At 37.0% G+C, this 117,823-nt stretch overlaps 3 protein-coding genes across 5 annotated transcripts; 1 reads left to right on the forward strand and 2 right to left on the reverse strand.

Moving 5' to 3' along the window:
- Positions 1-3,472: 3,472 nt before the first annotated feature.
- LOC114242851 (U2 snRNP-associated SURP motif-containing protein) lies at positions 3,473-20,678 on the reverse strand. Its single transcript, XM_028174146.2, has 18 exons — positions 20,418-20,678; positions 20,228-20,321; positions 17,960-18,149; positions 17,672-17,828; positions 17,038-17,203; positions 16,163-16,326; positions 15,507-15,572; positions 13,724-13,767; positions 12,226-12,446; positions 10,830-10,941; positions 9,586-9,828; positions 8,827-9,013; positions 8,025-8,226; positions 7,409-7,586; positions 6,524-6,680; positions 5,609-5,685; positions 5,040-5,111; positions 3,473-4,737 (listed from the first exon to the last, which is right to left on the reverse strand). The coding sequence occupies exons 1-18, from the start codon at positions 20,490-20,492 to the stop codon at positions 4,572-4,574; spliced, it is 2,571 nt and encodes an 856-aa protein (XP_028029947.2). The 5' UTR covers positions 20,493-20,678; the 3' UTR covers positions 3,473-4,571.
- Positions 20,679-26,129: 5,451 nt separating this feature from the next.
- Positions 26,130-106,539, reverse strand: krz (beta-arrestin protein kurtz). Of its 3 annotated transcripts, XM_089727458.1 has the most exons (14): positions 106,069-106,505; positions 105,847-105,907; positions 66,137-66,167; positions 40,252-40,326; positions 38,945-39,055; positions 36,674-36,734; positions 35,730-35,872; positions 34,745-34,971; positions 33,946-34,078; positions 33,080-33,240; positions 30,432-30,575; positions 29,486-29,572; positions 28,632-28,751; positions 26,130-27,304 (listed from the first exon to the last, which is right to left on the reverse strand). In XM_089727458.1, exons 5-14 carry the CDS (start codon positions 39,014-39,016, stop codon positions 27,217-27,219), a joined length of 1,236 nt encoding a protein of 411 aa, XP_089583584.1. In that variant the 5' UTR covers positions 39,017-39,055; positions 40,252-40,326; positions 66,137-66,167; positions 105,847-105,907; positions 106,069-106,505; the 3' UTR covers positions 26,130-27,216. The 3 variants fall into 3 exon arrangements, with proteins under 3 accessions (XP_089583584.1, XP_028029991.1, XP_028029992.1); XM_028174190.2 differs by lacking the exon at positions 105,847-105,907 and having other exon boundaries at positions 106,069-106,509; XM_028174191.2 differs by lacking the exons at positions 66,137-66,167; positions 105,847-105,907 and having other exon boundaries at positions 106,069-106,539.
- Positions 106,540-108,939: 2,400 nt separating this feature from the next.
- LOC114242828 (protein FAM8A1) lies at positions 108,940-115,478 on the forward strand. The gene is made up of 4 exons (XM_028174107.2): positions 108,940-109,382; positions 109,929-110,067; positions 111,228-111,354; positions 112,911-115,478. The coding sequence occupies exons 1-4, from the start codon at positions 109,055-109,057 to the stop codon at positions 113,232-113,234; spliced, it is 918 nt and encodes a 305-aa protein (XP_028029908.2). The 5' UTR covers positions 108,940-109,054; the 3' UTR covers positions 113,235-115,478.
- Positions 115,479-117,823: the final 2,345 nt, after the last annotated feature.

Here is a 117,823-nt window from a genome sequence, read left to right on the forward strand (position 1 = left end):
GCTACGATGTAATGGAATATTATTCCGTCTCAACATTTAAATAATAAATAATGACAATTACTCAAAGGAACTTAAATATAGATTGACCTGTTGACTTACATAAAAATATTGTAATATGAAAAATTTAGACAATTCAAATTCCGAATCTCATGTGGGCTATAGACACATTTTCACAGACCTTACGTATTCATAAGGGCCATAGTTACCCAAGGTGTTTATTTCGTTCTAATTCTGAAGACAACCTTAGAACTGATTGATCAATTATTATGATGAAATCTGTGATTAATCGAATTATATTTTTGTACATTCCTATGTTACGGGTACGTTTAGAGGACACGTAATCGATTGATAAAAGATTGTCACGGTAGAAGGTATGCAGAATAAGAGAAACATAGCTGTAATTTGAATGTTTCTAAGGACTTACATTAAGTCCTTTATCGATTTTTACAATTTAGATTATTTTTAATGAATCTCATTTTTAAATTAAGGCATTGAAATATTTTCTGCCGTTCGTTTAAATAGAATAAATGTTGTGAGCAAGGTTAATGAATATTTCAAAGTTATATAATGTACAATTTTCATTGTACATCTGTTGACATTAGAAGCATAAGGATACCCACAATTTCAATGTTTCAAATATAATTAATTAAAATAATTTGATCTGTACAACTATGTTAGAATATGATTTTATTATTGAAGTGAAACAAACAAAAAAATTACCACAAGTGAATCCTTAAATGTGTTTTTTTGCAAAAAATTAACTTGACGTTATTCTTATCCTCCGACGTCTAGCATTGTAAAATATTCGTTACTGCGACTTGACAGGTAGTTAAACTTAGGGCACTCGTATACTATGAGGATTATGGATGATAATGGATTATATTTACTGTTTTTTTTCCCTCGTCTCAGTATTATCCCTATTTAAATGTTACGTTGGCTTATATTTGTTTGTTTTTAAGTTGATGCAATGAACTAATTTACATTATTTACGTTAATCAAAGTTACCAAGTACTAGGATTTTCCCTTAACCTATAAAATAATACCCCGAAAATTTAATGAATATTTGTAACTTTTGGGTAAAATTGGCTCACTTATGACTATTAGTTATAAAACAAATCACATAAGTGTGGATTCTTCTTGAATGTTGGTTAATTCCTCATATTCCTCACCCGACTGGAAGTGAATTAGTTAATAAATGTTTTTATTACATTCATAATGAAGACAGCGGTTGACACAAATGGAATGTTGATAAGTTTTTTTTTTGGGATTTTATGCCCTGGATCATGGATGCGATGTTGACATAGGGTAGTAGCACAGTTATTTTCATAATTACAGCTGTGATCAGCTCTAGTCTGTGGGCTCGATTCACCACATAACGGGCTCGGACTTATTGGCGGGAACGCGAGGAGTGAAGTTGTGTGATTTGTTTTATTTTGTCTATTTAGTGTTTCTTGGGTTTAAATGTGTAATAATGGTGGTTTATTAACTGTTTAATATCTGTGAAAGTGCACAAATGTGGGAAAATGAAACAAAGCCGCTGGACGTAACTTCTCGGGTATCCTCCAAAAAGTCGACTGAAAATTTCAGTAAATGGCCACAATTTTACTAAGATTAAATTTCATCCCATATCATCTCATTTAATTTCATCTCAGTTGATTAATGTCTCAAATTAATCATCTTCATTTCATTTTATTTCATTTCACTCCACATTATCATTTGTCATAAAAATAAGAATATAAATAAAAATAAGACATGACATAAAGGTATTAGTTATCAGGTCATAGAATCCCTTAAAAAAAACATAACGGGCTATTTTGGCGGGAACGCGAGGAGCGGAGTTGTGTGAATTGTTTTATTTTGTTAATTTAGCGTTTCTTCAGGTTTAAATGTGTAATAGCGGTGATTTATGAACTGTTTAGCATCTGTGAAAGTGACATTCATATAATTCAGTTTCACTTCATTCGGATTGATTCAAGTTAATCAACTTCATCTCATTTCGCTTCATATCATTTTCCATATAATAGCATAAAAAATATAAGATTTGGCTTAAGGGTCCCATTACCAGGCCATAAAATCTTCAAATACAGGTAAGGAGTAAATTTCATAAGCTAAAAAACTGTAATTAAGGTATTTTTTAAATAAGTAGTCTGTTTTAATTTAAAAAAAAAAGAATATTCCTATCGGTCAGTGGTGAGTTATAAACTTTTGAGCCCGAATTGTCAGTTTTACCCAAAGTTATCAAATTATCCAGATTAATTATACATATTAATAAAAGATTGTTTATTTTGATGTATGTTATGTTAATATTTTTTTCAAACCCTACCAAATATTGTAACTATTGATGAGGCTATAAGCTGAAGCTTTATTAGTAATCGTCATAATATATAAAAATATTAGTGATTAGTATATGTATACATATAAAATTCGAATTAAAATCTTTTATGTAATGTTACTCTTGCTGCTATAATAATAAAATAGATTTTTAGTGTTGTTAGAAAGCATTTTTTATTATTTTACAAAAAGTTTAGTAACTCCCATGGTTTAATATTTACTCAATAATTTTTTTTAATTTTCTAAATACTTCACATTTATATGATCAATTTGAAACCTCAAAAATGCCAATACAAAAATTGTAAAATAAATTATCTAATATTTATATGTTTTAAATAGTAATAATTGAATTTTTTTTGTGGTCAAATGAAACACTTTATTCGAATTGATAATCTGAATAATAAATGATGAGTTGCTATTATTATGTTTTTGTTTTATTCTCTCTGTGCATGTTCTCAAGAATGTGGGTGTTCCGGGCTGAAGCCATTTTAAATACAGGTAGCTCTCTTATAACACGGTAGATACGTTTCTACAAAGACCGGTGTTGTGTGAAACCGTGTTATATCAGTCTAGAAGCCAGTACAAAAAGGAGAGTAATTTTCCTGAATGAATTGTTTTACTGGTGGTAGGACCTCTTGTGAGGCCGCACGGATAGGTACCACCACCCTGCCTATTTCTGCCGTTGAAACAGTAATGAGTTTCGGTTTGAAGGATGGAGTAGCTAACTATACTGAGACCTTAGAACTCTTATCTCAAGGTGGGTGGCGGCGTTTACGTTGTAGATGTCTATGGGCTCCGGTAACCACTTAACGCCAGGTAGGCCGTGAGCTATTCCACCCATCTGAGCAATAAAAAAAAGTGAAACATCTTAATTATACCTAATGTATTTTTATCTATTACGCATAAAAAATTAGGAGTAAAATTTCGGTTATTCCCTAATATGGTTTGTTCATAGTGCATAATGTAATTTACTAAATAATTTCAAACAAAAATGTCTTTATCGTGTTATAAAGAGGGTTTGGAGAATTCCTGAATCGTGTTGTAAAATACTGTGTTATAGGAGGATTGATTACCTCTAATGTAATTAATTATATTTCGGTTTATTATCGAGGTTTATAAAAAAAAGCAATAAAACATCAGCTCTTCAATCATACATTTAATCATTCTTATTACGATCTAATATTTACATGTCGAATGCGATGGAACGTTCAAAGACTGAGGACGAATATAGGAGCATCGTCAGGCGCTCACAACGAACGAACATAATTCTATATTTATCTCGGGTACACTGGTCACCAAAACCATGCAATATAGTAATGATAATATCGAATGTCTTTGTTACTTGCTAGTACTATTGCTATGCCTAGTGTGAAAGTGTATTTTTTTCCACTAAAGATCATGTTTGAAGCTTCGTTTTTCTAATTAAAACTCGCATCGTTGCATTTATTTATGATTCTAGTATAAACATGTTAATGTTGAATTAGTTTTCCCTACTGATCACTGATCACTTTATCCATATAATATATAAATTCATGTAAATAAATTGCAACGGCATTCTATTCATACCCCTTTTCACTTACGGAACAGTTTACTAATAATCTGTCTCATTTTAATTTCCTTTATACAGGCTGAATGGTTGAACACTTCACATATTTATTATTCACATATTACATATTGATTAAGCAAAAAAAAAAAATAGGTGCCTAGTTTATCTTTAATACTCAAAACAATAAGCGCGGTCACTCGCGCGTAGTAACAGAATTTGCCGGTCATGCTGCAAGCTAGGTACCTATGTACGTGTTTATTTACACCGGTCGACGATCGCGGTATCGTTTGAACGCGGCGCGCTGATTGGATGCAACCCTGTACTTACCCCCGGGCGGCGCTTCACCCTCGCGCTCCCCCCGCCCTGCGGCACATCCATTCAGTCACGAAACAAAACGCGCGCGGGCGCCGGTCATTTCGCAAACGATATTTGATACGGTATCCACAAATTTCAAGTTTTAGCAAATTAGTTTAATGAAGGTTTTCTCTGTAGTTCATTTGTACTTTTTTAATTTTATATTTCTAAACGTTATATGTGACCATGAATTATCATGTCCTTGAGTAGGTATGTAAAGTGTTCAACCAGTCAATCTGTATAAAAATATGCAATGAAAATGTTTGCAGTAGCACAGGATAAGTTATCAATAGTCCATCCGTTGGTCACACCAAGTGGGGTGGTGTTGCTAGACCGACTGTCAGTACTTGTACTTGGCGTGTTTGGTGTGATGCTTGCGGTGCGAGGGGGGCGTGGCCGGCGAACGACGTCGCCTATCCCTGTCTCGCTCTCTCTCGTGGTCGCGGCTCCTCTCTCGATCTCTGTCCTTCTCGCGAGACTTAGACCTGGATCGGGAACGACGATCACTGCAATCAAATAATAATTAAAGCGTTTTATTTTCCGTGTACGTGTATCCGCGACGAAATGCGATATTTTCCGTAATCTGCGTCTGAAGCTTTACGCTTCCCAAGATGCTGGCTCTCAAAAGTTTAAGAAGACTCCAACTATCAACACTAATATAAATTTGTTAATTTGTTCAACCACATGGCGTTTAACGTGTAGTTCACCAATATTCATTGTGAACCCCATGGAATTTTGTTTAATTAGTCTAGCAGGGAAACAAAAAAAGCTGTTAATTTCCTATTCAGTGTCAGGTGTAGTAACTAACCTGTGACGCGACCGTTTCGGCGGCGGCGATAACGTCGGCTCTCTTGACTTCTTTGATTTCTTAGATGAAGTTCTGAATAGGCAAATGTCAAAATTATAGGCTCTTGCATGACACACAGTTTGGTGAGTCGAAATGTCAATATAAAAATTATATTAAATCACTTTTTTGTACAATATTAAAACATATATTTTTTTTTCTTTAAATAATGTATATTTAATAAGATATTAATTAAATATATTGCAAATAATATGTAGTACTAATATTGGAAGTTACTTTAATTTCCTTTTCAATAAACTGTAAATGATTTCATTTAAAACATATAATAATCGTAAACAAATGAAACACGGTCGGTCATTTAGCCCTAAACTATAAGACTAATCCAAAGATATTGAGAATTAATCTATATGTAAGAGATCTAAAAAAATAAATCATACATTAAAAACAAAAGAAGGCAAAGTTCGATAATCCTGGCGCATTAGTAACAGAAATTGGCATAATTACTTTAGGGCACCGGTGACCTACATGGTAGTGAAAGGGTTAAAATATAGCGTATTGTTCGCAATACTCACGAGTACGCATCGTCCTCGGTGACTCGTCTCTGTTCGGGCGACTCTCTAGCACTCGCCTCCCGCACTTCGCGCAGCGCCTGGAATCGTGTAGGAATACCATATATTAATACGTGAAGGAAAAACTTTGTATCCCTTTTTACGAGAATTGCGCGGACGGAGGAGTACGAAATTTCCCACACTTATAGAGAAGGAGTGCACAATGTTAATATTTTTTAAAATTATACCTAAAAAATATTATACATTAAATCAATAAAAAAAGGCTTTACACACACTACCATGTATTTGACGCACACAAGCATGCATACTATTTATTTATTGTCAAACTTTTGTTCTTGACGTCTGTGGTCAAATTGAGAATAGATTAAATATTGTTTGTCTTTATTAATATTTTTCTATAGTGTAGTCTTGGCGAAATTTGTGATTTTTTTTTATTATTTTTTTTTAATTGCCTTTGTAGGCAGACGAGCATACGGCCCACCTGATGGTAAGTGGTCACCGTTGCTCATGGACGTCAGCAATGCCAGGGGCAGAGTCAAGCCCCTATATGATTAGTCTTTGAAAAAAGAATCATAATAGTGTACAAACTTACAATTTCAATTAATTATAGTCGAATTTCGACTAATGCGGGACCACTTTTTTTTTTGGTCAGGAGGAAATCGCCGGACTTCCGCCCTCCACTGGGGATGGAGGGTGGGGCATGTCAGAATCGAACTGACTAAAACCTCCTGTCGCTCAACAACCAACGTCCAAACCTCGCATGAGACAGAACTTGAAGAGACAAAGGGGGGAAAATGAAGCGTTTAGTGTGGAGCGCATCTCTCCCATCACCCTCCCCCACTGCGGGACCACTAGTACTTAATAAAAGCGCTTTTCCTTATAAATTGAAGATCGTGTGAGTAGTGTAGTGTAGGGTACCTTCTTGATGAGTTTCCGTCGGTAGTGCTGTATCTGCTGCGCGGGCGCGAGGCCGGGGCGCGGCGCGCGGGCCCCGCCCTCCAGCTCGTCGGCGTACTTCAGCACGCGCACCTCGATCTCGCGCAGCGTCTCGCGCTTCAGCGTCTGCTCCTCCGACCTGCCCCCCGACCCCTCAACGAACTTAGTTTCGTAAAGTTATCGCGGTCTAAATCTGAGAACCTCCCTACAAGTCGTGTGGTATTTTATGCTTATTAAGAAATCACTTTATACTTTCTTTGGAATCGTTTCACTCCGTACAACGTAATGTAGGTACATCAACTGCTCCATATTATGAAATAAATTTCTCATATTTAATACTATACATGAGTCGTCTATTATCAAAGCCGGCAATCTGACTTTTGAACAATATTGGTAAATCAGAAAAACGAATTATTGACTTTGTATTCCATTGGCAGCCACAAAACTCTTCGGAACGACATCTTAGATAAATAACAGGTTAACTATTAACCTTTATTTAATGCAGGTTTTGAACCGTATTCTTTGAAGGAGACGATTATATTCAAATCAATCTGTATTGACATATCAATAAAATTTTTTTGTCCAAATGCACAGATTGCCACCTTTAATAATAGACGACTCACATAGTATAAAACAAAGTCGCTTTCTCTGTCCTTATGTATGCTTTAAAACTACGTAACAGATTTTGATGCGGTTTTTTTTAATAGATAGAATGATTAAGAGGAAGTTTTATATGTATAATAACATCAATTAAATAGTGGAGAAATAAATAATAAATCAAAGTTTCTGAAGCGAAGCGAGGGCGGATCGCTAGTTTAATACTATATATTGTATCTATATGTTGGAGTATAAGCGAATAGTGCGTACGTGTCGGGTGCGGGCGCGGGCGCGGGGGGCGGCGCGGCGCGCTCGTCCAGTGCGGGCGGGGGCGGGGTGTGCGGCGCGGCGGGCTCCACGCTCTCCCAGCGGGACGGCACGAACCCGCCCGGCCCCGCGCCCTCCTCGCTGTCCGGCTCCAGCGGCACGCCGTCAATATCCTCATCCACTGCGGACAACACAAATCAAAACATTCTAGACTCCACAAATAATTGAATTGAATTGAATAGCCTTTTATTCAGATCCATATTACAATTATAATATAATATATAGAAAACTTAGTTTTTATTTAAACCTTAATCTAGCCTATTATTTGAATTTTTCTTATTTTCTGCAGATCTGTTTGCCAATCGACAAAAGCCTCCTCCAACCTTTTCCACTCCATTTTTCTTGGGCCACTCTGTTCCATGTGACGCCTGTCACTTGTCTTATGTCATCATCCCATCTTTTTTGCGGTCTACCTTTTATTCTTTTGCTTTCTCTAGGATACCATCACAATTTTGCTCCTTTTATCTTTACCTCTAACCATATGCCCTCCACAAATAATAGTTTCTAAAATGAACGTGAGCAATCACCACGTCGAGTTAATGTGGGCGCGTGTACATACCGGGCACGCCGTCGATGTCCGGCGGCGGCAGTGCGGGCGCGTGCGGCTCCCGGCCGGCGGCGAGGCGGCGCAGGGCGGCGCCGTCCAGCGGGCCCCGGGCGCCGCCCTCCCACGACGAGGAGGACGCGTCGGAGCGCGGGGACACCGCCTCCTCCACCGCGCCGGCGCCGCCCGCACCCGGCTCGGTCGAGGGACGACGCTCCTGTACAACCACAACACATTACCATGTATGAACATTACAATAGTGTCTGTATATGAACGAACAAGGGCGTGCGACAGTTTGATAACCACCGCGAATAGCCAAGTTTTTTTTTTTAATTTGTCCAGTATTTTATAATAAAAATAAGCTCGTGTTTGAATATGGAATAGAATTTATTAATAAAATTTGACAAATTTAATAATTTAAAAATTAGTATATGTAAAGTTTTTAAGTGATATTTAATTTAAAAAAATACAGATTTTAATTTTTACGTATCTTTTCATATTATGAATAAAGCAATACTTTTCTGGCAAAGCACATTCTTGAATTAACAGTAGACTAAATCGTTTGTGGTTAAACAGTCTGGATTTTTTTTTTAAATACGTTTGATCCATTCCATTCAAATTCCGTTGATATCAATATCAACCCGTATTTCCCCGTCAGATACAAGCTAATATGATTGAAATACTAAATAGCGACTCTACAAAGACATTAATTCTGCTATCATAATTTAAAAAGCACCAAAATTTTTTTGTAGCCATATTAGGTTAGACAGTTAAAGTGAAAGTTTAGTAGTAGAATTTAGTATTGCGTTAAGCTCACCTTATCTTGTCCCAGGAAGATGTCATTAATGTGTAACAGGAAGTCAGTGGGATAGACTGCCCAGTCGGCCCAGGCCTGCAGGATGCGCGTGACCCGGGCCCGGAAGCCCTCCTGCTGCAGGCGGGACGGCATGCGGGCCCAGGCCTGCTGGCAGTTGCGCATGATCTCAGCCAGCCGCTGCTGGAATCTACACGCAAGAACAAAGTTTAAATTCAATTGAATGTTTTATCTGTCTTTTTTAAAGTGAAACCTTTATTACATCGTCTCAACCTTTTTCGTCTGTGTGTTGCATGCCGCGTGACGGTCGGCCGCGGAGTAGGGATAAAGTGAAAGGCGTTCGTGAGAGCAGCCAAGGCCAATATGGCGGCGCCTATAGTTCGCAGCAGCTGACCGTGTAGTGTATAGACTATTACTCATTTGTGCCAGTGCTCCACGCTATTTTGTTTGTTTTTGTCAGTGTTTAATGTAAATGTTTTTTGTCAGAGTTGAATGTCTATAGTGTGACAAAAAAAGTTTCACTTTTACCGTGGTTTATAAAACCACACAATCCTTTTTTTTATTATTGCTCTTGTAGGCAGACGAGCATATGGCCCACCTGATGATGAGTGGTTACCGTCGCCCATGGATTTCAGCAATGCCAGGGGCAGAGTCAAGCCGCTACCTACCGTAGCCATACCGCGTCTTGTTTGTTCTTAGTTGATTTAAAGCTAGTTGTAGAAGATGGGGTTGTTGGGCAATATAGAGAAGCAGTATACTGACGCGGCGCGGTAGGCGCTGGCGTTGGTGAGCTTGGCGCCGGCGTTGTGCAGGATGTCGGAGAGCAGGTAGAGGCGCGCCACGCGGCGGTGCGGCGCGGTGTCGGCGCCGCCCAGCGCCTCGCACACGCACTGCGCCACCTCGCCCGCCGCCTCCGCGTGCTCCAGGCACCACGCCATGGCCGCGCCCACGCTGCCGCGCGTCGGGGACAGCGAGCGGATCAGCTCCTCCAGCCGGTCGCGTTGGCTGCAACCACAACACTACGTTATTTTTTTTAAGGGATTTAATGACCCGGTAACTAAGACCTTTAAGTCATGTCTTATTTTAATTTATATTCTTATTTTTATGAAAAATGATAATATGGAGTGAAATGAAATTAAGATGATTGCAACACTACGTTACACCGCTGCAAGGACACAGTTTAGTAGCGTGTGCGGTTTTGTACATCGCTTGCATTGGTCAATCGTACATAGCCCACCCGACACGTTAGACACTTGTGACAATATACGAAGTAAAATTGGAACTAACTCGTTTTATTAATAAAGGGCAGTTAACACCCTTTACATCACATCAGCAACCGTACAACCGCCTTCACTACGAACATTACTACCACATCACTACGTGTAATCAAAATCAAGCCCGGAAAATTATAATTTGCGTAATTACTGTTGGTAGGACCTCTTGTGAGTTTTATAGTATAATTAAAATATATAGATATATCCATCACTGAAACAATAATAGTTTACTTCATACTAACGCCATCTAGGGATCGAAAGATATACTAGCATAGTAGTGTACTTTGAAAACAGTAAGGCGTTTCTGTCTTAAGAATGCCATGAGATTTACTAGTCGTAGGACGTCTTATGAGACCGCGCGGGTAGACACCACCACCCTGCCTATTTCTGCCGTGAAACAGTAATACGTTTCGGTTTGATGGCTGGGGCAGCCATTGTAACTATATTGAGACCTTAGAACTTATATCTCAAGGTGGATGTAGCATTTACGTTGTAGATGTCTACGGGCTCCGGTAACCACTAACCACCAGTTGAGCCGTATGCACGTCTGCTTATAGGGATAATAATAAAAAAATGACAATTTGTAGTTAATTAAATTCATAAAATTTTTCAAAATACACAAATATGGAGAAATGGAAAAAAACACTAAATTCAATAATTCTTGGGTTCTTTCAAAGAATCCACTGCAGCAAAAAGATTATTGAAATAAACAGCAAGGGTCGCGCAACTGACTTGACGGAGAGCGTTCCTCTCATGGAGTCCTTGGCGTCCTCCTCCTCCACCAGCTCGTCGGGCATGCCCGCCGTGTACATGTTCATCACCGGCGGCCGCCAGACTGAGCCGCCTGGGAACATACACGTTTTATAACCATTTGTAGGGTACTTTGATACTCTTCGATCTTATAATAGTACATATCGACGCTTGAAAGGCAAACATGACTAAGCGACAATAACTGCTTTGTACATTAATTATAGGCAATAACCATATTCGATGCGCAAAAAATATATATTTCTAGGTCTATTAAAATAATTTCAATCCTACAGCTACTAGCTAGATTCTACAACAGCTAGATTCGTTAAAATAAATTTTGTTTTCAGGTATTTCAACTTTAAATTAGACTACTGTAAAGTTCATGCTTTGTCGCTTAGTCACGTTTGCCTTTCAAGCGTCGATATGATAAGAATAAACACTTATAATTTTGGTGAATTTATTAGCGCGCAATGTAACGCAAAGTTCAATGACTCCACACGTTCCCCAAAACCCGCGCTTAAGTTAATTGTGTTTTATATTAGACTAGCAGATCCGGCCAGACGTTGCTGTGGCTAAGGTTTTTGTTTCTAAATAGCATGCGGCCGGCTATGCTAATACCAAAAATTAACAAAGTAATAACAATTGGATTTCACTGTATTGCGTTTACTACGAAATAAATTTCACTTATACTTTAGCCTCAGCAACATGTCGTGTTTATGCCATTAAATTGTAGCTTATGTGAAACGTTGGTTTTTTAACACATCGCCATCTATGAGATATTAATGTCAGACAGTCTTGTCTGTAAAAACTGATTTAAGGCGCCATCTGTTTTAGACTTATGAAACTTAAAATTAATAACAAAAATCAAAATAAGAAATCATTTCATTGTTAATTAATAAATGTTGCAACCATTAATCGAAATAAAAACCATCCTATATTTCAAGTTGGATCAAACTGCACACGGTGTGCAAATTTAATTTAAAATGGGTTAAGTAGTTTAGGTGTCCATTGCGGACAAATAACGTGACAACGTGATTTATATATATTAAGATTGTATGCAAACATAGAAAACATTAGTACATCATTTTCAGCACTTTTCCTTACGATGTCTGAAATCATTGGTATTCGGTATATTATGCTGTTACTTTAATTTGACGCACGTGAATGGTGGCACCAGCCAGTGGACTTCTAGTAGTACAGGACGAGGAAAGAAATTCATAGAGAAATTCTTAAAAATAGTTTGAAAAAGAACTACCCTGTACAGATTAAAAAAATCCAATCCGTTCCAATATTTTTGTGCTGATCTTAATATAATTATTTTTATTGCATCTTATGCATTTTTTTAAATCTTAAGTATTATAATTTAGCTAAATCTCACCTTTAAACATTCTGAAGTCGTCCAGCCTCCACTGTTTAGGCGAGTCTCCCTGCAGCATGGAGTACAGCTTCCACCGATAGTAAACGTGGGCCGGCGACTGGTTCTCGAACAGGAACCGGAAGTAGGGGTTGTGCATCTCCTTGTTCATGATGATGGCCTCGAACATCGGACCCTCGCGGATGACGAACTCCACCATTCGATGTATTAACATTAAGATGTTTCTGTAAAACACATATTTATTTATTTAGAATATTAATACGTGAAGCAAAAAATTCGTAGGTATCCCTTTTTACGAAAATTGCGCGGACGGAGGAGTATGAAATTTCCTACACTTATACATAATATTATTATAGAGAAGAAGTGCAGAACGCTAAAATTTATGTAAAATTATGCATAAAAATACATTAAATCAATGAAGAAAACATTACGCCTGCTACCATATATTTGACACATACACATATACTGTTTATTGTCAAACTTTATTATTGCTTAAAATCTGTAGTCAAATTTAGAATAGGTTAATATTATTTATGTTTAATATTATTTGTCTATAGTGTAGTCTTGGTAAAATCTGTGATTATAGAAGTATAAATAGTCTTTGACAATAGAACCATAATAATGTACAAACTTATAATTTCAGTTACTTATAGCCGAATTTCGACTACTGCGGCACCACTAGTTTACACACAAAACACTCAAGCTTAAGCTTAACATGTATAAAATTAAGTACTGGTATGTAAGCCAGTTTACAGGCATGTACAGAAATCTCTGAAAACACACTATGACATGTTACAGCAATTTTACAAACAGCGGAAAAATGGGTTAAATTTTAATGTTAACAGTACGACATAAAAAAATAATTAAAATTGTTGTTCTATAAATCGAATCGGTCAAACGACATTTTACTTGCCGTATCTAATTTAATCAATTATTAAATGAGGTCGTCAGCGCAAAAACGACCTAAGCTTACCATAGCCAGCATGGAAAGGAGTTTTGAATTTACTTTTACACTGCTTTGTAGGCAAAAATAATACGCGCAAAAGTAATGTTTACTAAGCCATCTGTTATCTTTGGGGAAACTAGAGATAGGACGGTTTTGCATCAAAATTTATTATGTTTTAAATAAATTGCTTTTTTTTCTACCTAAGCTGATAACCTTGAGAGGCGTTTTCAACGGAAACTTAACTAGTAGGTGAGCTCACGGGGCTCAAGCCTGACGATTTTGCTAATACGAACCCTAGCGAGAGCCGTGCTTCGCAGAATCTACCACTGGATCGGAAACGCGACCCACTGAGAAGATCCGGCGAGGAACTCAGTGGGCTGTGTCTGAGGGTTAATTTACGGTGACCGGTGCTTGAGGTACCTAAACCGTTAGTGGATCGGTAGGAATGTTTATGTATATACAATTAACAAACTTAACCAAAGATGAGCGACTATGAAAGCACATGTTTAAAAAAATACTATTAATAAATTATTAACAAAAACATAACATACAAACCTTTCTGTGGGTACCACAACTTTAACTATGGACTGGGACAGGATCTGAAAATAGTTATAGAAATTTAGAATGAGGCCTTAAGTGTTTTTTTTTACCAATGGCCCCTCCTTACCTACATCATTGTTGAAGTTGATGTATGTCGATACCAATGTTGAGGATGTGGTTGCGTGTTTAATTAAAGTTATATTTCTGTAGGATTGGTAAGAATGGAACGTATGAAAAGAGTGTGGAACGAAGCGTTAAGATGTGAGTGAGAGAAAACGGAAAGAAAGGGAGAAGAGAATGACAGATAGAATGACAGAGAATTGGAAGATGGCGAAGACGGTTGAAAAATGAGCAAGACGTAATAAAAGTGTTAATTATTAATTATTATTATAATAGAAGATTTTGGAATAGTGTAACTTTTATTTTATGCGATGCGATCCCTATTCTACATTTTTTTATGGAATTGCACTTATAGTTTCTGACTAATATTGTTATGTTTTGTACTGCAAGTTTAATTTGAGGCATTTAAGTAAGATGTCTGGCGCCGCGTGCTGAGGCCGTGGTTGCGGAGTGACCGGCGGGCGGGGACAATAAATGCTTAGACTGCTATTTTTCGCATCCCCAGTCCGCGTGTGTCCAAACAGTGCAACAGAGCTTGGTGTGTTCTCCTGGATGATGGCTTTTTATCGTTGTAGATGTCTATGGGCTCCGTTGACCACTTATCATCAGGTGGGCCGTGAGCTCGTTTACCCAACTAAGCAATAAAATATATATATATGTGGGGTTTTATATTCAAGGTGGGCCAGTGATACGGTTGATCACTTCACACAAACTCAATTCTTTAATTCGTCTTAATCTATGTAACTAAAATATAAGCGTCTTGCTTCTTCAGAGTTACACCGCATCTGTTTGTCGTCGCATCCGGCGATTCTTTTTTTTTTTAACTAGGACCTTTAAGTCATGTCTTATCTTTAACCTTTAAACGAGCTATTCTTGTATATTAATATACATGTATATAATCTGAGTCTCGGAAACGGCTCAACGATTTTCATAAAATTGAATATACAGGGGATTTCGGGGGCGATAAATCGATCTAGCTACGATTTATTTTCAGAAAATGTTTTATTCGTGTTTTCAATAATCAACTCTTCCCGACATCTATTGGCGAATAATAATACTATTTTTGCAACTAACCGCTTTAAAGACACAACAAGATGGCGTTATCAAAAAAAAACCGAGCAAAACTCGGTCATCGTCTAGTTTTTATCTATATTCTTATTTTTATGAAAAATGATAATATGGAGTGACATGAAATGAAATGAAGTGAAGATGATTAATTTGAGACATTAATCAACTGGGATGAAATGAAATGAGATGATATGGTATGAAACATAATCTCAGTAAAATGGTGGTCATTTACTGAGATTTTTTAGTGGACTTTTTAGAGGATCGGGAGAAGCTACATCCAGCAGCTTTGTTTCATTTTCCCACATTTGTGTACTTTCACAGATATTAAACAGTTAATAAACCACCGCTATTACACATTTAAACCTGAAGAAACACTTAATAGACAAAATAAAGCAAATCACACAATTTCACTCCTCGCATTCCCGCCAAAAAGTCTGCGTCCGGCAACTACCCTCTTCCTGCTTAAGAAATAAAACCTAAGTGTTCCGCATTCATTTGCTGTCTTTGTTACTTCCTAACACGACATCTTCTATCTCTCTTACTCAGTCATGCTTCATATCTGTTATTCATCCATACCGTTCCGTATGTACATAGTAACACAGTTAACTACCTTGTCGTACAGTTCCTTGTCATCGGGATCACTGGGACTGTACTCGCCGGGTCGTAGTCGTGGTATCTATAAAAAAAATATAAAAAAATTAATAGTTGTCATCTTTCAAAGTTCGTTGACCTCGTGGCGCAGAGCGTACTTAGACTAGATGAATAGGTCACGCGGTTTGAAGGGCAGTTATATTTTTTTTTCCTACCTAAGCTGATAGCCTTAGAGGCTATTTCAGCGTAACCGTGGCTAGTAGGTGAGCTCACGGGGCTCAAACCTGATGACGTTGCTAACACGAACCCTAGCAAGAGTCTTGCTTCGCAGAATCTACCACCGGATCGGAAACGCGACCCACTGAGAAGATCCGGCGAGAAACTCAGTGGGCTGTGTCTGAGAGTTGATGGCAGTTATCACTACATAGTATAAAACAAAGTCGCTTTCTCTGTCCCTATGTATGCTTAAATCTTTAAAACTACGCAACGGATTTTGATGCGGTTTTATTTAATAGATAGAGTGATTGAAGAGGAAGGTTTATATGTATAACAACATCCATTAAATAGTGGAGAAATCAATAATAAATTACAGTTTCCGAAGCGAAGCGAGGGCGGGTCGCTAGTTATCTATATATGAATACGTGAAGCAAAAACTTTGTACCCCTTTTTACGCACCTTGTGCATGAGATGTCTGGGCGGCTGCGCGTTGAAGGGCAGGCCGGAGGGCGGCGGCGGCTTGCAGGGCTGCTGCAGCGCCGGCGGGATGTAGATGGGGACCGGGGGTATCACGACCGCCTTGCCCCACCCTAACTTCATCTCGTAATTCATTATCTCTTTGCCTAAAAGTAAAGAAATAATAGTTTAAATAAACTAAAAAAATACGCTTTTATAGAAAATTAAAAAAAAGTAATAGAAAATAAATTTTAATAACTTTTGAATTAAAAATAGTGTAAGAAAGAAATCATTTTAATTTAATAGATCCTGGTTAGTAACGGATAAAACTGTTTAAAATATTAAATTGTGATAAGTCCTTAATAAGTATACCAAATTTCGAGTTAATTCGACGTTTTGAAGGGGTTCAAAATCATGTTCATAGATTCCGTTACATACTAACATACTTATCAAGCTAATAAAAGCGTATTAAAAAGACGAATGAGATCACGACCCCCTTCACAAGGTTTATGCCGGAACGCTAGCCAGACTTGACGTCTATCAAAAAAAATTGGTAAGTGCCTTCTGGATTTGAACACTGGCAAAGTTGCATCGTTCGATATGAGAACACCGGGCGTCTTATCCTTGAGGGTGCGCGGAATTACTTGAATTCACTTCAATATAAGTTTTTATTTTTAATTCCAAAAAAACACAATTATGATTCAATAGAAGTAGCATCCTCGCAAATGAACGTAGACAGTAGCCTTCTGAGTAGGCAGCGGCTTGGCTCTGTCCCTGGCATTGCTGAAGTCCATGGGCGACGGTATCGACTCACCATCAGGTGGGCCGTATGCTCGTCTGTCTACAAGGGCAATAAAAAAAAGAGTAATAAATTTTACCATTAATACACCGCAGGGCTCGTTCACCATCCTTACGAGACATGAAGGCCACAAAGCCACAGTTCCGGCCCCGTGCCTTCTCTTCATCCGAACGTGGCCACATTATCTTGATACTTGCTAATGGCCCGTAACGACCAAAGATCTCCATTAACTGGTGTTCTGTTATCTAAATAAGTTGTAAAAAATTACAAAAACCTCTCCAGGTGTTATGTATTTAGCTCTTTTACTTTCATAACTTAATGAACATTTAAGAATGTTCTAGGTTTGTATAGATATATATGGTTTGGTTTATTTCCACAAAATAGATATATTGTTTGACAATAGACAATTTTACACAAAAAGTATTTTTTATGATGCAATCTTTGAAATCCTTGGCCTATTGGCATTGCACCTTTTGGTTTTTTTTTACAGTAGGTACCAGATTTTTTTACCACAAAATTAAATACTATACAATACAGGCAATCAAGCTAGGCATGGTCACCTAAGTAAATTTACAATTGGTTGCATTTTTTCTACTTTAACGTAAATCCTCAGTGTATACTTATATTAAATTACATGCAACTCAACTCTTTACATTAAAAAAATTAGATGTCTTCCCAAAATGAGATCATTAAAAAAAATTATTAGTTATTACCTTTGGGTTTAGATTTCCTAAGTACAGATTAGTTGTATTTGGATCTCCGGTATCATATGAGCCCACATCAGGGATCATATCACAGGTTTGTTCAATGGCTCCTTTGTCTCTGAGTACATTTTTGTACTTGTGTCGTTCTGAACGCTCCTCTTGTATTCTTAAATAGAAAAAAACCTATAATTAATATTTGTTGGTACATTTTTTTTTAATCAGTATTTAGTGGAAGATAAGTTTAAAAAAGTTGGTGATATATGGAAATTTTATTTGTTTAGGGGTGGATCAACGTACTGTCTTAGCTCTTCTTTAAATAATTCTAAGTTGCTTTTCTTCTTATCTTGGCCTTTTTGCTTGGATCGCGGTTTGCCTGATTCCTGCTTCAACGTAAGATTCCTAAGCATGTCAGAGTCATTCCCACCACGTTTCTCATCCAAACGAGAAACAGGCTTATACAGTTTACCTTTTTCACTTGTATCTTCCCCTGAAAATATTATAAGATACAGGAATAAGCTGTTAGTGTTAAAGCTTTACACTTTGAGTAAAGTTTATCCAAGGCTACCTCAATAAAATTTAAGTATTGTGTAGTATTCATTGTGATTGTTTCTTCGAGAAAGCGGCGCACCACGCTAACCCTCTTATCGTAACCCCCTCTAACTACATACCAACCCAGAAGATGGCAAAGCAAATCTGCTGTCGCACAAAACATGTACTATCCTCTCTCGCTACTTTCAAGTTCTCCAAGTACTGGTCACTGTGCAACCTCCTCCATAGACAAAAATCTTCTCTTCCACAGACCTTCACAAACCACAGATCTCAGTGGTTAGTGAATCCGATCCAGAGGTATATTCAGTGAAGCAACGCTCTTGCTAGGACTAGTGTTATCAGGACCACCCTCCACTTCGATAAGGCGGCACGACACGAGAACCCTCTCATCGTGGCCGCCGGTAACTACATTCCCGATCCTGCGGACAGAATGGAAAGCAGTCGACGTCGCCCAAAACACGTCATCTCGGATCCTCCCGATCCACTAACGGTGCTCTTAGGTACTTCAAGCACCGGTCACCGTTCTCGTCGAACCCGTCGCTTGCGACGAAGGGCTCGACGAGTAAATTAACTTTCAGACACAGCCCACTGAGTTTCTCGCCGGATCTTCTCAGTGGGTCGCGTTTCCGATCCGGTGGTAGATTCTGTGCAGCACGGCTCTTGCTAGAGTTCGTGTTAGCAACGTCATCAGGTTTGAGCCCCGTGAGCTCACCTACAAACGCTAGGGTTACGCTGAAATAGCCTCTCAAGGCTCTCAGTTTAGGAAGGAGAAAAAGAAAAAAAAAAGAAAAAAAGGACCACCCACGTTGAGCCTTGTGAGCTCACTTACCCTACCACTCCAAACGCAATTGTAATAGCCTTTTAAGCTACCAACGACCTTATTTATCTATTACATAAAGGTGGACTAATAGCCCAACTCAACATAATGAATAAGATAACAAAAAATAGAAATAGAAAGCCAATTAAAGGTCCACAACAAGTTAAAATAAGAAAGCCAGAATCAATATGAGGAAAAAAATAAACCAAACTAATTTAAGTGAATACTTATAATATTTAATGTCACAATTTATTAAATTTCAATTTTGTTACATATTATTTCGCCATCTGGCCTCACACTCTGTATCACCCAGAGAAAACCTGGCATTAAACAGACATCCCACCCTTATGATAGAGGAATTAAACAGATTAACCAGCAACCCATCAATTGAAGTCACCATTAACACATAACAATAATGAGTTTTGCCCGTAAGTAGTGGCAGGTAGTGGCAATGAAATTTCAATGCATTAAATATGTTCTATGTGCATTGAAGTTAACTTTGGATAAGAACTCCTAGCGATCAATCTTCATTTTTAAATAACACATAATGTCAGCAAACTCAGCTTGCCAGTAAAGTGGAAGTGGAAATTGGTAGGGAAAAAATGTGATTGTGAAATGAGTTAATATTGTTTCAGAGCAATATTAATTGTTCAGAGAATTATCAATTTCATTCAATAATATCAACGTTCTGGTAGAAGTGTGACAGAAAAATGTTACTTTTTATCAAGTTTCGGCAAGTCAACTGAAAAATGAAAACTATGTACAATAAACTTAGTTTTTTAGTAGTAGGGTACACTGCCACACATATATACACATTAATAGGGATCATCATTGTCTTAATTGAGCTGCAGAAAATTTTGGAGTCACCGTCTGAATAGCAAAGTAAAAGATCAAGCCAAATATATACTTATCACTTAAATATGTTATACTTAAATAAAAGAAGTTATAACATTTTATTTCGTAATAAGATTTTATAAGATTGTCTAAGTCTATTAATGAGTATACAGTCTATCTGATGGTAAAGGTCACCCATGAACATCAATAATACCAGGAGCACAGCGAGGCCACTGCCCACAAATAATTTGTTGTAATTAATTTTGTATTAGCACTATAAAATTCTTAAAAGCATAAATAAGGTTATAGATATGAATTAAGATTGATAATTGAACTACAAGAAATTTAAATAAGGAATATCATACTTCGAGCTCCTGCATCATAGGTTCCTGCTTTGACCCAAACTTTACTGGTACTGCTCGGAGCTTCTTGGAAAGTTTCCACAAATTCTTTGAATACCTAATAAAAATAATTATAATGAAACGTTGTTTTGTTGATTTAAAATTTTAAAATTAAAATATTTTTCAAATAATGTTTTCTAATGTTCTTTCTTACATGTGCAGCGGCTTCTTCTTCTTCTTTCTTTCGAAGTTCCTCCAACTCCCTTTTAGATAGACCTCTAAGACTCATTTTGTATTAATGTATTGTAGCTTTTCAAAGTTTGTTAACTCTTTGCGGTCATTTACGATACCGTGAAATTAAGATTTTTTCTTTAATCCTCATTACGAACAATTATCTAATTGTGACTACTAGTGTTCATTTAGTAGGGACTTTGATTTAGTAAATACTTTTCACAGCGTAAATTTAAAAGGCATGAAATTCGAAAAACCAATGAAATTACAACCTCACAAAAGTCACAAACTTCATCTTAGTTGTTAACTTCATAGCGTAGTAGTAGTAGTAGGGTTTTTCTCGGAGAAAAAGGCAATGGAACTAAGCCATTCAGCCAACTCTTAAGTTTTATATTTTCATATATTTCATTATATTTAATCTATTTCATTCATTCATTAACATGCATCATTCAGTAAATTTCAAGGCAAAAAAGCCAATTCTTATGTATTCTTCATTTGTTTTTTTCAAATCTGTGTAAATTTCTATTAAGATTATTTTTTTCCATTATGTTTTGGTTGATTTGGTTGGATCGGGAATATAGTTTCCGGCGGCCACGATTCTCGTATCGTGCCGCTTTCCCGAAATGGCGCACTGATGCGGACTGTAGATACTTACTGATGGACTCTAGGTCCATGTCATCGTGAAGGTCCACATTTCTAACGTACCACGGAGCTCCGGCGGCTATCCTGAAAAAACGGGATTGCAGTATTTGGAGGGGTTTCAAGTTTGTGCGAGCCGCGTGAGCGTACACTACACTTGCATAGATCATGACAGGACGTACAGACCTATACTGAGATCTTAGAACTTATATCTCGAGGTGGGTGGCGCATTTACGTTGTAGATGTCTATGGGCTCCAGTAACCACTTAACACCAGGTAGGCTGTGAGCTCGTCCATGCATCTAGCAATAAAAAATAAAAAAAAGACCTCAATACGCCTCACTAACATGAAAATTTGCACATATATCATGGATCGATAAGCTTTTATTACTTTGGAGCTAACATTTTGATCAAGGTCAGGAAAAATATTTCTTCATTTTTATTGTTTCAACTTGCGGTTTAAGCACAATCTTGTTTTATATTATCCTAGATTAGAATCGCTCACCAATACAGACAAAAGGACAAAGTCAATAAAGCCTTAAATTACTATTGATCTGTAACACACTAAGCTCCAACCTTTTGTTTTTTTTCAGCTCAGCCATCGAACCTCCTGCGAGGCTTCCGCGTCTAGGGGGCGCGCGGGGTATGTGGGACTGCGGGGCCGCGGGCACAAACATGTTTTCAGGACCCTACCCACTAAACGACTCCCCTGCACTCTTTGCCCAAGCGTCCGATCCCCTCCGAGGTCTGAACCCATATTAGGTAAGGGTAGCCCCCTTGCCTCATCAAACGCGGTCAACACTACAACCAGACAGCGCAGCTCACCCCAAGGACGCCCTGCCGACGGAGCCCTCAAGGCGAATCGAAGGCTCTGAAACGTCAGTTGTCCCGGTACGGCAGCCACTCAGGCCGCCCAGACGGTGTCGCTGGTGTCCCGGAATACCCCGCTGGACCAGAACCAGCCTGCCGGGTCGGGACGCGATACACCGCCAATCGGTTGCTCTTTTTATCTTGAAGATATCATTCCATGGCAGCGCGCTAGTGCTGGTAGCGCGCAGCGTGGCCTCAACCCCCATCAGGTCGCCCCATGACCTTCATCGATGGTAGGACCACTTATGAGTCCGCGCGGGTAGGTACCATCACCCCGCATATTTCTGCCGTAAAGCAGTAATGCGTTTCCTTTTGAAGGGTGAGGCAGCCGTTGTAACTATACTTGAGACTTTAGAACTTATATCTCAATGTGGGTGGCGCATTTACGTTGTTAAGTCTATGGGCTCCAGTAACCACTTAGCACCAGGTGAGCTGTGAACTCGTCCACCCATCTAAGCAATAAAAAAAAAACTAAGCTTCAACCTACTAAAACTTTTTTTTGTAACTTAGCTCAATTAACGAAATGAGTTAAGTCGGTATTGTTTATTATTGTAAGTTTGTACCAAAGAAAAGAAATCCAACAGATTATTAACTAGATTCGAACTTTGGTAACTTATAATTTTTAACACTCTATATTTATAGTAGGCAAAAAATGAAACACATATATGATTACATATTAATTTATTGAAAAAAGTATACATCCAAACGTTTCGATGTAAAATTAAACAAGAACGATCTGCGTTATGCTATCATTTATACATTTACAACGCAAATTCCAAAAATGTTGCTTATTTTGATGACACTTATTTTGAAAATAGCAACACTATCGCAATTTCTGTTGTACGACAATAAAAAATGTCTAAGTAATTATATAAATTATATAATAATAAAAAAATACAGTCAAACAATAGATAGCAGCAAAATATATTATTCAACATTCGTGCGATATTTATTGTAAACAAAATAATGAAAATCTCAAAAAGACGTAAATGCCGTACTCATTTTATCTTATTTAAGAATAATACTCATTACAAATAATAATACATCGGTCTATTTTCGGCAGCATTCTATGGCTAATCTACTTCTATTTGTCAAATTTTCTTGTTTTAAAAAACTAAAGCGATAATTCTTTCCTTGTTAATTACATTCAAAAATGCTTATCTTATATAATCTTTTTATGCAAGCATTATGTTAATAAACGAATGCAAGATATAAATTAAATTAATATTACTAAAGTATAAATGTATTGCATTAACGAAAAATATTTTTGACTAATAAATTGTATCAATATTTTTTTAATTAAAAGATCAGACGGCATGTAGTTTCAGTACACATGACATTATTATTAATGATGATGAAACCATAGTATAAAACAACTTGTGCATTGTATTGTGCTTATATTAGAAAAGCTTCAATGTTGGTGGAAGTATTTAATATAAAATATACCACTTTTTGCCTAAATAATTTTCTGGTTTTTCATCGTAATATAAATTTGTTCATTTTATATTTTTCATTAAGAATATGTGGGTCGAATTTTTCAGTTTATATTTAATGTGAACTAATATTTATATGTAATATAATCTACAAAACGTAAATTGGAACAAAAAATATGTTTTATCGTAGTGAAATAAAAGCTTTTTTTTTCCTCTTATGTCAAACAAAAAAGATTTGTTTCCGTTCTTTATTTGTACTAGTCTATGTACTCATTATACTTTATCAAAATGTTACTTATTAATCATCAGTTTCACGTAACAATAAATATAAATCAAAAAACAAAAGTATAGTGTCAAATATTACATACATCATTACACTATACCATTAGTGTTGTATTGTGAGCTTCTGTGTGGAATATCCGTTGATACATTACACGACCTTTTCTTAAATAATACTTACTAACTTATAACTAGAGGTCGGAGTAGGTAGATTGATTTAAGGTCGTTAATTTCAAACGTAGAGGATAATATGGATATGCCTCCAAAATACCGGAACCTCAAATTTATTGTGATATTTGTTCCGGAACTTTGAAATTAGTATGAATCTGTGTTTAAGGTGAAAAACGTATTAATAATATTAATCTACGCTACAAATGCTAGCTAATGGTGAAAGAAATCAGTATTTAATTTTACACAAAAACGCTTTGGAATAGTAACACCGTATTTTTTTCCTTTCTGTTGAATTAGAAATGACGCTTGTCAGTATGAGACAAAGCTTAGACAGGGCTTTTTGTTACTTTATCTCATAAATATAGAAATTGTATCCGAAGAAGATTAAAAATATTTTAAAATAAATGGCATGTCTATATTATAATCTCTTGACGCAAGAATATAAAATCAATCTACCTACTCCGACCACTGCTTAAATCAAATCGAGGAGCGAAAGGCTATTTAGTTTAAGCGACATTTTTGCAACTTTACAGGGGAGTCATTTAAAAGTTAAAATTTAGAAAAAATACCATAGCAAAAAAAAAAAACTTCAGCTATCTTCTCAATCGTGTCACTCTTGACAGAGTGGTGGAGGTGATCGTCATGTAGTGTTGGAAGGGGCAGACTTGATGCGTCTCAGGATGTCCCGCCATCTCTCCCTGCTCGAGGCCATTCGACTGCACTCATTTAGGGGACCCCCCCACTGCAGTTTTAATTTGGTCGGTCCACCGCATTGGTGACCTCCCTTTCGCTATATGAATGGGTTAAATTTAATTCAAGCTCATTTAAAAAAATCGAACTGTTGATGCTAATCTATATAGCATATAAATGAATTGCTGTTCGTTAGTCTCGCTAAAACTCGAGAACTTTTGGTCTTGAATTATTTGTGGAAGTTCAGAGAAAGTTTAAGGTAGAATAGAAGAAGGTAGATATGAAAATGCTCGGATTAAATGAAAATAACAATTTTGTTTTTCCTTTGATGTGACCCCCGTCGGACGGATTCCTTTTGTTTGTTTTAAGTTTATTTTATACAAAAGTTTAGGTATTTTATTCATCGATTGTGCCTCACTACGAAATCTGCCGGGTTAGCTAGTACCAAATAAAACGGACCTTTAATTACAAAGATGAATGTCGCGTGTTAAGCGAAATGTCCCTTAAAAATAGCCCTTCGCCCCTCGAAATGTTTCCGTATGAATTCAACTGTTCATTTTTATTAATAATTACAAGATATAAGGGTGTCACAATACATAAAAAAAGAAGCTGCTCTTTATATGTGTACGTTCAGATAACTGTATATATGAGTCGTCTATTATCAAAGGTGGCAATCTGTGCATTTGGACAAATTTTTTTTATTGATATGTCAATACAGATTGATTTGAATATAATCGTCTCCTTCAAAGAATACGGTTCAAAACCTGCATTAAATAAAGGTTAATAGTTAACCTGTTATTTATCTAAGATGTCGTTCCGAAGAGTTTTGTGACTGCCAATGGAATACAAAGTCAATAATTCGTTTTTCTGATTTACCAATCATTGTCAAAAGTCAGATTGCCGCCTTTGATAATAGTCGACTCATATCATCTTCTCGCATTAAAACTGTATAATCTCAAAACTTACTAATTTTACAGGAGAGTGTTTTAAAGATTTAACATGTGATCTTTTTAATAGTAATCATCTTTGCAACGTTTATTTTTTTACCAGTTATCTGTCTTTTAAAGTAAGATAAGATTATGTATTAATTTTGTTAATAGTAGTCAAAATATAGGTAAACTAAAAAAAAAATTAATCTAAACTACGCTCTTTTGACAGTATTTATTAGAAAAATACTGATTATCAATGAATATGATACTACTATGATAAATGATTCCGCACATTAACTCAATTTCGAATATTTTTGGAAATTGTACACTTTTAATGCGAAAAGACGATATTAGAACCGTAACCCCGGACCGGTGGTGCTGATGAAAACGACTCTCTAACCAAAATACAAAATAATTTACACGAACAATAAATATTAGACTACTGTGTTTAATCGTGTGAATTGAAATATATGAGTTTTTATATATATCTATTTTTTAAATTCTCTGTATCGAAGGCCACGTGCCAAGTTGCCTAGCGACTAGTCGTTACGTACACCAAACATACGATTAAAACGAGCATTTTGACTAAATTTTTTTTTTTTGCACTGGCAACCATGCAATGATTCATCGGTGTAGTCCCATCAGTATGGTTTGTCATTTTGTTGTTAATTACTGTCAGCAACTATTTATTAGCAATCAGCGTAGCACAACTGTTTTATTTATTAAAATCAATTATACATAGTATATTACATAGTCATATTGTTTTTACGAACGGCAACAATTGAATCTATACTAATAAAACGCATGTTTCGATCGTCGCTAATTTTTAATTAACCATTCAACATTCACAATTACGAATTCATACGAATGCTAAATTTATTACTCGTAATTTAGTGTTTACTTTTTATTTCTCACAATACCAATGTACAAAAAGACTTTTATTTCTATTCAACATATAACATTTAAATTGTTGTACTATACGCATTTTGAAACAATAACGAACGATGATATACTAAACGTGTACACTAAATAATATGTTCATAATAAGTCGATAAAAATAAAATTGTACTCGTATTAATTGATCGATAGACAAACTATTAAAAATATTTTTTTCACATACAATATACATACACATTGAATAATATAAAATTTTATAATTACATTAACGTTGTTGGCTTTGTGTTTTCATCGCAAATGTTTGCTCCAACGTGTTGTGACACGTGCCGTGCACATCAAATGTTCGGCCAAACATTTGTGAACTGCATATAAATGAATATAGTGAAACTCTCAACATTTACACTGTACAGGGAAACAAGAATATTACTGGACATATTTCCGTTGCCTTAGTCGCGTGTTTAATCATTTCCATAATATACTCACATTGTATTATTTCCAGAAAATACTAATAAAGTATTTTGAATAAAATTGTTGACTTTCAACGCGTCAATATTTAACAACAATGATATTAAATCGATTTTACAAGAACTGAGATACAATTCATCCGACGACACTTAACAGAAATGTCAAGGAGGGCGTTATACGAGAATCGCAATAAATGTCCAAAATCGTAAAAAGCGGGCGTTATTGCACGTCATTAATCTATCGAGTTAAAATCGATTACCGTCATTTCGAGGAAAGCGATATATCGATATTTATCACAAACGATTCGATGAACCGCTGTTTTGTTTACGTGATAAGCGTGCGTGATCAGGGCGGTGCGTCCGGAGTGCGTCAGAGGGGCGCGGCGGTGCGGGGGGAGGGGTGGGGGTGCCTCAGGCGTCTGCGTCGGCGCCCTTCAGTCGGAGTCGAGCGAAGTCTTCGAATATTATATCGTCATCTTGTTCTTGGCCGTTTTCATCTCTGCAAAGAGTTCGGAGATTTTAGTTAAAATCACTACAGTTACACCACATAAGGGAAAATAATTCGAGATATTTAATGTTAGGCGATTAGTCACTATGATCTTCAATCGTTCACTTCATTCACTTCAATTGTAGGAAATTCAAACATAAAAATATTACAGATGATTCAATTTTGATTATTTATTTTCAAAATCGATATTCGTGAAGCAAGGTTAATGAGCATAACACTAAAAGAGTAGAAGAAGAAGGAAAGAATGGTCGAGATAGTACATACTGATGTATACTTTTATTATTATACTAATTTGCCTAAATTTACCTATATAATAACATCAAAATCCAAAGCCGCTTCGTGGGCGCATTTTAGTCACATTCATTAATACGCGGAGTTTAGTTGATTCGAATAGATAAGTAATATTTTTCTGAAGAATGAAAAATATAATTTGACAATAGAGGTGTTAAATCAACTCTATTTTCAAATAAAATAGTGATGTAGAAAACAGTTTTTTTTTTAAAGCCTGAAGCCTACTATTACGAACAAGAACAATAACATGACAGCATGCATCACAACATGGGAGACAACAGGAAACTCGACGATGAGGCACATGAATGGCGGATCCAGGGGGGGGGGGGGGTCATGACCACTAATTGAATATAATGATTTTATTTATATATTTTGTCACCATACAGATTTTATGTAACTACATACCTTCAATATTTAATTAATTTAATATAATATAATAACTTTGTATAATGGCAAACGTCTGGGAACGAACGCATCTAAATTTGACTATGTGACCCCCTCCTGGCGCCAAAGCTGGATCCGCCCTTGGGTACATGGCTACCAAGATTCCTGATTTCAAAGAAACCGGAACCCGCATCCAGAAGAATGAAGAATGAGGATATATGACAGTAGTGCTGGACTTTTTGGCGGGAAAACGAGGTGTGAAGTTTTGTGATTTGTTTTATTTTGTCTATTTAGGGTTTCTTCAGATTTACATGTGTAATTACGATGGTTTATTAACTTTTTAGTTTCTGTGAAAGTGCACAAATGTGGGAAAATTAAACAAAGCCGCTGAACGTAACTTCTCGGGTTCCTCTAAAAAGTCTACTGAAATAGTCTCAGTAAATGACAACCATTTTACTGAGGTTATATTTCATCACATATCATCTAATCTCATTTCAATGAATTCTTCATTTTTTATTATTAATAAAATGTAAATAATTAAAACTGCGAATTACAAAAATCTTGTTACTTGACACTGGCTAATGCACGAACCGTGACGGCGCCAAAAACTAAAGAAGAAGAAGGCATTAGTGCTACTACGTACGGAGGCGGGTCGAGCTGGATGAGGTCGTGGTCGGGGGTCGCGTGGGGCTGGTCGGGCGCGCGCGGCTCCTCCTCGGGCTTCGGATGCATCAGGATGAACGGCAGCTCGGCGCTCAGCTCACTGCAAGTATACAGTACACATATACAGTTTTATTTATTTATTGCTTACATCTGTGGACGAGCTCACAGCCCACCTGGTGTTAAGTGGTTACTGGAGCCCATAGACATTTACAAAGTAAATGCCGCCACCCACCTTGAGATATAACTTCTAAGATCTCAGTATAGTTACAACGACTGCCCCATCCTTCATACCGAAACGCATTACTGCTTCACGGCAGAAATAGGCGGGGCGGTGATACCCACCCGCCGGCCGGACTCACAAGAGGTCCAGTGATTTGTCGTCCCTATTCTAACTCTAGTCTCCATTCCCCCTGTACTTTTTTTTCCTATCTATGCTGATAGCGTTAAGAGGCTATGTCAGCTTCGCCCTAACATGTAGGTGAGCTCACGGGGCTCAAATCGGAGTGTTGCTAACACTGACCCTAGCAAGAGCAGCGCTTCGCGGAATCTACCACCGGATCGCAAGCGCGACCCACTGAGAAGATCCGGCGAGAAACTCAATGGGCTCCCCCTGTACGTATCATTTAATATACAAACGACCACTGTTTGTTTTAAGCGACTCGATGCAAATTTTTTTTATTGCCCTTGTAGGCAGACGAGCATACGGCCCACCTGATGGTGGGTGGTTACCGTCGCCCACGGACCTCAGCAATACCAGGGGCAGAGCCAAGCCACTGCCTACCAAATATTGTCTACAATAATCTACATAACAAGCGACAATATAGTTTAACTCACCCTCCGAGCGGTCCCAAGCACAGCTTCACTTTAACTTTGTATTGAACTATGATACCCAAATTTTCTCGTTGCGCCGGATCCGCGATACTGTAAATCATATAACAATAGACAATGTAAATCTCGATTAAAAGCTCAATTATTTCTTGATATTCGTTTATTATTTAAATCTTTAGCTCCATTTAATGATAACGAGTAAATGTTTTCGATAATTTTCTTATAGAGGAGTCGACTATTATCAAAGCCGGCAATCTGACTTTTGAACAATGATTGGTAAATCAGAAAAACGAATTATTGACTTTGTATTCCATTGGCAGTCACAAAACTCTTCGGAACGACATCTTAGATAAATAACAGGTTAACTATTAACCTTTATTTAATGCAGGTTTTGAACCGTATTCTTTGAAGGAGACGATTATATTCAAATCAATCTGTATTGACATATCAATAAATTTTTTTTGTCCAAATGCACAGATTGCCGCCTTTGATAATAGACGACTCAGAGGACTTATAAAGATCCGATAACTCATTAAGTATTTCTATTGTTATCTAAATTTAGTTTAGTTTTTTTTTTTATTGCTTATATTAGTGGACGAGCTCACGGATCACCTGGAGTTATTGGGTTACCGGAGGCCATACACATCTACAACGCAAATGCCGTCGCCACCCACATTAAGACATGAGTTCTAAGGTCTCACTTTTAACAGTACAACCACTGCCCCACTCTTCAAACCGAAACGCATTACTGCTTCACGGCAGAAATAGGCAGGGTGGTGGTACCTACCCGTGCGGACTCACATGAGGTTCTACCACCAGTTCACAAGACGTCCTACCACCAGCTCACCAGACGTCCTACCACCAGTTCACCAGACGTCCTACCACCAGTTCACCAGACGTCCTACCACCAGTTCACCAGACGTCCTGCCTTGACAATACAGCGTGGACTCACAGGGTGCTGGAGGCCAGGTTCGTGTCCTCGTGTTTGAGTTGTCCATCAAGCGCCAAGCCCCACTTGTCCTTATTGTTGGCGAGCAGCGGCGTCAGCGTGAACACCTTGCTGAGCGTGAATCCAGGTCCCACGGGGCAACCCTCCCTATAAAGTTAATCGAAAAGAAACATCATAAGTCACAAGCTTGTTTATGCTTTATACATACTGTTGATTTATTATGTGTATATAAGTAAGTATATTGGAATATCCTGCTAATATTATAAACGTGAAAGTTTGTAAGAATGTATGGATGGATGTTTGTTACTATTTCACACAAAAACTACTGTATGGATTTTTATGAAACTTCACAATAATATAGCTGACACATCAGAATAACACATAGGCTATGATTCATAAAGATATATTGTGAATTACCCAAAATATAACGATAAGTATCAAGTAAGCAAGAAAAAAAAATTGCCATCTCATTTTCAAAATCAATAATAAATTACAGTTCCCGAAGCGAAGTGAGGTCGCTAGTAAATCATATTATGTATATGTAAACGGTATATACTTATATATCATTTATTATATGTCTGTACTCTCTTTAATATTGTATTGTTAATACATATTTGATGTATCTTTATCTTTTTCAGAATTTATCTGTAAATTAAAAGGTTTGTCTGGAAGAGATTGCTTTTAGCGATAAGACCGCTTATTGTGGACTGTTTTTTAATACTAACTGTGTTTTGGTGTGCAATAAGGTATGTTTGTTCTCTCTCTCTCTCTCTAACATAAGTTAGAAAACAAGCAAGCCATGGACATTGATATTGAAATATACCGCCGATACAGTTCACCGATTTTATTATTAAGTATTGATGTACATATTTGACTGAACGAACATTTCTTTTTACTACAATATTTTATACACAGATTAAATACAACTTGTAGTTTACGTTTTAAATAATTCACATAAAACATTATACAAGCTTAGCTTTTCAGGTCACAGAATTCATCAATGACTAATGTGCCAGTCTTATAAAACCATTCCAAATTTTTTGTATTTTAGTTAAAAAAAAAAACAGTACACGAGGGTAGTTAATAAAAAATAAAAATCAAAATTGCTTTTTCATTTACATATTTGTTTACACACGAAATTATCAAGCAGTCTTCATTAACAGTGTTTTTATCTTTTGGGATATTAGTTAACACAAAAATAAAAACAAAAACTTTTTTTGTGATATCGACAATGGGATAATGCAAGCCAATGAATGATACGTTCAATTCAAAACCGATCACACAAGCACTCTCCCACCATCGGGCACGGTTTTACTTACAATGGCCGCATTTTAAATTTCTCGTTATAAGCTCCGATAAATGGTATAGACAACATATTCTTCACAGACCAATTCGGTGCCCTGAATGATTATAGTAACTTATTAGAGAAAAGAGTAAAAGTTCAAAAAAGTCACAGATCATCTATTTGCGTATAATATAAACGCAAAATGACCTTCTTAAATGATAACACCTAATGATCTCTCAACACTAGTCCGCAGCATCTGTTCATGACTTAACCTAACCTAATCCATCTTAAGAAGAAGGGAGCTTGGAGATCAGTAATACAGGTCTTTGAACCTAGTACAGACTTCAGCTCTTTCAAAGACTTACAAAAATAAATTATAAGGTTAATTTCTATTTGTATTTGTACTACACCTTTAAGAGAGAAATAAATAAAATTATTATTATTATTATTTCCATATTAAGAACGTTGAAAATCACATTTCTCCTACCTATTCGCTAGTAGCCTAGGAGGCTATTTCAGCTATGCCCAAATGGGTAGGTGAACTCACAGGTTCAACCTGAGAGAATTGGCTAACACTAACCCTAGCAAGAGCAGTGCTTTCCTGAATCTACTACCGGATCGGAATCGCGACCCACTGAGAAGATCCGGCGAGAAATTCAATGGGCTGTGTCTGTGGGTTAGTACGCAAGTCGAACTCTTCGTAGTAAGCGACGAGTTCGACGAGGACGGTGACCGGTGGTTGAGTGAAAATCCCATTAATGTAATAAAACTAGAGAAAAATTGATTGATTTTCGTCGAGGAAGTAATCAAGTGAAATATAAAACTTTCTGCTTTGTTATCGTATTATCAATCCATATTGATGTGATAAGCAAATTACTATGTATCACCACCCTATACCCTCTCTGCCTATCCTCAATCGTATCGGACTTTTTTGGCGGGAACGCGAGGAGTGATGTTGTTTTTTTTTTGTCTATTTAGTGTTTCTTCAAGTTTAAATGTGTAATAACGGTGGTTTATTAACTGTTTAATATCTGTAAAAGTGCAAAAATGTGGGAAAATGAAACAAAGTCGCTGAACGTAACTTCTCGGGATCCTCCAAAAAGTCTACTGAAAAAGTCTCAGTAAATGACCACAATTTTACTGAGATTATATGTCATCCCACATCATCTCATCTCATTTCATTTCATCCCAGTTGATTAATGTCTCAAATTAACCATCTTCATTTCATTTCACTTCATATTATCATTTTTCGTAAATGTAAGAAGATAAACTAAAATAAGACATGAATTAAATGTCTTGAATACCAGGTCATAAAATCTTTAAAAAAAAAAATCAATCGTATCGTATCGATATCGATAATACTCACTCGCTCTCCGCCTCGGCGACGGTGCACTTGTACTGGGCGGTGGAGAAGAGGCAGATGTCGGCGAACTGCCGCACCGACACCTTGATGCGCTTCACAGATCGATTCGAGTTGTTCGCTATGTGCACATTCACCGCTATGTTCTCGCCGTGGTAGTAAAGCTCCTAAGTGTTCAATCAATCAGACTCTATAGTCGTATTGTTTCAATGATACGAACGTAATTAATACTAATATCTGTTTTAGTGGGTAGTAATAAACTATTTATATTTATTTATAGTACATATTTCGTTATTTATGTAAATAAGCTTAGGGCCTACCTATAGATAGCGGAGTGGATTAGCAAAGACATAATAGTGAGAATGTCGCCATTCGCCCCGAGACGTGGTATCGAAATTTCAATCGTATTCCGTAACGGTAGTACCAATATTTAAGCCAGAATCGTTCTTCGCGGCCATACGATTTTGGTATCTATTCATAGCAGTTATAGAGATGATTTTGATATCTATCTGCATATACTGGACCCAAAATACGTTCAACAATCCAATAATTTCTAAAGAAAATTATTTTCAAGTGAGCTCATACGAGACTTAATCCCGCATGATAACTCAAGAGACGACACTGTTTTCCATTAATGTGCTACAATGCTGCTTGGTATTCTAGAGCAAAGCCTAAGCCCCCAAGCTCAACGATGTAGTCGTTAACATAATATACACTTACACAGTAACAGAAATTTCGTGAAAAATCAATAAATCAAAAAGGAATTTTGGTATACCTTGAAGGGTTTTAAAGTAAGAATTTGTCTCACCAGATTGATGAGTAGCTCAATGTTGATAAGTAGGTATTAATTATTAATGAGATGTAGATCATACCTTATCTAAAGATGCCTCAAGATACAGTTTGTTAGGGCTCATCATGAACTCTTTCGAGACTTCGACTGAAGGCTGTTCGCCTTGCTTGCTCGGCGCGTACATTATCTTCCTGATTGCTAACCGAACCGAATTCCTGTAGAAATTGCAAAACATCACATCAACGGCTTAATACTGTTACGCCGATAATTGCAACGCCAGCTGTCATCGAATGGCGGAAGCGAATATCAAAGGAACTAGTAAACTCGAGAAGGCTCGGGAAGTACAACGCCATCTATTGTCAGATAACGGAAACATTTTTTATTTTTTTTTATTGCTTAGATGTGTGGACGAGCTCACAGCCCACCTGGTGTTAAGTAGTTACTGGAGCCCATAGACATCTACAGCGTAAATGCGCCACACACCTTGAGATATAAGTTCTAAGATCTCAGTATAGTTACAACAGCTGCCCCACCCTTCAAACCGAAACGCATTATTGCTTCACGGCAGAAATAGGCGGGGCGGTGGTACCTACCCGTGCGGACTCACAAGAGGTCCTACCACTAGTAAAGTATCGAAGTTAATCGACCTATCAAGAATGTTCTCGATAATTGTGGAGATGTCCTACCGACTATAAAAGTGTTACAGAGATGACACGAAGGCGGGCGAAGCGAAGCGGGAGAATTGGTTAATACAGCTTCAATTTATACTTCGCTAGAATTTTTATTTATCCCGAACCCCAACGCGTAACATTACTTCTAAGAATAGTCCGGAAATTAATTATTTTTTTGGAGCCTTTAGAACACCGTGTGTCTTTATTCACCTTTTGTGGGGTTTGTCGTCTTGGGAATCGGCGACGAACGCTTTAAGTTCATAGTCCACTCCGCAAGGCTTGCCGGTGTCTCCCGGAGCCGGCTGCAGGGTCACCGAGGCCGGACAGTGCGGAGGCAGCTCGAAGTAGAACGGGTGAGCCGAAGGCCCCAGTTTGCGGACTAAGCGTTCTTGTAGTCGGGTCAGCGGTCGCTTTACCGTGCTCGTCGGCGGGAATATCTAAGGGGTGACGACGACACGTCAATCAATCTATACTAATATATAAATCTACAGTGGTTTTTACGGATGTTCCGTTAAAACTACTTAACCGTGCATCCGATTGACTTGAAACTTGGTAACCATAGAAAATACATGTACTTAATGGATAGGCTAATATTTAATATGAGTGTTGGACTCCCAACACCATTTGCAGGGGCGTTAATGATGAGAATCTTTGTGGGGGTGAGAAATAATAATGTTAATTTTAAATGCCCAGCGAAGCGGACGGGTACAGCTAGTATACTCATAAAAACAGATTGCATTTTTAGTGATATGATATTATTATGAATGTACGGTACTGATAATATTGATACCGATATCGGTGAAGCACGTGATTTTATTCAACTTGGATTTCATTTAATGGCGTTCCTAAATATATATTATGTATGTTAATTGTGGTCGTGTTTTTTTAAAGCTTACATGGGTGGACGAGCTCACGGCATACCTGGTGTTAAGAGGTTAAGTGGTTACCAGAACCCAAAGACATCTACAATGTAAATGCCGTCACACACCTAGGGATATGAGTTCTAATGCCTCAGTTTTTAAAGTATAACCCCGACCCCTTCGAACGGAAACGCTTTTCGGCAGAAATAGGCAGGGTGGTAGTCACAGTCACCTACCCGTGCGGACTAACAAGACGTCCTACGACCAGTTTTGTTCTGAATGAAAATTCACTTTCAAGAATCAAGTTGATGTTAAGAATCTCACTCAGTATATACCTGTTCGGCGGCTAAATACAGATCCTTCCTGAACGTAAGTCCGAGCACGTCCAAGTCCTCCCGTCCGTACCTGAACGCTGCCAACACATGACCAAAAACCTTTCTATCTTTCACGTATTCCGGATCTATTAGTACGACCCCATCTGTAACAACGAATTCCTTACTGACTCAACTTTGTCGTTGATATTCTCCTGGATCTTTGCACAATAATATGGTTCCTACGATATAACTGTACAAGTTTCTACTTATTTTGTATTTACTTGCATATTTTTAGTATTTATCTGTATTTAATCGTATGTAGGTCTTTTTTTTTATTGCTTTGATGGGTGGACGAGCTCACAGCCCACCTGGTGTTAAGTGGTTATTGGAGCCCATAGACATCCACAACGTAAATGCGCCACCCACCTTGAGATATAAGTTCTAAGCTCTCAAGTGTAGTTACAACGGCTGCCCCACCCTTCAAACCGAAACGCATTACTGCTTCACGGCAGAAAATAGGCAGGATGGTCGTACCCACCCGCGCGGACTCACAAGAGGTCCTACCACCAGTAAAAAATCATATGTAAGTCTATCTTATATTGTATTTATTTTTCACATGTGTATACATATAAGTGTATATTTTATGTAAGTTTATTAAGATATAGCACCGTCCAGTTCGCTTATTTCTCTCCCTGCAAGGTTGCCTGGAAGAGATCGCTTTCAGCCATAATGCCGCCAATTTACGTCACCGACTATTATTTGTTTTATATGCGGTGTACATGTGGTGTTAAATAAAGAGTTTTATTATTATTATTATTATTATTATCCTCGTCCCGAAACGCATGCAAAACAAAAACGATATGTTTCCCCTCCTATCCGAATAGATCTAGAATCAATCCCAGAATCTAAACTAATCATAATATTTATAAGTATATGGTGCCCTTGAAAAAGACATTGATACGTACCGATCGGGTCTACGTGTGAAATGTGATCGACGAAATCCCTCTTTCCCAAATATACTGTGATCTGTAAATACAATTGATTATTTTAAATATTTTGCAAACTGATAACACAGGATAACAAGAACTGATAACAGTGGTTTGCGGTCTACTCCAATTGTATAGGAAAGGTAGTTTATATTCACATATTGGAAAAGAAGTGCATACACTGCATGTTGAAGAAAATACGTTATTAAAGATATGAGGTTTAGGTGCAAAATCAACAAATCGCACCTTCTATCTCTTGTTTATCTTTTGAACATAACGATAGTATTGGACCGTATAAACTGATTTTTTGGTATCTAGATACTATATAGACTTAAGAACTGATGAGTTTTACCGCAGACATAACGATAAATCCGCATAAATTATATTATTTTCAAAATCTATATCTATATATATAATATTAATACGTGAAGCAAAAACTTTGTACCCCTTTTTACGAAAATTGCGCGGACGGAGGAGTATGAAATTTCCCACATTTATAGAGAATATAGAGAAGGAGTGCAGAATAATTTTATTTAAATTATGCATTAATAATACATTAAATCAATAAAAAAACCTTACACACACTACCACGTATATGACACACACGCACACACACATATATATATACATACTCTTTTTTAACTGTCAAACTTTTGTTAATGTATAAACTCTGTGGTCAACCATTATTTGTCTATAGTGTAGTCTTGGCGAAATCTGTGATTTTAGAAGTATAGTAGTCTTTGATAACAGAAGCATAATAATGTTGTAATTTCAATTAATTAAAGTCGAATTTCGACTACTGCGGCACTACCAGTTAATTTAATTACGTAAATATTACTTATTGCAAATTGAGCTCGGATGTCATTCTAGCCAAGAATCGAATAAAACACGTAATTTAAAATAACAAACTTTGCGAATTACTCTCCACGTGATTTACAAAATTTTCCACGTACCCAAATATCTTGTTATTAAAACATCAATCGTCGTTCTATGTATGTTTGTGTTTTCTAACACGAAACATGTTTGTATTAAACAGATTTCCTACGCTTTATTATACACGATATAAGCACAATTCCACGTACGCTTATTATCCTAAACGCGTACACGATTCAGCGTAATTAGCAAGAAGCGCGCGTATGTATCCAAATTGATTTTAATTAGATTTAATTAAAACAATCTCTAATACAAAAATGTATTAGATGTGTTACGTATTTCTGAAAACGTATTATTTCGGAATGCTCATTATTTCGTACAATGACACGAGGTGTTTTATTCCGTTCAAAAATTTAATTAAATTTGGTTTTAGCGATTTTTTTCTTTCTTTTTCCTACCTAAACTGATGGTCTAGAGACTATATCAGCGTAACCTTAACTAGTAGGTGAGCTCACGGGGCTCAAATCTGAAGAAGTTGCTAACACGAACCCTAGCAAGAGCCGTACTTCGCAGAATCTACTACCGGATCGGAAACGCGACCCACTGAGAAGATCCGGCGAGAAACTCAGTGGGTTAGTGAATAAGATACGTACATATGAGGCCGTCAGCGCAAAAGTGGCCTAGCCCACAATTTTTCATAATGCTTATAATTATGTACATTGCAATTTATTTAAAATATAATAAATTTTGATGCAAAACCGGCCTATCCATAGTTTCACTCATACATTACAGATGGCTTTGTAAACATTATTTATGCGCGTATTGTTTTTTGGCTACTCAAATTCATGGAAACTTAAACCTCATTGCTCCATAATAACTATAGTAAGCTTAGGCCGCTTTTGCGCTGACGGCCTCATATATACAATAAATGTGTATCTATATATTAATAGGTGAAGCAAAAACTTTCTACCTATCCCTTTTTACGAAAATTGCGCGGACGGAGGAGTGTGAAATTTCCCACACTTATAGAGAATATAGAAAAGAAGTGCAGAATGCTAATATGTTTTTTAAATTATGCATTAAAAATACATTAAATCAATAAAGAAAACATTACACACACTACCATGTATTTGACACACACACACATATACCTACTCTTAGTTTATTGTAAAATTTTTGTGATTGTTTAAAGTCTGTAGTCAAATTGAGAATAGGTTAGTATTGTTTATCTTTAATATTACGAGTATTTGCCTATAGTGTAGTCTTGGCGAAATCTTTAACAATAGGACCATAATAATGTTAAAACTTTATAATTTCAAATAATTATGGTAGACTACTGCGGGACCGCTAGTACATTTAAATTCGTCTGAATATTACCTTTCCATTTGGAGAGCTCTTCTTGAAGACTCTAGTGGCCTGTCGCTGCTTGTTACTGCCCGCGTCGTCCATTCTACCACCGCGGTTCCACCACCGCTGCTCATCAGTGTCCTGGGGATAGATTACAAAATAAAACATAACAATATAGCAGTTCTCCTTCATGAAAATTAACTTAATCGCATTTCGAGAATGTCTTTAATGAACTATGTTTATTATTATTATTTTCTTATTGCTTAGATGGGTGGACGATCTCACAGCCCACCTGGTGTTAAGTGGATACTGGAGCCCATAGACATCCACAACGTAAATGCGCCACCCACCTTGAGATATAAGTTCTAAGGTCTCAAGTAAGTTACAACGGCTGCCCCACCCTTCAAACCGTTACGCATTATTGCTTCACGGCAGAAATAGGCAGGGTGGTGGTACCCACCCGCGCGGTCTCACAAGAGGTCCTACCACCAGTAATTACGCATATTATAATTTTACGGGTTTCATTTTTATTACACGATGTTATTCCTTCACTGTGGAAATCAATCGTGAACATTTGTTGAGTACGTATTTCATTAGAAAAATTGGTACCCGCCTGAGATTCGAGCACCGGTGCATCGCTCAACACGAATGCACCGGACGTCTTATCTGTTAATCCACGACGACTTCAACGACGACTGACATTTTTGTTTGTTATATTGAAGCATTATGTGGTTGAATGAGGTTTTGTTATTTTTATATTCCGTTATCGTTCACAGCGCTACATGCCTTTTTCACTCATTTACCACATCCTTACACACTGACAATAAGTTGGTTTTTTTTTCACTAGAAATTCCCTAGACATCTTATATATGGCAAAACAACGTTTGCCGGGTCAGCTAGTTAATACTATAACATTAGCTATAAACACGTGTAAAACAAATCTTATACCTTTAAACGAGCAATTCTTGTATATTGATATATATGTATATAATCTGAATCTCGGAAACGGCTCCAACGATTTTCATAAAATTTAGTATACAGGGGATTTCGGGGGCGATAAATCGATCTAGCTACGATTTATTTTCAGAAAATGTTGTTTTATTCGTGTTTTCAATAATCAACTCTTCTCGACATCTATCGGCGAATAATAATACTATTTTTCTTAATTGAGGGCAACTAACCGCTTTAAAGACACAACAAGATGGCGTTATCAAAAAAAAAAAACGAGCAAAGCTCGGTCATCGTCTAGTACTGTCTTTAACACAACAGCATACGAACGGTGTACATATTAAGAAAAAAACTTTGGTACGATGCGATTAAAATAGTTAATTCCTTACACGAACTCCGTTGGTGGTCCAAAACTCCGAGGACGTCGTTTGCTAAACGGGTCCAAACATAGTCGTATTTATGTTCTGAAACAATGAAAAATACGCCATTATAATGTATATACTACTACATATATAAGCTATTCAGTTAAATTGAATGAGCACATATTGACAAACTTAGAGCATTGAGGTTCGAACAGTGTAAAGGCAGGCGCGATACGTTTTGTTGCATACGCATTTTGCATCGGAACCATTAATTTCAAACCAGTGTGCTTAGTGCGAGTTTTTTAACGTTTTCGATAGCATAAAAGTTAACTCAAATTTGTATGCAGTTAAAACAGCGCCCCTAGCGGCAAACGTAGGCAAACGTTCCAACTCCTTACACATTTGAGTTAACTTTTACGCTATCGAAAACGTTATAGGACGCATGTAGCTCACGTCGTGGTTATGGCATAGTTGATAAAACCCTTTGCGCTTAAGAACAAGGAGAGCCGACCCTATATAGCTAGAAGAAGATATTTTAATTCATAAGTCCATTAATTATGCAGTGGCTGTAAGAGAACATAGAAGACAGACTGATGTCTGAATTTCGTTAACGTTATTTTCTATATTAGATAATGCTATATTAGATAATATGCTATATGAGCAGGAGGCGTTACCTCCCAAACCCATATCTGAAAATCTTCCATACTTTATTAACAGTAATGCTTCGAATATAATACATAAGTATAAGCTCCGATTCAGATAGAGTGGTTCCAGAGTTACAAATAAACAAACCAACCTTTTTTTTTTCATGTATTAAACCTATAATTAAATACATACGTGACCACGCAGTTATCGATAGACCCTTATCATTTTACCCTCAACGAGATCGAATACGGCCGCAGGTTCTGTCTCAACCTTGCCGCACAGAAATCGATATCCGAGAACCGATTCGATTAGTTTCCCTTCGATTCATTTATATTTCAGCTCCACGAAATTCCTTTTGAAGTTCGTATATCAATTAACCCTAACTTGCTTAATTATATTGAAGTAAAACTTAATTGTTCATGATTACGAATAGTTGCTTTTTAATAAGCTTTTATCAGCTTCAGACTTATGGATGTTTGTAACGGAATCTTTCAACATGATTTTGACCCCCTTCAAAACGTCGGATTAACTCGAAATTTGGTATACTTATTAAGGACCGAAGATAATTCAATATTTAAAAATCAATATTTTAAAAAAGAAAATTTGAAAAAATTGAAATTCAACAAAAAAATGAAAAATAATTAATACTTTAAAAAAAACTATCAAAATACGCTTTTAGAGAAAATCCAACTAAAAAATAAGCGTGGGGTGCTTTTCAGGATATTATCAAAATAACCCTTCTACTCATATCTGTTCATAAATTATTTATAAATACTTATACCATGCACCCCACGCTTTTTTTACAATAAAATCATTTTTTCTTACACTATTTTTAATTCAAATTTATTAAAATTTATTTTCTATTTTTTAGTTGGATTTTCTATAAAAGCGTATTTTGTTAGTTTTTTTTAAACTATTAATTATTATTGTTGCTGGTAAAGTATGTTTATTTTTTTAACCATCGAATTACCTTGCACGGGAGAGTATGCTCAATTTGCGCGACATGTCCACGGTTTTCATAACGAGTTAATGGATAATATTTTTATCATTGGCGTAAATGGCTAGACGCGCTCGTTGCCCTGCTGGAAATAACTGGTATCCTTATTAACAAACCAGAATACATGACTGCTTTACGACAAATGTACTGGGCGGAACGGTGGTAGTGACCGGTTCGGTATCACATCCTAATACTCGTGTCTCATCTATTCATCTATCACTTATTACTGGTGGTAGGACCTCTTATGAGTCCGTACGGGTAGGTACCACCTACCTGCCTATTTCTGCCGTGAAGCAGTAATGCGTTTCGGTTTGAAGGGTGGGGCAGCCGTTGTCACCATACTGAGACCTTAGAAATCATATGTCAAGGTGGGTGGTGCATTTACGTTGTAGATGTCTATGGACTCCAGTAACCACTTAACATCAGGTGGGCTGTGAGCTCGTCACCCCCTCTAAGCAATAAAAAAAAGAAAATATTTAAACGTCTAGAAACGTCTACTTTAGTTTTTGTAGTCCAGGCATTAGTAATTCACCCACGACCCTATCTAATACCCACCGACAACGCTAACGCTAACTATCCGTTTCATCCGATTAATTACAACGCGCTATAGAAGAACAGTTCGTGACACACGGTAGCTCGAATATGACAGGAAACAAGCAAATCTCCTGTCGTTGATAATTACCGGGGACAGCTAGATCCCGATTGAATACCGCGTCTAGTGACGGAGGGGGATCCTATAATCGGATTGCGATCCGTCCATTCCAGCTTCGTCGGGGGACCAAAATCTGTGCGGGAGAAATATATCATTCTCATCATCAAGGACTACATTGAATTATTGAGTTTTATTTCTCAATATCTAATTATTACTATACACATAGTTTAAAATCATAATTATTTCCAGAGCATTTTAAGCATTTGACTAATTAGTCATTAATATGCGTCATATGAGCCCATACGGGTATGTACCACATTATACCTATTACTGCGAAGAAGCAGCAATGTATGCGGCTTTGAAGTCTAAGACGGTCGTTATACCAAACAATTGATTTACGAGAAGATATAAATTAGACTTCATGTCTCAAGGTGGGTGGTGGCAGTTACGTAGTTCAGCCTATCAACTCTAGTAACCTCATTGCACCTGATGCGCTATAAGCACGGACACCTGACTTTGGGATAATAATAAAAATAAAGAGTGGACAAAATTCTCACAACACTATTTGTCACATCACTGCACATTAGTTTTATATTAAGGTGTCGTAACATCGACAAAATAAAATATGGACATACTCATTCGTATCACATTCATGGGTGAATGAGCGTCACCCTAACGCGCTCGACCTCGTCGTGATTGAAGTTTTCTCGATTTGTCGCTCTCATTTCGGCAGCACACGTGAATAGGTCAGATTATATCCAACGAACGTTTCCGTATTGTAAGTATGTATTATGGACGGAATTTTTTCACTTCGTTAAAACATTCTTCGTGTTCATACGTGAAATACCAATTAGGTGATGCCCGAACACGTGCACGATTTGTATTATTTTTTAATTAGTACCAAAATATGAGTCGTTCTTTTTTTTTAGCTTTAATGGGTGAACGAGCTCACAGCTCACCTGATGTTAAGTGGTAACTGGAGTCCATAGACATCTACAACGCCACCCACCTTGAGATATAAGTTCTAAGGTCTCATGTATAGTTACAACAGCTGCCCCACCCTTCAAACCGAAACGCATTACAGCTTCACGGCAGAAATAGGCAGGTTGGTGGTACCTAACCGTGCGGACTCACAAGAGGTCCTACCACCAGTAATCTTAGCGATAGCTTAAATATTAAGCAATACAAAAGAGCGTCTCGTCAATTTACTTAGTACTTTATAATTATTGAACTTGAAAGAGGTAAATTTTAACGGTAGTACCTACGCAGAAGGCTCCAATTTAAGGCTCTATTGTATTTTAGCATCGAATTTACCTTTAAATAATTTTCATTTACACGGTATTCAACATCAATTCTTTGATATCGGAGAAATACCTATTGTTGATATTTCGGACCGGTTTTTTGTTCTCGAGTAAATGATTCCCTTTTATCTACATCTCTCGCAGAGTGGTTCCATTATAGAAGTCCTAGAGAGAGCCCACGAGAGGCGATTTATTGTTTTCTTAAAACAAATAATAATAGGTCGTCCCTACATAATAACGTCAATATGTCATTATATTCGTAATATCGGAGGTAAGGAACTTGATAGATTTCTTCTGTCGCCCCTCGCTTTGATAAATTGGACTTGTCACATCTTTTTATAGGTACTAATATTATAGGTTGTTGAATAGGAATTACACAAATAATATTTACTTAAAGAAATGTATTAATAATACTAGCTGACCCGGCAGATTTCGTGGTGCCTCAATCGATAATTTTTTATTTATCGATTTATCGTCTTTTGACCTAAAATTTTGTATAAAATAAACTTAAAACACACAAAAGGAATCCGTCCGACGGGAGACACATAAAATGATAAACAAAATTGTTATTTTATTTAGTTCCAAGCATTTTCATATTTATTTACCTTTTAAACGTTCTCGGACTTCCACAAATAATTCAAGACCAAAATTAGCCAAATCGGTTCAGCCGTTCTCGAGTTTTAGCAAGTTTTTAGGCAGCGGCTTGGCTCTGCCCCTGACATTGCTGACGTCCATGAGCGACGGTGAACACTTACCATCAGGTGGGCCTTATGCTCGTCTGTCTACAATGGCAATAAAAAAAAAGATTAATGAGCAGCAATTCATTTTTATATATATAGATAGATAGATAGATTAGGGTTATAATTCTTAATACGATTTTGTTAATTTTTAATTAAAGCCTCAGGCCCTTCTATCTGTTGCTTGTTGCGGGTCTTGATGCCACATTTCTGCCTAATCTTACCACGAATAATATGACAACCGTTTTACCAATATATTTGACCTTCTAATCTTATAACGTGTCTGTGTCTGAGGGTGTCCCTGGGTATGCCGATGTTACATGAGAGAGCTAGACGAAGTAAGTTTGTCCTTTTATAATAATAAGGTGTCGTTTCTCGAAGATTCTGCATGCCAGAGATGTGAAAAGTTTGTCGTCGAATAATCGAGACAAAATCGCACAATCACGACATGCAGTGTCCAGTAACCGAACTTATTTAAGAAGGTATTGAATTCTCCACACTGCGCCACGTACAAACGCTAGATGGCGTTGCCAGTAATTTAGAAAAAAGGTTTAATTAACGAAAATGAAATATTCTGGCGTTACACTCTTATGTCTCAAATTGGATAGCATTCTGAATCTAATTCTTCTTCAAATCTACTAAGCCCCAGAAGAGTTGAGAGCCGGTCCGTCTATCAACGCTAGTAAAAAAATTCGTTAGAACGAACTCGTCTAGAGGTAAATATATTTTAGGCTTCGTCCAGCAGACTGTTCATTTAACTTTTAATGAAATATCAAGTCCGACGGTGAATTTTAACACTCAGAGCGGCGGGAAAGCGAAAATAAACGACACGAAATGCATTTTAATGAAAACACGACCACTCTCGTATTCTGGGTCTTATTAAAGCCATCCCTTATGTGTGGATTAAAGAAAATGTTTTCGTATTCAGTACTAACATGTCATAATAAGGTTATCCGTGTAAACGCGATAGTTGCTTGTAACAAAAAGTAAACGATAAACGCACGATTTTCGTTTCTTATGAGATCAATACAACCATATCTAATCTAGGAGTAGTTTGTATAAAATATCTATTTCTTGGCAGACTACTAGAAAACATTTTGACAACTCCAAATATCTTTGGGAACATTTTCAAGTTGGACAATAAACTCAACTTCATTTCATCAATTTAACTGATGGTAGGACCACTTGTGAGTCCGCGCGGTTAGGTACCACCACCCCGCCTATTTCGGCCGTGAAGCAGTAATGCGTTTCGGTTTGAAGGGTGGGGCAGCCGTTGTAACTATACCTGAGACCTTAGAACTTATATCTCAAGGTGGGTGGCGCATTTACGTTGTAGATGTTTATGGGCTCTAGTAACCATTTAACACCAAGTGGGCTGTGAGCTCGTCCACCCATCTAAGCAATAAAAATAAATACAATAAGTAATATTAGGAAAATATAAAGGGCCTTCGGCACTTCTTTCTTGTTGGTATTATTATTTTAAACAATTATAACAATAGCAAACGAAATATTATTGGACGAAAGAGGCGAACCGTGAGAAGCCAGCTTACAAATTGGTGTTTTAATGACAAACAACGTATAGACCGATAACCTAATGAGGCTTTCATCTGAATATATATTCCATTAATGAGTCGATGGTTGAATGCAAATTAAAATTTTTTATTGATTATTTTCTATTTACTACGTTTTTTTTTTTTATTATTTTTGTTGTTCGTTTTGTGTTAAATATTTAACTCTAGGCGATGCGACGTCACAAGGGTTTAGTTATTTAAATGCGGTGACATTTAAATGGTGTTTATTTGTAAGGTAAGTTTTTGTATAGTTTAAGGTCACTGTTTGTCTTCCAAATAAAATAAAATAGTCAGTGGTACCTGTAGAAATTATATTTTCTAAAGGCGAATCATATTATTAAATCTTGTTATATTTAATTAAAACTAACTTGATCAAATAAATGGCAGTTCTAATCTCAAACGGGGAATCTCGTCAGCCCACCCGTACAAACAGACAGTTTTATTCGAGACTTTAATTACTCGGTTGGGCGTATCCCGGGATACTAACTAAACGATACCGTATATTGATTAGGCATTCGTCGGTTTGCTCTGGATTCGGGCTGTAACATTTAACTGTAATGCTTGATTGATATTCTATTTAGTATTTCGATTTATTACGTATTAACTTATAACTGAAAATGTTTAATACCTGTAACATTATAGTGGCATTTTAGACATTAAATGTTCTATCAAGTTTGAAATATACTTGTATTTTTTTTTTGTTGCTTAGATGGGTGGACGAGCTCACAGCCCACCTGGTGTTAAGTGGTTACTGGAGCCCGTAGACATCTATAACGTAAATGCGCCACCCATCTTGAGATATAAGTTCTAAGGTCTCAAGTATAGTTACAACGGCTGCCCCACCCTTCAAACCGAAACGCATTACTGCTTCACGGCAGAAATGGGCAGGGTGGTGGTACATACCTGCGCGGACTCTCAAGAGGTCCTACCACCAGTTTTGTATCCAAAAAAATATTTTTTAGGACATTTATATATTACATAAAAAAAGTGACGAAATATATCAACGCTCAGAACTCAACACGCATACAAAAATGTGACCGAATCCATACAAATTAGACGACGCGGCAAATTGTGAATTTCATAAGCCCGTCTTGAGCAAAATTCAAACATCATTTATATTTACTCTCAATTTATTTCAGAACTCTATTCTGGGAACTACATTCTAACTTTGAATATGTTTATGGGAATGTGTAGGAAGCGTACATTTTACTAGGTTTTCACACACTAATGTTGCACTAATATGGATTAAGCCAAATAGAAAAAAAAAAACGATATTGACGGGTGACGTGATTTATAAATACACCGTCGACGTTTTGGAAAAACTAACTACTAATACATAAGTTCTCTTCTAATAGGTATAAGTTTCTCTGAACGTACTGGCCGTTTAGCGTACTGACTTTAAAAGCTACACCCTAAATGGGTGCTACTATTCCGCTACATGAACCACCCGCATCAATTGTCACCTACGCACCTAACGAAGTTGAACTAAGCCTGAAATAAACTAAAATAAGCTTGACCTGAGCGGTCTACGTATGGGTCACGGAAGCACATCCGACATCCGTGACATGTGCTCGACGCGGACGCTGGGTGATACCGGTGGGCCGAAACATTGATGGGGAAATTAAAGCTTCCGTTTTACGCTTAATGATTTCGAATTTGTAAAATAACTTTAAACTATAAATTGTTAAATCCAATTGAATGTCTAATTAAATTAATGCAACGCAATGATACGGTTTTAATTCATATATACCAATTGAAAGTTCTATACCAAATGGATTGCTAAATTGTCGATATTGATACCAAATTCTTCATTTATGTAGATGACCTAAAAAAAAAGGAAGGATTCTCTTATTGGATACTTTAATTTACGAAGCTTCGATTCTGACATTCTTGTCTGTTTTTTTATGGACTGTAAAAGTTATTATCGCACTAAAAGTAGAAGATATTAAATTGCGCTCGAGCTCAGCTAATTCTCAAGTCGGATTAATATTGGACATAAAATATGTCAAGGGACATTGAACTGAAGTGAATAAGAGAGATTCGATAGAGGCTGTGCGAGTGAACGATAGATAGAAACGAACAGCGTTGAGTAATTGAATAGACACGATGAGCACTGAAAGAAGGGCCCATGCAATTTGGACTTTCATGATTCATATTTATTTTAAGGTAGACGATACTAAACGAGATTTTCAAACCCCATTTGTCATTTCGAGTTTGCTCACTGATGTCACTAGTGACAAAGGTCCTTTCAATTTATCAAGGGATATGTACACTGTAGCATAATATATGTCGAATCAATTTGTACTTGTTTGATAAAGGAGGTGAATAATGGATGTACGTGTTAAATACACTTGTCAAATGTAAGAAACGAATCTACACTTGTTTATAAGCTGGAAGAAATGATTCTGCACTATACAATCTCACAGCTTTGATTCTGCGGCGACAAATATCTAATTAGGTACCGTTTTAACCCCAATTTGAAGAATTTTGGAATGTCACAGCGGAGAGAAAGACCTTCAATCTCCTTCAATACATTTCATTGGTAGCACTGTGGTAGCTATCATACAACACAAGATATTTGACAGATATCTGAATCTCGCTTACGATTTTTTCAAGATAAGCTTGCATATATACAAGTTCCAAACAACAACAACATTAGGACCGTCGGTCTACCGAGTTATATCATACACTCGGTGGAAGATCTTCCTTCCCTTTGTCGTAAATACCACAGCACTTTATGCCGCTTAGTTAACGTACTACTCAAGTAAAATGATGCCCACATTTTTTATTATTCGTTTGATAGTTAGGTAGGTAGTTTGAAAACCCGCATGACCTTTCGAAACCCCAACTTCGTGTAGCCATTCATACATTCAACCTTTACGTAATATATTTACTTACCAAATAGTATCTGATTTGTAATCCTTCGTACATTTACGAGCTACGTATATTATTTTGGGATTGCGTATTAAATCTAAGCCAATATTATTGATTTTAGTCGTTGATGTGATTGATACCACGAACGAACCTTCAACTTTGTTTATCGCTAATTCGGCCTGATCCTTTTCTTGAAGGGCTAAAATCAATCGCACGAGTATAATTTAAATCGGAAAAACGGCACGAGGACCAACTTTATTTAACAATTAGTTTATATTTGAAAAGATGAATCTCATTTTACATATTATTATGTGTGCCATTAAGCAAGTTCAGGTGACTAGAAAATCGTTAAAACAACAAACACACGTCTGGTCACGAACATGCTTCCGCTGATCAATAGGGCATGCATTTTTTTTATAGCATAGATGGTTGGACGAGATCACGGCTCACCTGGTGTTAAGTGGTTACCAGAGCTCATATACATTTGCAATATAAATGCCGCCACCCACGAGACAAGGTCTCAGTTTTTACAGTACAACGGCTGCCCCACCCTTCAAACCGAAACACATTACTGCTTCACGGCAGAAATAGGCAAGGTGGTGTTACCTACCTGTGCGGACTCACAAGATGTCCTACCTCCAGTACACAGTAGCATATTGAGAGAAAATGTAAAAAGTGACGAAACATAGATTTTATTAATGCCGAAAAAAATGTTTCATCGGCGCTGAAATGAAAATTATTATATGGTAAGGAGCCTCCGAAACATCGTCATCGAATACTCGGCAAACCTATATAAGGAGGGTACTTAGATAATTCCGCACATTTTGTTCGTTACACTCGCAGTGCACGGACGTTTGGCGATAATCAGTGTTAGATGTACCCCCACTAGCTAAACGCACTATACCGAGTAAGCCTATAAAAGCACCGTATTTGGCGCTGGGTACGGACGTTCGCGGACTACTCGGCATACTCATACGTGATTCGTGATTTGTGATTTGTACTTAATTAAAAATTAGTAAGATAAGGTTAGGCCACTGGCAATTGTTTTTTTATTAATTTCTCAATCTGATTCCTAATAATATATATATGTCTGTTAATTGGAATACTAAATCTACCTTCATCTTTTATTAACGTTTTCCCGAAGACAACACTCGGCAGTAATAGCTACAGATTACTTATTTCGAGGAAAATGAAACAAAATAATTATTTTACTATTAATATAAAAGGTTAGAAGGTAATTGTTTTGATTAAATTAGTAGATATATTTGTTCTGTGAGTTTTTTGTGATATTGAATCAAATACGATTTGTTTTTCGTTAAGTATAATAGGACTGCGGTTATTACTGTGAACTTCGAAATCGTGTCCATCTGAGGATTGATTTCGTGTTATTTATGAGATCCGGTAAGCGTTTAAGTATGGATGTGCTGTGACCTTGTTCACCTATCAATAATGATTAACCCGCTAAGTACCTCTACGGAACAAGGTGACATTCTACAAAACTTGCATACGTACAGTCATGACTAATGCAACTCATTCGCAAAACCAACCCGCCCGCGTGTTCTCCAGGTTATCCAATCCCGTTTTTTCAGGACAGCCGTCGGAGTACGGTTCTACGTGAGGAATGTAGATCTTCACGATTCAGAACTAGAACCGTTACATAAATATCTGAAGACAGCGTCAGAACAGTTCTTCGAGAAAGCGACAAGGCATGATAATTTCCGATCCAGGCGACGGTACAACGCACAGCCGCTATAGTTTTAGGCATGTAATGTGGGATCCTCCCGATACAATCTCGGTGTGTTCCACATTCTAAACACCTCGTCGAACTCTCCGAAGAGTTGGACGAGCAACCTAACTCACAGACGCAAAGCATTGAGTGTCTCGTCGGATCTTCCCAGTGGGTCGCGATTTGAATCAGGTGGTAGATTCAGCGAAACACTGCTCTTGCTAGGGCTAGTGTTAGCAAATTCTCTCGTTCGTTTGTCGTCGACGATCGCCTCGACAACCCGTCGGTCGGGCGTCCCCGGGCTAGCGCCACGAGTCTGGTTATAGTGTTGACCGCGGGAACCCCCTACTGTGACCGGGTTCTGACCCCGGGGGAGTTCGGACGTCTGGTTTGAGAGTGCAAGGTGAAGTCGTTTGGTGCGGTACGGCCCTAAAAATATCCCTAAGCCCACGGTCACTCCCAACATCTGTAGACCGTCAAGTCCCACATACGCGCGGATGCCTCGTAGGAGGCTCGGTTCCCTGCCCAAAAAAGCCCCTTAGGTTACCAGCGAATACTCGTAGGTAGGGATAAAAAATCTGAGCCCCGTAAGGTCACCTACCAAATCGCGCGAAGCCGGAATAGCCCCTCAAAGCCACGAGCGATTAGGTAGGGAAAAACAATTAAGATTAAAAAAAAGTTCATTCGGATACCGACACAAAGTCAACTTTGTGTGGAGAGCAAATTATGTTTAAAATTTATGAAAATTTATGAATTACTTTCCCACAAATTTTTCCTTTGTTATTTTTCACAATTAACATCCACACATTACAACAATCCTGTATACGAATCGGTTCGATAATTATTTGTCTCAATCATCCGATACCAAAGAATCTCTAAGCTAAAACCAACGATTGTAACATTTCCACGGCTGTGTATTAGTCTTAAGAAAAGCGTGTCCCATAAAGAATATTTCTCGGAAGCAATATCATAATATTCGATTCGTATGTACCTACTATGTGCATTATTGAATTTTTCCGCGATACATACACATGAGTGGAATAAGACTAGCACTGGTTATTTATTGCTTGAGGATTTTGATTTTGAAACATTACACAAGAATATAGAAGCCATCACGTGTTAGATTGTTAATGAATTATTGATATTGAATATATGTGTGCTGAGCATCTGAGTCTATAAAGTATAATTTAGTATTAGAACAATTAATTAATCTGACTGGTATTTATTTATCCGGTAGTTACGTAGAAAGTCTTGTGAGCTCGCAACGGTAGGTAACACCACCCTACCTATTTCTGCCGTGAAGCAGTAATGCGTTTCGCTCTGAAGGGAGGGGCAGTCATTGTACTGTAAAAACTCAGACCATAGAACTCATGTCTCGAAGTGGGTGGCGGGATTTATGTTGTAGATGTATATGGATTCCAGTAACCACTTAACAACAGGTGGGCTGTGAGCTCGTCCTCCCATCTAGTCAATAAAAAAATAAACAATAATTTTCACAAACCCAAAAAATTTGCACACATGTAAGAAACAATGGAGATGTAATTTTATTACTTTTTAATGTTATTACTTTTTCATCTTCGTACTACAAGATAACCAAGATTAAAAAAAGGTTTTATTTTTAGGTTAGTTTGCTATCGAACCTTTTTTTTAGTTTTTAAGCAATATAATATATTTTGACTACTTTAGACTAGATAATAAATGGCTTTCGGAGCCCATGGAAAACACAACATGACTCCTCACCCCGCCATTAGATCGCAATCTCTGTATATTAACGTTAATATTTAATAATGGCTCATATGATATTTTAATTTTAAAGAAAACGTTATATTTCAATTATATTATTTTAATTAAGAGGTATGTACAACTATATCTGGTACTCCGATCTAGATAATTACAATTCTAGGCAAAGGAAAACAAACCCGATTTCAAAGAACGCATTAAGACTTGGCCGTAAAAATGTACTTTCAACTATTATCTACGTATCGCGCTGTAAAGTTTTAAGTGTTTTCGAAGACGTATAAAATTTTAATAGACACGATATAACATTAAGAACAATGTGTGCGTAACATTATTTTCGTTTTGAGAACACCATATTATTATTATCATAGGTGGGAAATAGGCAAATACTAATTTATGCAATGCAGTTTGAAGGCTGTTACAATTAAACACTTCTATAGTATAATACTAGTGGTCCCGCAGTAGTCGAAATTCGACTTTATTTAATTGAAATTATAAGTTTGAACATTATCATGGTTCTATTGTCAAAGAGACAAAGAATATTATTATATATTTCTATAATCACAGATTTCGTCAAGACTACACTATACAAATAAAATTAAAGATAAACAATATTAGGTAGCTTATGCTCCATTTGATCACAGACTTTAAGCAATAACAAAAGTTTGACAGTAAACAAAGGGTATGTTTGTATGTGTGTATGTAAGAGTATATGCGTGTGTGTCAAATATTGGTAGTGTGTGTAATGTTTTCTTTATTGATTTAATGTATACTTTATGCATTATTTAAAAAAAAAATTAGCATTGTGCACTTCTCAATATTCTGTATAAGTGTGGAAAATTTCATACTCCTCCGTCCGCGCAATTTTCGTAAAAAGGGATACAAAGTTATTGCTTCGCGGATTAATATAAATATTTTTTCATTACCGCAATTAAAATCACCTTAGTAGATGTACAATAGTTTGTATGAACTTAATATATTGTGTATATTTTACGTAACATTTTACATATAAATAAAATAAACATAACAATCACAAATTTCGAGATAGTACTCTTTAGTAAAATAGCGTTATTCCGGATATCCTTTTGAACACAAAAATCTGCCTAAAATCCGGGGATGAGAAGGGTAAATAGAATTATAGCCCACTACGTTGCTCCCAGGATACCAGTCCTTCGACGAAACGAATATATCTGTAAGCCTGGCGAATACTTTCTAAATACGAAAAGAATGCTCTTTGCTACTTACTGAAGAATGGAACTTGACCACATACTACTGTATCAACATTCTAAAAGGATTTCAATAAATATCTATCTACTAGCTGACCCGGCAGACTTCGTAGTGCCTCAATCGATAAATAAAAGACCTAAACTTTTGTATAAAATAAACTTAAAACAAACAAAAGGAATCGGTCCGACGGGGGACACATCAAAGGAAAAACAAAATTGTTATTTTTATTTAATTCCGAACATTTTCATATTTATCTACCTTTTAAACCTTCTCTAGACTTCCACAAACAATTCGATACCAAAATTAGCCAAATCGGTCCAGCCGTTCTCGTGTTTTAGCGAGACTAACGAACAGCAATTCATTTTTATAATTATATAGAGATAACTGAATCATCTTGATAAATTGACTAGGAACTAAAAACGCAAAGTGAAATGAAATAATTACACAGTAATAATACCAGGTGAGCTGTGAGCGATCGGGCTGCCAATGCAAAATAATAATAATTTCAAGTTCCAATAAAGACCAAATTCCAAAGTTAGCCCTTTTTAACGTAGAATATCCCTCGGGCCTCAGAAGCTCTCCGTAGTTACGTCAAACGTGTGTTGTTACAAACGTAATATAACTCGAACGAGGTCAGTTTATAAAAGTGTTGTTTGTTTGTGAACAAGAAACGCGTGTTCCCACGATTTGCGTAAATCCAGACCGTGAACAGATGGCAGGGCTGCGGCTTGTAAGTTCATAATGAACGTTATTCCAGTTTATATGCTGTTTACCTCTCTCTCTAATTACATGTATAGAACGAAACCGTAAATCGTTTATAGATACAGTACAGATTCGTTGAGAAGGATTTATTTTTTCCTTCGTTTAGATTTCGTAACGCGCTAATATACAATTAGTTTATTTTTAATTTTTTTTTATTGCTTAGATGAGTGGACGAGCTCACAGCCCACCTGGTGTTAAGTGGTTACTGGAGCCCATAGACATCCACAACGTAAATGCGCCACCCACCTTTGAGATATAAGTTCTAAGGTCTCAAGTATAGTTACATATAGAATTCAAGATATAAGTTTGTTGTTACACAAAGTGCGCGATCTATTTATTCAAGTATATAAAAAAAATTTGACATGTGAGGGACTCTTTTTTTATTGCTTAGATACGTAGACGAATTCAAGGCCCATCTGATGTGAAGTTGTTGCGTAGCTGCTGCCAACGAAATGCCGCTACCTACCTTGAGATATGAGTTCTAAGGTCTCAGTTTGTACAGTACAACGACTTGCCCACCCTTCAAACCGAAACGCATTACTGCTTCACGGCAGAAATAATCAGGCCGGTGGTACCTATCCGTGCGGACTCACAAGACGTCCTACCACCAGTAATTAGGCGAATTATAATTTTGCGGGTTTGATTTTTATTACACGATGTTATTCCTTCACCGTGGAAGTCAATAGTGAGCATTTTTAAGTACGTGGTTTATTAGGAAAAATGGTACCTGCCTGCGGGATTCGAACACTGGTACAGTTGCATCGCTCGTTACAATGTACCTGGCATCCTATCCTTTAGGCCACGTCGACTTAGAAGCGCTTTTGTGAAGTTTAATATTAAAAGAGTTATTTATTAAGGTCTTTATTGGTCCTATTATTGTATTTAATAGCTTTAGACGGCGGACGAGCTTGCAAAAAGCAGGGCCATAAATGATACCGAAATCCGTCCTATCCATCAAAAAACACAACCTGAATACTGCCACCTAAAATGTATTCCATTAATCCAAATTCTTTGTAAAGAGCTAGAATGGAAGCAAACAATTATAAAACCTAAGTATTCGCAAGATTTAATTAAATACCGTCACAAGAATTTAGACCGAAACAGTATATAGAATAGTTCTTAACGGTAAGCAGCGGCTTGGCTATGTCCTTAGCATTGCTGACCTCTATGGGAGACGGTGACCATTCACCATCAGGTGGGCTGTAAGCTCGTCTGCATACTAAGGAATAAAAAAAAAACGAAACGAATCTTCCTTATCAAATAATCTTTCTTGAACAAGTTCTAACAATTAATTATTAACTTACTTTATAATAAGCCACACATAAACACTTTCTATAAAGTACATAACCCCACATTCGTAGTACAAAAATAATCTTTGTTTTATCAGAATCCGATTTTATTTATCCGATAATAATAACATTATGATGGATGAAGTCGAAAACAACGTCAGTATAGTGAATCAACATCAATAGGTACTGTGCGTACGTATCGTGCACAATTATGTAGGCAAAATATTAGTGTCTGTAATCTCGACTAACGAATGTTTCTGATGAATGGGAATTTAGCATTGAAAGCAATGTCTAATGAAATTTCGTAGGGGAATCATTTCTAGAGATGTTTCTTACTTTGATCATGGAATCGCTTATTTTACGAGCCACTGATTAACTTGACACCAAGGCTCGCGTATTTCAGCAATGCCAAGAGCGGATAAGCCGTTACTTAGAGAAACTGATAATCATTACCACTAACCACTAGTGTTCTTTTCTCATTATCTATTATAATATTTTATATGCCTATACTTTTTTTTGTGCTTAAGTGGGTGGACGAGCTCACAGCCCACCTGGTGTTGAGTGGTTACCGGAGGCCATGGACATCTACAACGTAAATGCCGCCACCCACTTTGAGATAAGTTCTAAGGTCTGAGTATAGTTACAACGACAGCCCCGCCCTTCAAACCGAAACGCATTACTGCTTCACGGCAGAAATAGGCAGGCTGGTGGTACCTACCCGCGCGGACTCACAAGAGGTCCTACCATCAGTAATATTTACATTTCAAAAGACAAGTCATACATAATTCAATCATTCTACTAACGCCTGTTTGTGACTTGGTACAAGATACAGTTGTAGGCTCACTTAAACGCACTTATTGTGCATTAGACGTATGTTTGTACGTCAGAGTAACTGATCAGAGGGTCAGAACAATCATGCTTGTACGTAAACAGTTACTAAGAAACCTGCCAGTTAATAGGCCACCGCGAATTACTAACCAAAACAAATGACAAATTGTCCACTTCGATAAAGCGGCACGACACGAGAACCCTCTCATCGTGGCCGCCGGTAAGTACATTCCCGATCCTGCGGACAGAATGGAAAGCAGTCGACGTCGCCCCAAACACGTCATTTCGGATCCTCCCGATCCACTAACGGTGCTTTTAGGTACCTCAAGCACCGGTCATCGTTCCCGTAAATTAACCCATAGACACAGCCCACTGAGTTTCTCGCCGGATCTTCTCAGTGGGTCGCGATTCCGATCCGGCGGTAGATTCTGCGAAGTACGGCTCTTGCTAGGGTTCGTGTTAGCAACGTCGTCAGGTTTGAGCCCCATGAGCTCACCTTCTAGTTAAGGTTACGCTGAAATAGCGTCTCAAGGCTATCTATCAGCTTAGGTAGGAAAAATAATATGGAATTTATACGAAATAAAAATGAATTTCATTAATATCACGGCTGCTTTTTTTGTTCAGTTAATTAAATCTATACATGGCAAACGAAACAGGATACAGTCCATTTATTAATTTGCGTCATTCATTAATATTATCATTAATGGTGAAACACCGTTACCGGGCAAGGCAAAGCGGCGCTATTATCCTTGTTAGAAACGCAAAACATACAAATAAATTTATTAAAATGTATCCATATCAAATGCTTATATTTAGAAATTGAAAAAAAAAAGTAATTTAAACCTATTTTTACAAGTAATCAAAGGCATGAAACTCTTGAGTTTGTACACGGTTTTATGTTTGTGTCCCGGCTTTCCTCAGCCGCGTCGTAAAAAAAAAATTAAAAAAGGACCGTAATAAAATAGTGGCAATAATAAGAATGGCATATCTAACTCTCTCATAACTTAAATAATTTAATGTCTTTTACAAGACGTATCTTGAACAATACGAAAATCAAGGTAGACCGACGGACGGCGCGGCGATCCGAACATGAAATAAAAACATGATAAATATTCAAAAGGATAGGCGAGCCTGAGAATTGCTCGGGGCTGAGTGTGCGTGGAAATTATTTAAATGAAAATGAAGGTGTCCGTTCACTTTGGGACGGCACACGAATTTCAAGATCGCCTCGACGGTAGATTAATTAACTAAATAACTGACCCGGGGTTCGATTACCGATCACAGAGAGAAATCTTTGTTTTTTTTTTGTTTTATTGCTCAATTTTTACTGGTGGTAGGACCTCTTGTGAGTCCGCACGGGTAGGTACCACCATCCTGCCTATTTCTGCCGTGAAGCAGTAATGCGTTTCGGTTTGAAGGGTGGGGATGCCGTTGTAACTATACTGAGACCTTAGAACTTATATCTCATTAACGTTGTATATGTCTATGGGCTTCAGTAACTACTTAACCCAGATGGGCTGTGAGATCGTCCACCCATCTCAGCGATAAAAAAAAATCATATGTGCGAATGAGCGTAGACCCAATCTGATGTAAATTCTCACTAGTATTATGTAACAATCTCATCCTTCAAATCGAAAGGCATGACCGCTTCGCATGATAAGGTAGGACGGTGGTCCCTACTCGTCCGGGCTTACGATACGCCCAAACAAATTATTACATGATGATATTCAGAGTTAAAATGTTCGAAAGCAAATTTTAATTTTGTCTACCGCACGACCGGAAAATAGATCATTTTACTGACCCCGTCCGAATACGAGGAAGAGATTAGATATAAAACGTTTTACGAGGTAGGTACATAGATCGCAATTTGACACGCTCAGAATCGGCTGTAAAATTTTAGAGCCGTATTTCGTATTAACACTGTGTGCTATTCCAAAGTCAGAGTTATCTCTTACGGCATTTGACACCAGTCCAATTTTATTATTATATAATAATACGTATTTTTTCAAACAACATCACAAAAAGGAATGAGTTTTAAAAGTTTTTACATTGAATGTAAAAACCGTTATAACTAACCGATTTTTCAGATGAAAATTCTCGTAGGAACTTCATGTATTATATTTATTTGTTATATTCATTTCTTCTGTTTTTCTTGGAACTTTTCTTCGAGAGACTTATTATTTTTTGAGATGAATTATTTTAATGTGCTATTGTTCACCCAAAATCACTGATACGTATTATATCATATTCTAATTTTCATATTATAACAGAATGCAAGAAGAAAATATAAACCTTGGCTTAAAGGTCACGTTAGCAGCGCATAAAACCTTTTTAAAAAAAAAGGGAAACTAGTTTTGAACAGTTTTGTATATGCCCATTTATATTTAGATCTTATCAAAAAAAATGGTCGCATAGATAAGATAATAGACTATAACCCAAAACTATATTCAAATGTTTAATGTTACAGAACGTCAATAAATAACCAGTTTTTTCGGATTTCCCACCTCAAAATAATTATAAATTTATTTGTGCAAAATGAATACATATTATATTATATTTAATGACGATGAAGGAAATACAATTATAGCTCCAGGAATACAGTCATTTCTAACTTGATGATTTTCGGTTTATTTATGGATTCTTGCTTAATAGTAGCGCAAATAGCCGCAAATATTTACGCACGATTCCAAATTTTCTAAATTATTATCATCAAGTTCCCATGCTAATGAATCAATATACATGATTAACAATGAATCAATATGCAAGGGTAACAACACCATTTACCAATTCGTAATTAAATCGTTCTGTTTTATGTAGTGTCTGCACTTCTTCTTCATACTGCCCTTTCTAAGTCATACGACACAACCAACTGAGTTTATCGCCGGATCTTCTCAGTGGGTCGTGATTACGATCTGGTGGTAGATTTGCGAAGCATTGCTCTAGCTAGGGCTATTGTTAGCAAATTCTCTGTGATTGAACTCGTGAGCTCACTGAGCCATCCGAGCGAAGTTGGAATAGCCCCTTAGGCTACTAGCGAATGGGTACGGAAAAAATGCCCATATCCCGCTGTGTGGGGTCGGCGCAGGATGTCCTCTTGTTTTATTCGAACCTATCATACGTCATCTCCGCACTCACACACTTCTTCGCATTTTTTAACCTACTTATGCTGTTAGCCTTGAGAGGCTATATCAGCGTTACCCTAGCGTGTAGGTGAGCTCTCGGGGCTCAAACCAGGAGGTGTTGCTAGCACTGGCCCTAGCAAGAGCTGTGCTTCGCAGAATCTACCACCGGATCGGAAACGCGACTCACTGAGAAGATCCGGCGATAAACTCAGTGGGCTCTGTCTATGGGTTAGTCTTTCGCATGTCCTCTTCACACAGCTCATTCAAGTATTTTGTATGCGCCCCCTCCTCAGATCTCTTGTTGTGTCTGCACCAATACTTCCAAATAGGGTTACGTTTCGCTTTGGTGCTTCATTTAAGAAATGTATTTAGATTTCAATCTCATTTCACTATCTCTTTCAGTAGTATCCGCGTTGTGGTTTTCAAAACTCGTCTGCCCATCTAAAAAAGCTTATCCGCCGCCATTTTTGACCAACATATTTACAATGTTAAATTAAATAATGACATTTGCAAACCGCGACCACTCGTGTGCTTCACATTCCACATCATGCACATACCGCGAAGCGTAGAATTGACTAAAGTACTTAGTTTCGTTAAAACATTATTTACTAAACCTCCAATATGATAAGTTCGGCTTCCACATACTTTTAATTCGTCATGATTTACCGTAGTGCCTGATCTTCCCCGTGTTTCATTCTTCGAGTCGATGTTTCCAAAGCAAAAGCAATTTAACAACGAACGCACAATGCGTGCCCTTGTCATATTCTCCCCAAATGCGGCATTAATATTGTGAGACGTGTCCACCGCATTCGCACCAAGTCGGAGCTCGTATTAAAGAGAGCATTATTCTTAATATTTAAAGTTTCCTTCCTCACCATGTTTAGTTTAGTTGTTAAATAAATAAATACTTTATTATTTATTACAGATTATTATTCAGGCTAGTTTTAATACAACGCGGCCAATATTTTAAGTGGGGCGACATCAATGTTCTACTGATTTTTATCATCTAGTAACTAGTAGACTTCGTTGAATTCTAAACTCAAAACTAAGTTTAGAGATTTAGATCTACGATGGATGTCGCAATTGTGATTAAAATGGACAATACCTTCTTTTGAGTCAGGAGGAATGGTCATACTTCACCTTGCCTTGGGGCGATAGTCGTGGCGAAGAACTCTACTTATGTACATACTGCCTTCACGAATATATTTAACGACGTCCGTAACCACGAAGACTCATCATCATTCTCCTGCCCTTCTTCCAGTCACTTGAGGTCGGCGCAACATGTTTTCTCCTTCCATACTCTATCATATACTATTTCTTCGCTCACTCCCCTCTTACACTTATCATCTTTCACGCAATTCATTCATTTCTTCTTAGGTCTACCTCTTCCTCTAAAACCTTCGACATTCATAGTTAAAACCCTCTAAGCAACCTCATTGTCATTTCGTCTCATCGCATGTCAATACCATCCCGAACGCGCACTTCTCAACATTTCTGCCACAGGTGCCCCTTTCAGTACTGTTAGAGTCTAACCGTAACCAAGAAGACTGCCGACTCGGAAACCGAAACAGTAAAAACAAGAAACACGAGAATTCAAGGTATAATTAAAATGGAGTACTCATTTAAATCAATTAGATAAACATCTAATAAAATCGATTTGAAACAATTTTTCTGATTTATTTATTGACTTAATTTAGGGATCCATCAAACTCAATCGTCTTCCAATTTTTAAAAATGAATGAGGAATCATTATTTTATACACGGGAACAGTCGTCAACAGTGGGAGTTTAACATTTTAATCAAATTTGATTGAAAGAAATGTGCCCTTAAGATTCCCGTAATCAAATAAAGTCTCCGAAAGCCTTACTTTAAAATATACTTAGCTAAATAAATTAAAATTGACGAGGGACTAGGGAGCATTTAAAGTGGGATATTGCCAGAGCTTCCAAAAGTTGGCATCGTAGTGAAGTACAGATGTTATAAAGAGAAAAAAGGAAAAGTTCAAAGAGCATTGAACTTTTCCTGTTTAATGCTCTCGAGTGATCAACTTTGTATTATTACTGATTTAGATTTGAAATAAGATAGTGGAGGTTGAGGACCAATTCCTCGTGAACCCTATGACCATAAATTAATTCGTTATCAGAGCATCTACATGCCTCCGTTTTGGAAGTCGATTTAATTCGAGGTTAAACCCCATAGTACGCCGTTCTCCACTATCTACACTAATTACAAGTTAAACATTGGTTATCTCACAAATACCTTCACGTTTTAATGAGAACGACAATTACTCGTGTTACACGAGTGTATCCAATTTAACCACTCTCAAATAAATTATATTTGTTTACAGCGAACATTGAGTCAGTTTTGTTGTAACCGATTAAGATTACTTAGGAGCGCTGTTCTTTGTAGACGTGTTGACGGTATTCGTTCGTTTCTCGAATCTAATTTAATTTTCTTCTAATTATTTAGAACTTGAAACTAGATTACTCTTTTATTATTATTATTTTATTGCTTAGATGGGTGGACGAGCTCACAACCCACCTGGTGTTAAGTGGTTACTCGAGCCCATAGACATCCACAACGTAAATGCGCCACCCACCTTGAGATATAAGTTCTAAGGTCTCAAGTACAGTTACAACGGCTGCCCCACCCTTCAAACCGAAACGCATTACTGCTTCACGGCAGAAATAGGCAGGGTGGTGGTACCTACCCGCGCGGACTCACAAGAGGTCCTACCACCAGTAAAGTAGCCTTTCGGCCTTGCAACTTTCGAAGCTCATCACTAACCACATGATTTCAACTTAGTTACCTTTTAAACGAGCACAAAAGGCAGGCCTGATTTGGCCATCTCAAGCTTTCAGGTATTTCAACTTCGTATTTTTCTTCTAATTGGATCAACAGGTCCAATTAAAGGAGAACAGTCGTTCCTAATATCTAGTTCTTACAATTTTAAGACTAATCTAATGAAAGTTCTCATCCATTATGGATGGAGGAGGAAGGAGGAAAAAGTGCCAGGCAAGCTATTTTTGAGGCACAACGAGAAAGAGTTAACGATCTGACAAAATTGTGTTTTAGAGAAACAAACGAAATTTGATAAAATCCTTACATAGATGTACGTTTTAGACTTATTTGGTTTACGAACATAGTTAGCCTAAATCTTCACGAAACAAATTAGTCAATATCTCTACCTAGTCAGGTCATAAATTCTGTCACATGTTTAATGTAAAATAATTGAAACAAGTTTATTCATTAAGTAACCATTCATATACCAAAATGAACATAACAAAACATAGATTCTTATGACACTAAAGTTTATTCAAAACGACCTCCGTGATTTTGAATACAGGCCTTCAATCTGCGCGGCCAGTCGTCTATCGCAGCACGAACGAGGTCCATGTCAATATCGGCGGCTGCCTTAATCAAGGATGTCTTGAGTGACTCCAAATTGGGATGAGGCTTTGAACACGCCTTTTCCTCCAAGTGTTGCCATATCTTGTAATCTAACGGATTCAAATCTGGACTGGAGGAGGGCCAGTCTTCGTGCCGGATGAAGTCGATTTCACGCGCTGCCAGCCAGTCTTGTGTGCTCTTCGCTCTATGAGTTGGCGCCGAATTTTGTTGGAATACCCAGTGCCTGTTATTGAACATGGTATGAGAAACAGGTTCCACAAGGTTCGTCAGGACTGTATTTTGATACACAACTGCATTCGTTTTTACATCTTTCTCACAAAAATGTACATCTGTTAAGCCCCAATAAGAAACTCCCAACCATACCATGAGCGAGGATGGAAAATGACCTCGTTGGACACGCGGAATACGGTTGCTCGCTTCTTCACTACTGTGTGCGTACACCTTATCATTTTGTTTGTTGTAGCTCTCTTCTACGGTAAAAATGTTTTCATCCGAAAAAATAATTTCCCGATATTTTTTTCCCGCGTACCGCTTCAACAAAGCGCGGCATCTCTTCAGTCTCAGGTCCACTAGACGAGCATTCAAACGATGTCCTGTTTTTGTTCGATATGCCCGAAGCCCTAAGTCTTCATTTAACATCCTTTTCACCGTGGTTCTGCTTAACCCCATCTGAAGGGCCAACAGTTTCTGCTTACGTTGGGGATTTCTTTGAATTCGCGCCTTCACAGCTTTTATCACTGCTGGAGTCCTAACAGAACGAGGGCGACCACTTCTTGACCTGTCATCTACACTAGAGTCTTCATTGTATCGTTTGATGGTACGATAAACGAATCTTTTGGTTATATTCAAATTTTTCAGTATGTTAAAAATTTGAATTGGCGCGTAACCGCAACGATGCAACGCAATAACTGCAACACGGTCTTCTTTAAGCGTCCACTCCATATTTAAAAATGAGTAAAATTCTAAAAGTATACATTTTTATTTTCTTGAACAATTCGAAATTCGAATTCAATAAACTTTTTTGTGGCCAGCATTCTAAAAGAAAAGTTTTTACTGTGTGACAATACTTATGACCTGACTAGTTATATATAAAAATGAATTGCTGTTCGTTAGTCTCGCTAAAACTCGAGAAGGGCTCGACCGATTTGGCTAATTTTGGTCTTGAATTATTCGTGGAAGTCCCGGGAAGGTTTAAAAGGTGAGAAATTAGAAAAAAGCTCGGAATTATTTAAAAACAAACAATTTTGTTTTTCCTTTGATGTGTCCCCTTGATGTGTCTTTTATTTATCGATTGAGGCACTACGAAGTCTGCCGGGTCAGCTAGTCATCATCAAATAAATAAAGCCATTTCGTGTTTTTCATTAATCGAAGTACTGAATCAATAGATGCTTATTAGGCTACACGCCCAATGTAAATAATCATGTCTTAGCTCAATTCTGGTTTAGGTATTAATACTCTTTGAAATTGTGGGGGTAGGCTAAGCGCATGACTTCACGAAATTATGAACAGGTAAATATAGTCAAAATGCCGACCATATTTGATGCCATGTCCAATTTTATAATCAATGGGCCACGATACGGACCATTTAACACCTTAGGAGTTCGAGGATGGGCACATGTTACTATTTTCAGATAAATAAATGGTATTTTCGTTAAATTTCTCGGTAACTTTTTCAGATACAAAATTATTAATGCGATGAATTTGAATTAGATAGTCCCTTTCCCTTACGGTCTTCCGGAACAAATAAGTCTTAAAATAGATAAAGCAGAAAAAAAAACATGCAAAAGTTCTTTATGATTTTTTTTTTAATTAGTTAAGAGTTTATTTTTGTACTTAATCATCGCTGTTCGATCGTATAATTATTATACAGCCCAATAAAATTTCGAACATCAAAGGAATCAGTTCGTCTTATAATATCGCACAATTTCTCGATTATCTTCAAAGAGAATTTCAAAGCTTCACTTTCAAAGAGAATTCCACTTATGTTTATTGTTGACTTTGAAAATTTTAAAACTATTATTAAAAAATCGAGAGTGGCAAAGGAGGTTGGGGGTTAGAGGAGCACCAGAGACCACACTCTTCAATTATCACATCAATGCTTCACAGTCTTCAATTGTCTCAAATGTCAAGACTTTAATGCTATAAAGCGGTTTGTTATATAAATACTTGTGTATGTATCGATATGCGTAAAATGTTACCGGTCACCGTTCTCGTCGAACCCGTCGCTTGCGACGAAGGGCTCGACGAGTAAATAAACCCTCACACACAGCCCACTGAGTTTCTCGCCGGATCTTCTCAGTGGGTGGCGTTTCCGATCCGGTGGTAGATTCTGCGAAGCACCGCTCTTGCTAGGGTTCGTGTTAGCAACGTCGTCAGGTTTGAGCCCCGTGAGCTCACCTACTAGTTAAGGTTACGCTGGAATAGCCTCTCAAGGCTACCACCAGCTTAGGTAGGAAAAAAAAGCGTAAAATGTTCGTTTATATCGTTAATGAACGTCAGAAGTATGAACATGTGTATGACACCATTTCGAACACACAGATAAAATCTTGATAATTTACTAGATTATAGTATTTTCTTCATTTTTGATGAATCGTAGACATAACTAAACCTATTTTACGGTTTAACCTCGCGTTTTTATTGTCATTGTGTTATTCAGAATTTCATTAATAATATGTTTTTTTAAATAAGAAATGACTTCTATATTAAACGAATAGCAAAGTAAATTGTTACAAAAAACATAAAAAATCCAAATTTGTTTAACAATAAACAAAGAATTTTGATATAACAAAACAATGAAAAAAATCCGAATTACGATCGTATTACCTGTTTTTTGAAGTTGGTTAAAAAAGTCGAACACATTATAATATTATTTTCCGATAAATTTAATTATAAATTATAATTAGCAAACGCGATCTATTTCCATGTTGCGTGGGCGTTTTTAATGGGGACATATTTTTATAATCGCGCATTTTGGCACCTTATATAATTTAATAATTGGACTGTTTAAAAACCTATACTACGAACAAATCTTACCCTTAAAGTAGAGAGCCGTTATTCCAATTATCTGAAAGAAAGAAATAAATATTATTTATTTATTCTTATTATTATATAGATTGAGCATAAAAAACACTATTTGTAGCTTTCTAACAAAAACTCCTTGATAATGTCCGTCCACCTGGTTGGTAATCCTCCTCGACTTCTCTTTCCTTCCACCTGACCTACAACTATAAATTTTTCCAAGTTCTCAGGATTTTGTCGGGCCACGTGTCCGAAGTACTTGAGGAGACGCTGCATACAGATTGTAGATAGACGGGTCTTGACGTTTAGCTCCTCGAGAATTGACACATTTGTTCAACATTATCAAGGAGGCCACAAACACTAGCGTCCCGGGCGCCATTAAGCGGGCCGAATGCAGGCAACATTGGAGGAAGCTGGTGCAAAAACTGGACCAAAATGGTCACGACCCTCAGTAATGAGGAAACGACAAAGAAGAAGAAGAAGAAGAACAAAAACTAAAACTTAATCACAGCATTTTCTTCAGCTTTCGCGAGTCGTTGATATAACTAAAACTAGTTTTACGGTTTAATTTTACGTTTTATATTACCGTAATAACCGTTGGAAAGGCGGTTGGCGCTATATTAATACAATGGCACGTCTGAAGGTTGCGTTAGAATATTACCTCGACTGGTAGAAAAAGGTAATGAAATGTATTATGCAGCGGTATATAGCTGATGCCACGAACTATAATAGTGGCCATTATGATCATGTTTTTAGCGGAGACGACAAGCTATCGAAAAATTATTTTTAAATATGTATTTATAAAAAAAAATTTATTAATAGCAGCGTAGATTATTATTACGCATCATCTGGCCTCTCTATATAGCACTGTAACCGTTTTGTTTACGGACGCAATAAATTAATAAAAAATACCATTTTATCTTTGAACGCAGATACGTAGAAATAAATCAACATTAGGGTTATCATAACTTTATGCGCGAACACGAAAATCGTTTCAACGAATCACGTACACAAACAAACGAACTAGTTAAAAGTTCGTCGGAATCCGAAACAGTACAGTTCTCGTGTTGGCTACAATATACTCTCGCTAAATCGATATTCTACCTAAGATTTCGAGATTGTTAACAGGCTATGATCACTAAGCATTTAAAGTCGTCTGGTGTAGTGGTAAGTGACATGGTCACTACACAAGGGAGTCGCGGGTTCGAATCCCGCCAAGGGAGGATATTTGTATGATAAATATAAATGTCTTTTCCAGGGTTATGGATGTATCTTAAATATATGTATGTTTATAATAAAAAAACTTATATTTATTTCCGTTATCTGGTACCTGTAACACAAGTTCTTTACGAACTTACCACGAGACCAGTAAGTGGCGTGATTATTAAAAAAAAAAAGTCGAAGTTGTTAGAGTTTACTCCTTAAGAATAAAATTAATTTTAAGCCTTACAATACGAAAAGTTGATGGGCAGTAAAATCGAGCGTCGACAAAAAAAGCGTTACCTACGTTTTTCATTCAAATAGAATAAGACTTTAACAAGATTCATTTAAATATCAATTTATATTCAAATGTCACGAACCATCTAGTGTCTTATTTAGTCATATGTACTTGAAAATTCTATTAATACGCTTTTATTAGCTTCAGACGTGTGTATGTATGTATGTTTGTAACGGAATATTTGAACATGATTTTTGATTGATTTTTTCAAAACGTCGGATTAACTCGAAATTTGGTATACTTATTAAGGACCGATGACAATTCAATATTTAAAAAAAAATATTGAAAAATTTAAATTAAATAAAGAAAATGAAAAATAAATAATAGTTAAAATTAATAAAACTAACAAAATACGCTTTTAAAGAAAATCCAACTAAAAATAGAAAATAAGTTTTAATAAATTTAAATTAAAAATAGTGTAAGAATAAATGATTTTATTGTAAAAAAGCGTGGCTAGCAGCTAGGCTTTCTAGAATCTACCACCAGATTCAACCCGCTGAGTAGAACCGGCGAGAAACTCAGTGGGTTGGTATTTTCATGGTAATATCGTTAAACAAAAACACATTGACGTATTATTTTTCGGAATTCGTTATGAAAACACGATTGCTCCCTTCACTACTAAGGTTTCAGTCGTAAAAACTTCCGAGATTATGAGTAACTTTTCCGAATAATTTCGGTTCGGTAACAAAAAACACAACGTGCTTTATCAAACAGATGGTTTTTTACGTCGCCGGTATACTAAAAACATTTTTTTTTTACAACAACAAAATTGTTTACTGTTTGATCACGTGCCACTATTAATTAAGATTTTTACCTGCCTCGAAAATAAAGACGATAAACTCAAGTCGAGAGTTTGTATCGGGGTTCGTTACGTCGCTTCGCCGATTCTGTAAGGTTATATGAGTTTTTTGTTCGACAGATATCTCTTTTGTTTGGTTAAGATTCTGACATTTGGGTACCTACAGCTGTATTTCTAAACTTAATCTGTCTAATTGTTAAAACGCAGAGCAAAAAATGTTAGTTTTCAGTGGTCGATCGTACGTGGAATCGGTATCTTAAGGTTTCACGTAGTTACGCAATTCCTAATCGATTTTTTTCGCGTAGACATACGAGCTCTCCCATGATATGATGTTGGGCTGTCGGGCTGTATAGACACTGCACCACAGCTTAAGCCGCTTTACGACATGACTATGAAATAAGTCTCAATTGTTTTGTATCGAAGCAGCTGTCCTGATACGCTTCAAGCCGTAATGTTTGATTCGGGTTTCTTCCAATAAGTTCAATTTAATTGCAACATAAAAAACACAAAACACAATTAACCACAGACCTAATGAAAACCACGTAATTGAGTTCTCATTTATTTGGAAGTTATGTTCCTTGTCTACATCATATAGTATGTATATACTACGTATAAATTTAACAGCTTCTAATACTGAAATCATACACTAAAAGTACATAGGCACCTAACAGTACACAAGTACAGTCGCAACCGCTCGTTATTAGATTTCCTTTACATCAATACCGAAAAGGAAGCTTTTACCGGGGAAAACCAATAAGCGACCTCTCGTCCTTAATATTACTTACTACAACTGAAAGCTTGGGTACACACAAGGGCAACTTTCTCTGTACAAATATCTGTTTTGCCTTTTAAATTGTCCAGTGTATTGGCGACCAAATTACCAATGTGGAGTATGTTTACGAAGGCCAGTTAGGAAGATGACATTACTCAGAGTTTACAAAGCAGTTTCTTAAATATCAATCTCATTTTCCGCTTCGCTTGCTATTATGTACTTTTAGACCTCAAAGAGGACAGAATCCGGTCACCGTCTTCGTCGAACCCGTCGCTTGCGACGAAGAGCTCGACGAGCGAATTAACCCACAGACACAGCCCACTGAGTTTCTCGCCGGATCTTCTCAGTGGGTCGCGTTTCCGATCCGGTGGTAGATACTGCGAAGCACTGCTCTTGCTAGGGTCAGTGTTAGCAACTCTCCGGTTTGAGCCCCGTGAGCTCACCTACACATGCTAGGGTAAGCTGACATAGCCTCTCAAGGCTATCAGCATAGGTAGGGGAAAAAAAAGAGGACAGAATAGTGGTCCTACACTATGAAATGTATACCGCAGAACAGCGGATGGACTTACGACCTTTTTGCATTCAGAGGTAACTTAACAGAAGTGAATTAAGCGTTTCCGAATGAGTAGCAGAAAGTTTGGCGTGTCAGTCGAAATGTAATTATGAAGGCTGTTTCATTTCAACTATTGGGGCGTGAATCGAAACACAGTAGAAAGTGTATTCAAGACTTTTATTGGGTTTAATTACATATAGTTAAAGAAACCAGATTTCTACGTATACAGCACAGGAATCCGGCAAAGTGGAAGGCAAGAGGCCTAGGGGGCGTAGTCCCATGCGCTGGTCCGATCAAATGAAGACGACTTTGGAATCCAGCATCAATGTCGCTGTCCACTGCGCGGAGGACAGGAGTGAATGGAGGATCATAGTCCTATCAAAAGTGCTCCGTAAAGGTCACGACCCTCAGCACTGAGGAATACGACGCACGGAGGAGGAGCACAGGAATCATACGAGCCGGTGACGGCGTGCGACTAACTTATGCAGTGATCAGTTTCAACCAAACAACACTATGCCAGCACGGCTCATGATCTTCGCCTATCTTAACATCAATGTATCTGCAATACAGACTAGATAAAGCTTGCTGCTGTGCTTGATAATAATAAAATTGTTTCAATACTTCTAATTAAGTGATTCAGCAATTAGGCTGTGTTACGACGATCAGTTAAAGTTGGTTTTCAAAATAAACATATTAAACCCATGAAGAATTTACGGATGCTGATTTTTTTATAAAATTGACTATGTAACCTCGCGTTAATATAAAATATACGAAAAAACTTGTTCTTTTTTTTTTATTGCTTGGATGGGTGGACGACCTCACAGCCCACCTGGTGTTACGTGGTTACTGGAGCCCATAAACATCCACAACGTAAATGCGCCACCCACCTTGAGATAAAAGTTCTAAGGTCTCAAGTTTAGTTACAACGGCTGCCCCACCCTTCAAACCGAAACGCATTACTGCTTCATGGCAGAAATAGGCGGTGGTGGTGGTACCCATCCGCGCGGACTCACAAGAGGTCCTACCACCAGTAAATGTTCCCATGCTTCATAAAATTTTTAACAAGAGACATGATCGAGAAGCACTACTCACTACAGAGGTTTGTTGAGTCGTTAGCAATGACCCTCTTCACACAGTTTTGAGGTTTCATTAAAACACCGTTTTCGTGTGCACGGTCGCTAAAATCGCGTGTAAAATTACTATAATAGTCGAAGTGATAAAAACGTGGAATTAAAAAATGGTTATTCTACCCTTAAATGGTTTTTACTGTCCTAAATGAGCATGTGCTGAAGGCCCACTTAGACTGGGACTCATAGGCAAGATAAAGTGCATAGGTAATTCTAAAGAGCATATCTTGCTTACACAGTTTTCTGCATATATGTATTAATAACGCGTACGTAAAGTAGGGCCCTGAAACTGCGATACTTTAAGATAAATATATTTTTTTTGTATGAAAACTAGCGACATCTTGTAGCGAATGCCCCTAAGCTTATATGTTACACGCAGAAAATAAAAAAATATAAAATCATACAAGTATTTATTTTTTATAGACAAATTGATTAAATTTTATCAATTTACTGATAATTTACAAAATTCTTCATTGAAAATAAAATATAGGATAGGTAATATGTTACTGCCATCTACAGGAGCAATGACAAACGAATCGAAGCGAAGCCATCTACTGGCCGATGCCCGTAAACATTTTTGTTGAGTGCTTGGGTTGCTTATCCATAACTAATTTAAGTGCATTATCGATGACGTAAAGTACGCCAGAAATGTCGGCAATAATACAATGAAAATAAAAAATGCAATATTAAACCGTAAAAATATTTTTAAATTATGTCTACCTCTCGCGAATGCCGAAGAAAATGCATGTATGTTGGTAGCGTTTGGTATTACCTACACGTGCGGCCGCACAATAGAACCTACTACAATTTATGCAAATTTTAAATTGAATTTATTGAATATTTACTACTCGTATATTACGATGACATGTATTAAGGTATTTAAAAAAATTACATCTATTTTCATTTCTAAGTTTAGTATAGTCTTTGTAGCTTGATACGATTACAATTTAGGTAACATTTTATAGGATGTGTCTTCAACAAGGTAATCCAAGGTCCAATATTTTTATTTCAAACCTAATCCCGACAACACCTCTTTTTGATAATCTTACTTTAGTAGTCGTCGTGGCCTAACGGATAAGACGTCCGGTGCATTCGTGTTGAAGCGATGCACCGGTGTTCGAATTCCGCAGGCGGGTACCAATTTTTCTAATAAAATACGTACTCAACAAATGTTCACGATTGACTTCCACGGTGAAGGAATAACATCGTGTAATAAAAATGAAACCCGCAAAATTATAATTTGCGTAATTACTGGTGGTAGGACCTCTTGTGAGTCCGCGCGGGTGGGTACCACCACCCTGCCTATTTCTGCCGTGAAGCAGTAATGCGTTTCGGTTTGAAGGGTGGGGCAGCCGTTGTAACTATACTTGAGACCTTAGAACTTGTATCTCAAGGTGGGTGGCGCATTTACGTTGTGGATGTCTATGGGCTCCAGTAACCACTTAACACCAGGTGGGCTGTGAGCTCGTCCACCCATCTAAGCAATAAAAAAAAATTATATATATCTGACAGACGAAAATGTTTGGCATCACATTACGTTTTTATCCCTTTGAATTAATTCAGTTCAAAAATAGGCTCCCATTTCAAATGTATTATTTGGGACGGAAAAATACAGAGATATTTCTGTACAAAGAAAGAGCTGAGTACTGATCCTCTGTCGATGTCTTTGAAAGGTTTGAAATTTTTATACATTATCTTGTCTATTTATACCGTAAAGCAATCGGGTTTCAGAAGAGCAAAACAGTATTAGAAATCAAGAGATATTATTAATGTTGCTTGTTTTTTTTCGTTATTGTGCTGTCTTGTTCTATAGTTGTAATGAGCATTGGGTACTTAACACATTTGTCCTGATTAGTTGTGCGCGTATGGCTTAATATTATGTTACAAGCAATTTTTTTTTTATTGTTAGTTATTGTGTATCTTTTCTTTTTTAGCTTGTAATATGTACTGTGTGCCTGATAAATAAATAATTAAATACATTAATAAATACCGAATATTTCGTGCAACATACACTTCCCTTCTACTTCTGCCATATTTAGTTCAGATTTTACATCCATATTACATTCATACACATTTCATATAGTATACCGGAATTATAATATAAATAAAATGTCTAGCAAAAAAGTATATGATAATGTCTCTTTGTTTAGTTTCACTTATGTTCTTTTCCCCTTTATATTCTATTTCCATTATAAATCAATATAATTTTAATTGAGAAAATACGTTAGTCTGCCGTCCAATACATCAATTTACGGTATTTCATTTTCGTTCATCTCGTAATACCTCTTAAATACGAAGCGCATTCTTTCATTCTCTCAAATGACACATTTTATATTTTTGGTTCAGCTATTTTAGAACGGCCGACATCTAACAGGTGGGGAATTCATTAGACAATTCATCATTTTATAGGTACACCAATAAAGCGATTTCATCTTTCGTTTATAAATTAGTTTTTTTTTTCTTTTTATTGCTTAGATGGGTGGACGAGCTCACAGCCCACCTGGTGTTAAGTGGTTACTGGAACCCATAGACATCTACAACGTAAACGCGCCGCACACCTTGAGATATAAGTTCTAAGATCTCAAGTATAGTTACAACGGCTGCCCCACCCTTCAAACCGAAACGCATTACTGCTTCACGGCAGAAATAGGCAGGGTGGTGGTGTCCACCCGCGCGGACTCACAAGAGGTCCTACCACCAGTAAAATGGCCGTGCCGTCGATAGTATTAAATTACCACATCCAACTTCACGTTTATCGGCTGCCGAACTTCATGGAAAATATAGCGTGTGCTAGGTACCGCAATACATTTGAACATTCGCTATCCTACTCTTTAATCCGGATCGCTTGATGACTTTACGGCTAACGATTTACAAACAGTTACAAGTCGTAATTCACGATCCATAAGTTAATACGTAGACAGAGAACATAAATTAAAAGGCGAAGCAAATGTCTGTTGTTTTATGAATATGGTTATATCCGGCGCCGAACGTGATGTGGTCCGGACAATGACGTATCTTTTATAGCTACAACATTTGTAATTCAAATGCAGTAGTAGCTATGTTTACACAAACAGAGTAACGTTCATTTAAGTATTTACGATCGAGATACGAGATACGCAATTGAAAAAATGTACTCACAAGGAACATATGAACCCACGATACTCATTTACGTCATGGATATTAAGTGAACGTGGTGATATATTTATTTATTTACTAGCGACCCGCCCTCGCTTCGCTTCGGAAACATTAAAACACAGATGAAACAAAAAATAAAAATTAAAATATAAATAAAAAAAAGTAGCCTATGTTCATCAGGGACAATGTCGGCTTCTAATGGAAAAAGAATTTTTCAAATCGGTCTAGTAGTTTCGGAGCCTATTCGAAACAAACAAAAAAACAAATCTTTCCTCTTTATAATATTAGTATAGATTGCTTATATAGGTGGACGAGCTCATAGCCCACCTGGTGTTAAGTGGTTACTGAAACCCATAGACATCTACCACGTAAATGCGCCACCCACCTTGAGATATAAGTTCTAAGGTCTCAGTATAGTTATAACGGCTGCCCCACCCTTTAAACCGAAACGCATTACTGCTTCACGGCCGAAATGGGCAGAGCGGTGGTACCTACCCGTGCGGACTCACAAGAAGTCCTACCACTAGTAATCACGCAAATTATAGTTTTGTACCACAAATAAATCATCATCTCAGCCTTATTTATAGCCGTACATTGCTGAACATAGACCTATCCAATCGATCTCGAGTGCGGCAGGCGCCTTGTCGCCTGCATATTTTACGATCCTTAAAACTTCTAAAAATTGGGAAGGTAAAAATAAATCTGCCGGCGGCGCTAAATCTGCGGTTGGATTTAATTCAATTTGGATTTGGATTTGGAAACCATAGAAAGAAAAAACAACAGTTAGATACTGATTTTAAATCTAAGGCAGATGAGAATGTTTAGTACTTACCAAACCAGAAATTTCCCATTTTCACAGATAGCAGCCGATACAGACTTAGTTATCGATCAAATCACCGACCCGTTCAGGTCTGAGAAAACAACGTCATACGCCTAGAGGAGCATCGTAAGCCATTTCTATTTGCTCTACTGTTTCACTATATAAACTGCGATAGTTTGATGACGTCGTGATGACGTTACATTATTTTATGACCCGGGGGCCTCCGCTCACGATAATCTATCTCTATATATAAAAATGTATTGCTGTTCGTTAGTCTCGCTAAAACTCGAGAACGGCTGGACCGATTTGGCTAATTTTGATCTTGAATGATTTGTGGAAGTCCAGAGAAGGTTTAAAAGGTTTAAAATAAATATGAAAATGATCGGAATTAAATAAAAATAACAATTTTGTTTTTCCTTTGATGTCCCCCCCATCGGACGGATTCCTTTTGTTTGTTTTAAGTTTATTTTATTTTATTTATCGATTGAAGCACTGCGAAGTCTGCCGGGTCAGCTAGTATGACAATAAAAAGTCGGGTTTATTCATATCGATGTGAATCGATTCGGACTACCAGCTTTGTCGTTTTTTATATCGGTACCCTATTAAGTACCCAAATGTCATAATATGTTCACGAGTGACTCAGTGAAAACCAAGAGATTATATCGTGCTCTTTCGTTTCCGTTTAGAAATTGGATTTCAGCTTCAAGGCCGTCGAGGGCCAGACCGATACTACCAAAGTTCTTGAAAATAGAGGGAAGTGGGGTAATCAAAAATTGAGAGAAAAAAAACGTGTGACAGCTGACACTTTATTTTAATTCCGTTTCTGACATACGATTTTTGTTTTTTATTACTAAATACATTAGGCAACGGATCGTAACGTAACAACAAAAGGAAGATCAGCAGATACGAACACAGTAATAATTATATTATCTAATACTGTAACAATATTGATTTATGAAGCTCTCGAAAGCTCGAGTTCGTTTATACAACTTTTAGAACCAAGTACTTATGTCTAGATATTATTCTGTAGGTCCTTGTCTGCGTTAAAGAACTTTGTTAATTACTTCAGTTTGTATAATTGGCGATATCTTTATCATCTATTTATAGTACACATTTTTAGGTCACACGTAAAATATTCAAATTCAATGGTAAAAAAATAAACAATTATTCCTTGAATTTTACTGAACATCCACCATTCGAAAAAAAAAACTATAATAACGATGTTTATTTACAAAAATCTCACTTTCTAATTATTATTACAATTACAGCAAAACTTTAATATACTAAAACATAACAAACAAATCGAAAATATTATTATAATTTTTTTTTATTGCCCTTGTAGGCAGCCGAGCATACGGCACACCTGATGGTGAGTGGTTACCGTCGCCCATGGACTTCAGGAAGGCCAGGGGCAGAGCAAAGCTGCTGCCTACCGCTTAATGCTCTCCACAAGCCTCGTTTGAAGAAGGACATGTCATAGCGCTCGGGAAACACCGTGGAGGGGAGCTCATTCCATAGCCCGATGGTACGTGGCAAAAAAGACCTCTGGAAACGTACTGTGGATGACCGCAGTGGTTCCAGGTAGTACGGATTTAAGTAGTAGGTAATAGTAATAGTATTTAAGCCCAATAATTTTGAAATTTTAGTCGTGGGTAGATTGTTAAAAAAATGAAGGGAACAGACGCTCAAGCCCTGCGATTCCGATCCGATGACAGATGCAGCCGGCCTTCAGATATTAAGGTTTTCGTGAGTTTCCACGATAGGTGTTAGTAAACAGACCCCCCCCCCCCCCTGCCTCATATACTACTATGCCTATATACTCGGACGCAGGTTGTTGAGCGATTGGGGGGTTTAGTCGGTTCAACACCGAAATGGTCCTCTACCAACTCCAATGCTTAGACGAATGCGGCGATTTCCGCCGACCCAAAAAAGCTCTAGACACTTTGCATCTCGGTCGGGTACTGAGGTTTGACAAACGGACAAAATCGAGTGCGAGGATCGATCTTCGCATTTTCTATAGACGACCTAATACTACCCACCTACAAAATTTACATATTAGATTTAAACATCCACAATAACAGAAGAGATATCACTTTTGTTAGTTTTTAATATACAAAACTAGTGGATTGTGGTAATAAAAATGAAGCATTAACTGAACATATCTATTACCATAGTTACGTAAAAAAACTATCCCACAGCAACGGTGCATTTTTCGAGATAAAGCAACGTGAATTGCTCTATGAAAAATCCTCGACCTGCCAAGCAAATGGGACCCGTTGCAATTTCATGGTAAATCAAATCTTAACCTTAGTTTGTTTTCGGTATTTACGAAGAAGCTCTTTATATTTTTGGTATAAAAGTATATAATATAAACCTAATACATGAATTAAATAATTCCCTAACTGAAAAAGAAAATGCCGTCGGAATCGGTTCAGCCTTTTCAGCGGTAACGCCGGTCAACCAACAAGAGATAACTAAAATTAAATCAATACGGTTTTTTGTTTTGCTTTAATGAAGTGCAAAGATGAGCTAACAAAGAACCATTTTGAAATCACAAACAGACACTTTTAGTTTTTTTTAAGGGATTTTATGACTTGGTAACTGAGGACTTTAAGTCATGTCTTATTTTAATTTATATTCATATTTTTATGATATTATGGAGTGAAATGAAATGAAGATGATTAATTTGAGACATTAATCAACTGGGATGAAATTAAATGAAATGAAATGAGATGTTATGGGATGAAATATAATCTCAGTAAAATGTTGGTCATTTACTAAGATTTTTCAGTGGACTTTTTGGAGGATCCCGAGAAGTTACGTCTAGCGGCTTTGTTTCATTTTTCCACATTTGTGCACTTTCACAGATATTAAACAGTTAATAAACCACCATTATTACACATTTAAACCCGAAGAAACACTAAATAGACAAAATAAAACAAATCACACAACTTCACTCCTCGCGTTCCCGCCAAAAAGTCCACTTTTAGTTTTAATTGTGAATAAGAATTAGGCTAGCGACTGAAGTTTCATTTGAACGTATGTACATGTGTTATAATGTGAGAATACTTATAGTCACCGAGACGAATCGCTTAGAAAAGTTTGACGTCGTTGCGAGCAAGCGCACGTAGTTTCTTCTTTTCTTTATTGTTTCTTTAAAATGTTTAGTCATTAAAGTATTTTTTTCCCTATCAACAACGAACACCAATAATGGACATCATCAAAATGAATAAGAGGAGCATAGTGGAGTGGGTAAACGAAGAAATTTTTGGGTATACCGTACCGTAGTAAATGTTACATCACGACACAAATGAGCCGGTAGCTGAAACCAAGTGTGTTATATGTATTAACGGTCAAAGTTATGATCTTATGGCTGTCAGCTGCAATCTAAATCGCAAAGAGCTGATGAGCGACAGGAGCCACTCATGATCAGATGGGCTGTCGGCTCCTGCCTGTTGGGAACAACTCAGTTGTGTTGCAGTTTTATTTATTTATTTATCAGGTATATACATCAGTACTACCATCTATATTCACTACATAGTATAAAACAAAGTCGCTTTCTCTGTCCCTATCACACTATGTATGCTTAAATCATTAAAACTACGTAACGGATTTTGATGCGATTTTTTTTAATAGATAGAGTGATTGAAGAGGCATGGTTATGTGTATAATAACATCCATTAAATAGTAGAGAAATCAATAATAAATTACAGTTTCCGAAGCGAAACGAGGGCGGGTCGCTAGTATAGAATAAATTAATCCTTTTACACGTAGTATATTATCCCTAAAGACAAAAGTCTTCAACGCTTGCGTACTGTCGGTCATGACATATGGCGCTGAAACGTGGACATTGACCGTAGGTCTGGTCCGTAAGTTCAAAGTCGCTCAGCGTGCTATGGAAAGGGGTATGCTCGGAGTTTCTTTGATGGATCGAGTCAGAAATGATGAAATCCGTCAAAGAACCTAAGTAACCGACATAGCCCTAAAGATTAGCAAGCTGAAGTGACAATAGGCCGGACATACCTACGTGTCGCAGAACCGATGGCCGATGGAGCAGACGTGTTCTGGACTGGAGACCGCGTACCGGTAAGCGCAGCATTGGGCGTCCCCCTGCCCGTTGGACCGATGACTTGCGGCGATATGCTGGGAGAGATTGGATGCGGAAGGCGGAGGATCGTTCATTGTGGCGGACTATGGGAGAGGCCTACATCCAGCAGTGGAGAGATACAGGCTGATGATGATATTATGCGAACAGTAGGTAGTTAATATTTTTCGAGGAGCCTCATGCTTACGTTTGTGGTTGAGAAAGCATTTTTCTACCTAATCACTGGTAGCTAAAGGGGCTATTCCAGTTACGCTCGCAGGGGAAAGAAAGTGTAATTGTCACTACGCATTCGTAACGAATTTCAAAACATTTTTAACAGCCTATCAACCGTGAATTCCACACACCTCGTACCATCTAAAATTTTATTTTTATTGCCCTTGTAGGCAGACGAGCACACGGCCCACCTGATGTTGAGTGGTTACCGTCACCCATGGACTTCAGCAATGCCAGGGGCAGAGCGAAGCCGCTGCCTACCTATTTTTATTATTTTAGAAAAACGGAACACGTATTTGTATCTTAACTAGGAACCGTACTCATTGATATTTACAAGTTATTACCACTAATCGTACGTGTCAACACCTGCCTTTAACAACTTAAATTGGTTGAACAAATCTGTTATGAAATAGCCGAGAACTTGAAAAACGTAAAAAAGCCATAGATAACATAAACACAGAACAAAGAGGCCCTTTTAATTACGTTACTACGTACAAAAATAGTATTTAATACTCTTCATGCGTATTTAACACAAGTATTTTTTACGATATAATTAACTACCTACTCTAACGGGAACAATGCGAGCATTTGTAATCGGAGTGTTATCAGATCATACGCGTGTCACACACGACCGTGTTTTTGATATCATTTATATTTCATGTTGTATTTAGTTACTGGGTCTGGTTTTTTAGAAACGATTTAGATAAATTTTCATAATGTTGTTAGTATTTTAATTCAGCATTATGTGACTTAAAATTTAAAAATCGGTGTATATTTTCATATTTTTTTTATATTTTATTGGAAAAATTGGTACCGGCTTGTGGGATTCGAACACTGGCACGATCACATCGTTTGTTACTTACGCACCGGGCGTCTTAACCTTTAGGTCACGACGACTTCAGTGTAGTCAGTCACCTAGGGTTTCAAAGATCAATTGCGCTATTGAACCACTTTGGTAAGAATGGTAAATAAATGACTAATTTTAATTAATTTCATGTTTATTTTGTTTATTATCATTCAGCAAATCCTTTTAATGATATTTTGACAATTTTCAACATTATCAGATTTAAAAGGCTTTTAGCTTAATCTTTGTTAAATTATGATATTATTTCAATATCAAAAAGCTTTTTGTAAATCCTTATAAAACTTAAAAGCATTTGGGGCTTAAAAGACTCCTAAGGTAAGCTTTAAGATAAGTCGAATGAATACTTGCCTCCAATAGGAAAAGCTATGAATGAGGATAAGAGCACTTGCTTGATGTAGCTGTATAATGATAAATATAAGTCTTTGGAGGTAACTAATCGTAAATAATATGATTAAATAAGATTTAGCAAATATCAAATCCCAGATGCTATAATACAGGTGCGTGTACGCATGTCAAGGGCTATTGCTTTTTACATGGTCAAGGTCATCCGCAATATGTTGGCCGTCGCTTTAACTAGCATCCATTACAGTCAATTACTGCTATTTATTGGCGTGGTACTACGTGATTAAAAGTTTCATTAGTCGCGTGTTATTTCTATAAATACATTAGATAAATGTTAATGTGTTGACGTTGGAAAATTTCATGTGGAAATTTCAAAAGTTCCTCAAATCAATCCTCATTCTGCTTTAAATTGTCGTTAACTTGGTCAAACTTTTCCGATTAGGACACGGAGGTGCATTGATAATTTATTTATGCAAAATTCGAAAACGACTCCTTTTTCTCCACATTATCCCACTAGGTGGGGTCGGCACAGCGAATTTTTCTATTCCATTCTCTTCTATCAGCCGTCATCTCAATACTCAATATTCTCTCTCTCTCATATCGTCATTCACACACGCCATCCATGTATTCTTCGGTCGACCTCTTCCCCCTCTACCTTGCACTACCATTTCCATACATCTCCTACTAACATTCATCTTCTCTCTACCCATCACATGTCCATACCGTGCTAACCGTCCGCTCTTTAATTTGTTAATTATAGAGGCTATTTTGACATTTCCTCTGAAAAATTCGATAATGACTTTCGTCTACAAAATACGCTCCATAATACTTTCTCTACGTATGTACGTCTTGGGTGTATTTTGCGTTCCTCATAAAATATGTTCGCTAATTCGTAATTTTAACGTGCAAAATTAATTTATGAATAAATTAAGGGGATAATGGAAACACCACGAGTAGATAAAAAGCAAATATCACATGGTAGCTACTAGTTGTTTTAGTTTTATTATTCAAGGAGGAAACAAAAGAATAAGCTCGTATGGGCTAAACAAAATCACTTCCGCTCACCATCTAGCGGATAATTGGGTCGTTAGTGCAGGTAAAAAGTATAAAATATCACGTGTCGTAAATTATTGTTGTGTCGAAAATTTATATACGATATATATTTATATACTGGTGGTAGGACCTCTTGTGAGTCCGCGCGGGTAGGTATCACCGCCCTGCTCATTTCTGCCGTGAAGCAGTAATGCGTTTCGGTTTGAAGGGCGGGGCAGCCGTTGTAACTATACTTGAGACCTTAGAACTTATATCTCAAGGTGGGTGGCGCATTTACGTTGTAGATGTTTATGGGATGCAGTAACCACTTCACACCAGGTGGGTGGCTGTTGGGTGGTCGACCAACCATCTAAGCAATAAAAAAAATGTGGTATCGTGTGACACCAGGTAGGAACGAAGTTCCTTCGGCTAATGTAGAATCGACACAATTTGCAAAAAAAAAATCGTTCTCAATTTTATGTTGGTTTTCTTGATTTTTCTCTTAAATTTTGCTGATTAGTTTTTATTTAAGTACAGGAAAGTATTTAGGAAATTCAGTATTCTAGGAAATAATAAATTACGTAAAATAAAATAAAATCGTAATTCAAATTATCAATTAAAATAACAAAATATGTCTCTTTATTTTTGTTTGACAACATAAAATTACATATAAATAGAAATAATTACAAAATAGAGAGAGAAGGGATGAGAGAACGAAAATAAAGAGGGAGAAAGAGAAAGGTATTATACACTACTCGCTTGTGTATACGACTGCCGCGCCTGCGCACGTCTCATTTAACGGATCACATTTTTTTCAGTTCGGTCGCGCAGCAAAATCCCTATCCGCTCCAAGTCTGCCGTAAGGAACTTCGTTCCAATAAAAAAGTCTTCAGTGTCAATAACATATTAATTAAGTTAGTCAGTACTCGAGAACAAACGAAAGTCGACAGAATCATAAAACTCCGGCAATTTTAATTATGATTTGCTTATTTAGAACGTTCATTCGCATTATATAGGGACATAAAACAACGTAATCGCTCCGCGGGTAATAAAAGATTTACGGAGATCGAACGCTCAATACCATTATACGACGATGGTACGATGTCCGAAAATATCATTTAATCACATAGTCTTTGTTTATGAAGTTAGAGCAGGACGATTGTATTTTCCTCAAGTTTTATGGTGAAATATTGAAAATGACTCGTCATTACGGGATCCTCCCGATCCATTAACGTTGCTTTTAGGTACCACAAGCATAGGTCACCGTCCTCGAACCACGGAGGGCTCGACGAGTGAATTAACCTACAGACACAGCCCACTGAGTTTCTCGCCGGATCTTCTCAGTGGGTCGCGTTTCCGATCCGGTGGTAGATTCTGCGAAGCACTGCTCTTGCTAGCGTTAGTAACATTCCCGGTTTGAGCCCCGTGAGCTCACCTACACGCCAAGGAGAAGCTGAAATAGCCTCTCAAGGCTAGCAGCATAGGTAGGAACAAAAAAAAAAGAGAATTACGATGGCGTAACTCGGCGTTGAACGAAGATGGCTTTTCGAAACGTTTTTAGTGAGAAAAGAATAGAGATATAGATGTCTCACCGATTCACCGAAACAATGGAAAGCTCGCGAGAAGACCCCCTAAAATCTCTATATATTAATACGTGAAGCAAAAACTTTGTATCCCTTTTTACGAAAATTGCGCGGACGGAGGAGTATGAAATTTTCTACACTTATAGAGAATATAGAGAAGAAGTGCACAATACTAATATTTTTTTAAAATAATGCATAAAAGATACATTTAATCAATAAAGAAAACATTACACACACTACATATCGTGTATTTGACGTACACACGCATGCATACTATTTATTGTCAAACTTTTGTTCTTGACGTCTGTGGTCAAATTGAGAATAGATTAAATATTGTTTGCCTTTATATTTTTTATAGTGTAGCCTTGGCGAAATTTGTGATTATACAAGTATAAAATACAATCATAACAGTGTGCAAACTTACAATTCCAATAAATTTAGTCGAATTTCGACTACTGCGGGACCACTAGTTACAATAAAGAAAAGTAACCGAAATTCCGTTTCGTTTACTTCGGAATGCTGTAGGTTTTCTTGAGAGTATATTCATGTGACGTCATTCAGTATAAACACGTTAGTGATTATGTTTGTTACTCGTACGTTTTGTTCTGATATTTTGAGATAAAAATTTTTTTTACGAAAATTTACAAACAAACGTCTCCGATGTTTCTATGTGTATATGTTTGTTATCTGTCTGTGCATTACTCAATCATTCCTCCGAAACTTCGTACAGTTATTGTTGACACTACATGGAAAGTTTCTATTATCCATCTACATAGTCGAGGTGGCGAACGAATAGTTTCTAGAAATCGATATTTTTCATACATTTAGCGATAGTCACAGCGGGGCGTGACCCGATTTCACTAGTAATATTATATTATATTTATATATGATTACAGCTTCGTCTGAACTCAAAAATATAAATGCAAAAGTGTTTGCTTGTTATACTTTCATTCCGAAATAATAAATAAATAGCACCATCTAGCAAACGTCTAGTGTTATATGTGGGCAAAAGGTTCTATTTAGGAGGTCGATACTGGACTCATGGTCCTCAGATGGCTGGCCGATCCCTGGACAGGTATGCGGACCGTCGAGCTCAATCTTCGGGAACTGGGTGGGTCGCGACCGTAGACGTCTCAATTTCTGGCTGGCGTAGATCATGATCGAGCACGCTTGCCCAGGGAAGCAGATACACCGGATCGGAGCTGATTAGCAAGGGCAAACATGGAAAAAGTCATACTACTCCCAAGGCCAGCTACGTATATTATGTCGTGCCATCCAATGCTCAGAATTTGTAACCATTAGCACAATTAAAATAAGTGAAAGCGCTAGTAAAAATTAATAACTGATATTTGATCATTGGTGAGTGTACGCCAATACTATCAGAGTAAAACTTGCATCACATTTTATTATAACTGGTGGTCCCGTAGTAGTCGAAATTAGACTATAATTAATTGAAATTATAAGTTTGAATATTAGAAATATTATGGTTCTGTTGTTAAAGACTATTATACTTCTATAATCACAGATTTCGCTAATACTACACTATAGACAAATAATATTAAAGATAAACAATATTAACCTATTCTCAATTTGACCACAGACTTAAAGCAATAACAAACGTTTGACAATAAACAAAACGTATATATGTGTGTGTCAAATACATGGTAGTGTGTGTAATGTTTTTTTTATTGATTTAATGAATTATTAATGCATATAAATAAAATATTTGCATTCCGCACTCCATCTTCATATTCTCTAAAGTGTAGGAAATTTCATACTCCTCTGTACGCGCAATTTTTCTAAAAAGAGGTACAAGTTTTTGCTTCACGTATTAATATATAGACAATATTATGAACGTACTAGAAGAGAGAGCCCGCGTTACATTGGTAAGAAAAAAACGTGGATTTAAACGTTGCATTCCAGTCTCGTTATCTTAGCGAGATAACATGGTTCAGTTTCAGAAGCTTAAAGTTTTACCAAAATTAACTGAGTCGTTTATACACGCCGCATATTACAAACAAACACAGACCATAAAAATATTAAAATCGTTGATTTCGTGGTAAATAAATCTAGAATACTAAGAGTTTTATAGTGAAGAACATAGCTCTGTAATGGTGTCCCAAAACACGTCATTACGGATCCTCCTGATCCATTAACGGTGCTTTTAGATACCACAAGCACTGGTCACCGTGCTCGTCGAATCCGTCGCTTGCGAAGAAGGGCTCGACAAGCGAACTAACCCACAGACACAGCCCACTGAATTTCTCGGCGGATCTTCTTAGTGGGTCGCGTTTCAGATCCGGTGGTAGATTCTGCGAAGCAATGCTCTTGCTAGGGTCAGTGTTAGTATCACTCCAGTTTGAGCCTCGTGAGCTCACCTACTAGTTAGGGTTACGCTGAAATAGCCTCTCAAGGCTATCAGCTTAGGTAGGAAAAAAAAAATGTAACAGTGTGCCGGGGGAAGTCGTTGCCAGGGCAAACGCGACCGGTCTATCTAAAACGTACATCTGATTATTTATCGTGAGCAGGAGGCCCAGTTATGTAATCTGGTTGCTAAAAATACAATTTTATTAATCGATACATAGTTAGCACACGGGCCGAGTGTGGAAGCTACACATTTTTAAGCATTTATAATACATTTTTTTATGATTCACTATTAATTTTCTTACAAAGATAAGATGCTTTAATATAAAATTTAGAAACCTTTATAGGAAAATAGATGATAGTTGCCGCAATATTCAAATGTCGACGAATTACTTTAAACGGTTGTGACTATGAAAACGGTAAATAATTATTTTAAACATAAATAACAAAACATTGTGTAATTAAGAACGTAAACGGAAATAATATAATTATATTAAAAGACGTGAGATTAAATCCTAAAAATAGTTTTAATAATAACTACGAAATCGGAAAAAAATTAGATTAAATTCCTAAATTTACAACTATGATATCTAAACGCTTTATTCAATAAGAAAGTTAAGGATGTTTTTTTTTTATTATTGCTTAGATGGATGGACGAGCTTACAGCCCACCTGATGTTAAGTGGTTACTGGAGCCCATAGACATCTACAACGTAAATGCGCCACCCACCTCGAGATATAAGTTCTAAGGTCTCAGTATAGTTACAACGGCTACCCCACCCTTCGAACCGAAACGCATTACTGCTTCACGGCGGAAATAGGCGGGGTGGTGGTACCTACCCGTGCGGACTCCCAAGAGGTCTTACAACCAGTGATTACGCAATTTATAATTTTGCGGGTTTGATTTTTATTACACGATGTTACTCCTTCACCGTGGAAGTCAATCGTGAACATTTGTTGAGTACGTATTTCATTAGAAAAATTGGTACCCGCCTGCGGGATTCGAACACCGGTGCATCGCTTCATACGAATGCATCGGACGTCTTATCCTTTAGGCCACGACGACTTCAAAATTATCGTTTATCGTTTTAATGAAAAGTTTAAATGTGAAAATTAATAAGTTCTACGTAAAACGGTACCGACATTTATAAATTATTATCGAATACTAAAATTTATAAAAGTGAGCGAGCTTCAAACGATGTAATTAATCAAATTATCCAAATTAATTAAAAACCATTTGAAGTGAATTCGTAGTAACACGACCAAGATTTGTTTCTTTTTCAGTTTTGATTGCTCGCTCTGTTGGCTTATCCAACGTTAATTACCGACATTCTTTATTTTTTCTTTACGAGTGTCGTTTTGTAGTTCCGCAAAACTTTAATTAATTTCACGTTTTTCCTTTTCATTTTAACCTGGACCTAGGCTGTAAATTATATTTATACAGTCCGCTCTAAAACTAAACACAGTCTGCGGTCAATAGTAATCCCATGAGGTGGGGTGTTCCAGACTATATAGGCGCGGACATTTAACATAAAAAATCATTCTAATTAAAACATTTCAGGTCAAACATCCCATAAATTATTAGAGGCCTATATAACTTTAAAATACCGACCTAGATTAGCCAACCCGAGAATGAATATAATATTTATTATCTTTTTTTTTCTTTTTTTCGTTATAGGATAAACTTTACTTTTATAGCATCGCTGAACAACTTCACGGCTAATGTGGTGGGGTTACCCTTGACCATAGGCATCACAAGTTCAATACCAGTTCACTTGGAAACATAAAGTCGAAATCACGATTATACGGTGAAACTTCATCACGGCAGAATTAGGCAGAATGAGGGTAGATCCACCCGTGCGAGCTTACAGGGCGTCTTATCATCAGTAATTAGAGCCAAGTTTATTTAGGGTTGAGGAATTAAGGGTTTCATCATCATCATCATCATCATCATCAACAGCCCACAGTCGTCCACTGCTGGACATAGGCCTCTCCCAATCCAGCTCAGTGGTGTGGATTAAGGGTTTGCGGTCTTACCAAATTTTACCAAACAACTACGTCGTATACTGCACAATATGTAATCATAGACGACATCGCTTGACCGGATGATCGCGAAATACTATATTATTACCGGCAAATTAAGGACCAAAGAACTTGATTCCAAAGACCGTAACGCTGGTCTATGCTTAGTGCGAGTTTCTTAACGTTCTCGATAACGTAAAAGTTAACCCAATTTTGTATGCAGTTGGAACAGCGCCCCTAGCGGCAAACGTACGCAAACGATCCCGATCGCAGCGTTTGGAAATTTCGCTTAATGCAGCATCCCGCAAACCGGAGGATCAAATATTAAACATTATGGAAAACGAACATTTCAAGTTGAATACAAAATTGTTGTAATAAAATCCTGCTGCTATTTACTGAATTCGTTCGGAATACTATCGACGGGTTCATAAAGGTATCGAAAAATGTTTTGCGTGTTGAGTGTTACATATGTTATCTAATCAAATCGTACCTATACCGTGCCAGATATCGTTATTGCTTGTCGTGATATATCATTTTGAGCTATGGCCGAACAAGGTTCGTTTTGTATATGGCCAAAATCGAAACTAACAGTTATGGAAAAGTTTCATTCGACTTTTTTATCAAACAATTACGCGACAATCAACGAGTATATTAAAAACTCGAATTTTTTATGTGTTCATCACACCACTCCAAAAGAAATCAAAGTAGGTAGTATTAGAGAAGGAACTCTAATCTTTATGTATTAAAGTTAATAAATAGGTTGAATATTATTTATACAACAACAACTACAACAACAATTCTCTAGCGATGTATAATATATAATTTTTCGTGGCTTGTAAAACTGAATTCTCTAAATAGCTTACAAAGGCAAAATATAGTTCTTGTCAGGCTATATATTTCATTTCACACAAATTACCTACAGACTATAGACTTTAGTGGGTACGTACTGACTTTGCCTTAATTCATTGTAATAGAGCATTTATTGACATTGACCGTAGGTCTAGTCCGTTCAAAGTTACTCAGCGTGCAATAGAAAGGGGTATTGCTCGGAGTTTTTTCGATGGATCGAGTCAAAAATGAGAAAACCCGTCGAAGAACCAAAGTAATCGACATAGCCCTGAAGATTGGCAAGCTGATGTGACAAGGGGCTGGACATAGGTGTCACAGAACCGATGGCCGAAGGAGCAGACGCGTTCTGGACTGAAGACCACGTACCGTAGCGCGTTGAGCGTCCACTGTTCGGTGGACCGATGAGTTGTGGAATATGCTGAAGAAGATTTTATGCGGAAGGCGGAGGACCATTCATTGTGGCGGACTATAGGAGAGGACTATGGACTTTATTTGTTCTTATAAAGTGTTTCACGGTAATTCTTTTTCTTTTTTTACATTTTCAAATTCTGAACGGTTGCTATTAAAGTGCCGCTTAAATCACTGTATCGCCGTTTCAAAAATATCCACGTTTAGATGTTTTGAAAACATTAATATCGTTTTGTAAGAGTTGGTGTACAGTTTACTAATTGCGGACAATGATGTCGGTTATACCGAAGACCGCTAGAAGGAAGTTAGCTGAAGCTTAATTTTAAATGGCAACCGACTGGTTCAGTGCCAGCGGGGTGTTTCGGTGTACCAGGAGCACTGCTTAGGCAAACTCCTAAGACGGGCGTCTTTTGGGGTGTCCGGGAGTCTCGTTACGATGTTGACAGCGGTCACACCAACTACCTCTCCTGTTTTTGCCATGGGTATCTCGTACGTGAATATGATCACTTTCCAGGTTGAACACTGTTTTCAATTTGTCTGTTTCGAATGACACGAGAGCTCATTGTTATGTAAGAACAGGTTATCTCATCGGCGTTGATGGTAAAAGAAATTCGCTTGTTCACTAGGGACAAAAACTGTATCCAGTCTGTATGAAAACATGCAGCTTTTTTATATTTTACTAGCGGCCCGCTCCGGCTCCGCTCGGGTCTTTAACAAAAATTTCAACGATATTTGACGTTGTTTTATTTTTTTAAATAAAAGAACACTTATTGCGGTATAACTATAATAGTTAGACATATGCTGTCACGACACATTGTTTTAAATAATAATGTGTTGTACAAAGTCGTAGTACATTATTTTATTCTATCATCAATAGTTTTCACAGGGCACGCGATGTGAAGAATATTTTAGGTAATTTTTTTACACCTTGGGTTACATTATTGAGTTTTAGTAAAGATCCCTAATTTCTTTCAAAAAAGATTTATAGCCTATGTCACTCAGGAATAGTGTAGCTTGTAAACAGTGAAAGAATTTTTCAAATCGGTTCAGTAGTTTCGGAGCCTATTCAATACAAACAAACAAACAAAATTTTCCTCTTTATAATATTATTAGTATAGATTTGTGGTTAAATTTTTCGTGTTTAATTTCTGATACGATGCCACACATTTCCCATATAAGGTTCGGAAGGCGCGTCAGGTATGACTTTGATGGATGTCCGTAAATTCAATTTTCACAAAAAACCCGTCACTTGCCTCCGATGAACAAAGCGCTGTTGGCGAATCAATAAATATCAGATATTCTTGGTATTTGCACCTGTTCAACCTGTAGGCATTCTTACACGGCAGTGGCATACCGTCACGTACATAGGTACATAGGCGTAATCATTGAATTCCTTCGCTTTTTATGAAAAGTTCTTTCCAAAGCTATGATTGACAACATTTTTACGGAGGAGTATTGCGACTTGAGATTCTAAGTGCTCACTGACGAAGTTAATTCAATGAATATCTTTATAAATAGAATATTTTATACATTTTGACGAACCGTCTCATAACAATATTATGTATTATGACATGAGGTCGAATTACAACATTTCATACCCAAATAGGGCAGATGCTGACGATGCTCTTACCTTTTCATGCAGCAAATTTATGTTTTAGCATTTAATTTAATTACACACCCCTCAATCGATGAAGTCGTTTGTGAAAAGATGACAGGTACGTATTTGCTTCGGAAACATCACATCGGTCTGTCTATACGAGTAACTACATAGGACTTCTTTTTATTAAGCCATGTCGTCTTGTGTTAGAAGATACGAGAATTTTTTTGAGGGGCAGACAAGCTCATAGTTCATTTAGTCCCCCAAACGGATATAAAAAAGTATATGTAAGCTTTCCGCCATCTACAAGTTGTAGTATCAATTGTTGTATTGCAATGACCCACCCTACCCTTCAAACCGGAACGCAGCAGTGATGAAAGTGGCACAAACGGTATTTAGCCACCACCATGTTTTCGCTCGAATGACCGTACAACATTCAACGCTTATCTGTTTTCATTTCAATGCGTAAACTTAACACACGTCATAAATTCAACCTTTATTTTATTTATAGAAACCAATGTTATTTCGTGAAATATTTCGCATTCCGAAGAAACACAGTCGGTTATAGAATTGATTTACGGATGTCGGCTTTTATTTTAGTGGTATTTTTTAAAGGGATTTTATGACCTGGTAACTAAGACCTTTAGGTCAAGTCTTAATTCTTAGTTCTTTAATGAAAACTTTTTAAATATGAATAATGACATTATGAAATGAAGTTGATTAATATGAAACATGGCATGAAATGAAATGAAAACGAAACGAAATGAAATGAAATGAGATGATATGGGATGAAATATAATCTCATTAAATGGTGGTCATTTACTTACATTTTTTCAGTGGACTTTTTGGAGGATCCCGAGAAGTTACGTCCAGCCGCTTCGTTTCATTTTCCCACATTTGTGCACTTTCACAGATATTGAAGTTAATAAACCACCGTTATTACACATTTAAACCTGAAGAAACACTAAATAGACAAAATAAAATAAAACACACAACTTCACTCTTCGCGTTCCCGCCATCAAATTCGATACAGATATATTCAATGGTTAATAAAATTCGCATTTCAATGGGGCAACGGGCGTGGTATTTTTATCAGTTCGAATGCAATCAGGCACGTCGCCGGAAACCGTCGCTCATGCATACTTGATGACCCTTGGTTGTGGCTCCCCCAGTCCCTCCATTCCACAGTATTAGAGCCGTTCACGAAAGTACTAAACTATTTTAGATTTTATTGAAATACTAGCTGACCCGGCAGACTTCGTAGTGCCTCAATCGATAAATAAAAGACAAAAAGAATCCGTTCGATGGGGGACACATCAAAAGACAAACAAAACTGTTATTTTTATTTAATTCCGAGAATTTTCATATATACCTTTTAAACCTTCTCTGGACTTCCACAAATAATTTAAGACCAAAATTAGCTAAATCGGTCCAGCCGTTCTCGAGTTTTAGCGAAACTAACGAACAGCAATTCATTTTTATATACCTAGTCAGGTCATAAATTCTGTCACATGTTTAATGTAAAATAATTGAAACAAGTTTATTCATTATGTAACCATTCATATACCAAAATGAACTTAACAAAACATAGATTCTTATGACACTAAAGTTTATTCAAAATGACCTCCGTGATTTTGAATACAGGCCTTCAATCTGCGCGGCCAGTCGTCTATCGCAGGACGAACGAGGTCCATGTCAATATCGGCGGCTGCCTTAATCAAGGATGTCTTGAGTGACTCCAAATTGGGATGAGGCTTTGAGCACGCCTTTTCCTCCAAGTGTTGCCATATCTTGTAATCTAACGGATTCAAATCTGGACTGGAGGAGGGCCAGTCTTCGTGCCGGATGAAGTCGATTTCACGCGCCGCCAGCCAGTCTTGTGTGCTCTTCGCTCTATGAGCTGGCGCCGAATCTTGTTGGAATACCCAGTGCCAGTTATTGAACATGGTATGAGAAACAGGTTCCACAAGGTTCGTCAGGACTGTATTTTGATACACAACTGCATTCGTTTTTACACCTTTCTCACAAAAATGTACCTCTGTTAAGCCCCAATAAGAAACTCCCAACCATACCATGAGCGAGGATGGAAAATGACTTCGTTGGACACGCGGAATACGGTTGCTCGCTTCTTCACTACTGTGTGCGTACACCTTATCATTTTGTTTGTTGTAGCTCTCTTCTACGGTAAATTTTTTTTCATCGGAAAAAGAATTTCCCGATATTTTTTTCCCGCGTACCGCTTCAACAAAGCGCGGCATTTCTTCAGTCTCAGGTCCATTAGACGAGCATTGAAACGATGTCCTGTTTTTCTTCGATATGCCCGAAGCCCTAAGTCTTCATTTAACACCCTTTTCACCGTGGTTCTGCTTAACCCCATCTGAAGGGCCAACAGTTTCTGGTTACGTTTGGGATTTCTTTGAATTCGCGCCTTCACAGCTTTTATCACTGCTGGAGTCCTAACAGACCGAGGGCGACCACTTCTTGACCTGTCATCTACACTAGAGTCTTCATTGTATCGTTTGATGGTACGATAAACGAATCTTTTGGTTATATTCAAAATTTTCAGTATGTTAAAGATTTGAATTGGCGCGTAACCGCAACGATGCAACCCAATTACTTCAACACGGTCTTCTTTAAGCGTCCACTCCATATTTAAAAATGAGTAAAATTCTAAAAGGTATACATTTTTATTTTCATGAACAATTCGAAATTCGAATTCAATAAACTTTTTTGTGGCCAGCATTCTAAAAGAAAAGTTTTTACTGTGTGACAATACTTATGACCTGACTAGGTATATAGATTATTCGACGTCAACGATCTCAATGTCTGAAAAAATAAGTTGAACTATTTAAGAAAAATTAAATTCTTGCATAGTTCCGTGAATCCCGATACAGCATGTTCCAACAATTTCATTTTTCTATTAACTATATATACACCTACAATTTCCAATTTGTTTGAAAGCCAATTTAAGTTACTAAGAAATGGTATTGGATAAGTTTTCAACTGTATTGTGATGTTTGATTCAGCGAAGTGAAGCCAGTAAGTACGTGTTGCGAATTTTCTGAAGCATTTGTAGTTCTTCTCCTCCAACAACTTTAGTAATGACCCATTTAACAACGAAGAAGTTGCGAATTTCCTCATTTCCCGGCGATGGATAGCTATCCAGGTAGTCAGGTACGTTATTAATGAATGTGAATGTGGTCACAACGCGTCGCTTGACTATTACCAGCCAGTTTTCAAGAAAGAGCAAGAAGTCACAACTCAGCTGATAATTTGTGAGTTGAGTATTTACCGTGGGTTTCGGGATAAAAAACTTCCACCGAAGTACAAATTAATGCTCTATTTAACACTTAAAGCACTTACAGAGCACTTTACAATTCGTAATTAGCTTCTTCTGCTTCGCTTCAGGTGATCCGTTTACTGTTTCGCTTCGAGTTACTAATTGCTTTCGTGTCACCTCTGCAACGCTTTTATAGTCGATACGACATCTCTACAATTATCGAGAACATTCCGGACTAGTCTAGTTGTTTTGATTTGTGTTTTCGCTATTTGACATTAGATGGCATTACACTCCCCGAGCGTTTTCGATATTACTAGTTCTTTTGATTTTCGTTTCTGCTATCCGACGACAGATGGCGTTACGTTGAAAAGTCACTGACTGTCATTAAGGACATTTCTCAAACCTCGCTTGACAAAGGGCACAACGTATAGCTCAGAAAACACCCACGAAAAGAGTTTATTCGCATCGATAAGCGGCACAAGTGATACCAGGAAACGCACTATAAATGAACACAATGAATCCATTCCAGGTAGTCGTAATAAAATCAACTCTGATGCCGAGAGAAATGGGATCACCTCAAGCAATTCTCAGAAGTCTCCCACAAATCACAGTGTACAAAAAACACCAAGAGAACGGAACTCCATCCGGAATCATGAATTTGTTATTTATTATAATTTAGGATCATGTTTGTTATTCTTAACCCATATAGGATATTGTAATTTACCCAGTCTATAATTCACTACACTACGGATTTTTTTGATCATGAATTTTTATTTTTGTTGCAAAGGTTCGTTCGTGTAATTTTTCAGCGCGTTGAGATGTTTTTCTAGAAAACCACACATTTGCACATCACTTTGTAAGCATTCTTTGAGTACGATTTATGAATATTATGTAATCTTCTTCTTCGTCGCTTCTTCATTACTGAGAGTCGTGACCACCTTGGTCTAGTTTCTGCACCAGCTTCCTCCAACGTTGCCTCCATTCGGCCTGCTTAAGCTGGCTGGGACGCTGGTGTTTGTTACAATGTCCGTCCACCTGGTTAGCGATCTTCCTCGACTTCTCTTTCCTTCCACGTGACCTACAACTATTAGTTTTTCCAAGTTGTCAGGATTTCGTCGGTCCACGTGTCCGAAGTAGGTACTTGAGACTTGAGGAGACGCTACATACAGATTGTAGATAGACGGGTCTTGACGTTTAGTAAGTAATATGTAATAGGTATTTCCTATGAAGTTGCCGTTTTGAAATACTGGCTCATTGAAACACCAATTCAATCTGGCAATAAGTCCTGAATTCAAATAAACATTATTTTAAAAAATATGAAATTCTATTTTTAAATTCAGTCATTTGTTTATTGATTAGTGTTTCGTTTTTATTACTTTTGTATAATTTCATTAATATGGATACGATAAAAATAGGAGTAAGTAATTATGGAACAAGAGTTCCTTGGCGGAAGCAATGCCTGACAAACGGCTCACGACATTAATAACGTGTACGGAATGAACACTATAAACGAACGCACGACTCGTTATTGGTTTGAACGCTTCCGACATGGAAAATTTCATCTACAAAATGAACTCCGTGGTCGCCCGAAAACTAAAGTCAACAACGATGAATTAAAGGCAATAGTGGAAGCTGACGATGCTCAATCTACAGTTGTTTTAGCAGCAGTTTTCAACGTTAACATGAAAACAATATTGGTTAGATTGGCAAGGTAAGAAAACTTAATTCGGTGTCCGCACGAACTGAACGATCGCTGGCGCGACCAACGCATTGCTTCTGACGTTGCTTAACAGACACAGAAGGATTTTGAACCGCATTTTCACTTATACTTTACTTTTTATTACTTTTTATAAACGTAAGCGGATATCAAGTTGGTTAAACCCTGGTTCAGTAACTAGGCAATGTCCCAAACGAAAACATACTCCTAAACAAGCTATGGTCATTGTTTGGTGGTCGGTATTGATAGTTTATTCATCACAGCTTCTTACCAAATGGCACGAAGCTCGCAAATCTCCGGTCAGTCCTGATTAATCGCCAGTGCCCGCTACTCCTACATGACAAAGTTCGATCTCATAGTCATAAAAGACGGTCTCTATGCTACGACCTTGCGACGACAGATTTCTACTTTTTCCGAAACCTTTCTTGACAGACTTCCTGACGGAAAAAAGTTAAACACTCGAGATGCAGTACAAAATGCCTTTGAAGAGTTTGTTGGCCTCCGTAGAACTACCTAACTTATTCAAGAAGGGCTTCAAAGAATTACTACTGGGCTGGCAGAGGTGCATCGATACCATTTGTGCATATGTTAATTGACAGAAATAATAAATGTTTATGACAACATGACATGAACATTCTATATACTAAGCAATTTCGTAGGTAAAGCAGCAATTTCGTAGGTAAAGACCTCATAACTTAATTTCCCTACAATTGTATTTCGAAATCATCCGCTATTAGTGTGGTTAATATGGTTTTAATCAATTTTAATTAACTCATTTTTAGGTTCAAAATATAATATAATATTCCCTAGATATTAGCGGTTAGACAAGCCCACTCGAACACCGCCTACCTCAAATTAGTCGTTATGTGAAATTGTAGTACACGAATATGAGGTTCTTCATAACGTTTTAAATGGAAGGTATTATCAATTATTCTGTGTTTTAAACAAGATACCCTTTACATCGATCGCTACCTTTCTCTGACACGTGTCTCAGTTGTTCGTCAAGTCTATTCGTGAAGAGGTCAAAAGTCGTTGGACACAAACTACTGTTACATACTCGTACAGTTGAGGTGCGTCAGAACTCAGAATAATTGCTGATTGTCTAATACGTTTAAATATTAATACGTGAAGAAAAAACTTTGTACCCCCTTTTTACGAAAATCGCGCGGACGGAGGAGTATGAAACTTCTCACACTTATAAAGAATATAGAGAAGGAGTGCACAGTGCTAATATTTTTTTTTAAATAATGCATAAAAGATACTTTAAATATACACTACCGTGTATTTGACACACCACATACATAAAAATATACTCTTTGCTTACTGTCAATTTGGAAACTTTTGTTATAGTTTAAGTCTGTGGTCGAATTGAAAATAGAATAATATTGTTTGATTTTAATATTATTGATCTATAGTGCAGTGTTTGACAATAGAACTATAGTAATGTTTAAAGTTATAATTTCAATTACTTAAAAAATATAATTATACCTTACGGTGTTGAAGTTTTCTTATAGAAAATATTTAATGAAAATTCGTATTACTATTTTGTAAAATCTGTTTTTTTTTTCAATAAGCCGACCGTTTTTAGTGCTTCTAGTTTATTCTTCGTTTTTCACTTGATCTTCATTACCTGAATATGAACGTGATTATTTTCAGAATGACGCAAGATATCATCGATACTGACTGATACATCGATATTTTATTGGGCGAATATTCAACAACACTTGGAAGCCCTAGCGACAATCATGGTCAATCCATACTAATATGATAAATTTGAAGATGTGTTTGTATGTCCTTCTTTCACGTTGAAACAAAGCAGCGGATTGACATGATTTATTTTTAATTATTTTTTAAGAATGAGATAGATGTTTTTTTTCATCTAAATCCCAAGGGAAACCACACTTTAACTTTTCCTCGACCATACGGGCAAAGCCGCGGATAACAACTAGTTTATTATAATCTTTATTTATGCCATGTAAGTCCTAGTCAAGATACGTGGATACTCATTTCTTATTAATTCATTCATTCAACACTAGTCAAGTCCTTATGATTCACGTTAAGGAATGCGATCTGTTCAGAATAATAACTAATGTAAATAGATTATACAAATATAATGCTTAATTGTTGATCATTTACGACATACAGCCAACGCCACATTTCAATTAAAAACGAAACAAATTGAGAAAATCTATTAAACTGATAGAGCTAAGATTCTCACCAAGAACGAGAATATTGGGGTAAGTAGGTAATATACTTAATATTATTCAAAACGTCTAAATCCTACTGACAATAATTACTCTGTTACTAATACTACTACTAATAATAATTACTTTTTTTTAAGTTTGAGAGATTAATGGTAGCCCGGAGGCCTTTCCAATTTTACCAGGGCGGATGGGCGAGCAAGGGCTCAGCCTGAAGGGGTGTGATTTGCTTACAGCTACCCGAGCGCCTCCAAAGGAGACCTAACAACTCAAGTGTAGCTGCTTCGCGAATGAATCTACTACCGGACCGGAATTGCGACCCGCTGAGAAGATCCGGCGAGAAACTCAGCGGGCTGATGTTTAGATTAGGTTGCATGTCGAACTCTTTGCCGAGTTCGACGAGTACGGTTACCGCTAACTAACTGATAATTACTCTGTTGTATCTCGAAGTCAAACCCTCGTTTCCGTAGGCAAAGGTCGAGTGTGTCTTTAAGCACCGCGACGGGTTAAACAACTTTTTTTTTATTACGCCATTATATTCAGACGTCAGACCGGCGCCAGGTGTAGCGTAAACAAAGAAAAAAAAACATTCTGTTGTTATTTCGACATTGGCGTGTAGATCAAAGATTACGAATTCGCGCATGGTTTGGCGTGAATTTTTGATAGGACCTCTTGTGAGTCCGCGCGGGTAGGTACCACCACCCCGCCTATTTCTGCCGTGAAGCAGTAATGCGTTTCGGTTTGAAGGGTAGGGCAGCCGTTGTAACTATACTTGAGTGAGACCTTAGAACTTATATTTCAAGGTGGGTGGCGCATTTACGTCGTAGATGTCTATGGGCTCCAGTAACCACTTAACACCAAGTGGGCTGTGAACTCGTCCACACATACAAGCAATAGAAAAAAAAGTCCGGCATGGATCTATTGAAGTATTACGTATCGAGGGGTGAAAGGCGATTTTGTTTAATGCCGAGTTTACATTACGAAATTAGTGTCATGCATGTTGAGCTCAGTTTCACGAAAGTAGTTTCGAAATATGCGAAAGTAATTTCGTTAAAAAATTAGTGTCGCGAAATCCACAGTATCGCAGTAACCATGGCGCCGTCAGCATCAAAGCTATAATTTGCTATATTCAATGTAGCTAAAGAAATGCTAAAATACCTATAAACTTTAAAAAAAACTATCAAGAAAAAAAAAAGTTGGTAGATTCGAGGATGGTCAACAAGAAGGCATTTAGGTGCAATGAAGTTAGTCTCTGAATTAGCAGATGAAGATCCTGAGAGTTATAAAAACTATTTTCGAATGAGTGAAGATAATTTTGATTTTTTACTATAGGTGTTTCGGAACCCTTGTCATTGATATTCATTAATAAGATCTATATTTTTTTCTGTAGTCCATCATTGGTTTGCCATTTTCAACGCTCGAAGCGCGTCCGAACTAACAGTTCACACGTCCGCACAGCGCAGGCCCTTTCGCGACATTAGTTTCACGTCGCGTTTACACTATTAAATTAGTTGCATGACACTAATTTCACCAAAAAATCGCGCTGGGCACGAATCTAATTTACATGCATGAAATTAATGCATGCATTACGAAAGTATTAAATTACACGTGAAACTGTTGGTAAAACTAATGTCACGAAATTAATTTCACGCCACTAATTTCGTAATGTAAATTCGGCTTAAGCGACGTTTCCCTTATACGCTACATTTATCTTTAAAATTCAAGATGCGTTTTATTTAGTAACTATGTAATGAAAGGTGCATTTTATTTGGTATCAGCATCAACAGTTTGAAGTTTTTAATTGAACTTCAATTAAATTTACTCCATTCAATTAGCTGAAGGTTTTGTTCTGATATTTTTTCCAAATATCAAACTTTTAACTTTTTTTTATTGCTTAAGTGGATTGATGAGCTCACGGCCCACCTGGTGTTAAGTAGTTACCAGGGCCCATAGACATCTGCAGCGTAAATGCCGCCACCTACCTTGAGATTTGATTTCTTAGGTCTCAGTTTTTACAGTACAACGGTTGCCCCACCCTTCAGACCGAAAAGCATGACTGCTTCACGCAGAAATAGGTGGTGGTACCTACCCATACGGACTCACAAGACGCCCTACCACCAGTAAAGCTATGTACAGTTGCAAAAATGTCGCTCAACCCAAATAGCCTAAACACCTGTCGATACGTATTTCAGTTCAAGGCACAGAGCTACGATATTGATTGGTCGATTGAGTGCCTACGTTTTATTGTCAACACTAAAATCGATCGCTTCCAAAGAGCCATCATATGAATAAAAACAATCTAAAGATTTTAATTGCGGTGCACATTTCCATAAGGGAAAAATTATATAAAATACTTTAAAAAAATGCATGTAAAACATAAATAAATAAACATAATCTAATTTATATGCAACAGTGCTTACTATGTTTGGTTAAAGCAAATGACATTCGTAAATTCCATAGCAGACTTCGCAACAAATAATTTATAGGTCCATTGTTATCTACATATTGGTATTGGGATAGCTTGGTACAAAACTTTAATCGATGTGATTTTAGGTTTTAGATTAAAACTAATATTATAAAGAGGAAAGATTTGTTTGTTTGTTTGTATTTTTTTTTCCTACCTATGCTGATAGCTTTGAGAGGCTATATCAGCGTCGCCTTAACTAGTAGGTGAGCTCACGGGGCTCAAACCTGATGACGTTGTTAACACGAAACCTAGAAAGAGTCGTGCTTCGCAGAATCTACCACCGGATCGGAAACGCGACAAACTGAGAAGATCCGGCGAGAAACTCAGTGGGCTGTGTCTGAGGGATGTTTGTATTAAATAGGCTCCGAAACTACTGAACCGATTTAAAAAATTCTTTCACTGTTGGAAAGCTACGCTATCCCCGGGTGAAATAGGCTATATTTTCAAAAAAATTAGGGATACTTACTGAAACTCCTATAATGTAACCCAATGTGTAAAAAAATTCCTTAAATTCTTTACATCGCGTCGCTATTTCTCAAGCGAATCCGGGGCGGACCGCTAGTAGATTATAAAAGGCGTGAAATACAGCATACAGTTTTTTCTTCTCAGTCAGACAGACACTCCTATCAGAGCGGTCGTGGTTTAGCTGACGCTGTATGTGCAATAGCACCCGTTAGGTCGCCCGTGCTCCTGAGGACCGCCCTCCAGGCAATGGCTTCGAGGTCTGACGGTTCGAAGCGTTTCGAGTACATTCGACCATAGTGGACTCAGTTTCCTTCTTTATTAGGTCAGTCCAGTGAGCTGGTGAGCGACCGCGTCATCTCCTGCTTTCCAGCGGGCCTTGGACTACCAGTCTCTCAATCGGGTACTCTTTTCTGAAGACCAAGGAACTTTACAACCCTCAGTTGTACAGTTGACTAAGTTGGACATGCAGAGTTCCTTGAGGATGGATGCATTGGTGCGGAATGCCATCCACAAGAACTTTAGGAGGCGTCTCCAGCACCACATCTCCAGTGCATCGATTTTACGGCGATCTTGCAATCTTAGAGACCAGGTTTTAGCTCCATAGAGACGTTGGAAACACAAGATATTTCATTAATCTGACCTAAGTATTCTTGGTAATCCTCATATCCTTCCAAATCTTTCCCAGCCGTTCCACTGCTGACCTGGTGATGGCGCATCGTCGTCTGATCTCTTCACCACATCCTCCAGTGCTTGAGATAGCAAAGGTAGATGAAGGTCTGTACAACTTCGCAATTAGCTATGTTTTGTACATTGGTTCCATTTTGTTCAGCCCGGTCTACTGTCATCATCTTCGTCTTGTCCCGGTTAATAGCAAGGCCCAATTTAAGGTTGGTAGTTTCCAGACGAGTCAGTAGAATTTCCATGTCTTCTCTAGTCTGTGCGAGAAGGATAGTATCATCAGTGTATCTCATGTTGCTTATCACTCGTCCCCAAACTGATATACCTTTATCCCATTCTTCCAAGACAATGCGCATAATGTACGTATGTGTATAGTTTAATAAACATTAAATTAATTAATTAATTCAAGTTTTGAAAATATTTTTGTATAAATCGATACTGTGTTTATTGTAGCGAGGTTACTTTTTCCCCTACCTATGCTGATATCCTTGAGAGGCTATTTTAGCTTTACCCTAGCGTGAAGGTGAGCTCTCGGGCTCAAACCGAAGGTTTTGCTAGCACTGGCCCTAGCAAGAGCAGTGCTTCGCTTCTACCACCAGATCGGAAACGCAACCCACTGAGAAGATCCGAACTCAGTGGGCTGTTAGGTTACTACTTATCCATTATTTCGTAGTCGCACTCAACAACGAACTAAAAAGGTGGGCAATTTGTTTACTGCAGCTACCCGCAGCTACTCGAAGTCATTGCACTTGCGAAAGCATTTAAGTTTAAGATCACCATTATTTTGAATATTGTGGTTGTATAGTGTGAATAAAGTAGTCTTTTATCGCCTTCGAAGACGAGTACACCAACTACACCGTGTGGTCACCGTCGTTCATCAGTATCAATTAACCAGAGAATCTTTATTAATCTCGTTTATATGTTTGAAAAGTTCTGCTTAAAGTTTCTTTTTTTTCCCTACCTAAGAGGCAATTCCATCTTCGTGCGACCGGGAGGTCAACAGCTCACGGGTTCAACCTGAAAGAATTTGCAAACACAATCCCTATCAAGAGCAGTGTTTCGCAGAATCTACAACCGGATCGGAATCACGACCCATTGAGAAGATCCGGCGAGGAATTCAGTAGGCTATGTCGATGGGTGAAGCTTTTCAGAAACACCGTAGTTTATCGGATCATACCGTGATACATTGACTACTTGTTGCATACAAAACAACAAACGTTCTGTACAAAAACAGCAATATCTAAACCGGAAATTAAACGCATCGATTACGATACGATATGCGACATGATCCGACAAATAAAGCGGAACGCAGTATTAAGGACGACACTGATATCTGAGATTCGCTTCCACTGAATAGAGTTCTTAGAACATAGGACGTAAGGGTTAAATTTGATTGATAGTGGCGTGGGAACTGGTCGATGCGGTTGTAGCAGACACTTAAAGTACCGTAATGGATATCTATATATTAATACGTGAAGCAAAAACTTTGTATCCCTTTCTACGAAAATTGCGCGGACGGAGGAGTATGAAATTTTCCACACTTATAGAGAATATAGAGAAGAAGTGCACAATGCTAATATTTTTTTAAAGTAATGCATAAAAGATACATTAAATCAATAAAGAAAACATTACACACTACATACCATGTATTTGACGCGCACACGCATGCATACTATTTATTGTCAAACTTTTGTTCTTGACGTCTGTGGTCAAATCGAGAATAGATTAAATATTGTTTTTTTTATTTTTTTATTGCTTAGATGGGTGGACGAGCTCACAGCCCACCTGATGTTAAGTGGTTACTGGAGCCCATAGACATCCACAACGTAAATGCGCCACCCACCTTGAGATACAAGTTCTAAGGTCTCAAGTATAGTAACGACGGCTGCCCCACCCTTCAAACCGAAACGCATTACTGCTTCACGGCAGAAATAGGCAGGGTGGTGGTACCCACCCGCGCGGACTCACAAGAGGTCCTACCACCAGTAATTAATATTATGTCTTAGTTAATATTTTTTATAGTGTAGTCTTGGCGAAATTTGTGATTATAGAAGTATAAAATACAATAATAATAGTGTACAAGCTTACAATTCCAATTAATTATACTCGAATTTCGACTACTGCGGGACCTCTAGTATGTATTAAGTATGTGATTTTTTTTGTATGAATGTGATACCTATATGTGGGCAAACGAACTCAAAGACTATCAGGTGGTATGTGGAGTCCATAGATATCACAACATCTGAGATCTCATTACCTAAGCATTCAGGATTATTACGCGAAAATCTCATTTAAATCTCTAAGCAAAAACATAAGTTCCACATTCGAAAGTATTTTAAACCATATAAAATTTACTATTTAAAGTAATATTTCGTGACTAATGACTTGAACACGTGTTCACGGTCGATCAAATAGGTGCTCGTGAATCACGGATCAGATAATTGACCGGCCGGACGTCTTAAGGTACAAACGATTCAGTCATTTTCATTACGAAGTTTTACGAGCACTCAGAGCTCACACATACGTCACGTTTCCGAGGATCTGGTCATATTGAAAACCTCTTTGAATTATAAGTCTCACGTCTTTTTCAATTACGTGACTAAGGATGCATACTCTCGCATACACTGTTTCAGTATTTTTTTACACGCTTTATATTAGCTTCACTTGTATGTATGTTTGTAACTGACTCTTTTAGACGCGATTTTGACCCACTTTAAACGGCCAGATTTCATTCAAACTTTGTAGATTTATCGAGGACCGATGACAATACACTAATTTGATAAGATTATTCCATTATTCAATTTGCAAAATAAGATTTTTGCCAATTTAATTTTTTTTTATCTATAGTCGATAAGCCAGGAATTGATGTTAAAGTACTTAATAGTTTTAAAAGTACGCTTTATAGAAAATTTAACTAAAAAATGAAAAATAAATAATAATTTAAAAAAACTAACACGCTTTATATAAAATTCAACTAAAAAATAGAAAATAAATTTTAACATTATTTTTTTATTGCTTAGATGTGTGGACGAGCTCACAGCCCACCTGGTGTTAAGTGATTACTGGAGCCCATAGACATCTACAACGTAAATGCGCCACACACCTTGAGATATATAAGCTGTAAGGTATCAGTATAGTCACAACGGCTGCCCCACCCTTCAAACCGAAACGCATTACTGCTTCACGGCAGAAATTGGCGGGGCGGTGGTACCTACCCGTGCGGACTCACAAGAGGTCTTACCACCAGTAATTACGCAAATTATAATTTTGCGGGTTTGATTTTTATTACACGATGTTATTCCTTCACCGTGGAAGTCAATCGTCAACATTGGGTAAGTACGTATTTCATTAGAAAAATTGGTACCCGCCTGCGGGAATCGAACATTGGTGTCGCTACATACGAATGCACCGGACGTCTTATCCTTTAGGCCACGACGACTAAAATTGATTTTTAAGATATTTACGCGACATTGACGAATCCGAAGCCACGACGGCTTTTTAAGATATTATTGAAATAATAATTCTTCTACTCATATCTGTCAGAAAAATATTTATAACTGAAATGGTTAATAACGATTTTGTTTACAGACAGTCCTCTGTACAGGGGAAACAAACGACAAACAATGATGCTCGCATGCACTTCAAGATCGTGGGCCACACGTCAGGCATCATACCGCAGCTGGCTGTTTTCCTGGAGAAGCTGGGATGACACTCATTAGATTACACATAAAATAGGCGCAGCTTGGAGGCGACAATTTGCAAGACTGTCCATTAGCTGTATCATGGTTCTGTTACATTACAACCATCAAATTATAGGCCTCAAAGTTGTATTAAGGAAAGTTGGTGTTTTTCATTCATTTGAGTCCGAGCCACAACTAATTAAGAATTATTATACATTATTATTATTACTTATTTCTTTGGATATATTATTTTTGTGTTCAGTTTACAGTATTGAACACTTGACTTAATAAAACAAAAAATAATTAATTACTACAAGCAATCATGACTAAAGGAAAAAAAAATGCTTTAACTTTTAGTCTTGATATGTACCTTAGATCCTTTTTTAATTTTATGTGTAATAGTTTATGCTAACAAATGCACAATCATCACAAATTATTTCCACCTTAAACGAATTAATGAAAGTGTATCACTTTATTTTGAATTTTTAAAATGCATGACTTCAGGATTGCCGGAAAAAACAGTATTTAAATTTTTGTTACTTGTAACAAAATTAAACCATTAAGTATTTTCAATAATTATGAATTTCCTTTAGTTCTATAACTATGTTGCATTCACTGACAAATTCACCGTCAATTGTGAGACTGACATGAGACCTTAATAAGACTATATAAAGTGGAGTCAATGTGTTTAAAGATTATACAAAATATGATTCACTATGCAAATATGCATGTATTATTTTTGGGCCAATGTTAGTCTTTTAAAATGCAGTATTTTATGATTATACAATATGAATATTTGAGAATTATCATAGGATATCTATTAATGTGAGGAGTTAACTTTAGCCAGGAGCTGGGATAACAGTTTAAAAATAAGCTGGAAGTGTGAAGGTAGTTTGAAAAAATTGTATTTAGAATCTACTCAATCTTCAATTTATATTTGTAAAATTTTTGATTTCATAAAATCATACAACTCTATTTATGTTTGGTCGCTACAGATTTATTTATGGTGGGCAGCGGCTTGGCTCTGCCCCTGGCATTGCTGACGTCCATGAGCGACGGTGACCACTTACCATCAGGTGGGCCGTATGCTCGGCTGCCTACAAAGGCAATAAAAAAAAAAAATTATATATGTTTGATAAATATGACGTACTTACTTGACTTCTTTGGAAACAGGTAGGTGATTGATTGCAATTATTGTTATATTTCAAACTTCACCTATTTAAACAATAGTTCAAATCTAAGTAAATTTAATATTCGACCGTTTATTTATTTTAAAATTACATAAAACTTTTTAAACGATACAAACACGAAAACCAGTACCACGTGAACCTAAGCGGATTAAAATTAACAACAAATGTACGCAAGCAGATACTTACATCTGAGAGTAAAGTTCCTCGTAGCAAAGCTTTACTACAACTTTTACGTCACACACTAAAAACGCAGATTTTACTGATAAGTCTCGCTGACACTGAAAATATTGTTTCTTTTTTTTGGTATTTATACACCTAACAAAAACTTGGGTACACCATCGTGTGGAACGTAAAACGCATTAAATTTGTATTAGGCTACTTCGTGTACTACCTTCCACTTCGTAGTACCACTATATCCATCCAGTCACACATCACATTACTTGAGCAAGCATAGCTCGTTTGATCACAGTAGATATACTGATATAGCATCAGGAATGTGTCATTTTCGGGTACATTCACGAACGCAAAGCAGACTTACTTCGACATTTAGCTGACTGATATTATTATTATTTTTTATTTATGGCCTGGTATGTGGACCTTTAGGCCAAAGCTGACTGACTGACAAACTTTTAAAGTTGCCAATGCCAATTTTGAAGTGTTAAACGAGTGAAAAATGAAACAGCTTTAGTAATATTAAAAGGATATGAAAAATCGACTAACCAATTTTATAAAGGAGGAAATACGCACAACTCAAATGAATTAACAGACTGGTTAACAAGGTGTGTTATGCCGGCCACTGACATGCGCGCAAATATTCGTACATTGTACGAATGTTTGCGCGCATGTGAAGGGCCGTCAAACATTCATTCGCAAACCTAGCGGCTGTGCAAATGGGTTCGCATACTCAATTTGCGAACCCGTTTGCGCTTCCTCCTACACTTGTTTACGAATGTCTCACGAATTTCTCCTCCTTTTTAATTCGTCAATAGAACATTGATAAGAAAAAGAGTTTTGAACTCTTTCCCAGACATCATTAACAGCCATGCTGTTTTTATGGGATTTCTTTTGATGAAGATACGCTACACAGTATATATTATTATACTACACGAACTATGAAAATGGCGATACGTCCGTTACCTTCGCAATCGTCGGCGCAACTGGGCAAGCGAATGTGTGGGAGACTACGCGAAGGTTCGAGGTTCGCGCGCTTTGATGTCTGTTAAAAAACCGACACAGATTGGAAAACCACGAATGTAGCGAAAACTTTTCATAATCATTCGCAAATGTCGTCCTACACTTGCGGGTTTGCGTATTCGTGCGCATGTGAGTGACCGGTGTTACTGCTAGACAGTGGCTTGGTTGGCATTGACTATACGGCCTCTGTGATATTCCTGATATTCACAATGAAAACAGAACGATAACAGTCTTTTAAAAAATGTATTTTAAGTAGGTACTGTGATTTTTATGAGAAACTTTCATGCTTTTTGTATAAACCTACTACTACTATTACTATCAACCCAGACACACCTGGTGATAAAACCTGAGCTCACGTTAATTCTCGAGAGTTTTCGCTCAGATCACTGGAGCTCTTCACCAGATTAGAACCCCGTAAGCTCTCTTACTCGCTCGGATAATCTAGTATAACTCCTCGAGGCTACTAGAATAGGCAGGAAATAAAAGTTTAAGTTTTTTTGTAGGAGGGCAAGGTGTCAAATTGTACGATTTGTTTTAAAATAGTGTTTTTCCAGGTTCCAACATCTAATAATCACGGCGTATTCACCATTAAGTATCTGTAAATGTGTAAATCAAACTTATTTATTGGAACGAAGTTCCTTACGGCAGGCTTGGAGGGGATAGGGATTTTGCTGCGCGACCGAACTGAAAAAAATGTGATAGTAAAACCGTAAGAAAAAATCCGTGGAAAAAAGTGCGTGGAATAAAACCGTTAAATGAGACGTGCGCAGGCGCGACAGTCGTATACACAAGCGAGTAGTGTATAATACCTTTCTCTTTCTCCCTCTTTATTTTCGTTCTCTCATCCCTTCTCTCTCTATTTTGTGATTATTTCTATTTCTATGTAATTTTATGTTGTCAAACAAAAATAAAGAGACATATTTTGTTATTTTAATTGATAATTTGAATTACGATTTTATTTTTATTTTACGTAATTTATTATTTCCTAAAATACTGAATGTCTTAAATACTTTCCTGTACTTAAATAAAAGCTAATCAGCAAAATTTAAGAGAAAAATCAAGAAAACCAACATAAAATTGAGGACGATTTTTTTTTTGCAAATTGTGTCGATTCTACATTAGCCGAAGGAACTTCGTTCCTACCTGGTGTCCCACGACACCACATAATTAGTTTTAAATGTAGCATCTCTGGTTCTCTCTCTTAAACCCAACTCTTAGTAGATTCCTCCCATTTTCCTGATGCGCTATTTCTTTCTAAGCTATCCCATTCAACGACTACAATATTGTTTAATCTCATGTCAAATAATTTCATTCTGATTCATTTCATTTCCCATTCTACAACCTATAGCTTCACCATTTTCTGACAATAGACTTGCTGGCTTGTCTAATAAACCAATTAAATTACCTGCTGAGAGTATAAACAGAATGTTAAACTTTTTGGCGAGAATGCGTGGAGCGTGTGTAAAATTTTTGGTTTTGTTAACTTGGTGTTTCTTCATGTTCTAATGTGTAGTAACTGTATTATATTAACTATTTAGCATCTGTGAAAATGACAAAATGTTGGAAAATTTTAAGTCGTTCGACAATTTTGACATAGCTATTCGGGTTCTTCGAAATAGTCTACCGAAGTCTTAGCAGATCATCACCATTTTACTAAGACTTTATTACAGAAGATGGGCATCTCGTTTTACTTAATTTTATCCCAATTTATTACAGTCTCAAATAAATCAACTTCACCTCGTTTCGTTTCATATCAATTCTCATATAATAAAAAATAAAAAGATCAGGCTCTATGGTGTGATACTGTTGCCTTTCCCGTTTGAAAAATGGAACTACACCACTACTGACATAATTCTGTCAATGTCAATGTACAGTTGACAAAATGGTACAAAACAAAGTTATCAGCAACATAAACTGACGTGTACTATTGCAAATAATATTGAATAAGATAATTAAATGTTTATTTGATCATTAAATAATGTTAGAAACGGAAAGACTAATTGATAATTCCGCGGAACCAACCACAAGTGCGGAACAGAGTTCAACTGAGACAACATCCGCAGAACGTGAAGCATATTTTCAGGCACTACGAATATGGATCCAACAAGCACAATTATATCAGAATTTAACGTGTTTCCCTTATTACATGGTTACATTCCAAGGTTTACAGAACCACCCCACGAACGTACCGTTACTTAATAATAATTATCAGTTTCAAGGCCAACAATTCCCATTTCAAGTTCCGAATGCACCCAGGATTGTACCAGAAGCCGCCCAACAAGTTGCTAGCTTAACTCCTGCCGAAGGTATAAACATACCTCTTTGATAATTAACCGTTGTATGTTATTTTCAATTAAAAATAAAAGGTCAGGCTCATTAAAGTCAATTCAAAGCCCTAAACTAAATTATCAAGAATGGAATATATAATGAAATCACCTTATTAACTCTAGATACATGTTCCAAGTTGCTTATTAGTAATAAATAGAGCTTCTACAAATCTGGACTATTAATATATATCTAAAACAACCTGTGGCTTATTTTCACTAGTACTTATTTATGTTAATAAGGTACTGCATGAAAGTTATAGATGTGTGATTAATACTTATATTATTTAGTATATAAATAAAAAAAATAAAAATCATTTAATTCAGACCACCTTAATATCCAATAGTCCATATGTTGTAAGTAGAGTAATACTTATTAGTATTATGTTAGTAAATAGAATTATGTTAGTAATTTTAAAATGAAAATCAAAATTAGCAAAATTATTAAATCTTTTTAACATTTAATTCATTATTTAATTTGTAAAATTTGTTTAATTTTGTTTTTACTAATTTTTATTACACTTTTAGTGATCGCTCGTCATGGTGGCTATGAATATATAATTCCACCTCTACATAAAAGGCTGATAGCTGAATTTATAGATTTTTTACTACTATTTGTATTGAAGCTACTTGTTACATTTGTTGCAGTCGATACACTGGAGATAATGTGAGTATAATAAATAGTTTTAATTGATAATATTAACTGAAAGGAGGTGGGTAAAGTTTGGACGTTTTTTAACCTTTCAAGTCATAAAAACTCAAAACCTTATTCAATTAAACTATTATGTTTATGAGAAGATTAGGTTACTATTTTTGCATAGAAGGGTGATCAAACTGGTGTAGTGTAGACATCAGAACATAAGTGCCAAAACTCACCTTGAAACACTGAAGTAGTTGTGGCCTACAGGATAGACTACCAATGTGTTCAGGTGAAGCAATACAATGGTGTTCAAACCCCACAGACAGGTACCAATTTTACTAATGAAATATATACACAATAAATGTTCACTATTGATTTCTGTGATGAATAGCATTGAAATAAAAATCAAATCCACAGAATCAGAATTTACATAATTACTGGTGGTAGGACATAATAATATTATGTGAGTCCGCACGGTTAGGAATCACCACCCTGTTATTTCTGCCATGAAGCAGTAAAGCATTATGGTTTGAAGTGTGGGGCAGCCGTTATAACTATACTGAGACCTTAGAACTTATCTCAAGGTGGGTGGTGGCATTTACGTTGTAGATGTTTATGGGCTCCGGTAACCACCTTGCACCAGATGGGCCGTGAGTTCGTCCACCCATATAAGCAATAAAAAAAAGGTACCCGTTGACGGGATTCGAACACCGGTGCATCGTTAGATACAATTACACTGGACGTCTTATCCTTTAGGCCACTTCATGAATTCCTTAGACACCCTTATAAGCCTGCTTAGTGTTAAGTAGTTACTGGAGTCTATAGACATCAATAAAAGGTAAATATCGTCACTCATCTTGGGAAAAAGGTTCAGAGTCACAATTCTAAAGTACAAAAGCTACCCTGCCCTTCAAACTAGAACTCATTAATGCTTTATAGCAGAAATGGGCAGGGCGACTTTACCAATTCGTACTGATTCACAAGGTGGCCTAGCAGCCGTGTACTATTAATCACTTATTTTATTCTAATACCTTATATCAGAGGAAAGTGAAAGGAAAATTTGAAAATTAACTATTCAACTGTTATAGAGATTTTGTCCCTAGTCTCTAATATTATTTATCTAATATAAAGAATCTTCTTTTATGAATGTTTTATTATATTTTAAAAAAGTTATTTCTTTTTTGCAGTGACACAGAAAAATTTGATTTCCAGAAATTCAGTGAATATTATGATGATTATAAATCTGCAATAGAATTCACTTCAGGAATATTGTTTCTGGAAATCGTATATAGGTTACTAGTCTGTCTATTCGAGGTTAGTATTGAATATTGTACTGAATATTGTAAATTTTTCCAGCTATGAACACAATCTGAGCATGACCTTTTTATATGTTTTTATTTTTACTACACATTTTGCTTTAACTGATAAACATTTATGAACATAGGTCATGTATGAAAATACATAACATAGAAATTTGTTACATTAAATGTTGGAGAGGATGACTCCAATCATCACTCCTCATTTTAAAACTGGGTTGGTGTGCGCCAGTAAAACCCTAACGACTGGCGATGGTCGTCGCAGTTACGTTGCTCCGTTGGCGGCCATGGTCTGGCAACCACTTAAATCCCTCCTACGACTCGGCGGCGACGGATCGGTTCATATAGTGCAGTACTAATCTTTCAATCAATAGATCCGATGCTAGTTTGCTGATTGCCCGAGTAGAGGAGGGATCTCTCAGTCATTTGGACCGTCATTCCAGTACGGTTCTTATTGACCATAGCTTTAATCTCCAGGTCTGAGGGCGGTTTCTTGTTCATTATCCACTTCGATAAAGCGGCACGACACGAGAACCCTCTCATCGTGGCCGCCGGTAACTACATTCCCGATCCTGCGGAAAGAATGGAAAGCAGTCGACGTCGCCCCAAACACGTCATTTCGGATCCTCCCGATCCAATAACGGTGCTTTTAGGTACCTCAAGCACCGGTCACCGTTCTCGTCGGACCCGTCGCTTGCGACGAAGGGCTCGTCGGGTAAATTAACCCTCAGACACAGGTCGCGTTTCCGATCCGGTGGTAGATTCTGCGAAGCACGGCTCTTGCTAGGGTTCGTGTTAGCAACGTAGTCAGGTTTGAGCCCCGCGAGCTCACCTACTAGTTAAGGTTACGCTGAAATAGCCTATCAAGGCTATCAGCTTAGGTAGGAAAAAAAAAAGTTCATTATGCATACTCCTAGTAGCTGGTATAAGTATCCAAGTGTCGAACAATTAGCATATCATAACGGCACTGATTATTTCTAGTAAAGTTTTAAGGTGCCTATTTCTGCCGTGAAGCAGTAATGCGTTTCGGTTTGAAGGGTGGGGCAGCCGTTGCGACTATACTTGAGACCTTAGAACCTATACCTCAAGGTGGGTGGCGCATTTACGTTGTGGATGTCTATGGACTCCAGTAACCACTTAACACCAGGTGGGTTGTGAGCTCGTCCAACCATCTAAGCAATAAAAAAAAAAGGTGTATACTACCAATTAAAAATCTTCAAAACCTGAAAGTCCAAAGTCGCGAAACCTAGATTTTGTTTACTTGAGTAAAAATGGGATTTTGAGGATTTGGGATTTCAGTTTGGGGTTATGATCTGTAATACAGGTGTGTGTGTGTGTGTGTTATTTGTCCCATTATTTTTTTGAGGAGTATGAATTTAAGTTAGCCCCCAAAAATGTATGTAATGTGATAGTTATTTACAAATTGCCTCCAAAGATGTATAAGTAACTAAATAATAAGTAACTTTAGTTACTTAGAGACTAAACAGACTAACTAAGATGTAACACAACTAAGATGTAACATTCATTTTAAAAGTGATTTTCTTTTATTTTCAGGCTATTTGTCTATGTGGGAACGTGGGTCAGATAGGAGGAGCGACACCTGGGAAAGCTTTACTAGGACTTCGTGTAGTCACTGCTTCGGCCATATTACCCGTAGAGGGACGTCCGAAAGAGACAGTAGTGCTCTACCCGGGCAGACCCTTGGGGTTTCCCCTGGCATTACTAAGATCACTGTTAAAGAATTTCTTGATTTCTCTTCTGTTCCCACTATGCGTTGTTATGTTTGTATTTAAACACAATCGTACCGGTTACGATATTGTTTGTGGTGTCATTGTAGTCGAGGAGAACATGTTCCCGCCCAGGAGAAATGCTGCATAAAAATATCTATAGCTTTTACAGTTTTATGGTTCTTAAAATAAATGTTGTACTTTATATAAAAAAAAATATAAATTATTTTCATAATGAAATGCAGTCATTTTGTGGCTTGATTACAATCGTAATATTTATGGAGAGTAGTACATAATTTCAATATTTTAATAAAGACAACTACTTACAACTAAGGACGTGAACTTATATGCGTTTTTTTTGTGAGATTATAATCACTCAAACTGCATCCATCGATCTGAAATAATACGAACTATGAAGTCTTTTTTGATGTGAAAACTTCTTTAGCCGCGTTGTACATTTTTTGGTGTAGGGGAAAATCTTATGGGTTCGCGTCACCAACATGCTAATGTTAATCTTATATCTATATTTATTATTAAATTTAATATGTGGGCTGAAAAAATCGTAGGCTCACACATAAATGGCACTACTATGATTAAATCCATGTGATTTTTAGTTAACCCTAAACTTCAATAGAAGCGTGTATAAAATTTACAGCTATGGTACTATTAGTTTGTCAGTTATATTCTTAGTGTTTTGAGTGAAGCAAATTTAATAAGTTTGAAAGAAATTGGTAAGGAATTTCGTGTGTTAATAAGGCATTGGTTTTTAGCGAAAACAATACTATTGAAGTCCTTGGCTTGATAAACATTATTCGGACTTTGCATCAGGAAAATCAACCGTTGAGAAGTGGTTTGCTAAGTTTAAACGAGGCGCAATGAGAATTGAGGACGATGCACGCAGTGGACGCCCCAAATAACCAAAGAAAATATCAAAAAAGTCCACAAAATAATTTTCGATAACCGATCGAAGTGAAGATGATTGATATATCTGAGACCCTAAAGATATCAAAGGAACGTGTTAGATATATCGTGAATGAATATTTGGGAGTCCAATCGACAGTCAGCCAAGTGTACTGCACGTGATGAACCGATTCCAAAGCGTGAAAAGACGCAAAAGTCGGCTTCCAAGGTTATGTTATCCGTATTTTGGGATGCGCATGGTATAATATTCATCGACTATCTTAAAAAGGGAGAAACAATAAACAGCGACTATTACGTAGCATTGTTGGAGCGTTTGAAGCATAAAATCGCTGGAAAACGGCCCATTTGAAGAAAAAGAAGAAAGTGCTGTTTCATCAAGACAATGCACTGTTTCACAAATCAATGAAACCGATGGCAAAATTGCATGAATTGGGCTTCCAATTGCTTCTGCATCCACCGTGTTCTCCAGATGTGGATCCCAGCGATTTTTTCTTGTTTTCAGACCTCAAAAAGATGCTCGCTGGAAAGAAAAGGGGATGGCCCATTTTAGGCCCAAAGCGGACAATAGATTATAGAAAAAATACTTAGTGCATTAATTTTGTCATAAATAAATATGCATTTACTTTCTTGCAAATAAGCGCCACTATAGTTTACAATAAGTAGTTTAAAAAAAGTAACTCTATTGAAAAAACAAGGATTTTTATTTTTGCGGGAAAAATATTGCCAGCTTCAAATCCTTTTACGTATGAAGTAAATATTTTGAGTATATAAATAAAACATATAAATAAATCATTTTAAGTATTATCATTAATCAAACGATTTTAATGGATTTTATGCACATAAAATAACATCGAAGACATACCCATTGGACTTTAACTTGTAACTATACTTGAGACCTTAGAACTTATATCTCAAGGTTGGTGGCGCATTTACGTTGTAGATGTATGTGGGCTCGAGTAACCACTTAGCAACACCAGGATGGCTGTGAGCTCGCCCACCCATCTAAGCAATAAAAAAAACTTTACTAGTATTGTTATTTAAATATGTACAACTAAAACAAAAACATAAAAAATAATGTGTACTCGTAAAAAAAAGATTAAGATATAAATCAATTATCGGTTATTTAAAAAAATAATCGATATATGAATTTCATGTAATTATTTTTCTTTATACTGACAACACTGAATTTAATCTGACTGACTGATACTTCGCTTGCTGCTTGTGGTGTTGTGCTCATAGATTATACACTTAATATATTTGGTTGTGCTTGCGTACAAAATGGATGTGTTTTGATTTTTCTTCGATTTATTCTACTTTTATCAATAACGTTTCATACTACGACTAAAAAACATTGTGTGAATTGTGGTTTTACCCTGACCGAGATTTAAAACCGTGTATATGCTCTCCTTTGCTATTTTTAGATGATACTAATTGTGTATGAAGATGAAGAAAATATAGATATTTAAAGAAATAAGTGTGTTTTTATACCCTATTGGATAAAAATACATTAGGAACATCTTAAACATTAAGAAAAGAAAAGTTCTTGAAGTATCTCACAATCCGACACTTATTTATATAGAAAATTAACTTCAAAACGAGTTATTATTTTTATTATATTTTTTATAATAGTGGCGTCAATTTCAATATATTTTTTAGATATCCAATACATTTAAGAATTTGAATCAGTACATTTTTATAGTAATATTTGATGTCCATCTTGGGCCTAGCACACTATGGAGAGTGGGCATTCCCCTTTGCGCCGACGAAGAGGCGCGTTGTGATTTCGCGTCACCAATATGTGTAATAGCAGTTTGTCTGTGGCTATACGGGTGACGTACAAGTAAAAATAAATGGATTTATTAAAAAGTGATTGTATATTAATTGTTATATCAATTAAGTTGTATTTCTATTTTTTCATTTATACATTAAATAGGTAATTGTTGCTCGGAATGTCAAATTTCAAATTTTTATACTAAAATTCTAAATTAAAAGTTTTCACTTCTATCTGCAGCTCCTATGACCGCCTTTTTTGTATAATGGTACGTAACTATATGCCAAAGGTTAAACGCAATAAGTTAATGACTATTAAAACCTGAACATTTCACTTTTACAAAGATAGGTATTCAATTTCTTTTTTATGATCCATGGCAGTTTTGAAAAATGAATTGAAACTTAAATAACAACATGTACAAATTATACATAGTTATATAAAAAAAAATGTATTGCTATTATAAAATTGTTAATCTAAAAATAGCAATTTCCTATAAAAATGTAAATAAAATGTAATGATGTTATTTACTTTATGATTTCTCTTTGGGTCCATGTTGATGGTATTTGTTTATTATCTATGCATGTATTTATTTGTTTAATAAAGTAAGAAAAAAAAGTGATATAAAGAGTTTGTTTTAAAATGTTCATTAATCACCCCACTGTAATAATTATTACTTTAATTAATAAGCGCTGCATTATGTGACAAAAACAGTGACATAGTGCACATATTTGTGTAATTACTTTCCCGTTTCTTAGGGATTTCTTTTTAATTTAATAGCTATTAGGAAATGGAAATGCCAGTCTGCAGCTACAATTTAATAAGATCTTAATTATTATCTTATACATGTTATAGTTGTCGAAGTCTTTTCTCCACCTATAGTAATTGCTCCAGTTATAATTTTTATAGGTTTATTTTTATTACCTACACAATGTTATTCTTTCATAGTAGAAGTTATTCGTAAACACAAACGTGTACTTAAATATGTATTTCATTAGTAAAATTGGTATTTGCCTGTGGAATTTTAATACAGGTTTAGTCGTATCGCTCGATACGAGTACACCAAGCAACTTAACCTTTAGCCCACGACTTCATAATCGTCACGATATGTGACGTGTATCTGGTAACGCCTCGATCCTAAAAGAACTATACATCTCTCAAAGCTTGTCGTCAACCAGGAGTCTGTGTGCAATCCAGGCAATCCAGTGCAATCCAGGATTCTTCGATATTATGGACACGTATCGCGACGGCCAGTAGAATCTATCGAGGAACTTGCTGTTCAGGGTAGGGTCAATGGTAAGAGATCTCGTGGACGAATCCCCATGCGCTGGACTGATCAGGTGAAAGACTGAAACACCACTTAACGAGTGCGTGCGCCAAGCCTCATTTCGCAAAATATGGAAAACATCTGTCAAGTCTTTAATAAACAAGAAGTCGCCGTGGCCTAAAAGATAAGACGTCCGGTGCATTCGTATGTAGCGATGCACCGGTGTTCGTATCAATTTTTCTAATGAAGTACGTACTTAACAAATGTTCACTATTGACTTCAACGGTGAAGGAATAACACCGTGTAATAAAAATCAAACCCGCAAAATTATAATTTGCGTAATCACTGGTGGTAGGACCTCTTGTGAGTCCGCACGGGTAGGTAACGCCACCCCGCCTATTTCTGCCGTGAAGCAGTAATGCGTTTCGGTTTGAAGGGTGGGGTAGCCGTTGTAACTATACTGAGACCTTAGAACTTATATCTCAAGGTTGGTGGTGCATTTCCATTGTACATGTCTATGGGCTCCAGTAACCACTTAACAACAGGTGGGCTGTGAGCTCGTCCACCCATCTAAGCAATAAATAAAAAAATATGAGTAGATTTACTGCAATATCATGCGGCAGATTCAAAGAACTCTTTACGAAGCTTCGAACCATTCGAATTGTATATTAGTTTTTTACTTAGTTTTTACTCTACGACTCTTAACAACACCTTTAGGTTTTTTTAAAAGTCTAAAATTTAACTTTATTTATTATAAAAAAAGAACATAATATTCCTAAACTAA

This window comes from Bombyx mandarina, chromosome 05, assembly GCF_030267445.1.
Source record: "Bombyx mandarina strain Sakado chromosome 05, ASM3026744v2".
NCBI classification, from domain to species: domain Eukaryota; kingdom Metazoa; phylum Arthropoda; class Insecta; order Lepidoptera; family Bombycidae; genus Bombyx; species Bombyx mandarina.

Bases quoted from the DNA above. Each gene is read 5' to 3' on its own strand.
- LOC114242851 (XM_028174146.2), bottom strand. From the start codon at position 20,492: ATGAGTCTTAGAGGTCTATCTAAAAGGGAGTTGGAGGAACTTCGAAAG. The intron at 17,204-17,671 runs GTAATAACTAAT...CAACTTATTTAG, and splicing joins TAGGAAATCTAAACCCAAAG to ATAACAGAACACCAGTTAAT. The intron at 7,587-8,024 runs GTATGTACACGC...TGTTGTCCGCAG, and splicing joins GGACATCGACGGCGTGCCCG to TGGATGAGGATATTGACGGC.
- krz (XM_028174191.2), bottom strand. From the start codon at position 39,016: ATGGACGACGCGGGCAGTAACAAGCAGCGACAGGCCACTAGAGTCTTC. The intron at 34,972-35,729 runs GTATATACTGAG...GTCACCCCTTAG, and splicing joins TGTATTTAGCCGCCGAACAG to ATATTCCCGCCGACGAGCAC. The intron at 27,305-28,631 runs GTACGTAGTAGC...AACTCTTTGCAG, and splicing joins ATCCAGCTCGACCCGCCTCC to AGATGAAAACGGCCAAGAAC.
- LOC114242828 (XM_028174107.2), top strand. From the start codon at position 109,055: ATGTTAGAAACGGAAAGACTAATTGATAATTCCGCGGAACCAACCACA. The intron at 109,383-109,928 runs GTATAAACATAC...TTACACTTTTAG, and splicing joins TAGCTTAACTCCTGCCGAAG to TGATCGCTCGTCATGGTGGC. The intron at 110,068-111,227 runs GTGAGTATAATA...TCTTTTTTGCAG, and splicing joins GTCGATACACTGGAGATAAT to TGACACAGAAAAATTTGATT.